This window comes from Sinohyriopsis cumingii, chromosome 7 (genome assembly GCF_028554795.1).
Source record: "Sinohyriopsis cumingii isolate HCF-2022 chromosome 7, ASM2855479v2, whole genome shotgun sequence".
In the NCBI taxonomy this organism is placed as follows: Eukaryota; Metazoa; Mollusca; class Bivalvia; order Unionida; family Unionidae; genus Sinohyriopsis; species Sinohyriopsis cumingii.
The window spans coordinates 78,953,705-79,093,913 of NC_142967.1; the positions used below are offsets into that span (position 1 = coordinate 78,953,705).

The 140,209-nt window shown below is 34.2% G+C and overlaps 5 protein-coding genes and 3 long non-coding RNA genes across 8 annotated transcripts; 6 read left to right on the forward strand and 2 right to left on the reverse strand.

The window, feature by feature from the left end:
- Positions 1 to 315: 315 nt before the first annotated feature.
- On the forward strand, positions 316 to 15,179 carry LOC149795590 (protein mono-ADP-ribosyltransferase PARP10-like). Its single transcript, XM_089964113.1, has 4 exons — positions 316 to 381; positions 7,084 to 7,138; positions 9,751 to 9,963; positions 14,602 to 15,179. Exons 2-4 carry the CDS (start codon positions 7,120 to 7,122, stop codon positions 14,859 to 14,861), a joined length of 492 nt encoding a protein of 163 aa, XP_089820239.1. The 5' UTR covers positions 316 to 381; positions 7,084 to 7,119; the 3' UTR covers positions 14,862 to 15,179.
- Positions 15,180 to 15,895: 716 nt separating this feature from the next.
- Positions 15,896 to 18,728, reverse strand: LOC149795591 (uncharacterized). The gene is made up of 3 exons (XR_016422130.1): positions 18,509 to 18,728; positions 17,742 to 17,838; positions 15,896 to 16,882 (listed from the first exon to the last, which is right to left on the reverse strand). It is a non-coding gene; the product is annotated as an uncharacterized LOC149795591 (long non-coding RNA).
- A 201-nt stretch (positions 18,729 to 18,929) lies between these two features.
- LOC149795592 (uncharacterized) lies at positions 18,930 to 22,168 on the forward strand. The gene is made up of 3 exons (XR_016422129.1): positions 18,930 to 19,273; positions 19,956 to 20,050; positions 21,963 to 22,168. It is a non-coding gene; the product is annotated as an uncharacterized LOC149795592 (long non-coding RNA).
- A 10,107-nt stretch (positions 22,169 to 32,275) lies between these two features.
- On the forward strand, positions 32,276 to 60,172 carry LOC149795593 (uncharacterized). Its single transcript, XM_089963824.1, has 9 exons — positions 32,276 to 32,300; positions 33,927 to 34,163; positions 38,483 to 38,647; positions 42,051 to 43,436; positions 47,936 to 48,040; positions 54,944 to 55,012; positions 55,677 to 55,856; positions 57,985 to 58,206; positions 60,132 to 60,172. The coding sequence occupies exons 1-9, from the start codon at positions 32,276 to 32,278 to the stop codon at positions 60,170 to 60,172; spliced, it is 2,430 nt and encodes an 809-aa protein (XP_089819950.1).
- LOC149795594 (protein mono-ADP-ribosyltransferase PARP11-like) lies at positions 60,169 to 87,677 on the forward strand. The gene is made up of 5 exons (XM_089963825.1): positions 60,169 to 60,309; positions 67,889 to 68,300; positions 75,652 to 75,833; positions 75,977 to 76,160; positions 83,129 to 87,677. The coding sequence occupies exons 1-5, from the start codon at positions 60,169 to 60,171 to the stop codon at positions 83,428 to 83,430; spliced, it is 1,221 nt and encodes a 406-aa protein (XP_089819951.1). The 3' UTR covers positions 83,431 to 87,677.
- Positions 87,678 to 106,394: 18,717 nt separating this feature from the next.
- Positions 106,395 to 106,886, reverse strand: LOC149795595 (protein CFDP2-like). The gene has a single exon (XM_089963827.1). The coding sequence runs from the start codon at positions 106,884 to 106,886 to the stop codon at positions 106,395 to 106,397; it is 492 nt and encodes a 163-aa protein (XP_089819953.1).
- Positions 106,887 to 113,494: 6,608 nt separating this feature from the next.
- On the forward strand, positions 113,495 to 128,587 carry LOC149795596 (uncharacterized). The gene is made up of 4 exons (XM_089964114.1): positions 113,495 to 113,536; positions 119,166 to 119,220; positions 122,306 to 122,518; positions 127,271 to 128,587. The coding sequence occupies exons 3-4, from the start codon at positions 122,323 to 122,325 to the stop codon at positions 127,528 to 127,530; spliced, it is 456 nt and encodes a 151-aa protein (XP_089820240.1). The 5' UTR covers positions 113,495 to 113,536; positions 119,166 to 119,220; positions 122,306 to 122,322; the 3' UTR covers positions 127,531 to 128,587.
- Positions 128,588 to 136,520: 7,933 nt separating this feature from the next.
- On the forward strand, positions 136,521 to 139,465 carry LOC149795597 (uncharacterized). Its single transcript, XR_016422131.1, has 3 exons — positions 136,521 to 136,734; positions 137,421 to 137,561; positions 139,319 to 139,465. It is a non-coding gene; the product is annotated as an uncharacterized LOC149795597 (long non-coding RNA).
- The last annotated feature ends 744 nt before the right edge of the window (positions 139,466 to 140,209 follow it).

The following is a 140,209-nucleotide window of genomic DNA, read 5'->3' on the forward strand; positions in this document are numbered from 1 at the left end:
GAAGGGTGCCACATCTGTGTCCTACCCAGCTAATATAGCTGGGATCGGAACCAGGCTGTGCCAACACACCGTGCAGTACATTATTCAGTTATACCAAGACTTTAAAGAAACATTTATGTAAACACCGTAATAATTGGATTCAGTGGCATTTATAAATTGGTTATAGCACATTGTGTTGCCAGGTATGGAGAAATATTTGTGTTGGCATGCTCCTCTGGGAATTAGCACAGTCTGAAAATCCCGATCGAGTAACACGAAATGCCACGCCCATAATAATTGGCATGCCTCAGGCGACGTCTCTTCCGTATGGAGACAGTAATAATGACACAGCAATAACGACACGGACACTACTTTCGATTTGGAAACAATGGTTGGCTAACGGTAAGGGATGAAATATTATTAAAATTCATGTAGGCATTCACACCATTAGGATACAGTTTATGTAATTTTGAATTAACTTATTGCTTTGCGCTTGAAGATAATGCCATTTTAGAAGATAGCAGGTGGTCGTCAGTGTGGTGTGAGAATCTTTCCGGTAGCTTCACGTGGGTCACTGTTTTTTCCTTTCTCTCTTTCTTCTCCCTGGGTTTTCTTGGGTTCTTCCGCCATTAGTTATACTGACCTGACCGCCATGTATAGCCTATTGTGTGTTGAAAATGACGTTAGATCTACAGCAACAACAAATACATGATCACAGGCATTGGTAGTGTGAGTTTTTCTTTAACCTTATACTCTAGTAGAAAATGTGATGGACAAGGTCAGAGAAAACTCGGACTTACACCCCAACATAAGTGTCCAAATATCAAAAAAGGGGTGACAAGGGTCAGAGGAAACTCGGACTAGGACTAACTAGGCAGTTACTTTCATTTACTTTATATATAAGCAACGCAACACTTGATAAAAGGTACTGAGTTTATAAATTTATTGGAAGTTATTTTAGTTTCATGTATGAACATTAATGTATTCTTTTCATCTGGGTATTCTTTTTTAGGTGAATTTTCGTGCGAAGTGAAAAATCGCTGTCTTTAAAACATTCATCGAGTTTAGGACATAAATGTGCAATTCCATATCATCCGTTTCTCACGTTGGTAAAATCTCATTTCATAAGTTAAGATTTATATAAAGTAGGCATGATTTAAAACAATTCAACATAATTCTAATGAGCTTTTTACCAACATTACATAAAACAAATGAGGCATTACAATAAGCATGGTAGGTAAGACATAGAAACACATGATAATACATACATACGAATTGGACAAACCTCACAACACATGGCTTGAGACAGTAGCTGAAAAACATTTTAAAAGTTAGTGAAAATGAATTTAGTATCTGGATAAATTAAAAAAACACAATTTTGGATTAAATGAAAAAATAAAAACTTTAGTCAAAATTGAAACTTAAATGCAGAAGCACCAAATTGACTAACAAACATGATGCATGCAGCTTACACCTTTCATAAAAAGAAAGGAGCTAACAATAGGGCACTTGATTAGTACATAAGTCAAGAAAGGATAAACAACAAATACTGACACAAGCATTAGTTTTCATCACAGCGAGGGTGGGGGTGGCCATTATTTACAGATATAATAATTACAGTTTTTATGATTCCAGAATAGAATTAAAGATCTAAATGGATTAATGTTTGAGAGTACTGCTGAGACCATTTTCATAAAAAATTCAAAGACAATGCAGAGTTATGTTGACTACATTGACTTCTCTTCTGGCTGGACAGTTTTGTGAGTCATAATAAAAAAGTCACACCTTTTCACTGCCTTGGATATGGTATTTCTAGTTGTTTTAAACATATTTGTATTGCCAGCAGTGTTGTGGCTAAAAAGTTTTGACCATCAAGAGCTTTCTAGAAGCATCAGAATATATATTATTGATAACAAATATGCTGACAGGGAAGAAATAATGTTGGTATTAGGCCAGGTTTAAGATGGTCTTTCACTCAGTTGTACACTAAAAGGAATTGGTTATGAATTGAAAGTATGAGACACAAAAGTGTAATTGCAACATACCTAATTATGGCCCATGTCGATAGTGTATTGACACCATTATGGGTTGGGGAGCTGAGACTTCAGTTATGTGCTTTGTTATCCCAAGTGTGATTGGTGCAGATGACGCCATAAAATGACATCTGACAATTGAGAATAGGGTATTTTGTAATACAAACCTTGAGAAAAGTGACCAGAAAATTCAAATGTGAATAGAAGTAAAGAAATTTTTTGTTTTCTTCAGAAATTTCAAACAAAAAGTAGTTTTTAGGCTTAGCGGTGTCATATATCATTACCACATACACACACATAATCACAGTGATACAGACATACACAATGAATAGTAAGGCTTATGGACACACAAAAAACTGGATGAACAAAGGTGGCATAAATATTCTCACTCTTATTTATAATGTGTGTGGATAAAGAAAAATCACTTTGGGAAGCAAATAACTTTGGATTTGAAATTTGCAAGTGTGGAATGCAATTTCTTTCCAGCTCTGTTTTTGGGATGTTGTTTAATATGATGTACACCAGTCTGTATTGTGCTGTTTTAACATACTGCAGATGCAGTTCAGAATAGCAAGGTCTTACTCATAAATTAAAGGGAAAAAAGAAAACAATGTTTAACGGTATTGTATTAAGGATCAGTCCCATTAGTATGATAATCTAGATCTGGTGTCAAAAGTCATCGACAGTATGGTATTAAGGATCAGTGCCAATTAGTATGATAATCTAGATCCTGTTTCAAAAGTCATTAACAGTATGGTATTTCGGAACAGTGCCAATTAGTATGATATTCTAGATCTTGTGTCAAAAGTCATTAATAGCATGGTATTAAGTATCAGTGCCAAGAGATATACAAAGATCAGTGTCTACAAAGCTGTTTTACTGACTACCCTCCTATATGGCGCCAAATCTTGAATCACTTACAGCCACCACCTCCACCTCCTTGAACGCTTCCATCAGCATCGATGCCTCTGCAGCATCCTCAACATCCACTGGAGTGACTTCATCACCAATAATGAAGTCCTCAAACAAGCAGGGATCACCAACGTTGAGGCCATGCTCATGAATATACAGCTATGCTGGGCGGGGCACATCTCCAGGATGGAGGATCATAGCCTGCCAAAGACTGCACTGTATGGTGAGATGTCCACTGGCCACCATGATAGAGGGGCACCTCAAAAGAGATATAACGACACCTTGAAAAAGACCCTCACCACCAAGGGGCATCTCAAGCTATTGACCATGAAAGCTGGAGATGTACAGTTCACTGAACCACTACCACTTTTGAACAAAATAAGTGGACAAGCTTGGAGGAAAAATGATGGTGAAGACAAAACTGGGAACCATTGACAGCACCCACCACAAGCCAGACATTTCCCTGCAGCTTCTTTGGATGGACATGTCTGTCACATATTGGGTTCTTAAGCCACGAGAACATGTGAAATAGTCATGGACATCCCCTTCCTAAATCCTTGCAAATCTTCACAAGTGAAGTCAAGCCAACATTAAGTATCAGTGCCAATTAGTATGATAATCTATATCTGGTGTCAAAAGGCATTAACAATATGGTATTAAGTATCAGTGCCAATTAGTATGATAATCTAGATCTTGTGTCAAAAGTCATTAACAGTATGGTGCTAAGTATCAGTGCCAATTAGTATGATAATCTAGATCTTGTGTCAAAAGTCATTGACAGTATGGTATTAAGGATCAGTGCCAATTAGTATAATAATCTAGATCTTGTGTCAAAAGTCATTAAGAGTATGGTGTTAAGGATCAGTGCCAATTAGTATGATAGTCTAGATCTTGTGTCAAAAAGTCATTAACAGTATGGTGTTAAGTATCAGTGTCAATTAGTATGATAGTCTAGATCTTGTGTCAAAAGGCATTGACAGTATGGTGTTAAGGATCAGTGCCAATTAGTATGATAATCTAGATCTTGTGTCAAAAAGTCATTAACAGTATAGTATTAAGTATCAGTGCCAATTAGTATGATGTCTAGATCTTGTGTCAAAAAGTCATTAACAGTATGGTGTTGAGTATCAGTGCCAATTAGTATGATAGTCTAGATCTTGTGTCAAAAAGTCATTAACAGTATGGTGTTAAGTATCAGTGTCAATTAGTATGATAGTCTAGATCTTCTGTCAAAAGGCATTAACAGTATGGTGTTAAGTATTAGTGTCAGTTAGTATGATAGTCTAGATCTTGTGTCAAAAAGTCATTAACAGTATGGTGTTAAGCATCAGTGTCAATTAGTATGATAGTCTAGATCTTGTGTCAAAAAGTCATTAACAGTATGGTGTTAAGTATCAGTGTCAATTAGTATGATAGTCTAGATCTTGTGTCAAAAGGCCTTGACAGTATGGTGTTAAGGATCAGTGCCAATTAGTATGATAATCTAGATCTTGTGTCAAAAAGTCATTAACAGTATAGTATTAAGTATCAGTGCCAATTAGTATGATGTCTAGATCTTGTGTCAAAAAGTCATTAACAGTATGGTGTTGAGTATCAGTGCCAATTAGTATGATAATCTAGATCTTGTGTCAAAAAGTCATTAACAGTATGGTGTTAAGTATCAGTGCCAATTAGTATGATAATCTAGATCTTGTGTCAAAAAGTCATTAACAGTATGGTGTTAAGTATCAGTGTCAATTAGTATGATAGTCTAGATCTTGTGTCAAAAGGCATTGACAGTATGGTGTTAAGGATCAGTGCCAATTAGTATGATAATCTAGATCTTGTGTCAAAAAGTCATTAACAGTATAGTATTAAGTATCAGTGCCAATTAGTATGATGTCTAGATCTTGTGTCAAAAAGTCATTAACAGTATGGTGTTGAGTATCAGTGTCAATTAGTATGATAGTCTAGATCTTGTGTCAAAAGGCATTGACAGTATGGTGTTAAGGATCAGTGCCAATTAGTATGATAATCTAGATCTTGTGTCAAAAAGTCATTAACAGTATAGTATTAAGTATCAGTGCCAATTAGTATGATGTCTAGATCTTGTGTCAAAAAGTCATTAACAGTATGGTGTTGAGTATCAGTGTCAATTAGTATGATAGTCTAGATCTTGTGTCAAAAAGTCATTAACAGTATGGTGTTAAGTATCAGTGCCAATTAGTATGATAATCTAGATCTTGTGTCAAAAAGTCATTAACAGTATGGTGTTAAGTATCAGTGTCAATTAGTATGATAGTATAGATCTTGTGTCAAAAGGCATTGACAGTATGGTGTTAAGGATCAGTGCCAATTAGTATGATAATCTAGATCTTGTGTCAAAAAGTCATTAACAGTATAGTATTAAGTATCAGTGCCAATTAGTATGATGTCTAGATCTTGTGTCAAAAAGTCATTAACAGTATGGTGTTAAGTATCAGTGCCAATTAGTATGATAATCTAGATCTTGTGTCAAAAAGTCATTAACAGTATGGTGTTAAGTATCAGTGTCAATTAGTATGATAGTCTAGATCTTGTGTCAAAAGGCATTGACAGTATGGTGTTAAGGATCAGTGCCAATTAGTATGATAATCTAGATCTTGTGTCAAAAAGTCATTAACAGTATAGTATTAAGTATCAGTGCCAATTAGTATGATGTCTAGATCTTGTGTCAAAAAGTCATTAACAGTATGGTGTTGAGTATCAGTGCCAATTAGTATGATAGTCTAGATCTTGTGTCAAAAGGCATTGACAGTATGGTGTTAAGTATCAGTGCCAATTAGTATGATGTCTAGATCTTGTGTCAAAAAGTCATTAACAGTATGGTGTTGAGTATCAGTGCCAATTAGTATGATAATCTAGATCTTGTGTCAAAAGTCATTAATCGTATGGTATTTAACATCGAAACCAATTAGTATGATAATCTGGATCTTGTGTCAAGATTATTAACAGTATGGTATTATGTGTCTATACCATATATCATGGTAATGTAGACCTTTTGTCAAGGTTATTAACAGTCTGGTATTACAGTGCAAGTGTCTATGCCAGTTAGTATGGTAATGTAGATTTTGTGTTATCATTATTAACACTATGGCATTAATTATGGTAAAGTGTATCTTCATGTTTTTTAGCAATTTGGTATTATGTATTCATGCTAGTGAGTATGGTAATTTATATATAATGTTTTGTAATAATATGGTATTAATTATCCATGCCATTAAGTACAGTAATATATATATATATATATATATATATATATATATATATATATATATATATATATATATATATATATATATATATATATATATATATAGCATGTTTTGTAGCAATTTGTAAGTTATAATCTTTGCCAGTGAGCATGATAGTGTATATCACATGTGTTTTAGTAGTATGTTATTATATTAGGTATCCTTGTCATTAATTTATTTGAAATGAAACATTTTTTTCTGAGGGTGATAAAATTAGTTCTTGAAGTAATTTGATGTATTTATGAGCTTGCTTGATACTATCCCCTAGACTGTAAGACAGCATTGCCTTGAACATTAATTTTTCTAACCCATTACATGTATGTATTTAATGATATTGATAAAAATAGTAACAGCTCCCTGAAAACTGGAAAGACCTTGATGCTGTATGGATGGGAAAGTCTTATAATGTACAAGACATGAATTAAACAAAGTAATGTAAACAATATGAATGCATGGTTTGTATATTTGTCATTAATTTAGTGGATTGATGCAATTGAAGTCACAAAACATGAATGTTGCCTCCAAAAGAATATGCAAAACAGTGAAAGCAAAACTAATGTGCTGTTACTCCAATGTGACACAAAAAAAATTAATTAAATTCTTTGGATATGATTATGGTCAATTTAGATAAAGGTGGAATGGTTGTAATTTCCAGAGTATTTAATGTATTATGAATCTATCCTAATACAGATACCTTCAAAACAAGATATTTTTTACACACGCATTATTATCATTGGTTCATTGTCTAATATTTCTTCCCATATGATTCTGTCAAGGCATTCCAAGTTCCTTCTTAACTTAATACAGTTAATTTACAGTAGGAATTTCTACATTTGCATTATCATCCATGGTTAGTTGTCTAATGTTTTTTATCCATCTCTTTCCAGATACCAGATGTAGAAAAACATGATGAAGACCTAACTATGGCAGAAGGAGGAATAGGTTCTATTGAAATAAGATTTTTCTTTTTATTCGAGATAATTGTTTGTTCATTTGCATCATTTGTACCATTTTGTGTACACTTACATTCCCATCAGTATCTAATATAACTTCTTTTTGCTGCAAGATCTTTATTTTACTATAATTTCTTAAGCAGTAACAATCATGTATTGTTTTCATATTTAGGCAAAATTTAGCAAATAAATAATAGAATAAAATTATCAGTTAACAATATTTCTTGGATGAGGAAGATAAGATAACAAGGCTTTTCACATTTCAATATTGTAAATATTTGCATCACATTTCCCAAGGAAAGCTTGTCTTACATATAGGTCAGTGCTTCCAGAAATAAAAAATGGTAGATAAAATAAATTTAATTAAAAATACTCAGATTTACTCAAGATGATGTGCTTGTGTATCTCTTAGCTATAAACTGCCCCAAACACCCCTTACACAGAGAGGGTTATTTGATATAAAAATAACATTATTTAATATTCACAAGAAAGATGTAATGTGCAGTCATATAAAGAGAGATTTTGTACTGTTAATGGTTTGTTTAAAAAATTAGGACTTTTTGATAAAATTTCACATTTCCAGATTTAAACTGATTACAGTGAAGTTAAATGTTAAAATTTCCCATTTCAAAATTAATTAAAGATATAACCTCTGAAGTGCCATGATAGTAATCAGTAAAAAAAAATGTCTGCAGCTTTAGTCAACTGATACTTAACAACTTTTTAAAATTATTTTTAATGAGTCATCTGTTATGGTCATTCATTAAAATAAAACTGATGCAGTGAAGGTTTTAGTAGCTCCTCAAGGGGTTAGTTTCCTAGAACAGCTGCAGTGCAGTGAAAATCTTGTTAAATTAAAATGTTTACAGTTTTTTTTAGGTGGGTGTTATATTTGACATGGATATAAAAATCAAGGATTTTCATTGAAATATTCCCTGTCACATGTCTCATTTTTCATATTCTATGTAAAACTCAAGACTATGTTTGTTACAGGTGTGGTGCTTTTAACTTTTTCCAATTTAGAATGAACTCCAAATGTTTTCACCAGTATCAGTCCTATCATTGTTTTTAAATAATTTCATCTTTTGTTTTTTATGTATATTTTATTGGCATTGAGTGATGACCTTTGTCCATATTTTAGGGTCCGGTGGCCTAGTGGTTAGAGCATCCACCTCAAATGAGGGAGGTAATGGGTTCAATCCCTGGCCGATTGTACACTTACAAAAATGGTACTAACATCTGCCTCGCTTGGCGCTCAGCAATAAGAGGTTAGTGTTAGGACTGGTCGGCCTGATGTCAGGATAATGTGACTGGGTGGGACATCATGCTACATGACTGTGGCATGATGTCCCAGTGCTAGACATCACTATAAACTGTCACACTGCAGGCATCATAGCGATATGACTGAAAAATTGTTCAACCTGTGTTAAAAATCAAAATCTCTCTCTCACACACACACACACATTTTAGGTATGAGTTTGGACCTACCTGGCTAATATCTTTTTTATTATAAATAACATTAAATATGTAACTTTTCTGCAGTAGAACTTCAATTATCTCTCAGGGTGCAGGATGGAGACTATGACAGATATGAGAATAGACTGATAATAGAATATGTACATTAAAAATATTATACAATAGACTGGGTCATCGGAAAATCATAATATCTACATATGTACATGTACCTGTTTTTAATATTTTGACAGTTGACAGAGGCTGATGGTTAATATGGTGATGTACAATCAAAGTTCTACTGTATATAATTGTAGATAATATATTACGATTGTTTGTATGTAAACATGAAAATATGTTTACTTGGATTTAAGTTCAGAACATTTCTTTTTCACTTTGGAGTTCCTGGTATACCTTCTGTTTGCCATGTTCTTTACTAAAGTTTTAGTAATAGACCTGATATTGTTGACAACTTATAATGTTCTATAAGGGATCTTTTGACCTTTATCCTTGTCCTCATGTATATTGTGACTTAGACTTTTATTTAAGGGATAAGTAAATAGAAACTATTTATTCCTACTTCAAAAAACTCTTTTAGTTATGTTAAGTTTTAATTTGAGAGGATATATTTATTTAAATTATTCATTGGAATTGCAAAGTGTTCATTACACCTTTTGGACTAAATCACTATTTTGGGATTATGGTGAAGCCATTCAGAGACATTTTGGATTATATCATTGTGATACATCATGACTGTTAAAGTTAAACAATATTCCAGGCTGTTGGCACATCAGCACATTCAAGGTTGGAATTCATTCATGACACCACTGGATTTAATTCAGAATACTCTATACTTTTGAACTTGTGATACACCTTTTAGGACTATTTGGTATTTAATTCACAAGACTAAGTTCTTTTTAAATTTTCACTTTGTATTCTAAGGAAATGAATTATTTGTTGAAATTTACTAAACTTGTTGGTTTTCACTCTTTATGATCAGAGTTGTAACAATTTCTTCACAAGTGATTTTATATATATATATATATATATATATATATTGCTTTAGTGTAAAATGTTTTAACCTGAAGGTAATAAATAAGTAATAATAACACAAAACTTTATGTAGATGAGTAGTGTATTCACTTTCAGCAACACAGTGGTTAAACATCTTGGAAAATGAGGCCAGGACAGTTGATGGTAGAACCAGCTCAAAAACTGTGGAGGTCAGAGGATTTTCTTTGGACACAAGTCATGATGTTCTGGAAATGTACTTTGAGAATTCCCGGCGATCTGGAGGAGGAGTTATAGAGGAGTTTGAAATCAAAGATAATGTGGCTTACATCACATTTGAAGAGGATGAAGGTAGTCATAATAGCTGCTATTACAAGCAAATGTTTGTTAGAAGTTAAAAATATTCTGCTAACATTTTAGCTATATAACTTGAAAGTACAAAAATAAAGTGTAGAATGTATTATGAAATTAATACTGATTTGTGTTTACCTTTTTTAAGATGGTTTTCTGTTAAAGTATGTTTATTTTAAAGTAAACATAATTTTAGACAAGGAAAATATTATCTTCCGTGCATCAAAATTTACTTGTATTATGAAAGAATTCTTGCTATAAATAATGCTTTTCTAGTCAATATTGACAGGAATATGTTGCTTTTGTCTTCAACAATGTATAATTTGTACTGTTATATTTTCACATGACGTTCAGAATAAGTGTTTCCAGGGTTCAAACCAAACTAAATATTATGGTAAAGTGGGTTCTATTGCCTATCAAAATATGGAAAAATAATTGGGAACTTGGGAGAAGTATGTGAATGGTCAATATTTTTTATAGCAGACTAACTTGTTGAACATCTGTTGTTTCATTGGCCCTGCAATTTCAGGAGAATTACAAACAAAAAATGGTCAACATTCATGATTTACGCTAGGTTTTAGACAATTTGTTTGAAGCACCACACATTTGCTGACAGTTTTCTGTAGTTTTATTATTTACCCAGATATATGGATACTCTAGATAGTCTCAAATATAGTGTACATTAAGAAACAGAAAAGTAAGTTGAGTTTAATTTAATGCAGCTCTGGTATTTGAAAAGAGCCATGCTGATATAAGCTGTCTGTATGACATTGTCAGTTATTAGTATTTATTTATTTATTGAGTTATTTATTTATTTTATTTATTTATTTATTTAAAGAGTGTATTTCTGTAGTAAATAGTCTCCCCTGAGTCCATTTATTATGCTAAATAAAAATAAAATGAATGCACAAACCGATGTACCTGATTTGTGCAACAGCTGGTACATATAATTTACACAGATCTGTTGTGATATTAGGTAGTTATTATGTCAGTTCACTATGGAAGTAAACCATGTTGGTCATTTAGAAAATATTGTTCTCTCTACTCTCAAAAATGGATGTTTAGATCAGCAAGGGATTTTCACCAAAAGACTTCTAATAATGTCTACTTGGTCCTAAAAGAAAATGGTGCCAAGCTGGCATCCAGTATTGTCCATCACAGAAGCTAATTTGGAAGTCTTGTTATCAATGCAGAATATGAAAGATGGTTTCAGCACTAAGCAGTTAAAAGGAAGAAATGGTCTTGTCCTGAATGCCTGGAAATTCTTTTTGTCCAGTTGAATGTCAGTTCCATCACAGAACTCCTTTTTTTTTTTGTTTTGAAAGGTGAAGTCTTTAAATATAGTATCAAATAATCCCATCTTTCATACTGCTACTTCAACACTCATACAATGAAAATGACAATTGAAACCTTGGTAACCATTTTTTAATTGATTTTTTCCATTTAAACATATGTGGTACCCAGGGAAGAAAGTGTTTTTTTAAATATATGCCAGGGTAATTTGATTTCACTAGGTTTACATTAAAATGATAAGAAAATTTGAATTTGAGTATCCCACATTAAAAGTACCTTCCCTGGGTCCCAGGTATACTTTAATATTTTAGATGCTATAAGAATTAGGACTTTAACATATCATATTATGATTCTATGGTCTGAAACTAAGTCATATCAAGGAGTGAAAACTAAAAAGGGTTGTAAAATTCAACAAATAATTTATTTTCCTATAATACAAAGTGAAAATGCATAAAAAATAACTGACTGTATTGTGAAATAAATCCCAGATAATCCTAGAATTTCAAACACTTATCCTAATGATTCAAGTTCTGAACAAACTTTAGCAGTACTCGAAAATAAATACAATGCTGGAAGTGTTGATGTGTTTGTGGTGGCCAATGTCATAGTGATGTGACACGTCTTTTGTTGAATGACAATACAATCCAAGAATATATCCTTATTTGGAATGTCACTATAAATCCAAATCTCTGTTTCCAAGAATGTTATTTTTGAGCACTTTGTATTTCCAGAGAAAAATTACTTGAATTAAATAATTTGAATAAATATATTCCTGCATAATTGTTCTTGGTCTTGTATCAAGTGATATCAGATAGTGACATAGTGACATTTATAGGACACTCTGAAACACAAAAATTGGGACTTGCGTTGTTTGTTTATAAGATGCATGGAATTAATATATTTTGGGATAATGTGAATCTGATCATTTTGAACCATTTTTTTGCTGGAATGTGACCTATAATTAAATTCATGGATTTATCATTTGTCATATAAAATGATTTAAAATGTTCAGCATTATGGATTTTATTGGATTAAAACAAATTCTAAGTTTTATATATATATATATATATATATATATATATATATATACACACACACACACACACACACACACACACACACACAGCATATGCCATGACCCATGGACTCCATGTGAAGTTCAAATACAAATTCAAGTGTCTACGGTCACCATATTTTTAGTACTATAAACAAAATATATTATTTGTAATTATGTCTATTGTTCTTTCTTAAACCCACTTGAACTTCAACCTTCAAAACTGACTTCTGTACAGATCTGTTGTAAGAGATCGCCTGTCTTGAAAAAACATTTTTTACTGGCAGAAGGATTGGTAAAGACAGGTTTTGCTGTATTAAGATCTTTGCATTGACTTTAGAACCCCAAACACTGCAGGTATTCTAATTATTGAGAAGGAGACCACATGACTGCATTTATGTTATAGTATTTTAAGTCAGGTCATATTCACAAGCATAAAATTGAGTCCAATATTGTATAAAATTTGCAGATACAATGATTATCCTGTATGTAACTTATTGTCTGTAACCTTCTACAAACTTTCCAGATTATCAGCTAGATGACTGGTAAAGTTTTTAGCTATACCCTCTCAATTAGTCCAAAAGAGAAATGATTATTTTGTTGATTTCTCTTGTCTACTCATAGACAATTACCAGAAACAAATGACAGATGATGATTGTTTCTTTGTTTATCTTTATGATCCATCCAGAGTTACTTCAGTGATGTGATGTGATTTTGATTTTTAACGTAGCTTTTAACAATTTTTCAGTCATATCGCTACGATGTCTGCAATGTGGCAGTTTATAGTGATGTCTAGCACTGGGGCATCATGCCGCAGACATGTAGCATGATGTCCCACCCAGTCACATTATCCTGACACCGGGCCGACCAGTCCTAACACTAACTTCTTAATGCTGAGCGCCAAGCGAGGCAGCTGTTAGTACCATTTTTTTTGCAAGTCTTTGGTATGACTCGGCCGGGGATCGAACCCACGACCTCCCGCATCTGAGGCGAACGCTCTAACCACTATGTCACCGGAGCGGTTCAGTTACTTCAGTGAAAATTGTCCATTGTTTATTTCAAGGATTAGCTTTATTTTTTTTATGCTAGCAATAAGGTAGAGAATATTGTGTTATGATGTTTTCCTTTGAGGTATCCATCCATGATTCTCTCTGTTCATTTCCAGACAACAAGAGTTTTTTCATCATCCACCTTTATTACATTTAGTAAGTAGTTTTCTTTTGGATTTAAAAAAAGGAAAGCTATCAATTTTGAGGTAAAAAGATATGGAAACTGTAAGTGAAAGAAGAAATATAGTTACACACATTGTCATTAGTTTTATATAACAGACCTGGATCAAACATTGTAGCTTTCAATTAGTGTATGGATTCAGAATCCTATTGAGTTTGGATTTCAAAGGTCAAATGTCAAGTTACTATAGCTGAAAAGTCTCCACAAAAGTTAATTTCTCATAATGTAGTTTGACAAAGATTTGTGAGTGGTTTACACTTTAGATAATGCTGAAGCAAATTAACTTAAGGGTCAAAAGGTTGAATGTCATGGTCTTATGACTGAAAGATCATTTGTTTGGCATTAATGGATTTGACCTTGACCAAGGTTTATTGAGGACTTGTTAGTAAGGTATGAAAAAAGGCTACAGAGTCAGATGTTGAAAGGTCAAGATGATAGTGACTTAAAGAAAATATTAGCTTTGTAAACAATCAATTTTTTCTTCTGGAGCAAGTTGCTTGATCAAACAAAAATTGTGGACAGCTTTTCCTTTGCAGCACAAAAAGCTATAGATTTTGAGGTCAGAAGGTCACAGAAACTTGCCATTTTAAGTCTAAAAAGAAAACTATTTTTTTTGTTGTACGATTTGTTCAAGCAACCTACTTTGATGAAGGTCAAGATTAGTGTCATTGAGATGCTAATGCCAACATAGAGGAATATTAGATATGTAACGGACCTTCTTTGCTAGCCAAGGTTCTGATATGTTAACCTATCTATACTCTGGTGCTTCAATCCAATATTTGAGTGCTTTTGCACTAGCAACATCTATTGGATTTCATGAGTTGCCTCCATTAGTATGTAATGTCAACATACAAATGTAAGAGCAAATTTAATTGGATGCAGTGGCTTGTTTCCAATGAAATTCACAGATCAGAGACACTGAACTATCAAAATGTAGATTGGTTAACATATTGGAACCTTGGCCAGCAAAGATGGTGGTGGACATATAATGTGTTCCATGAAACTCTTGATTTTTCTTGTTTTTGTTTGGTAATGAATGATGTGGACCTTTTCCCTTTTAGTTGCCCAGAGAGTGGCTTCCCGCAGTCCTCACAGAGTGGCAAGCCAGACATTGACTGCAACCATGTTTTGTCCTCCACTACAGAAACCCTGCTATGAAAACAGAGTCCTAGTCCAGAATCTGAATAGTGCTGTAACAGAGCAACTACTGACCAATTTCCTGCAGACAGAGACAGGAATAATGGTCAAAGAATTCCTATATGGAGAAGAAGAAGGAAAAGTTGTTGTAACTTTTTCAGATTTTATTGGTAATTATGTTTAGTAATTCAGAACTTCGGATTTTCTAGGAAGTAGATTGATTGAATGCAGTGAGTAAGGAAATAGAAAAATGCTGACTCAGTGAAGTAAGAAAAAACTTTTCATTAATTGAGACAAAGATTGCTGTCTTTTTATAACTCACATGAACAAAGTACTGGAAAGCTAATGCTGTGAACCTCTCATATCAGACATGGCAGATGTAGATAGCAAGTTAAAATTTGTGTTAAGGATTGTTATGTATATCTGTATTGTCTGTTTAAACATTTGGTGCAAGACTATACAATACATTCTACTTTAAGATAATGAACTATAAAAATATTGTTTATTTGAGTTCATGTTGTATATGTTGACCCTGTTTACAGTTTGGGGTACCCGGCTGTACTTTTTCCATCGTATACTCTGGAAAAGCATGGAATACGATGGAAAAACATGGAAAACCCTGGAAAACGATGGAAACTTGAAATATTCTGCAGAATTTAGCATGGAAACCCTGGACACTGTGCATGGAAAATGCTGGACATGCCTGGAAAATGCTGGACATTTTGGACTTTGAAATTTTTCAGCATGGAAAACCCTGGAAAACGATGGACATTTTGGACTTTGATTTTTTTCAGCATGGAAAACCCTGGAAAATGATGGACATTTTGGACTCTGAATTTTTTTCAGCATGGAAAACCCTGGAAAAGCATGGACAGTTTAGACTTAGAATTTTTTGGATAAATTTCAGCATGGAAAACCCTGGAAAAGGATGGACAGTTTGGACTTAGAATTTTTTGGTTAAATTTCAGCATGGAAAACCCTGGAAAAGAACTTAGTCAATTTTCAAGATTGGTACCAAGAATTATTTTTAATTACCTAAAGAAAGAGCAATCATGACTAAACTGCGCTGTAACACAGATTTTTGAACTTGAAACTAAACTATTATTTCAAACCTATGATAAATATATACTGAGAAATAGAGGACACAAGTCAAATAAACAAACTAAACCATACACACACACACACTTGACCCCTGCTTTAAAAAAAAAAACACAAGTGTTGAAGTAGTACATCATTTATTGTATGTACCACATATGTAATTAAATGTTCATTATCAAAAGAACATCACTATACAAAAATGTTGGTGTAACACAAACTATACATGTATGAAAAGATATCCTGAAAAATTAGTTAAATCCTGACAGAAAATATCTGGTGCATATAAAATCATAAATATGTCCAAATCTGTTCACCACATGAGCTTGACACTACAATGTATAAGTATGAAATTCTGCTGTGCAATAGTGAGAGCCATTTTAGTCCTTTTCATGATGATTGGGGAGAACAGTACCATAAATGGCATTTCCAATTTCAACAACAATAATAGGTTCTCGAAGACACTCAATCCTATTTTTGATGACGAAAGGAAGTCTTCTTTCTTGTCAGAGCCAACTTCATTCCAAAGAGATGTTTGCTCATAATTATTAGTTTTGTACACCTGTACAGCCCCAAGTTTCACACATTTCTTCTTTATCGGAGTACAATTTTTTGCAGATCTCACAATAAAAATTGTATTTGAGATACTCCTTACTAAATTCACATTTTTCCTTCAAATCTTTGACAATTGTCAATCCTGTGTTTGCTGAAGGAAGATGCAACTGAATTAAGTCCAAAAAGTCACATATTTAGCATCTGACAAATTATGTCTTGTTGGCAAAGCCTCAAGGACAATAACATGTTCAGACTTTGTGATTTCACTACAATATATATCTTGTTATGGGGCTATGACATGAAGTGGGGGATCTGTGACATGGGATGGGTAAGACTGAGTTGCTTCATTCACCTCACGATATTGTTCATCGTCTGAACTTGATTAAAACTCTATACTTTCTTCTGAGTCAGATGAAAAACTCATGTCACTGTCACCATATCTAGTTGGTTCATCTGTTGATATTCTCATTATATTTGAAGAGTTAGTATTACGTACAGTCACCAATTTCATAATATCCAAGACCAACAGAACTGGATTCACCTAGATCAACAACACTGTAATGAGAAATACAAATTTTAGTGAACATGTATAATTCATATTAAAATCATAACATTCAAACATTATTGTTTTGTTGTGGGAATTGAATATGTACAGTTAATATTACACTGTTACAGTAGTTTAGTTCAACAAATCCAATGTTAATGCATGCATCATTTAAACATGGGTAATGCAAACATGATACACAATGAATGCATGTAAATGACAAGTAATTGATACACAATAATATACTCAATCATACAAAGTACATGTGATACAACATGCACTTCATAAATTTATGTGATGTTTGCAGAAAAACAACTTGAGTTTCATAACGTTTTAGGGCATTATAAGAAAAATGAAAGTAAAAATTATATTTAACATTTTGAATAATTAAAAACTGAAGTATGACAATGCATAACAATAAATTATTATATCTTGTTCTGCAAGAATCAATACTGATCAAATATTTCCTGGAATTTCTGTAATTGGCTGATTTGGTTAAATATGGTGTACATTGTGCATATATTGTGTATGGTGTGTTGGATAACCTATACAGAGTGAATGTTCTGTTCAAACACGTACATTGAATATTCTGTCTGTAAATACTGAATGATTTCACCATATACTCAGATTTTGTTGAACTCTGAAAATTCCACTTAGTGTTGTATAGTGAAATTTGTTTATTCCTTAAATTATTGATATGGTAATGAAACTGTGTTTAAGATATGAGCCACGTTAAGCTGTGAATGTACTAGGTAAGAACAAATGTATAAAGAATAATGCTTATCTTCACACAAATAAACAATGTTGTGGGAGACAGCTGCAGACATTATTTAAATTGTAAAAAAAACTCTCTATTACTCCTGGAATTACCATTGTTTTCTCTTCCTCCAGTACCTGGTACTTTTAGGAATGGACTTTGTGGAATTAACTTCAAACTGCTTATATATTTTGTCCTGAACGCCAGTACCTGTAATACACAAACAGCATTAAAACATTTACAGACTGTACAGTCAGACTGATTAAAACATTAACATATCATTCAAAAATCATCTTCATGGTAAAACTTGTGTACATTTTAATCTTGCTAAGATTCATGTGAAATTTTTTCAAAATTTCTTTTTCCAGGACTTAAGTTACTTAAGTTATGATTTTACTTATATATGTAACAGTCTGAAAATTTAGCAGTAACCTAAAGACCTTTTTGGACTAGATCTACAAATACTCAAGAAATTCACAACTTTATCATAATACCAGAGCAGTCCCTGTTTGGGCTTACATGTATCACTGGAGTTAACATTTCCAAGACTGACAATTACAAGGTCATGGCTGTTAAAATAAAATTGCACAAATTAGGTTGCTTTGAAAGTTATATATATATATATATATATATATATATATATATATATATATATATATATATATATATATATTGAAAAACAAAAATACCTACTCTAATTTTAAAACTGGTGCAAAAGGAAACTTGTTTTTGACCTTGTATATCTTTTCACATTTACTGAAATACTTGCTTACAATTTAATTACCAACCATACATATATAGTGTTGGGCGGTTAATCATATAGTCAGTTTATACTTGGGCAAACGAGATAAAGTCGAGACTCCGTTTATTTCATACTCACCTATAATATTTGGGTGTCCAATTTGTGTTGTCTTTCCATTTGTGTTCCACACCTCGACACGATATTGCCTCTTGGTCGTAAACTTTGTCTTCTAAAACCACTTTACTGTAAACCAATCATTCCCCAACATATCCAGATCACGGCGTTGGTATCCGATGTATACATATTAACTCTTTAGATAAATCATAAATCAAAAGAGAACAAAATGTCCGATTTTTCTGTCAAGTATTCGCCTTCATGTATCGGAGTCACGTTTTTGTCACGCAGAAATAGCCGAGGTTGTTCCGTATGATGATGGTTGAGGAAGCTGACTATGATGGGATATAAAATTATGAACTTATTTTTTTTTTAACCAGTTACTACATTGAAAAAGCCGGCATATTTCGATTTCATGCGTTAGAACCAAATTTTCTGTAAAAAGAAAAAAAAAAAGAAAAAATAAAACCCTTTCTGTAAATTTTGGTTCCAAATTGGGCACCGTAAAACACTTTGGATAACCAGTCTAGAATTTAGGCGCAATTTTCGATTGGAGTGTCATTGAAATTATACAATATAAAATATCCCAGGATTTTAAGATGACCACTGAACCAGAAATATCCCTGGTTATATGGGTGAATGATCGTCCCAGTCAGGGAGGCATAATCTGTATGGCTGATGTACACTCGCCACGAAAAGAAATGAAGGAATATCGCACGGGAGAGAAAGTGACGGCAGTTTGTCGTGGATTCAAGGGATACCATGAGTGTATTATTGCGAAAATTGCAGGTAAGTCATTACTCAGTCCAAATGTAGCAAAATTATTTGCACGGCCGCCACGTACCTTAGCTGCGAAAGACTTCGCGTGACGTAAATTTACGGAAGGCTATTACGAAATATATCCTATGGAACAATTTCTTTTTTTTTATGCTGTTTGAAGACTGACAAATTAAACGTCAAACTTGTAAGGATGTTGAAAGGTATGTGTTATGTTTTAAGCTTTGTTTACATAATTGGCAACATTTTTTACTTATCCTAATGCACAATGACCAGCCATCTCATGGCTGTCTTTCAAAAAGTTGGTACGTGCCGGCCTTGCGAATATATTTCCAAATTGTAAATTTCATTTTAAATTTTATTCACCCTTGATATTATTAATGATCTGACTGGTATTTGTATTTTTTACATTTTCGTTATTATTTTCCAGACAATGTGCTATTTGTAGCAATAAATTATAATTGTTTTAATTAATTTTAGACTGACTAGGAAATATACCGGTAGATCCCTTTTCCAATTAATTTTCAATTCAGATTATGGCTTGTGTCTATCCAATTTATATTCAGCCATTTCAGTAATATTTAATAGTAACTTATTGTGTAATTAATGAGAATGTACAGTTGTAAACTGTTGGAAATGATTATCAATTTTCCTCACCAAAAATACTTGTTTATTTTGTGTCCTTTAATTTCAGAAAAAAAGTTGCAAGGCACAGTTATGTAAACAACTTGATGGCGACAGCTTCATTGAAATTCTTCGATCTTTTAATTTGAATTAAGCAAGCAAGAGGTAATACCACATTTGTTTCAAATTCAAATGTCTAGAACATTAGCTGTAACCTTGAGTTGTGTATGTAGATAAGTAAATATATCAGAAACTTAGTGCATATGAATCATCATGGTGAAAATTTGGATTAAATTTTTTTTCACACCCAGCATGAGGCAGAAATATGTGAAATTTTGGATTTTAACAAAGCTGCTAAATAAATATTCAGAATGCTGTACAGCTCTGGTGAATATATTGGCAAGACGCTAACTGGGGCAAGAGCCAATAATAAGTACACACAAGGCCACCTCTCCAAGACCAGCCCAGAATTCAAATAATTTATGGTATATTTTAAATTATTAACCATGCTTTTTAAACTTTGTTAACCTATGACAAAATATATGCCAAATTGTAACAAAATTTTTTTATGAACTAAGGCTGGAACATTATTATGAAATTTAAACATATACACAACTACTACTTGAAACATTATAGTGTAGACAGGCAATATTCAAATGGACAATATAAATCTACTTTCAGTTTAAATGGTATAATCACAACTGCATGTATATGGTGGCCAGTTTGTGTGTGCGTGATTCAGATGTTTAGTAACGTAGCTTTAACAAATATTTAGTCACATCACTATGATGTCTGCAGTGTGGCAATTTATAGTGATGTCTAGCACTGGGATATCATGCCACAGACATGTAGCATAATGTCTCCCACCCATTCACATTATCTTGACACCAGGTTGACCAGTACTAACACTAACCTCTTAACCGTTTACCTTATAGAGCATAATTACAAAGTGCAGCATGCTTTAAGTAGAGCACCTGTTACCTATTTGACTCCATACGCATAGGCCTGCCTGTTAACTGTTAAGCAATGTAGTGTATTTTACGTTAAACAGCAATTGTAACCATTTTACATTTTTGGTACACATCTATTATGTGTGGAAAAATTTAAGATTAAAAGTCTGATTGTTATAGCTGCGTAATTATTTTTCACTGAAGAATTTTTTACGTGTTTTAAAACCTTGAGAGGACTCATTCACTGTCATGTCAGTGAGGCCGCATGACCAATTGTAGCTGCCATTTCTCATAATTGAAATTTACAATTTGTCGTCTTCATCTACATCACTAAGTCATCTGAGTTTGATAATTTATGAAAACTAATTGCTGCCTGCATCAATATCAGAGCCTTTACCTAAGTTATTGAATCTTTCTTAGTTGTGATTCTAATCGTGAAAACTTCGTAAGTACTGAATGAAATCCGTGACCTCCATTTTGGAGAGTGGAGATTATGACCCAGTTACTTTAAATAGCAGATATCGACCAGGGCATAAACAGTGACCACGTGATCTGATGTAATTGTCATTCACAGAATTGAATGTAGTATCTAAATGGGGGTTTTCCCCGAAGGTGGCGCTATGAAAACCGGCTTAAAATGGCTGATGTTTATAGCAGGTGTCAAAAGGCGCTTCCATGTGAATGGAGTAGAGGCGTCAAAAGATGCTTGCATGAGGTAAAGGGTTAATGCTGAGCACCAGGCGAGGCAGCGAATAGTACCATTTTTTTAATAAGTCTTTGGTATGATTCGGTTAAGGGTTTAAAACTGTGACCTCTCACACCCGTAGCAGGCGCTCTAACTACTTAGGCTTAGGCCACGGGAGCAGTTAGGTAGCCAGTTTAATTTGTGATGGAAACCACAGGTTTTTAAGCCTATTAAGTTAGTCATCAAGCCAAGTGCCTCATTACAATTACCAACCTCAGGGATTGTAAAAGTACTGTAATTGCATGATATGTTTCAGGCATAACTCTCATCCTCTCTCTCTCTCTCTCTCTCTCTCTATATATATATATATATATATGGGATTGAAATAAATTTGAAATCTTGCTTGATTCTATTCTTTAATATACAATGATTTGTATTTCAGAAATCATCAAGGAGAAGTATAACATTGGGGAGGTGATGGCGAGGCAGAAGCTTTGCGATTTGGTTAAACCATCAAGAGTACCATCACTTCCACAGACTCCAGTGGTGACAACAGAAAAATAAGAAATGTGGTGAATGAACTATGAAACAACACGTGTAAAAAAAATATTTTACATTTTTTAAATTAAAATTGAGATAGAAATTAAATTGAATTTTTGTTATTTTGTTGTTAAGATTGCTTTAGAATAAATTCAAACTATAACTAGAGTAAGAGAACATATTTTTAGAAACTCGGATGATGTTAAGGAGCCAGTAATCTGGATTTTATGACACACCAATAGAAGTGTAGCGACATTTATGACAACTTAAGCCATGTTGTCTTCTGAATACTAGTGCACACCCTATTAAGCTACCAGTGACAAGTATAGTTTTTAATTTTTGTTTCCTTGTTTAAAAGTTACTAAACATCACAGTCAATACAAGGAGTTGGTTGGGGTAATTTGGATCATGTTCTTTTTGAAATTATCATCAAATAAAAGTTGCATCACTGTTCAAAATCTCGTTTTCATAAAATATTTCAACAATTTTCAGCTAAATTTTAGTGTTGTCCAGGGTTTTCCAGCCTACCCTGGATAAAGACTGGAATATTAGTCCAAATGCTCCATCATTTTCCATGCTAGAATTGTCCAGGGTTTTCCATCGTTTTCCATGCTAGAATTGTCCAGGGTTTTCCAGCCTACCCTGGACATAGCCTGGAATATAGTCCAAATACTCCAGCGTTTTCCATGCTAGAATTTTCCAGCGTTTTCCATGCTAGAATTGTCCAGGGTTTTCCAGCCTACCCTGGACAGAGGCTGGAATATTAGTCCAAATACTCCAGCGTTTTCCATGCTAGAATTTTCCAGCGTTTTCCATGCTAGAATTGTCCAGGGTTTTCCAGCCTACCCTGGACATAGGCTGGAATATTAGTCCAAATACTCCAGCGTTTTCCAGCGTTTTCCATGCTAGAATTGTCCAGGGTTTTCCAGCCTACCCTGGACATAGGCTGGAATATTAGTCCAAATACTCCAGCGTTTTCCAGCGTTTTCCATGCTAGAATTGTCCAGGGTTTTCCAGCCTACCCTGGACATAGGCTGGAATATTAGTCCAAATACTCCAGCGTTTTCCATGCTAGAATTGTCCAGGGTTTTCCAGCCTACCCTGGACATAGGCTGGAATATTAGTCCAAATACTCCAGCGTTTTCCATGCTAGAATTTTCCAGCGTTTTCCATCGTTTTTCATGGAATATGATGGACATTCTACAGCCGGGTAATTTCCAGTTGGATGATATAGTCAGGTGGATTGTGTTGTGACACAAGTCACATAACAGGTATTGTGACTTAGAGTTATAATAGAATAATGGGGATGTATATAAGGAGGAAGAAGAGAACAATTAATTCATTCCTAATTTCTATTTCCTTGTATTGTTCTTGTTTAATTTTAGTCTGTACTTTTATTTAATGTTGTGTTTAGATTTAATTTGAGAGGTATCATCTATTTAAATTATTTGTTGGAATTACAAATTGATCATATGACTGTACTAAGTATTATTTTGGGATTATTTTGAATTCATTCAAAGGAGTTCTGGACAATACCATTGTGATTCATCAAAACTGTTGGCACTTAAGGAAATTCAAGCCTATTGTATATCACAATAACATTGTGATTCATCAAGATTGTTGGCACTTCAACACGTTCAAGGCTATATATCAGCATATTCAAGACCCAGAATTCTTTCAGAACACACAATTCTTTTAGACTTATGATAGAATATGTTAGGATTACTTTGGATTTAATTCACAATACTGTTTCTCTTAAATTTTCATTTGATAACTTGGAGAACTAAATTACTTAAGATTTGCAAAAGTTGTTGATTTTGCTTGTTTCTGTTAATTTAAAACCATAGAGTTTTAACAGGATCTTCTTTGTTCATATAATGCAGTTACACATTTGAATTTCACTGCTGTCCATCAAGCAACATGTGTTTCAAATTGTTTATTATTTTCTCAAATATTTATTGAACTCAAGCTTGCTTACCATGACAGAGGCTTGTATTAGTGATTATTGTGCCATCAGTGTGCTTGTCTGTCCACACTTTAGTTCAAGGTCAGTGTTAAAAGTTATTCAGATAAAGTTAAAAGATTTTACTTTATACCAAAATAGAAGGTGAGATTAATTTTATTTTTAATAATTTACTGTGAAAAGTTTTTTTTGTTAACTTGTATTCACAGTTTGAGATTTGTATGACTTGTAATGCTTTTAGAAAATAAATGAAAGTTGGTGCTCTTCTCCAGATGATACTTTTCTGCATCCACAAATTTAATATGGCTGATTTGGCTCACACTGCATCTGATTTTATTTACTTATCAGTATTAAATGACTAAAAAGGTTTCAGAAAAAAAAGATTATTATATGCTCATTTTTTCCCTGTTAACTTTACATTGTCAGAATCGTTCAATATTCCTCGATACTGAATGCGCACGACAATACACATACATTATTCACGTGAATAAAGGAACTACTTTCTGTTGTAAACAAACAATGACGCAGACACCAGCACCTTTGATTTGTATACAAATCATATACACTCGCATAAGAGGCTCTTTACGTTGTGGTTGTTTAAATTTGTTTCTGAATGAACTAAAACATGTTTCGTGGACTGCAAAAAAACTCAGCTGTTTTGGCACATTCCGCATTGATACAATGTTATGGATTTAGGCTAGCTACATTATATAAAAGATGGAAGATTAGGTCCTTACAAATAACATACAAGTGACAAGGCATATACTGTCTTCTTTATCTGGTGATAAGAATGGCAAAATAAAATATACTTACAGTTTTACATCCTGAATTTCCTCAAAATGTTTTTTCTTAATTCTGCAAATCCGAATTGCATGAGCCATGTCATAGGTTTTCAATCTGGGTTACACATTTCGAAATTTTGCTGTAATTTCGATCAGTGCAATTGCATCCTCCTTACTGCACTCAAAATGAAATACGCATTAAATTCCATAGCGTCTTTTTGATAATTGCAATTGAAAGACTTCATATTTTTCCCACGTTATGATTTCAAACATTCAGTGATAGAAACACAAACACATTTGCAAATGTAAACACGCTTCTCCCACGCCACTTCAATCCAATGTATTTCATGTGTAATTTGCACAGATGAATCCAGTCCAAAATCACAAACTTTCGTCGAATCAAATCAAAATACCAAAATATATTCATTCCAGATCAAATGGAAAAGTTGTTGCAATGTGCATTCATTCACAATATGACTGCAAATTTCAATTTTAACTAGACACGCCATTTTCTTTAGAAAATTATGTCAAGCTTGTGACTAAGTTCAAATTTATCTGGGCGGAGTTATGTGCGCATTAATAATGATGTAATTGTATAATGACAAATCTGCACTTGTGTATTTAGTTTGGAATATGGCATTCATTCATTTATGTTGTTTTTGTAGTGTATTTTGTTTATATAATTAAACCTTAGGTAGAATAAAAAAATGAGTATATAATAAAAAGGTTACTGCATTTGTATGGGAAAGTATGAACTCGTTTTGTCGGATGGATATACTGCACTCACAGGTTCGTGCAGTATTCAATCAGAAAACTCGTTCATATTTTCCCATACAAATGCAGTAACCTATAATTATACGTCAGAGATTAATTTGGTCAAAATGCATATTTATTCATTAATAAAATTTCTCTTGATAAATTATTTCCCTTGCTCTCTTGGTGTCAGATTATGTTCATGTAATTTGTCAGTGTGTTTGACCTACATGATCTGTCCATTTTGACAATTTATTGGAGTAGTGTAGGTCCTGGTCCAGGATATAATTAGGTACAGCAGCGTGCAACCATTGTTCCTGGTCCAGCATATAATTAGGTACAGCAGTGTGCAACCATGTTCCTGGTCCGTTCATATAAATAGGTACAGCAGTGTCCAGACACCCTTCCTGATTCAATATATATATAGGTACAGCAGTATGCAACCACTGTTCCTGGTCAAGCAAAGAAATAGGTGCAGCAATGTGCAGACACTGTTCCTGTTCCAGCATATAAATAGGTACATTAGTGTTCATTCACTGTTTGTTGTTCATGTGAACAGGAAAATTCTGCTATATTATGATGAATTCAATGTATTATTTAAATTATGTGTGGGTATATGAGAAAGCTTGCCATTAGCTTCTCGTGGGTCGGTGGTTCATTCCGTGGTTTTCCCAGGTTCTTCCTCCACCATTAATACTGGCTGCCATGTATAGCCTATTGTGTGCTGAAAAATGGCGTTAAACCCTAGAACAACAACAACAGCTTGAATTAAGTTGACAAAGTCTTTTATGAATATTCCTTAGGTCATTCAGATTGACCTCTATATTTGCATTTCTCTGCTGGTGCATCAGATGGTTCACATACATTTGCTTTGTTGACTAAAGGTCAAATACTGTAGATTAGTAGCATTAGCTGAGGAAACTTGAGTCAAAATAATTTGAAGGAATATCGTGGCTAATATATAATATATACTCATATGCCATTGTTCACTTTTATTACTACATTTGTACAGATTGATTGCATTTAGCTAACTCATTTTGGAGAAATCCTTTAATTTGGGAATTTTTGCAACACAGGAGGTTTTCCATTTTATCATAGAAGGTGTTGCATTTATGATTGGTAGCTGTAAGTTCCTGTTATTGCTAGGGCACTGTGGTAGATTAGTCGTTGGAGCATCAGACTTTTAATCCAAAGGTTCTGGGTTCAATACCCAACCAAACCAACCCATGTTGCCTGCCCTACTATGTCTTTGGGGAGGGCATTTAGCTCCCATAATATAGCCTTTTGATGTAGAGGTCGAGGGAGGCCATATTTGGTCACATAATTTCGATGACGTGACGGTAAATGAATTCGTACATGCATCAGGGCCAATACTGCCGCAGGTAATTGATGTTAATATAGCTTCAGCTTTTGATTTTTTCAGCCAATTGTTCACACCTGAAATGATTGCAGAAATTTCCAATCACACCAATAACTTCAAAAAGTTCAAAACACAGCTGCTTGGATCGTACTTTGAGTATCACGATCAGGGCACACCTCCCCGCTGCTCTGTCCCTACACTGGCTATCCATTTGATCCAGAATCAAGCACAAAATTTGTTCCCTGTGCTCGTTTCACTGTCGGACTCTAGTCCAACATACCTATCCGACCTTACCCATGTATACACACCAGCAGGATGCTTATGCTCCTCTTCTGACAATCGTATACTCATTATTCCAAGTATGAAAACAAAGTCATATGGACAGCATTCTTTTGCATAGCAGGGCCCAGCAACATGGAATGAATTGCCCATTAAACTTAGACACAAAGACACAGTGATCACATTCAAGAGGGCTCTAAAAACTCACTTATTTCGACTGCAAGAACACACTTAAAGACCTAATAATGTTTCCTACCTTAAATATTCTCAGCATGTTTTTTTTAATGTTTTCTAATTTCATGGTGTTTGCTTTTGTAATCATATCATTATGTTTTTTTTATCTTATAGTTGTTGTCTAATGTTGTAAAGTGCTTAGAGCTTCTAAAGTTTAGGCGCAATACAAAGTCCTCATTATTATTATTATTATTAATATAAGTATGAGCAGGCCTGTGTTGTTGAAACTCTTGTCACAAATCCTGTCAAAAGACTTATCAAAATCAATATATGTCATTGACATGGTTAACTTTTATTATAATACATCCTTCACAGAATGTGACAGACATGTCTTTTAATTATCATAGACATTACTTTTGGATAACAGTTATTCCTTATTTAAATCAAATGTTATTTTACAAAACAACATATTCAATAATTTGCAATTGAAACTGCAGCAAACGCATGTATGCTTGCAGTACTGTATTAGCATGAACCTAATCACATGCTCTCTCTCTCTCTCACACAAACACACATATGAATACACACACAGTACAATCAGGTTCAATTCAACAGACATGACAATGCTAACAAGACATTAACAAATCAGATTTACTTTATTGGTTTTAATGGCACTTTTAACACATATTAAAAGTGTTACATTTGAAGGAAGTGAAACACTGGAAAAAAGTGTATCATCACAGTATAAACTTCCTAATGTAGCATTATGGCATGTATCTATTAGACAGATTAGTTTATTTAGGGAAATACAGAAGACTAATTATTAGGCCAAGGTGTGAAATAATATTAGTTTCTGGTACATTTTAATATGTAATCTCAATGTCACATCATCAATGTCATTATCACCATGGTGTTAACACAGTGGCTTAAGTACTAAATTTATATATGAAGTGTTGAGTAAAGCCATTCCTGTCTACATCAGCAATATGTTTCATTAAAGAGGTGTCAATGGTACTTGAAGGTTAAGGTCTGTTTGAAATAAAACTTAATTAAACCAAGATCAAAAGAAGGAATTATTTAAAACTAACATTCATTACACTGGGTGGAATGAATATAGCCAGATATATCCATTTGACCAAAAGTATATTTATTTCTAAATATAACTGTAAAAATGTTGAAGCTATCTTTATATAAAATTTTGTACACATATTGGACTCGTGTTCAATCTGTGCCTTTTGCTTGTGACAGGTTTTGAGTTTAAATAGTTTTAATGTTTTTTAACCATCCATCATTCAGCATTAGTTTTCTAAATCATAACTCCTAAACTAAAACCATTCGAGATATGCATATGAAATTTAGTACCCTCATTCGACTAGTGGTCCAGATATCTATTTTGCTACTTACAGTTCTTTAGTTTTAATATTTTCTATGTGTATGTCTATTGTTTTATGGATCCATCTATCCCTTGGTCACAGCTTCATTTCCTGGACAGAACTCCACAACCATTTAAGATATTTCTATATTCATATAGGACTGGTAATGTGCAAGTACCTTTTGTTATCCACATTTCTTCAGTTTCAATAATTTTGATGTTTTCTTCCATTTAGTTATTTTGATGTGTTCTTTCATTCAATATTTTTAGTTTTTTCTTCCATTTTTATGTTCATCTGTCCATTGTGTTGATATTAAACTAGACATTGCATATATGAATGTAGACATCACATATTTGTTTCTGAAAATGGCCTGTTCTAGATACTCGGGGAAGTGGGCAGTCTGAACGTTTATGTCAGCAGCTTTCATCTGGTTTGAAACGTGAACATAACAATGTTAGGGGCCACCTCATAACAGTCAGGTTAGAAATTATAAATTGGTGAATGAAATCACCATGTTTTGTGGTGTTTTTTGTATCCTTGATGATTTTTGTTTTAAACTTTGTACATGGGTACTGAATTGGGGGGAAGGTAAATGATCTAATTATGTAGCTGTGCCTTTTTTCTATTCACAGTCTTTCAGTTTCAGTATTTTTAGTATTTTGTCTTTTATCTGTCCTTCCATGATTCTGCCTTTTGTTACTTAGAATTTTCAACATTCAGTGTATTTTGTTAAGTATAACATATTGCACATGTGCACTGACTGGTTTGGGTCTGGATGATCTACTTGATGAGTGTTATGACTCAAGGTTTTAAACTATGCAACAGAAAGAAGTGAAACCAATAATTTAGGTAAATAAATCCACAAATTATATATTTTTCTAAGTTACAAAGTGAAATTTAAGAGACTTTTACAGTATTGTGAATTGACTCCCAAATAATGCTAAATGTTCTATCACAAGTCCAAAATTATAGAATGTTCTGAATGAATTCAAGTAGTCTTGAATATCCTGATGTACCAATAGTCTTGACTGTTCTGATGCATGACAGTGATTCAATCCAGAATGTCTTTGAGTGAATCTACAAAGATCCCAAAATAATGTTATTCCACTTACTGAGCGCTTCATAATTCCAATGAATAATTGAAATAAAATAATCCATCTAGAATTGTATGTAAACACAACAGGAATTAATGATATACCTGCCAAGTCTCGTATATATGCAACTTTCACTTGACCAACAACATCACAGATTTCCAATGAAGCAAGACTGACCTTAAAACTAAAACTTTACTAAACATCTTGTTTACTACTTTCATTCATGACAAAAGTCAGATAGGCACGAACTTGACAACCCTCAATCATGAACAAAAATTAAACACAATATAGATACACATATTAATTACATTTTTGTTTTTTTTTCTCAAATCCATCCTTGAATAAACAGAGATAAAAAAGATCATTATATAATGTTATGTAAAATGTTTATTGCTACATTATGTCAAACATGATTATAAATAGTCACCAAAACATAGTATGATTTATAAAAAAGATTTAAAATTATACAGTATATATAGAAAGTCCATATGCTTCACTGTGGAAAAAAAAAAGAAATATGTATCTTACCAGATGGCATGCTGTTGAATAAAGAAATATAAGTTGAAAAGTTGGAAAAATAAACCACAGATTTATATGACTTGATGATGAAATTGATATATTTTTTCAAAGCTTTTTTTGAGTATTGATAAATTATAAATATACATCCCTTTTTCATGCACTTGACAAATTTGTAAGCCCAGCAATGGTACAATGTATTGTCATGCCTAGTTTGTCAGTCAGTTGGACATTGCAGTGTACAACCATGCCTGGCTTGTCAGAGTCATTTGGTTGTTAGGGAAAAGTAGTCATTTGGTTCTTTGGGAAAAGTGTATGCATGCCTACCTTGTCAGAGTCATTTGGCTGTTAGGGAAAAGTGTATCCATACCTACCTTGGCAGAGTCATTCTTTTGTAAGGAAGGTGTATCCATGACTACCTTGTTAGAGTCAAATGGTTGTTAGAGAAATGTGTGCTAAAATGAAATCAGTTCCACCGATCTATTTTGGAGTTTTGTGGTTGCATATTTTATTAGATCATTTGACTTTATAACAAAAAAGGTAAGGTAGGTGGGATACCATGTTAATGTTGCTTTTATACAATAGTTATAGGATAGATAAAATGACTAAAGTTTAGTTTACCCCTCACTCTTCAAGACAGGTAGAGATAAGCTTTCAAAGATGTCAGGGGATTTTAAACTTTTTATCATTGACCATGTGCATTGTTAGAGTAGCAATAGGAAAGGTACAAAATATGGATTAGAACTGATTACGGAACATAAAACTTGTATTTATGTATTGTATATACACTCTATATATTATATATATATATATATATATATGTATACACTTCTGAGAACAGCATCTACTTTAAACCTCCTATTACTTTTGGATTTATGTTTAAGTGCCATATTTACATGAGGTTATGTAGGTAGCCTGGACACAACAGTTTTACCATTAAATTTTTTTAACTAAAGATACTTATATTAAGTTAAATCCTGTATATTCAGTAATGCAGGCCTTTTTATTTTAAATTGAAGTGTTTTTAAAATAACCACATGAAGATTTATTAAGTATTCTTGTATTATTTATCTAGCATGATGGCTGCATAAAATGGGATCTGACATTTTCTTTCTTTCTTTAAGAGCTGGTTTTCTTCTTCTATTCATTTATATTGTAGGCAGGCTTAAATAAGTAAACCATCTGACTTCAAAGGTACTGGTTGTCTGTAGAACAACATTTATCATTGTCTTAAAAGTACAAGTCATTACAGATTTTGACAATCATTGAATACTTAGGTACATGAAGCAAAGATAAACACACCAAATACTGTTTGTTTCATGTATATGAGTTCAATACAATTTCTTATTCTAACAGTTATTTGGATTCCAGTACACATTCTTCTGTTCTGCGTTAAATGAGTCATGTGTCAGTGGTTCTATGTTAATAGTATAAACATTGAAATATACAATTATCTCCAAATGTAGGCATACACTGATGAGATGTGCCATAGTTCCACTGAATGTTTTATAAAACACATTTAATAGTATAAAAAATAGAAATATTTTTGATGACATCACATAAGTTAGAAGCATACCTGTATCTGAATGTATTTTAGATAAATAAAATATTAGACTTGTGAGCAGTTTTATGTAAATCAACAGAACTTATACTTTAATTTTGAGGTTTGTGCTAGCTATAGCCAAGAAAAATATTACTCCCGCTAGTTTTAAAGATTTCATATCAAGTGAACATTTACATTTGATCTTTTATTTCTACAATCAAAATTTATTGAATGTAGGTTTTAAGAAATGTGATAACCATAAAATGTTCTGTATACAAGTAAAAAACACTAATTTATTGATAGGATGATCAGTTTCCTGTGGAAGTAGTTCAGTAATTCATTCTTATCAAAATTAACCATTGTTATTATTTCCACAGAATGTATCCAACCGGGTTTATTTCAAGTGAGTGTTTTTCAGGGTCTTTATTTCCAGTGAATGCTTATCAGTATGTTTATTTCCAGATAATGCTTAGCAGTGCATTTAATTCCAGATAATGCTTAGCAGTGTGTTTATTTCTAGTGAATGCTTACCAGTGTGTTTATTTCTAGTGAATGCTTAGCAGTGTGTTTATTTCTAGTGAATGCTTACCAGTGTACTTATTTCCAGTTAATGCTTAGCAGTGTGTTTATTTCCAGTCAATGCTTCGCATTGTGTTTATTTCTAGAGAGTGTTTGGCAGTGTTTGTTTCCAGTGAATGCTAGGCAGTGTATTTATTTCCAATCGATACATGGGATTGTGTTTATTTCAAGTGAATGCTTAGCAATGTTTATTTCCACAGAATGCATGGGATTGTGTTTAGTTCCAATGATGTTTGGCAGTTTTTTTATTTCCAGTGAATGCTTGGCAGTATGTTTATTTCTAGTAAGTGTTTGGTAGTGTATTGTTTTCCAATGAATGCATGGGATAGTGTTTATTTGTAGTGAATGCTTGGAGGTGTGTTTATTTTCAGTCAATGTATGGCAGTGTTTATATTTCCAGGAAATGCATGACAGTGTGTTTATTTCAAGTGAATGCTTTGATGTACATTTATTTTGTATCATGTGTTGGAATTTCACCATGATTGTATGTTATGTATATCTATACCGTGTGATTGACCTTGATCAGAAATTGATTTTTAGCCTGATTGTGTCTTGTTATTTTGTAATAACATATTGCATAGTAATACTTCTCTGATTTCAGATTATATATTAAGATCATTATTTATTGGAAGTAAACATGTTCACAGATCTTGATTTCAAGGTTTATTTTAAAGAAATTAAAAATGTTCTGGAAGCAAGTTGTTTACAAATTTTATGTGAAGTTGACCATCATCCTGGTTCTGTTATTGTGTCTAAGCTTTTTATACGAATGTTATTTACTTCAAAATTGTTCATTCCTATTTTAACAGTCTTTAGATGATTCATTTTTAATTGTATTGTTGAGAGGATATTTATTTAAATTATTCACTGGAATTACAAAGTGCTCAATATTTTCAGACTTAATCACTATTTTGGGATTATTGTGACAACAAGTGTAGAAGTGGTGGTGGAGACATAGAGAGGGTGGAAATGAACACGGCAGATAGTTACTGTCTGGTTTATTTTGAGGATCACTATTTTGGGATTATTGTGAATCCATTCAAGAAATTTTGAATTATATAATTGTGATTATCATGACAATTAAAACAATGCCATATTCCAGGCTACTGGTACATGAACACATTCAAAATTGGAATTCATTTTGTATCACCACTGGAATTCATTTGGAACTTAATACATTTAGACGTGTGGTAGAACTTTTAGGACTGTCTGGGATTTAATTCACAATGCTGTAAGTTCTTTTAATTTTTCTACTTTGTATTCCTGGGAAATAAATTATTTGTTGAATTTTACATAACTTGTTGCTTTTTGCTCTTTTATATTACTTAGTTTAAGACTACAGAACGGTAATAATGCATGGCAGTGTGTTTATTTCCAGTGAATGCATGGTAAATTTAAAGTAAAGTCCACTCAGGAAATCTAAGATTTAGTTCCTTTAATTGTCTTCCAGATTTCGCAGAACTCAGAAAAGCATGCAAAGAGAGAGGAATACAAGGCATCTTCCTTCAGGTTGCAAAGGTTGCCATTTCCAACTGCATCTTTGTGAAGAACTTACAGCCATTTGTGTCACGTGATGTCATCTTGTTTTACTTTGAGAACAAGCGTAGAAGTGGTGGGGGAGACATAGAGAGGGTGGAAATGAACATGGCAGATAGTTACTGTCTGGTTTATTTTGAGGATCATGATGGTACGTTTATGTATATGTATAGTTTGGTTGAGAGAATATAGTTAGTTATGATACTTCTTGAATCTTTTGTCCCATCTTTTCTTGGACTGTCATTGAGTGTGTAGCATTTTCTGTTATCCACTTGCTTCTCAGACTGTATGTTTTTAATATTTGTTACCTCACCATTTAGAGGATTTACTTTCATCTTGATATTTTAAAGTTATCTTTACAATACCTGTGTGCAAGAGGTTTATATTACTTCAGTACCTTAAAAGGATCCAGAGAGAAGTCAAAAGCCATACAGTGTGACTCAGCTATAGCATGCTCCATTATAACACAAATTCGGATATAACACAGCCATGGTATGGCTCCCGAAAATTCATATACATGTATTTTTCGCGTACATCAAATTAAAATTTTTCTTAAAAGTAGAAGAAAAAAAGTTTATTATCAATTTGGGGAAGAGATCACATATAAATAATTCAAGAAGATCGTGTGGTAGCTCCTGACATTTTATATATTTTTCTCATGCACAAAAGTATGCAAAAATAACATGTAAAAAGTTTATTCTAGAATAGTGTAGGGCATCGCCAATGTCGCAAACTTGGATTTTTTCCTTATTGGCGGCAAGATATACCATCATGCAATTTCTTTTATTGGCGACATTGTTTGCTATTTAAACTTGTATATACAACCATTGGTTTGGAGTAAAGAAATTCAGAGGCCCCATAAAAGGAAGCCAGGAACTGGATATAAAATGCATCAACTTTTATCTACTGCTACATAAACAAATTCCTTGTCTATTTTGACATTTGTATGTGGATCGTTAGTAAAGTTCTTCTTCTTTTCACTCAGACTTAAATCCTTCAGAACACACATTTTCTGTAATAATTGCTGTCATCAGAGCAGAACACGTGTCTCTATCGTCCGTTGACCCTTTGTTAAATTTCTGACGCATGTGTGGAAAGCAGCATCATGCTGCTACCACATGTAAAAAATAAACAAACAAAAAACATCTTACTTATTGGTTTATTCAATAGGCAGGAAGGTAGAGTAACTAGTATAGACCAAACAATAGCCAAATCCTTTTTGAAAATGCACCCAGATTAAATAGTTTTCTGAAATTTCAAAGGATTGTTATGAAAACGTACTCAGTAAATGGAAAAACATCAGTCTCAATCATGGAATACAATTATTTGATGTTGCCGCCACAATAAGAAATGGGCATTTGTTTGTTTCCCCAAAGCTGTCCTTTAGCAGTGACTTTAATAATGCATGCACCCATCATCAACGAAAGCCAACTACAATCTTCAATAAAAACAAAGAACTTTTCTTCAAAGGAAGTCAGTACCAAACTTAAATAAAAGTAATGGAATCTGATGGATTTTTGCAATTTCCAACATGACTGGAACACGTTAACTGTGCTGCGAAAGTTTCCTTTTTGCAGGTAAAACGTTTATGCTTACGAACGCTACCAACGGCGGCTTAAAATGCGAACAAACTTTTACCGACTTGGAACGTACTGAAAACTAAATGTGCTTCGTCATTCGTTACGTGATAGTCATATGTTTTTCCACTGAATTCAGATTAATATGACCTGTGACAAAATTATTGAATATTTTAAATCTGTGTGTGTGCATACTTTCGATGGAATCACTTGTATTGTGGATTGAATGAATATGATTAGATTGTGGGTGAGTACACAATGTTGATACTCTATTCATGCTATATATTAGACATGTATATATACAGTATTCATGTATATCTAAATAAAGAAATATATGCCTTCTCTGTTTTCACTACAGGTGTGTTTCTCATTTAGTATGCATTGATTTAAGATGGTAACTGTGCCAATGCAGCACGTATTTTACCACCCGCATTTATTACCTCCCCCTGCAAATTGTTTGGGGTACATACATGATTTTTTTCACCTGACTGACCTGGTTGCTTATAACACGGTTCGGTCTATAACACAGCCTGATTATATGGCTCCCAACTACAGTGTTCTAGCGCAGTCACACTGTATTTACAACAGTTTAAGTTATAGAAGTATTTTAGAATATTTGTTGCAGAACCTATATGCTTTTATACAGAAAATACGCATGAGTACATATTTGCATAGAGACTGGGAGCCTTAGTGACTAAATGGTTAATGTGCTGGACTCTTGATCGAAATGGTGTGGGTTTGAATCTTACATTCAGATAAACCCAAGTCAGTTACCATGGTGTGCTATTGAATAGAAACTAATGAGCATGCACCATTGGAATTTTCATATCAGAGTTACTATATTTATCAGTAAGTGCTATTTTCTTGCTCCATATGGCAAACAAAAAAATAATAAGGTGAACAGTGACTTAATGCTAAATCCAATCCCATGAACAAAAATACATTGGCAGTCTTTTCTGACGATTTTTGGGATTTAAAACTATTTTTAGTTATTGACAGTGTGCTATGTCAGCAACACAGGATTGATGGTGCTAACATCAATGTTCATCTTCACCATGAGTGTTTGGGGAGAAAATCTTCAAGAAGTAGATTCGATCCATTCATTGGAATATCAAAATCAGAAACGAAAGGTATTTTACTGTCTCTTTTAAAATGTCTTGAAAGATGTAACAAATTCCATAATTGATGGCAGTTCTAAATTGTTTCTTGTTGAAAATGGATAATCTCTATCAAAATTCGTTTTTTCAAGACTTTCTCATCTATTATATATACAAAAAATACTTGTATGAAATTTATTGTTTTCAGATTTGGATCAATTTACATATTTTCTGACTGAACATGCCAGTATATCAGTTCTACAATAGCTTAAATATCATGGCCATATTCTTGAACATCTAATGAATGCTTTTCAGATCCAGTGCTTACTATAATTTACTAAGAATAATTTACCTTGCATGCAAATAAATTGATATTATCACATAGTCTGTACATTTTGCCTATAGTGTGTGCAGTTTAATATTTTTGATATTTTAATATGTGAACACTATTTAATTCTAGTAGGTCCAAATAAGGCCATGAAATTATTGTGCAGTATTCTCTTCAATGATTGCTGCAATCATTTGAAAAAAATTTCAACCCCATCTTCTGGAAATTTTTGTTTTCAATGAACATTTTGGCAGCCATTATTTGATTCAGGTCACAAAAGGAATTGGGGGAAAATGATCTTGTCTGTCTGAATATGGCCAATTTGCCACCACAGGGGCTTGTTATGTAATGTATAACATGAAAAATTGCACAAAAACCCCAAGACAAGAACAAGTAAAACTAAGGGTATTGCTCAGTTGATAGCATATGTGTGGCAGTGGAGGGGAGCAGTATACCTGTAGCATGGAATCCACCTTATATACAAGCATGGTTTAAATGTTAACAGAAGTACAGCAGTAAATACAGTCATCTCTTTTCACAGAAGAATGTGGACATAAATGGTCTCCAAACTGACAGACATTTATCCAACCAATGCATATTTACACTGTAAATATGTGATAAGAGTCTGACTCAAAATGAAATTTCTTTACATATTCTATTGTCTACTGTTCCAAAGCAAGTGTTGCAAATATCCAGTCACAAATATATTACATTAAATATGGGAATTTCTGTATCCAGTAAACCTTCTTTCCCATCAATATTGGAAATTGTAATTTTGTGATGGTGACACTTTAGGTTATGTAAAGATGGATAGTCTACTGCACTTTAATGGGTACTGCATCCAACAATGCGACATCATCATTTAATGGGTACTGCATCCAACAATGCGTAATCAACATTCTGTGTTGAAAAATGATTTTGTCTATGTAAAATGTTCTTTTTATTTTGAAAAATGCTTGTTGTTGGACTTATAGTTTGTAAGAAAAGTATAATCTACTTTTAAACATTAATACTGGTTAAACTTTGTTTGACTATTTTTATGCACAATAAATGAAAGGTGCAACATCTGTCAGAATGAATGAAATTATTCATTCTTCTTTCTATCTAAATAATTTTCACTGAAATAAAAACTATGTGATAAAAAAGTCTCAAATGAGTAATGATTTAATATTAAATTTATGAAACTTGTTGAATAATTTCCAGCTTTTGCTTAACAAGGCTAGCAATAGCTGGACAATATTCAGTTAGTTTCATAAATGCATTACTAAATAATTACCCATTTGGAATCCTCTATGTATGACATTACATGTCAAACATTTTACATGGAGACCATTTTCTTTAGCTTGATATTCCACAGTGAAGAATGGATACAACAGTATCTGTCAGACTGTTAAAATAATCAGATATCTTTAGATTTTTTCAATTCTGAACATGAAATCATAAGGCTCTAATTATGTATAAATTTCAGAAAACCTGTTAAAAGCTGAGACCTGTAGCACTATTTCTAGTAACCCTGATAAAGGATGTGACTTTGTTGAAAGCCTGTTGAAAGCTGAGACCTCTAGCAATGTTTCCAGTAACCCTGGTGAAGGCTCTGATTTTGTTGACATACCGAAATGGCAAGAAGATGATGGTAACTACTGAATTTATCAGTACCACATTTTCATCCTCATCTTTCTTTTGACTGTTTGGGTTATTTTATGTTTTTGCCATTATCTGGGAGATTATTCAGAGCTACATCATTCGTATAAACTTTATCTAGTATATTAGTCATATCTTCATGATTTAGATAAGCTTTAGCTAGGAGATTAGTCAGGGCTTCATGATTTAGACAAGCTTATCTGGTAGATCAGCCAGGGCTTCTTGATTTAGTTAAGCTTTTTCTAGGAATTTATTCATGTCTCCATGATTTAGGTATGCGTTATCAAGGAGATTAGTCAGGGCTTCATGATTTAGATATGCTTTAATTAGATTAGTCATGGCTTCATGACTTAGACATGCTTTATTTAGATTAGTCATGGCTTCATGATTCACGAAAGCTTTATCGAGGAGACTAGTCATGGCTTCATGATTTAGATATACTTTATCTAGGAGATTATTCAGGGCTTCTTGATTTAGATATGCTTTACCAAGGAGATTAGTCAGGGTTATAGGATTTAGATATGCTTTATCATGGAGATTAGTCAGGACTTCATGATTTAGATATAGATTATCAAGGAGATTAGTCAGGGCTTCATGATTTAGAGATGCTTTATGAAGGAGGTTAGTCAGGGCTTCATGATTTAGATATACATTATTACAGTGATTAGTCAGGGCATCATGATTTAGACATGATTTATGAAGGAGAGTCATCAGGGCTTCATGAGTTACATAACCTTTATCAAGGAGATTGGTCAGGGCTTCATGATTTAGATATGCTTTACTTAAATTAGTCAGGGCTTCATGATTTAGATATGCTTTATCAAGGAAATTAGTCAGGGCTTCATTAGTTAGATATACATTATAAAGATGATTAGTCAGGGCTTCATGATTTAGATATGCTTTATCAAGGAGAGTAGTCAGGGCTCCATGATTTAGATATACATTATCAAGAAGGTTAGTCAGGGCTTCATGATTTAGATATACATTATCAAGCAGATCAGTCAGGGCATCATAATTTAGATATGCTTTATCAAGGAGATCAGTCAGGGCTTCATGATTTAGATATACATTATGAAGGAAATCAGTCAGGGCTTCATGATTTAGATATACATTATCTAGAAGAACAGTCTCGGTTTCATGATTTAGATATACATTATCAAGCAGATCAGTCAGGGCATCATAATTTAGATATGCTTTATCAAGGAGATCAGTCAGGGCTTCATGATTTAGATATACATTATGAAGGAGATCAGTCAGGGCTTCGTGATTTAGATATACATTATCTAGAAGATTAGTCTGGGTTTCATGATTTAGATATGCTTTATCAAGGAGATTTGCCAGCACTTCATGATTTAGATATGCTGTATCTAGGTGATGTATCAGGGCATCATGGTTTAGATATGCTTTGCTTAGAATAGTCTGGGCTTCTTGATTCACATAAGCTTTGTCGAGGAGATTAGTCAGGGCTTCATGATTTAGAAATGCTTTATCATGGAGATTAGTTAGGTCTTCATGAGTTACATAAGTTTTATCAAGGAGATTAGTCAGGTCTTCATGAATTAAATATACTTTATCAGGAGATTAGTCGGGGCTTCATGATTTAGATATGCTTTATAAAGGAGATTAGTCAGGGCTTCATGATTTAGATATGCTTTATCAAGGAGATTAGTCAGGGCTTCATGATTTGAATATGCTCTATCAAAGAGATTAGTCCTTGATCCAGGATTTACATAAGTTTTATCAATGAGATTAGTCAGGACTTCATGATTTAGAAATGCTGTATCTAGGAGATTAGTCAGGGCTTCATGATTTAGATATGCTTTATCAAGGAGATTAGTCAGGGCTTCATGATTTAGATATACATTATCAAGGAGATTAGTCAAGGCTTCATGATTTAGATATGCTTTATCAAGGAGAGTAGTCAGGGCTCCATGATTTAGATATGCTTTATCAAGGAGATTAGTCAGGGCTTCATGATTTAGATATGCTTTATCAAGGAGATTAGTCAGGGCTTCATGATTTAGATATACATTATCAAGGAGATTGGTCAGGGCTTCATGATTTAGATATGCTTTATAAAGGAGAGTAGTCAGGGCTCCATGATTTAGATATGCTTTATCAAGGAGATTAGTCAGGGCTTCATGATTTGAATATGCTCTATCAAAGAGATTAGTCGTTGATCCAGGATTTACATTAGTTTTATCAATGAGATTAGTCAGGACTTCATGATTTAGAAATGCTGTATCTAGGAGATTAGTCAGGGCTTCATGATTTAGATATGCTTTATCAAGGAGATTAGTCAGGGCTTCATGATTTAGATATACATTATCAAGGAGATTAGTCAGGGCTTCATGATTTAGATATGCTTTATAAAGGAGAGTAGTCAGGGCTCCATGATTTAGATATGCTTTATCAAGGAGAGTAGTCAAGGCTCCATGATTTAGATATGCTTTATAAAGGAGAGTAGTCAGAGCTCCATGATTTAGATATGCTTTATCAAGGAGATTAGTCAGGGCTTCATGATTTAGATATGCTTTATAAAGGAGAGTAGTCAGGGCTCCATGATTTAGATATGCTTTATCAAGGAGATTAGTCAGGGCTTCATGATTTAGATATGCTGTATCTAGGAGATTAGTCAGGGCTTCATGATTTAGATATGCTGTATCTAGGAGATTAGTCATGGCTCCATGATTCAGATAAGCTCCATTAGTTATAATGTTGTCTTGATGTTTTCAAAATGAAAATTAATTAATCTTTGCTTAAAGAATCATTTTTTCTTCATACTGACATGATCTTTGTCAATCGCTGTCATAAAATTAATCAAGATATATCAGAAAAGTTGGTGTTTCTGTTCTTACTGTCAGTAGCAAATATTACATTTTGATTTAAAATAAAAAAGGTAGAAAAAGAAACTTGAACCTGTCATCTTGACAAAATGCATGCTCCCAGGTTTCTATGAGATTCCATTTTCCATGTTATATGCTGTCCCATTTTAGATTAATTAGTTGCAAAATTTGGAATATTCTTATTTAAAGAGTATGAATGATTTTTAGGGAGCAAATTGGAAAGATCACTTAAAATCTTGTGCTATGACTAGTTGCTTTGGTATTGACTCCATAATGATCATATTATGTTATGTTATTTGTCTGTATTTCTGTCACCAATCTGAGTTTTGCACAATGACTATTTATCTGCCATGTAGTTATTACAATTTGTAGTAATTATATGGTGCGTATATTAATATTATATTATATTATCATTAATCATAGTGGCATTTGATATGCTATCCAGAGTACTCTTGATTCACTGGCATGCTGTGTATGTTCAGGGAGATTGGTGTATTTCTCTGAGTTGTGTTTATTTCATTATTATATGTTATAAAAAAATGATTACAGGTAAGAACTGTGTACTTCCACTCTGGATCAAGTATAAGAGGGTGTCTGAAAGAACGATTATCAAAGACATGAAAAAAGTACCATGCACTTGGAATTTTCGTGTTTTTTGGAACTTTTTTACAAAAACCAAACAAGGAAAATATCTTTTGGATGACATTCTAAAGAAATGTGGCTCTTCAGTTACAGTGTCAAGTGATGATGATGATTTGTTTATTTTTGAAATCTCTGATGAGAATTTTGAGAAAGCATCAGAAGTAACAGACTTCATAAAAGATGCATTGAGCAATGTATATGCAAGTGCACAACAGAACTTGTTCTGTGACATTTTCCTAGTTGATCACAGAATGCTGCAGGACATCTTACAGAAAGTTAAGCAGACAAAAGAAATGGACAATGCATGGATTGGATTGGTTGGTGATCAAGAGCCTGATGCTGTATGTATGGTGTGTAGAGAGAAAGACAAAGTATCTATTCTTAGGGCAATAGCATCAATAAAAGCTGTTGTCCAGGATTGTTTTGAAAATCATGAGGTTGTAGTGACCATTGACCCAGTGTGGCAGAAGGTGTTGAAAAGGCTTGGATACCTTCAGAGAATGAGTGAGAAATTTCCCAACCTAAGAATCACATTTGATGAAACTAAATCTGTCATTATGTTGAAATGTGCAAGGGACCAATCCAGCACTGCTACAAAACATCTTATGGAGCTCCTGGAAACTGCACACAATGAGGTTCAGGAGGACATTTTCTCACCTGGTTGCCAGTTTGACATTTTTGTTCATCCAGAAATGTGTGACTATATTGAAAATTGTATCATAAAACTTCCTTTTGTCTGGATACCAAACTACCAGACCAGGAAATTACACCTCTTTTCCAAGATGTCAGAACAAATAATGGGTATGGATAAATTTGTGAAAGGTTGCATCAAAGAAAGACTATATCCATTGCCAAAAGACCAATCATTCTGTTGCCCTGAGATAGCCAGGTCCTTAGAAGAGCTAAAGAAGAAGCACAAAGGGAAACTTGTTTTTGATCAGTATCATACAGGCTTAATTTTGACAACTGCCGATGACATATTTGAAAGTGTTGATGCTGTGGTGCAGGAGATTATTACTATAGAAACAGGCAAAGTTAAACCTGATCATGTTCTGGAGACATCTGGTGTAAAAGGTCGACATTTAGACAAAAGATTTAAGAACCGACCCCGAGAGAATAACAAGAAAATAGAAGACTTTCATTTGAGGAGAGGTGCTACAGCTGTGCAGAACAAAGTTCTAAAGAGCGTTTCTAATGTTGGCACGGACCAGCTGGAGGCAATGATCAGAAATGAGATCACAATGAAACAATGCTCAGATGGCATTAACTTGGATGAAGATAGAAAGAAGTTAGGTAAGTGCAAAGAACATTTGATGGAATAATTATATTTGTTTATAAATGCTTTCATGTACCCAATTTCCTTTCCATTCTTAAATAGAGGGTGAAACATTTTTTAAAAATTAGGTACAGTAAAGATGTAGAGCTGTTAAGATAAGCAAAAGCATAGATAAAGCAATTATATTTGACTTGTTTATTGGCTATTTCGGATATCATTTGATCCAATTTGTATGGCCTTGTCTCCATATGTATTATGCATCATGTGCCTTATCTCTGTCACAAAATGCAAGATTCTTTTAAAAAACAGCTCAACATAATTTGGTAAAATTGAGTTCTATTACTGTTTGACTGCATATTAGATAAAGCTACCAAATTATCAACCAATCAAAACGCTTCAAACAAAACAAAGCCAGTATCATTAATAAGCAGTGCTTTAAATGACCTTGTTATATTGTTTTTTCTTAACACAGATGCTCATAAACATTACACTTTGATTTCCATCCACTGACTCAGTCCTTGCAATGAAATTAGCATGCAGCACTTTATCAACATGAGTGTCCAATTCCTATGAGTCTTTAATAATGAGTCTTTAATTGTTCTTGATTATACAAAGGATTGATTTCGGTTTATAGTACTGCATAGTGAAACAATTATGCTAAAGAAGCTGTCTGTATTTACATTTAAAAGACAAGATTTATGTTATGATCACTTTAGTTGAATTAGTTGTCAAATGAGTTGATCTTTTTCTGTTTGAATAAAAGGAAGATTCTAAGAAGGAAAATTCACATGAAAGTGGAAGGATAAAATGCAATGTTTCCATTGAGTCTGAAGTAACTATTCCTTTCAAGTGACATGAGTCAGACTTTAGGGCAGTGAAAATTGTCAAATACAACAAAACTTTTAAAGACATGTTCATCACATTGGGCTCATAATTATCCATAGCTTCAATTCATTGACTCTAAAGGAAGGATGTTGTACAGTTTTTTTTTGGCAAACAATAACCAAAACTAGCATAGGTTGTAAATTCATCCAGTGTATTTTTCCATTGAAATGAAAAATTCAGGATTAAACAAGCAACCCTTATGAAAGTTTTGGATGCCTTAAAGGCAGTGCAGCACTATATATATATATATATATATATATATATATATATATATATGAGACTAGCCTGCGAGTGCAGACAATCTCTAAAGTTGAAGTTGCTAACACACCACTATGAAAGACCATTTTAAACTAAATGAAAAACAAATAAAATTAGAGCTCTCTTTAATGCACCCTACACCTTAGTCCAGTATAGTAAACATCTTTTTGATATGAAAATGCTGTGTGCTTTCCAGGAGAAGTCCTAAACTTGGTGTTAAATATAAAAACAGGCTTGGGACAAAGGACTTTGCTCTGTCAATTGATCAAGAGAAGAAGTTGGGAAGGTCTAAATTCCAGAAAAATTCTTTTCCATTCTTGTTAATAGAAGAGCTATTGCTACCAAATCAGAGCAAGAGCTAGTGTGCATAAGATTTAGACATTAACAAAATCTAACATTTAAGCCCATTGAAGGAATACGTATGTTGTATATTGTTTCTTTTGTTTTTAATATGGATTAAAATCCATACATCTTGTCAAACCTAGGAATGAGATTGAACTGTTTTGGCAAGTGAAAATGTCAAAAACAAAATTGATCAGCCTTGTAAGATCTTTCTAGTTTATATAAATGATGCAGATCTGCCAAGTTTACAGAAACCATCCTCCATCCTCAAAAGTTGTTTCTTTAATTCGACACAGTGTAAGACAAATGTATAAAGGCCTTTCAGGTTTTTAAAACTGCACAGATACATTACTAAATATAGAAAAACAATAATCAATTTATCCAAAACTTGCTGAACAATATAGGCTGTGTTGAAAAAGAAATTTTCTGCTCCAGTTTTGATAAATGACAAAATAAATAGCTAAGTGTCATGATTTTATGTCCCATTGTGCTGTTTAAGAAACAAATCAAGTTCTTCCACAATCATTATGTTTACAGCGCTCTACAAATAAAGAACTTTATACATTGGAAGGTGTTTGAAATTGCAGAACAAATGGTGCATTTGGCAACTCCCTACTTCAACAAATTAGAAATAAATGCACTGTTGCCCTACAAAGCAATTTCTGGAGGCTATATTATTTCTTATGAGCAAACTTGTCTGCTAAATATCATTGCAGAGAAGGACTCCATTGGTAAATGAAAACTAAAACTTTACTGTCTAATTAGCATTGATATTTTGTTGATATTACACTGTTTGTAACCAATTGTTACAACATGTAAAGAAACAGGATGGTCTCCCGAGACTGAGCTGCCAATGATGACGATGATATATATATATATATATATATATATATATATATATATATATATATATATATATATATATATATATATATATATTCTTTTCTCATCAAAGGCATTACAGGTATGTTAAGTCTACACTGCCACCACATGCATCATTCACTTGGACTGAGACATTTTAAACTAGAGTTTGCTTGAGATCATGATCTAGAGGTTGTTGTGATTGGGAATTCAACATGGACTGTGTACAATTTCTAAGCATGACTGAATCTGGGTTATCTCACTTGTTATCTCAGTTGTTACCTCATCTACATGAGTCACTGAAACATCATGTATGCTAATTGATCATGTTTATAGTAATAAATTACAGAATATCCTTGAAATACAGGTCCTTTATCCAATGTGTTAGATGCAAGGTAAATACCTTGGATGTATGTGATGCAAAGCATAATGCTATCTGCATTAGAGCCTTAAAAAAATTCATTGTTGATGACTATTTTTAATCTGATTTAGCATGCTCTGATCTATTTTGTAGGAAGTCAATGTGTATACCTGTGGCATCTCTGGTATGGACCTAACATACATACATACATACATATATATATATATATATATATATATATATATATATATATATATATATATATATATATATATGTATGTGTGTGTGTGTGTGTGTGTGTGTGTTATATATATATATATGTGTGTGTGTGTGTGTGTGTGTGTGTGTAAGGTCCATACAGGTAAATATATAATATTAATTATTATTAGCTGGAGCAGTTTTGAAGAAAAAAAAAGTTCATTAAACTTCAGCGATTTTGGAATGAAGCTTCTGTATTGAAAGAATTTGTCTCCTGTGTATCCATGGTAGTTGTCAAGACATGGCACCTGAAATATGGTGGCTGGCTGGAAAAATAAATAAAGCAAAATTACCATGGTTACCTGACTTTTGCAACCAATTACACAATGATTTATAGTTTTTGAAATAGTAAAACAAATTGAGAACCCCAAAATAATATACTTACTGAAATGAACAATTTACTGAGCAGCACATCAAAGTCATGTCTTGTGGTGTAAAAATCATCTTCCATTGCCTCATTGGGAAGATTTATGTTTATGGTTACATTGTGTATTTCAGCTCTCTCTCTTTCTATATATATATATACATACATACATACATTGCCAATAGCAGTTTTTTTTAAAATTGCATTGGATCAAAAAGATCATGTCAGTCAGGGAAATACTAGTTACATAAAACAAAAACTAACGAACAATTTAACAGATATGAAATAGCCCAAGTTGGATATAAATGTCAAAAACTTGCTAAATGTTTTTAGATTTACCAACTGTATCTGAAACTACAAATTTTAACATTTAAATATTTTTTATGACAGTTATAAATCGGGGGAAAACGTCAAATGTTAAAGTTAATTATGTGATAAAAATACAAGATTGAAGTTAAATCAGGATGAAATACACATTAATTTGACACCAAGGATGATTTTTTTCTGATTTGATGAAATTTGCTTCTTTTGTTTTCATTCTGATGTAATTTTTCTTCATTTGTATTTTGTTCTGATGGGCTGTAACTGTTGCATCTTGCATGGATGAGTAATGTACACTGTATTATGATATCAACTGTGTTATTGTCCTCCATTAAAGTAAAAGCAACACAGCGAAATTGTTATGGTTTAAGTGAGTGTAATTGCAATCTGCTTTTCATATCTAAAATGACAACAGCAAAATATAAACTATAAAATGTGTATGTAAAAAGCACCAGTAGCCTCCCATGGGTTGGTGGATCTTACTGGGGTTTTCAGTTTTTTTCCTCACCAGTTATCCTGGCTGCCATGTATAGCCATCTTGTACTGCAAAATGTCATTAAACCCAAAACAACAACAGTTACAAAATGCAAAAATATGTAATACAGTTCACAGAAGGGTATCATTCCTCCAACTGGTGGGTAAAAAACTTTCACCTTGGGTATGAAACGACTCACAAAACATCTTAGGTACGAAACTTCTTTGTTATGGCTAGAAACCATGAGTGCTTGGAGACTTGTATTGAACATCTTTATATTTAAAATGCTGGAATGGTTTTGATATTTCTTTCTGAAATATTTATTTGTTTATTGCACATTTGCATTCAAGGTACCAATAGGTGTTTAAATCAAGTCTTACTTTTTTCACAGCTTGCACTTTTGGCAAAATAAAAGTACAAGTTTACACAGGAGATATTTTAGACGAGAAAACAGATGCAATTGTGAACAGTGTTGGTGAGGATTTTTCATTTCAAGGTAAGATTAATGTACTGGTATGTAAAATTTTCAGTGGTACTGACCAATACAAGTTAGTGTATCTTTCATTTCCAATGGTACTGACCAATACATGTTAGTGTATATTACATTTCCAATGGTACTGACCAATCCAAGTATGACTCACAGTCATAAATTGTAAAGGTACTGTCCAACAGAAGTTATTTTATCATAATTGCAATGGCAGTAGCTGGTACAGGAACGTAAAATTTCCATTGGTCAGAATGTTACCACGTGATCAAAATGAATTGCGTTCATTTCTGTATGAACTGTAAGGAGAACTACTTTTCTAAGAATACCCACTTCTATAAATAGATTCCCGTGTACAGCATAAGATAAACACTGCCAGTGAAGGCAGATACGAAGTAAGAATTAAAGGAAAACAACATTCTTACATTTTTTAAACAAATAATTGAAGAAATTTGGCTTCCATTGGTTGAAGGACTGGTATTATGATGACCTTATTACGATCAAGCAGGACAATCCCAAGTGCTATAAATAGTACGTAACAGAAAAACCCCAAACATGTATTACTACACCCAATTAAGATTTCTATTTTTTAATGATGCAAACAAAATAACATAATGAATAATTTAAATTTCAATTATAAGAGTTTAACGTTTTTTCTGAGTTTATCGTGGTATAAACTGTTAGTTGCCGACTCATACAGCTTACATATATTTTCTGTGTGAATCAGCAACTGACAGTTTATACCACGATAAACTCAGAAAAAACATAATTGTCAAAACAGATGACATGTATAGACAAGCATGTTCTATAAAATGATCTTAGAATCTTCGAATAGTGTAAGCTTTTAAATGCAAATAAATATAGCTAGTTGCAAATTGTGTTGTGTTCTGATAGAATATGTTTTCATTCAGTTCATACTGTAAATCTCTCTCTCTCTCTCTCTCTCTCTCTCTCTCTCTATATATATATATTAGAAGCTGAGTATTGACCGTCCCCTCTGAATGTTTCAAAATATGGCAAATTTACCCCCACAGGGGCTCAGTACATCATCTATAACATATAATGCTGTGAAAATGGTGTAAAACCCCAAGAAAAGAACAACAACAAGAAGTTAAACTAGAATATTGTTCAGTGTGGGTGTAGGAGTGATTTGTATACTTGTAACATAGAGAGATTGCTATACACATGTGTGGTTTAAATATTACCAGTCTCCCAGCTGACAGAATTTCATCCAACCACAACATATTTATGCAGTAAATATGTGATGCCATTTTGACACAAAATGAAATCTGTTTATGTCTTCTGCAGTATTCTGTTCCAAATTGCATAATGCAAATATCTGGCCACAAATACATTATATTAAATATGGGAATTTCTGTATCCAGTAATTCTTCTTTCACCAGAATATTGTGGGATGCAAGAGATCATGGGTACAAATCTTGGCTGAGTCATACCAAAGACTTATAAAAATGGTACTAGTAGCTGCCTCGCTCGGTGTTCAGTATTAAGGGTTACTGTCAGGACTGGTCGGCCTGTTGTCAGTAGCATGCTAGTGGGTGAGAAATGATGCCTTATTGCTAGACATCACTATTATCTGCCACACTGCTTTTGTTGTTGTTGTTGTTGTAGGGTTTAACACCATTTTTCAGCACATGATAGGCTATACATGGCGGTCAGTATTAATGGTGGAGGAAGAACCCAGGAAATCCCCGGAAATAACCACTGACCCTCGAGAAGCTACTGGCAAGCTTTCTCACATACCCACATTGGCCGAATCCAAGACTTGAACCCATGCAGACAGAGGTGAGATGGCAGTGATCTGTAATGGAGAGCGCTTTAGACCACTCGGCCACTCGGGGCCCCCTGCCACACTGCAGACATCATAGTGATATGTCTGGAACATTGCTAAAGCTACGTTAAAAATCCAAATCACACACACACACATATTACAACAATGTAATGTTTAGTTGTGAAAATGACACTTTAATGTAAATGTAACCTGTCTACTGCACTCTAACTGATACAGTATCAAACAGTGAGACATCACATGCATTGGACATTCTTTGGTGAAAAATGATCTTGTCTGTGTAAAATGTTCATTTATTTAGGACAATTGTTCTTTGATTTTTGATTTGTAAAAGGTATTATCTACTTTTAAATGTTAATACTGATTCAGCTTCATTTTGGACTATTTTTACACACAGCAAATAAAAGATGCAATGTCTCAGACAGAATGAATGAAATTTTTTATTCTTCTTTCTATCCATATAGCTTCCAATGAAATAAAAACTATGTGATAATAAGAATCTCAAATAAGTAATGATTTAATATTAAATTTATGAAATCACTGAAGAGTGTGCAGCTTTTGCTCACCGTGGCCTACAAAGGCTGGGCATTATTCAACTCATTTCATAACTTAAATATTAAATCATTACTTATTTGACATCCTATGTTCATGAGGTTGAGTCATTATTAAGATTATACTATATTCAATTGAATAGGGCTAAATTGACCCCTTTCTTCTCAACGCTGGCTGAAACACTGCTTTGCAAATCTGTAGTCTTGATTTCAGTCCAGTGTTCCACTGTCTTAAAAGTTTTTGATGCAAACTCATTCAAGAAGCTTTGTGGTGCTGCCACCAAAAGAAAATAGTGTACTTTAAAAAATGTGTAGTTTATAAAATAAATTGTTACCCTACATTGTAAGAATCTTCTAATTTTTCTTTTGTTCTTTTTGTGTATCTTGTAAAGAATGTTAACATCTTTATGTGTTGCATGATATCTTGTTGGACTTGTTGGACTATATGTTGACATCAATTTGAAAGATTATTTTTTTCCTAAAGCATGTTGAATTTTTTTCTTCTTACATTTTTAACTTTTAAAGAGCACTGTATAGCCAGTATAGTACTGATATGCCATTAAAACCTAGACATATATACACAACAGATATCTAAACCAGCAATATTAGCCAGACTTGACCAACACAAAAGTTCAAATGAGTGTTTGCTATCTCAACATGTCAGGCATTGGATATGATGTGCCCATAATTATCCCATGCAATTGTTTGGTTATTATTCCCACCTCCACCACAATCATTTACACACTGAATGATATTATAGGACTTGTGGTACTAATTTAGTTCCCATAGTAAACCTATGCAAACCCCATATTACAAATTCAATAACTTGAAACTTTTGAGTGCTCATGATCAAACTTATATTTATCAGTATAGGTGAAATTTGGATGTCAGCTTCTGTGTTGAAAGGATATAAGCTGTGTCATTTTCTGGACCTGCATATGTTTGAAACATATGCAGCTTTCAATTCCGCACCAAAGAATCAGGTGCTAATTTTAGTAATGAGTGTTCCAAACTCAAGACTGTTACAGGACTGAAATTCCATCAATAAAACAATGTCTCTATTTTTTTTCACTTACAACTAGGAAAAGCTCTCAAAAAGATTTTTTTTCCTACAATATAACTTACATTATTAACCAATCCTGATCAGCCAAACCAATATATACTCTATTTTATGTTCACCCATTTCCAGGCTGGTTCCCATTTTTCCATATCATTAGTACTGTTTGTCCTATATTCACCCTTGATTTTCTTGACAGCCCTAGGAAGTTCAATGCATAAGTAAGCAATGTGGTTTCTCCTGCTTGTCAAAGATTACATTTGTGACTATTACATTATATTGCAAGTTCATCTTCACCTAAAGACCAATAGTGCAATTCAGGCAACATTTAAATATTGGAGCTTTATTTAAGAAAATCATAAAAATATAAAAATAAAGCTGTCTAATAAGAATCATCTTTTGTAAGATCACCATTTATTGCTCTTCAATTTAATACTGAAATATGTTACCATCCTTGTCATATTATGTAATTAATTAGTAAAAGGTCAAGGTGACCGTCTTATGTACATGTATTTTTTACAGAAAAAGATATTTAAATGGCAAAAATTACCTTACATTCCACTCAAAAGACATATAATTTAAAACTAAAGTAGGGTAGACATAAGTCCATTAAAATGCAAAATATGAACTTTCAAAACATTCACTGAAATAAATTAGTGGGCTGAAAAGTCATGAGAGGTCATCACAATTAAGCATGGTGGATTTAAGAGACCTGAGTGATCATATCTGAAGCATTATGTTTCAAAACACAACTAGGAAATATCATAATGCTTACTATAATTACTCTATAAACGGTAAATTGTATAAATTTTATATATGTATTGCTTAGATATCAACCAAAGTGTAAAACACTCCACCTAACATAATCAAATTTACACACTGTTCCCCCTCCTCCTTCTTGAACAGTTGATATATCTGAATATGTGTTTAATATCCCACTGAAAGTCACTCTTTGGTTTACAAACGGTATTAATTTTGCTTGTTATCCACAAACAGAAACATGTGACTGCATGTAATAGTAAAGTTAATTACACTTGCATATGTGGAGACACTGTATTGCTGTGGCTGTCTATACGACTCACTGTACTAATCCAGTTCCCGTAGTATACCTATGCAAACACCATGATATTAAAAATTCAATAACTTACAATTTGTGCGTGTTCATGATCAAACCTATATTTATCAGTATAAAAGAAACCTGGATGTTAGCTTCTATGTTAAGGAAAGGATATGAGCTGTGGCATTTTCTGGACCTGCATGTGTTTGAAACATATGCTTTCAATTCCACACCAGTCAGGTGTTATCATTAATACCATGTGTCCTATAGCACAGAACTAAATGTGTGAAAGCTTATCTCCTGGACTTATCCTAACACTAAAATAAAACAGTTGCCACTGGGTCTGCACTATAGATATTACCTTAGTATCTCACACCATGTGCTTTTTGTAACTACTGTTTTAACATGATACTTGGGTCCATATAATGGTTACAGGATGTACTAAACTGTGGTATATCAAGAATGATAAACAATTATATGAATGCACGTATGTATGTTTAGGCTGATATGGTGGTGTAAACAAACGCTACTTAAATTCTTTGTAATAAAGTTAGCAAATGATAATTAGATTTTGTTATTTACTTGTTTAATTTGTAAATGCTCAACAATTAATCTTTATAGCCACATCAGTCCTTTCTCCACTTAAAATTGGCTTTGTAGCCACATCAGTCCTTTCAACAATCCAAAAAAATATGGCTTTGTAGCCACATCAGTCCTTTCAACAAACTAAATACGGCTTTGTAGCCACATCAGTCCTCTCTCCACTTAAAAATGGCTTTGTAGCCACATCAGTCCTTTCATCAATCTAAATATGGCTTTGTAGCCACATCAGTCCTTTCATAAATCTAAATATGGCTTTGTAGCCACATCAGTCCTTTCACCAGTCTAAATATGGCTTTCTATAGCCACATCAGTCCTTTCTCCACTTAAAAATGGCTTTGTAGAAATATTAGTCCTTTCACCAATCTAAATATGGCTTTGTAGCCACATCAGTCCCTTCATCAATATAAATATGGCTTTGTACCACATCAGTCATTTCAACATTGTCAATATATGGCATCGGAGGCCATATCAGTTCTTTTACAAATCTAAATATGTTTTTGTAGCCACATCAGTCCTTTCTCCATTTAAAAATGGCTTTGTAGCCACATCAGTCCTTTCACCAATCTAAATATGGCTTTCTAGCCACATCAGTCCTCACTCCACTTAAAAATGGCTTTGTAGCCACATCAGTCCTTTCATCCATCTAAAATGGCTTTGTAGCCACATCAGTCCTTTCATAAATCTAAATATGGCTTTGTAGTCACATCAGTCCTTTCACCAATCCAAATATGACTTTGTAGCCACATCAGTCCTTTCACCAATCTAAATATGGCTCTGTAGCCATGTCTTCTTTTTACAAATCTATATATGGTTTTGTAGCCACATCAGTCCTTTTCTCCAGTCCCATATCAGTATGTTGTGAATGCAATATCTGGCATTGCCTAAATACATGTAGTGTCCAATTAGACTTAAACAATGACTGAAAGAGTGGTTTATATATAGAGTGTGCAGCTGATGGTAGTACAAAATTGTTCAGAAAAGGGAAATTATTTTCATAATTTTGGTTAAAGGGTCTATAGAATTGTTACATTATTTCCAGAACTGCTTTATTGCAATGTGCATTATAACGGGGGGATAGGGGTTGTATATTATGTGTCAGTACCTATCAGAGTTTTAAAACATAATATGTTGAGCCTAGTCACTTTCTTAAAAAGAGAAAAAGGATACCAGTAGTAGCAACTAATGTTTATTTTTGACTGGTATCCTTCAACACATGTTGAGGACCTGATCAAAAAAAGGTTCACTCTTGAACTTGGCCTGAAATGCCTGTTAATTAAATGTTAGGTATTTTCAAGATATAGTAAGTTTGTTGTCAGTTATTATTTAATTCTTAAAAGCATTAGAGTAGCAACAAATTTTGTTTCGAGTGAAATTGTCTTGTAGTAGTTTCGTGAAAGAAAAGTATTTTCATAAATAAATAGTTACTAAAATTGAAGTAAATCTGTGACTGAAAATTTTAATTTTTTATTAGTGCATTTAACAATTGTCACATTATTAAAAAAAATTGTTACATTACATAGTATCTTATTTGTTACAATTTTCACCCGGTTTGAATATTTTGTGCTAATTTTATTTTACAAATCTGACAACCACAATAATTTTCATGACAAAATGTCCAGTAAGAGCAGTTATAATTTCAAGACCTCTGATATTCATACATAGATCCATGAGTTGTTTCATTGCTGCTGTTAATTGCAAGGTCAGTAGTTTTCTTCAGTTTAACATCTCCCAATAGTCAATATCAGGCAACCAGTTTTGTTTGAAGTTATCAGAAAATTCTGAATAAGAAATGTAAAGTAATGTTTGATGAAAATTTCACTGGAATCTTTTCTAATTTTAGGTGGTGTTGCTAATTCATTGAAGAAGAAATGTAAAGGTCTTGAAGAAAAATGCAAGAAAAAGAAATATGGTAAAAAAAAATTAAATCTTAATTCCTGCCAAAAACTCTGATTCAGAATTCCTGAAATGTTTTGAATCATGTATTGCTGACATTGAAGCCGTTCTTGTAAACTTCAGGAGCAGAGAAATGTCATTGTTTTTACTGGAATTATGAGTTTGCTTGATGGCTACTCAGCCAAAAGATAACCTGCATTGAAGCTTGAAAAGTGATTTGTTTTGCTTCCTCGTAGTCAATGGCATGTTATATATGCTATAATGCACCAAACCAAGCCAGACTAAGTGTCATAAATATGCAGAATCAAAGAGAATAATAATTTAAGATATGGAAAAAAATGTTGAACTAAATAGAACATTAAATATTATTTTCTATGAGTATAAATTTACACAAAATAAAACAGATTGCTATTTGAAAAATAACAATTTGCCAGAAGTCTTAAAAGAACTTTTCTGAAAGCTAGCAATTCTTAATTTTTACCTTAGAACTATTTGGCAATCTCCATGAAAATTTGTTGGTTGAGTGCTTTAAATAAATATCTTCCAATGATTTAGTGCCCAGTTTCATTAACGTATAGTCTGAGTGAATTTTCTTCAGTGCTAGTAGATATTTATATAATGCATACACATTTGCCAAATAAATATATTGTTACAAACATAAATGATTTGTTTATTGACAGTGGATAAATTAAAAAAGGATGTTGTTGTGGTCATGGACATAAGTGGCTTGACATGCAAAAAGATCATGCATGTCAAATTTCAGGAATACCTAACAGGCTGGAAAAGAATATTCAAGACGTGCCTTAAGAAAGCCAACAAACACAAGCTGGTCTCCTTATCTTTTCCACTTTTGGGTACAGGTCAGTATCTCTTTATTTTTAATGAAATATTTAGGATATATTAGTTATCTTTATATATGACCTAAAATAGTGCAGACAATAAATTAAAAAACATTATGAAATTCTGTGTTGTTGCCATAAAAATTATTTTCAAAGTAGGGAACAAAGTAGCAATATCAGTTATTTTTAAATTTGTTTAACTTTAAGAATAACAAAAATATTATGATTGAAAATTTTAAAATGAGAGAATTACATTGTCTCAATGATATATGTTGAAAATTTGAAATCTAAGACATTACATATTAAATTATTCTACAATCTACATACCCAGTTTTAAAAGATCTCAAATTTTGCACTGATAACATCATTATTCTTTGATATCAGAACATTATTTAAGCTCCAATTGATATTAATCCCATTCATCCACCCTTATTTGATTGGTCCATCCATCTTTAAAATTTAGCAAATTCTAAGGTAATTTCATATTTTTCGAAATTTTGAATTTGATTTCATTAGAATTCTATGTTATTGCACTAGTCAACACAAACATTGACCTAAAACTGAGGTAACACTTTATTCAATACTATGCTATAATTAACTGATTGATATACATGAGTACACCTATATTCTTTGTAACTAATACATATTTGACTATGCTACAGTTTTCAAGTCTTCCAACCTGGCTGTAGATTTTTCATCATATTCCATGAAAAACAATGGAAAAGCATGGAAAACTCTAGCATGGAAAATGCTGGAGTATTTGGACTGGTAAATTATTAATATTTATCCTCATATATGCCACTTGCACCATACTTCTATTTAATGTGGTAAGCACTGAGTACAAATCAAAGCATAATTATTGTGATCTCTTAATTGGGAACAAATTGTTACTATAACCAGTGGTCAAACTGAACTTGAATTTTAGGGAGAAGTGCTTACATGGCTTTAACATACATGTGTGATTCTAAAATACTATTTTAGATATTTATGTAACAGAAACCAGCCAGAACCAGGCTAGTGGAGACAAGAACTGTTCCAGCAATTGTTTCAACAATGTGTGGCCATGTATGTCATTTAGGCTATCATGTAGACATGACAGTCTGTTAATTGATTGCTTTGTTGTTGCAATCTGAAAAGTTTAAGGTAAATACTGGATTTTTTCTCTCCAGATATTATAAGTAATAAAGGGGACAAATATGGTTGTGTTGGCTTATGAGTCCTTGATTAAGAAATCGGCTGACCTTGATATAAAAAGGATTTGCAGACTAAAAATGGTTTTGGCAAAGATTTTGAGATTTCACCAAAGTTTTGACCATTATGTAGTATTTTACTTAAGTTTCAGTAATATTTCAGACAATTCAAAAGGTTTCAGATAAGCAATGGATGTGAATTAAACAGGACTTTCTTAATCAGGGTAATATTTCAGTGTACATGAAACAAAATTATACAGCTATTATAATTATAAGATATCCAAGAGATATGGGAGTTGTACTACAGACTCGACTTTTGAATGTACAAATTAAGATGCTGTTGTGGTCGCTTGAAAGAGTCTTTGTTCCTTAAGCAGCCATGACAAACATTTATCATGATATAATTACTCTTATTTTACTCTGGATTCTAACACAACTAGAATTTGTTAATAACATCAACAATACTACCATTCACAATACTGAAGAATGATTCTACTTGACTATCTTTGATATACATTGGTATCTGGCAATAATGTCAAGAATTCCTCACCAGTGATCTATTCACGAATCAAGTACATTGATGCTTTTAGAACAGGGGTTGGTATGGTGATCACTTAACTCAAGACCACAGGGGCTAGTATCATTTCTAACAATGGACCTGTCATATATGTACTACATAATAACTACGAGCCAATATTTAGCTCAGGCATTTGGCTGTGTATCCCTATCAAAAGTTTGACTTAATATCATACCTTTAAGGAATGCCAAATCATTTTCCCATGCTACCATTCAACATGGCCCTGATTGTGCCCATCCATCCTTTTCCAGAGTATACTATGGAAAAATACAGCTGTAAGACTCCATATTATCTATAAAAAAACATTTATCCCCTATGAGTACTGGTAAATTTTAATACCTGCTTTCTTTTGTTCATTCCTAATTTTAAAAATGTTTTGTAGGTGGTGACTCAACCGTGTTTGTTCCAAAGAAGATAGCAGAGATGTTTTTTAAGGCTTTGGTACAGTTTGATGAAGGGAACAGTGGTCATCAGCTCCAAAACATAAATATAGTTGTATTCCACACACAGCCACAATTCATTCCAGAAATAAAAAAGGCTATGATGAAGATTTCTCATCAAGGATCACAAGGAACACTTGGCGAAATGATGGGCAAAGTTAAAGGTATGCCATATGAAGCACTGGTCACTCAAAAAAGTTTGTTTTATCCTTCTTGGATGAGCTGTTGATTTTGTACGTTGGTGTTGTTTTTTCATCTGACCACATGTTTATTTTATAACTGTCATATTAGTTGTAGATAATTATACAGACCGATAATGCAAATGTGCCAATTCCTGAATTAAAAGTTACATAATTGTAAAATGACCATTTCTTTCTAATTTCTTTCTTGTTTTCTGTTATGTTGCAAGCTAGTGGGATGAATTACAGAAAAATACAGTTAAAATTATTTGGGAATTAATATTTATTTGCTGTTTCTACTGGTTATAGTTGAGCCCATGTAATGGGAACTGAGGCACAGAAGTCACTTTTCTGTCAACACCAATGGCATTATCATCATCAGTTTGCTAATGATTTGGTTAAAGTTTTTCAGTTTTTTTATTGTGTGATTAACATGCAGGCTGTGGCTCTCTTGTTTTGTGATTTCCTTGAAATACAGAAAAAAGTAAAGATTTCTTTGCATCATTTGTGTAGTCACCCTTCATTCAAGAGTACAGCTGTATATATCATAATAGGCTCATTACATTTCATTAATTTTTTTATTTATTAAGTGCTGTTCTACATCTTTTACTTTTTATGCCATACCCACAGCTTTGAAAGGCTTCTATATTGTTTGCCATGTCCATCCATCCCACATGTCCCATCCCATTTAATACATCCAATTTTCTTCATTTCAGTAACTTTTAAAGAACTTGACATTTTCAAGCCGATGTTGGCATCTATCTTTATCTGAAAAGGTCTAGTTAAGTTTGTTTTACACCAATCATTTAATTTTGAACTTTCATCAGAATGTTTGTTTCAGTTCAAAACATTTTTCGAGGGCTTGATGGATTCAGACCATTTTTTAAAGTTGTTTTAGCTCATTAGATTTTCAGTATTTGCCCAATAATTTGAACAAGTTTTAGACCCTGTATAAATTATAACTTTTCCCTTTCTTTATATCACAATTTTATGTTCTCATAATAATCTTTGAAAGACCTTGTAGATTCACAATTTGAAAATGGTTTTACATTAGGAAGACCTATGTCAAGTATGATTTTCACCATTTTCCAGAATTTGATTAAGTTGTCTCCCCTGTTTGACTTAGAACTTTGTCCTTTAATTGAAGTTTCATTTTAGCTCAGTATTATTTCAAATCAAATAGAATATGAGGCTTTACAGTATCAAGACATAGGTCAGTGACAATTTTACTAAATAATACAGAGTTATGGTCCCTGTGTTTGCTTTAAAACTTTGCTCTTAAGTGTTGCATTAGCAGGCCTTCTAGCATATTAACGTTCCGGTTAACATATGACGTTCAAGTTAACAATCATCTCTTCATATTATGATCATATTCAACAGTGATGTAAATAGAAAATTTTTATCACAGAAATCTAGAATGAAATTGATAGACATTTTTAATTCATAGCTAATCTATTCATTTCAAATAAACATGATCTTACTACTCCAACATCAGCAGTTACACATGTTGGGAAGGAGTGAATAATTAGAATTACATGAATTGTTGGATTGAAATCAATAACATTTTTATTACTATTGACTACATGTATATGTAACAATGCATATATATTTCAGTCTATTTGTTAGATATCATTTTCTTAAAACTGGAAATATTGTTACATTTTCAGAAAAAAGACACATTTACACAAAAAATTCTTGTCTTTAAATATCCCATTCAAATATTGCCATTATTCAGTCACACAAAATCAAAAATCACAGTTCAGGCTTGGAGTATGTCTTAATCAAAATGCATTCTTATAGTAATTTCAAAGTAGCCTAGATCACCTCACATTTCGGTTGTAGTTACTTAAATTTCACATACATTTATTTTACCAAAACAGGCTTGATTACCAAATACTTATATTTTTTAGTTTACTTCAGGCAACATGAGAGAGACTTGTCACTGGTATGACTAATGCAAATGCTACTTTTGATTTTTCACACTTTGGACAAGGTGTCATTGAAAGTTGTCTTCCAAGAAGTGGAGTTGTGCCACCCCAACCAAAACCTGCAGCTTCTCGCAGCCAAATGTCTGGAACAACAATCCAGGTATACTCAAACACAGAAAAAAACATTGAAAATTGTATATTCAACTTAGAGCAAAACGTGGACAAAGCCTATAGTTGCATATGTCTGACTAATGAACTTATTGCCAAAATGAGTAGAAAAGAGGTAAGTACAGTCAAAACCTGCCTTTTTTCTTGAACGTTTCTTTTTTCTTTTTATTTAGCTTTTAATTAAGGGAATTCAGTTTTTCCTAGAGTCTAACAAGTGGATTAATAATGATAATAACTTTTTATTACAGAAGGTTACTCAGTTACAGTAGCTAACACAATATGATAAATTTGGCATAACACTGAAATACTGAGTCATTCTGAAAATTGTACATACTTACAAACCCATAGTAAGTGTAAAAACATCAGTCCATATATATTATCAAAAATATAATATTAAAATTTATCTGTGAGGAAAACATATAAGCAGACAAAAGCAGGAGATATTTATATTACTTACAGCTGTTTGACTGTCTTTAAATTTCATCCATTCGAGACATTTAATAAGAAAAGTACATAAGATCCAACCTGTCTGGTGGTCTTCCACTATCCTGTGTATTTTCAAGGGGAAACAATCAATCTTAGTATCTACAACCATCATCAACATCTTTCCAAAATTTTGATCTTTCCCTCAGCCTTCAGGAATTTAATGACATTAAAGTTTTGAAAGATCTATATATAATGCATTTATAGATGTGGCTTTTCTAGCTGATTTCTAGACAAAGACTTGGGCTATCATCAAAACAAAGGTTCATTGAATTCATCTTGTTGAGCTGGATCTAGTGTAGTACTAATATTAGTACCCTTACTCCTACCTCATGGACAAATCAAGTTGAGGCTATGACATCGTAGCTAGATCTAGTGCAGCAAACCACTCAGATGTTTAAAAGAAAATTTATGATTTTACAAAATGGTATCATGGTAATAGGAGTGATTTTCATTTTGGATGTACCAATTAAGTGATAATAAGCGTAAAGCAAGAGTACAGTAGAATTCATCCAACAGCAGATCTATTGATGTTTTAGTAATTTGCAAGCTTTTCTAAATTGAATATTTTGGTTACAATATTAGACTCACTTCAGTCCCTTGTTTTAAGACTCAAGTGGTCTGGTTTAACACTGACGTTTCTTTTTTAAAAAATACAGATTACTTTCAGAATTTATCAAGCAGCTGCTGATTCAAACTACATTGATCTGTCCTGATTATTAAGTCATTTATATTAACTGGGTATGGTTTTGGATTCCATTACACAGAGTGATTTTAATTGTTTAATTTTCTTAAATTTATTTCATATTTAGGATTTTGTGCCAATCATGAGCCATGCTTATGATTTACCCAGGTGTAAGGCAGTCTTGTCTATATTTATTACCTTTATTTTGTCTATACCTTGTTTATAATGCACTGCCTTTTTATGTCTCTGATCATTAGTACTAATGATTTAATCAAAGTGTAATGCATCCCCATCTATTACAACATACAAATTTATGACTTCAATTAGTGGAACTTATGATTTAAACCATTATACAAGGAAATCTTGTATATAACATGGTGTTATATTTATGACTTTGGCCAGTGTGTGTGTGTGTGTGTCTGTGTGTGTTTCTCTCTATCTCTCTCTCTGTTTCCATATCTTTGCACCAATGAATCTTTTTTTCCCATCCTTAATGGTACCCACTGGGTGCATAAAAATGATCCATGTCAATCAAAGACTGTTACAGTTGATTTTAGATTAAACTGAGTACATCCCAAGTTTACTGAATGCAAATCAGTCAAGAATTGAGTACACATGATTCATGATTATTTATAAAATCTTACAAGAAAACACTGCTGTGTTTATTACTGAAATAGTGGACTAGGAGAACAATGTAGACTCGATTGTCCAAAGTAAATTCTTTATAAAGGAAAATTGTTCCTCGAGCTTCAAGCTTCGAATCCCAGTATGGAAGACTCATAACAGAAGAGGTTGATAATGATGCTTTGGTCATGGAATTATCATTTTCTGCAATAAATATTCACTTTCGATGGATTATCTTTTTTGAATCAGTCACAGTTGAGTCTGACTATAGCACAGTTTGCTTCAGTTTCCTTGTCAACTGAAATAACCATGACTTGTACAGGGATATGGTTATTTTAACAGACAAGGAAACAGTAAAAAACTACTCTGTGGACTGACTCCACTATGAATGATTCAAAGGACACAACACTGCATAATTGATTGTGTTAATGATATGTGTTTGAATTTCTTAAATAAAAATCTTTTTTTCCATCCTTAATGGTAACCATAAAAATGGTGTGACAATCAAATACTGTTACAGTTGATTTTTAGATTAAACTGAGCACATCCCAAGCTTAGTGAATGGAAATCAGTCATTGCAGATGAAGCATATGATAATCATTCTGAGTGGCTGGCAGAAATGTCTTGCTGATTTTGATTAGCCTGCTCAAGAATTGAGTGCACATGATTCATGTTGTTGTTGTTGTTGATGGGATTGGATTTTTAACAATTTTTCAGTCATATCGCTATGATGTCTGCAATGTGGCAGTTTATAGTGATGTCTATTACTGGGGCATCATGCCACAGACATGTAGCATGATGTCCCACCCAGTCACATTATCCTGACACTGGGCCGACCAGTCCTAACACTAACCTCTTAATGCTGTTGCAGATGCTCAAAAATACATACATACATACATATGTGCGTGGCCTGGGCCTGACGTCCCGCTTGCCAAAGGAAAGTGAAGCGTCTCTCATAGCCTCTCCTTCCCAGGTGTAGTGATCGCCGCAGGACCACTGTCTCGCTCTGCGGGGCGGGAGGTTACTTGCATATGGCCTCTCCTACACTATTGTGTCCACAGTAGCACCTTCACGCGGTGCCCCCTGTTTTAACAGAGCCTGCTGTGTGGCGCGACCGAGTACCCGGTGGTATAACTGGTTGGGCAGACTGGGCTCATTAGCCTTGGCAGGCAACCAGTCTAAGAGAAGGGAAACTCTGACCCCAAACCCGGGCAGATGAAGCTCGTTAGCCTTGTCAGGCAGTTCATCTAGGAGAAGGAAACTCTGATTCAAAACCAACCAAGTCCCATCCATTGGATTATGGCTCCACTGCCTTGTGGATATCTTTGGGAGAAGGAAAGGCTACGGGAGTAAACCCAGACAGAAAATCAGGAGTGGAGCCCCTAAGGTGGCTATGGGTCGACTACGACCTCCTTCCGGCAGCTCCTGCATCCAAACTGGTGCCAAATGTCATGCTCAGCATTCCTTTGGACCCCACCAGCAAGGACGAGAGGGGGATCTTGACGTCTGGGCAGCCCAGGATCTCTATACTCCATGCCCAGGCTTGCGCCCTGGAGAGGACACTCCAGTCTTGCTACTGAGTGAGGAAACAACACGGAAGCTGACAGTTTACGGGTTATAAGTCCCACCCGATTGGCGTAGGGAAGGGGCGCCACGGGTCAGCTTTGACGGTGGGACGGATCATCGTGTCCCACTGGCCAACTATCGCCCGCCTCAAGCCGGGCAGCAACCGGTCAATAAGGTGTTGACCCGCCATCGTCTGCCTGCTCCAGTGGGTGTCTGGAGCTCAGTGTGTTGTTCAGCATGACAAGCAGACGGTAATTCCACACCAGACAAAAGAAACAAGAAACCAATAAAGAAGACTCCAGCTCTTCGATTTGCAAGCTGGAATGTGCGCACCATGTGTACAGGCATCTCCGACGACCTCAGAGAAGTGGACGACACCAGAAAGACAGCCATCATCGATAGAGAACTCACCAGACTAAATATCAGCATAGCTGCCCTCCAGGAAACCAGGCTCGCCTCTAGTGGCTCCCTCAGAGAGGAAAACTACACCTTCTTCTGGAAGGGTCGAGAACCTGAGGAGCCCCATCAGCATGGAGTGGGCTTTGCCATCAAAAACAATCTCCTGGCCTCGGTTGAACCTCCCACAGGGGGCACTGAGTGTCTCTTGTCCATCCGCCTCAGCACTACTTCAGGTCCTGTCAACATCATCAGTGTCTACGCCCCAACCCTCACGTCATCAGAAGACGTGAAGGATCAGTTCTATGAGCAGCTGGACGAACAGATCAAAGGATGCCCCAAAAATGAACCACTATTCCTCCTCGGCGACTTTAATGCCAGAGTAGGTGCGGACCACGAATCATGGCCTACCTGCCTCGGATATCGTGGCACTGGAAAGACCAAGGAAAACGGCCAGAGACTACTGGAGCTATGCACCTACCATGGCCTGTGCATCACAAACACCTTCTTCAAGTGTAAGCCACAACACAAAGTGTCATGGAAACACCCCAGATCTCATCACTGGCACCAACTCGACTTGGTCATCACCAGGTGCTCTGCCCTTAACAGCGTCCTCTCCACCAGAACCTACCACAGTGCAGACTGTGACTCCGACCATGCCCTTGTGAGCAGCAGAGTGCGACTACAGCCACACGTACTACACCGCTCAAAACCAAAAGGACGTCCTCGCATAAACACTGCACAGATGTCAGTCCCTGCCAAGGTGGAGGAGTATGTGTCTGCCCTGAACAAGGCTCTCCAGGACCTGCCTGAGTATGACGCTACAGCCAAGTGGAACACCATGAAGGGTGCCATCTACAGTACAGCTATGTCAACGTTTGGCAAGAAGGAACGACCCAGCCAGGACTGGTTCAATGCACACCTATCAAGGATGGAACCACAAATCGAGGAGAAACGAAAAGCCTTCATAGGTTACAAAAAATGCCCTAATGAACGGACACTTGCTGCTCTCAGAAGTGCCTGAAGTAATACCCAACGCATTGCTAGACAGTGTGCGAACGAGTACTGGCAACAACTGTGTGAAGGGATCCAGCGCAGTGCCGAGTCCGGACACATCCAAGGCATGTACAGTGGCATCAAGAAGGCTCTAGGCCCTACAGTGAAAGGGGTCGCTCCCCTGAAATCCCTGACGGGAGAGAAGATCACAGACTGTGGGCAACAGATGGCCAGATGGGTGGAGCACTACTCAGAACTATACTCCCGAGAAACGTCAGTCACTGATGCAGCCCTCAGCAGCATAAAGAATCTGCCCACCATGGAAGAGCTCGACAAAGTGTCAACCTTAGAGGAGCTCAGCAAAGCAATCGACTGCCTTCCAAACGACAAAGCACCAGGTAGTGACAGCATCCCGCCCGAAGCTATCAAACGTGGAAAACCAGCATTGATTAAACCACTGCACGAGCTACTTTGCCGCTGCTGGGAGGAAAGAGTAGTCCCCCAAGACATGCGTGATGCCACAATTGTGACCCTTTACCAAAACAAGGGCGACCGCAGTGACTGTAATAATTACAGAGGGATCTCGCTCTTGAGTATTGTTGGTAAAGTGTACGCCCGCATCATACTCAACAGGCTGCAGTTGCTGGCAGACCATGTGTACCCGGAATCACAGTGCGGCTTCAGAGCAGGCAGGTCGACGACAGACATGATCTTCTCCCTACGACAACTCCAAGAGAAGAGCAGAGAGCAAGGTCAACCACTCTACATGATGTTCATCGACCTCACCAAGGCCTTTGACTTGGTCAGCAGGAAGGGCCTTTTTGAACTTCTGAGTAAGATCGGTTGCCCCCCAAAACTCCTCAGCATGATAATCTCTTTCCATGCAGATATGAAGGGAACAGTCCTGTATGATGGATCATCCTCAACTTCCTTCCCAATTAACAGTGGTGTGAAGCAGGGCTGCGTGCTGGCACCAACACTTTTTGGGATCTTTTTCTCCCTGCTCCTGTCCTACGCCTTCGACACGTCCACGGATGGCATATATCTACACACCAGGTCCGATGGGAAGCTGTTCAACCTGGCACGACTGCACTCAAAGACCAAAGTGAGAGCTGTGCTCATCAGGGAGATGCTTTTTGCAGATGATGCAGCTTTTGTGGCCCACACCGAGGAAGCCCTCCAGAGACTCGGAGACCGTTTTGCTGTTGCCTGCACGCAGTTTGGTCTCACAATCAGCTTGGAAAAAACAAATGTCAGCGTGCAAGATACCACCATTGCCCCTTCAATCAAAATCAACGGTGTCACCCTGGAAGCAGTCAACAACTTTACCTACCTAGGGTCAACCATCAGCAACACTCTCTCGATTGATATGGAGCTGGACAGAAGGCTTGGAAAGGCAAACACCATCATGGCTCGATTAACAAATAGGGTTTGGGAAAACAACGCACTGACAGAGCACACCAAGGTCCGAGTCTACCAGGCCTGCGTTCTCAGCACCCTTCTATATGGAAGTGAGACGTGGAGTACCTACATGAGGCAAGAACGCCGGCTCAACTCCTTCCATATACGGTGCCTAAAACGCATCCTGAAAATCAGCTGGCAAGACCGTGTTCCACACAGCGAGATCCTGCAGCGTGCAAGTACCCCCAGCATGTACTCCCTGCTAATTAAACGCCGCCTTCGATGGCTGGGTCACGTCCGACGCATGGAGGATGGAAGGCTGCCAAAGGACATCTTATATGGACAGCTGGCCACTGGCATGAGAAGAGTTGGACGCCCCTCACTCCATTTCAAAGATGTGTGCAAGAGGGACATGAAGGCATGCAACATTTCACCCGATGGCTGGGAAGAGCTGGCTGAGGACCGAGGCACCTGGAGACTGATGGTAAACAATGGCATATCAGTCGCTGATGCGAGGAGAGGCCCGTTGGCGGCAGAGAAACGTAAGAGAAAGAAGAACGCAACAGCAACCACAGTAACGCAGACTTCCCAGTATGTCTGCACCAACTGCAGTAGGGACTGTCACTCACGTATAGGCCTGCACAGCCACAGCAGACGATGCCAACAGAGACAAACAACACCCCAAAGGCGCTATTCGCATGGTCTTTCGAGACCGAGTCGCCAATGATGATGATGATGATATATATATATATATATATATATATATATATATATATATATATATATATATATATATATATATATATATATTAAAACCTGACTTGAAATACCACTGTTATGTCAGACCACCTGTCTTGAGAGACCTTATTCTCAATGAACATATTTATTGATTATATAGTGTTATGACCTGTTATGAGAGACCACCTGTCTTGAGAGACCATACATTTTTGGCAGAAGGGGTGGTCTTTTAAGACAGGTTCTGCTGTTTAATATATATATGATATATACGTATCATAGTCTGGCTTTCTTTCCAAAACTGTCGTTCATATCAGAATTCCAGCATGAACACCTTTCAATCAAAACAAAAGATGTCCACAGTACCATGTTATCCAGCTTAAGTTAATTAGAGCTGAAGCACATAATTAACCTGATGCAGATGTACATCATCCCAAGACTCCTGCCTTATTTTGATTTTCATGCCATGTGAGTAATATCAGGCCCAGTTGGGCTTATTGTCTGGGATTTTTTTTCTTCTTGTCATTGAAATTGAACCAAGATGGTGGCCTAGTTAATAACAATGGTCCTCCCAGCTATTCATGTTGTCATAGCATTAAAATTTCTTCTAAAATATAAAATGTTTGGTATTTAATGTTTGCACAACCAGCATTATCTAAGCTAGATTTCATTTTATTTTTTGCAGCTTGAGGACTTTTTCCAAACAGATTTGTTTGTTGAATGTGAATTTATGCAGGAAGAGAAACAAGTTTTAATCAAAGGAGCTCAGAAGCATGTATTCGAAGCACAGAATTTATTTCACAAGAAACTGATGGACAGAGTCCGCCAAGAAAATGAGAAAAGGGATGCTGAACAGCTGTACCAAGTAGTACAATGGCAATTTGAGGATGTTACAGAGGATGGGGTCAACTTAGTTCCATACGATGAGCTTACTAATTATCGGATGGAAGAGGCTTTTAAGAGAGGTAATGTAGATCTCGAGTTGAAAGATCCTACAAAGAAGAAGGTCTATGTTGTGGACTTTAAGAACTGTATTGAGTATGACAAAGAAGATGATGAAGACACAGTCAAGATTGTTCGAAAGGATATATTGAAAGGTAAATCCTCTAGGTGTATATTAAAACATTTTAAAATGATGATAATGATAATAACATTGATGATGATGACCATGATGACAAGCAAATGATGATAATGACCACAATAATGATAATGACATCGACATCACTAATGGGAAGAACATCAGTGATGATAATACGTTTTGGATCATCTTTTCTATCCATCTGTCTGTTAGTCTATCTCTTCACTTCTCTTGTAACAAACAAAGGTCAGTAACCCTTACATAGAACTGGAGACGATATCGATGATGAATTGCCTATCATTTGTATGTGTGCCTTTTAAAGGTTTATCTTTTCAAATGCACTTAAGGCAGAGTTATTTCCCTTTTCCATCAATTTTTAATCTCTCCTGTGGCATATCCCAGCAAGCAGCATAAGAATACATGTGACAGAACAAAGATATCACTCCAGTAGATTTTTAATCGACATAAATTTTGTATTTTAATGGTGTTGAAAACAAAATAGATGCAATTTTCCATTATACATGCTATTTCATTTTACAATAAACAGCAAGTTTTGAATATGAATCTGATTCTGATGGAAAATAATATAATTTAATAATTAATACAAGTCAGTGTATTGTCAGCTAATTGAAGAAGGAAGCATTGCATATTTCATAGTTCACTGAGAAGATGTTTCATTTAAAATTCACAGGTACTTTTAGTTTTCATCACAAGATTACAGACAGGTGGCTGCTGATTACACTTTTTCTGGTCATGAATCAATTTATATTTTGTAAAGAATGGAGTATATCCTCTTTGTATCAGCAATGAGTAAACAACTATGCTAAGTCTGCAAGAAGTTAAAACTTCATTATTCCTGTGCCTGGCTTTTTAAAGATGCTTTCTGCTCTCCAGTACTCCATTAAGCTAAGTTCCCTGAGGATGAAGTTCCTGAGCTGGATTTAAGATCAAGGGTTTATTTCTCTTCTTGGCTTAGATCCAAAAATTTATTGGCTAATTTCACCACTGTAGATTAAAAAAAATAATGAGATTTTGACCTAAAATAAACAATAAAAAAATACATGGTGAAGATGATTTCACCATTTTTGAATACCAAGAAGTCTGGTTTAAATAAATCAAAGATGGACTAAAACATTCAGCATTTTATCATACCATTGATAATTTACCATATTTCATGTTATTTTTCATACACCAAAAAATAATTAATTTTAGTGTATGAAAAATTATATGTAAAAAAATATAATTATCATTTTGTGGTAATGACCGTGTATGAAAAGTAAAGGATCATGCCCAGACACGGCCTGTGGAACACACGACACTCGACAAGCTAACGTACAAAACTTATATACAAATCCGGTCTCATTCTGCTCTCAATTCAAGAATCTAATTGTTGTTATGAGAGAGAGAGTCAAGAGAGAGAGAGAGAGAGAGAGTACTCTTTATTGTTCTGTTTTCTGTCATTTGTGTTATTTCTTATATGAACACTACAATGGCACTATTATATTCCATTGGCAATTAAAACCTGAATAAATAAATCATTTTGTTTATAATTATGAGATCCAATGTCACTGTGCCACATGCAAATGTAATATACATGACAATTAAATATGCTTGACCTTTAGCTTGGTCTTTTCCAGTAAATACTGGATTGAAGACCAGATTCACTTCTACAGATCAAATTAAGGAAGCTCTATGTAGGGAAATGAGGCTACCCATGGGGTATTGAAAATATGTACGACAAGCCCATAAGCTCAAGAACAATGTTAATCTACTGATACTTGTTCTGAAGCCAGTTGAAAAAAAGGCAAATGAATTTAAGAGAGAGAGAATAACAAAGCAACGTGTATAAAATATATTTTTGTATTATAAACACATTATTTTCAAGGATATAATTTGTGATCCAACGTTGGACGAATGCACAAAGTAAATGCAAAAACATGATGCAATGAAACATTTATAATTTTCAAGAGTTTTACAAGTCTTCCAGCTCAAATCCCTCAATCCATTCACATTTTTCGTCACTAGAAAGACAATAGAGCTGAATTGTCACTCCTAATGTAGTGGTCCTCTCTACCATTTATTACATTTGAAAGGCCATTAGCTTTGAAGCTACTGATTATCATGTCCTTTTTCTTCTTTAATTCTTCACTGGCTTCAAAAATCTAGTCAATCATCTGCTGCTTTGAAGGGGCTGGAATTTTTTGGGATGCCTCCTTACCAGCTTCTCTGGTTGCAATATTTTTGGAAGCCTGGTCCTTCATGTATGTTGACCATTTTTTCCACAGCAGTCCCTTGAAAGGCTTATTTAGATATACATCCAGTGGCTGTAGTTTACTTGTGCATCCACCGGGGATTACTGCCATTGTTGTTCTGGATTTTTTCATGGAGTTTTTTTGCTTCATCAATCAAATGGCCACGGAATAAATCCAACACTAGGAGAGAATGTACGTGCTTCATGTGTACTTTCCAAACTTCATCAATATAATCCAACATTAGGTGTTCATCCATCCATGCTTTTTGTTGAACTTTCACTACAACATCCTTTTGGATTTTTAGATTTTTAAGTTTCTTTTTCCTCGAAAGATTATCATGGGTGGCAACAAGTCACCGGATGCCAGGCATGTCAATACACAAGTTAAATGGCGCTTGTCACTACCGGTACCTCTAATACGCACCTCTCTCGTTCTGACTTTATAAATTATCTTCCCTGGAACCAAGTCTAAGTACAATGGCGTTTTGTCCATATTTTCAATTAAATGTTCATCAAATTCCTCATCCTCCCACAGCCTTCTTATATATCTGGTAAAGCAGTCTATTTTTTCCTCTAGGTCTCGAGGTAGTTTTTGAGATATTGAAGTTCTACATCTCAGTGCAAGTCCATTTTGCTTGAAAAATGTATCAACCCATCCTCTTGAGCCCTGAAACTTTAGATTTTCCTCCTGAATAACTGCAGTAGCATAATTTTATAACATCTCAATTGTTACAGGCACGTGATGGTCCCGCATACAGAGTAACCATGATAAAATTTCCTGCTCCTTCTCATGCGAATACGTCAAGGGTCGGCCAGCACCTGGGATAGATCCTTTCTTTGTCCTTTGAATATTTTTCAAAAAATCCATTTTCATCCAGCTTGATGAAGTACATGGTTTAAGGTGGTACTCTGCAGCTATGGGCCTTATTCCCATAGTTTTGCCTCCTCAATAATTCTTGTTTTATCGTTAATGTCCCATTTCTTATACTGTCCTCTTACTGGTGACTTTGCAGTACCAGGAAACTGGCTTATATCCCTCATATCTTTGCTGTAGTCCTCTTACTGGTGACTTTGCAGTACCAGGAAACTGGCTTATATCCCTCATATCTTTGCTGTAGTCCAGCTTGTCTAATGCAGGCTCAGGAAATTTTTCAGCAACAATGGGCACCTTTTCAATAGTATCTTTTGGTATGATGGCATTATCTGCTGCATCAGTATTTGATTTGTGCAGTTCAGCGTCATCTTTACATTGGCGATCTTGGTAACTGAAGTAACAGACAGGTAATGGGCTTCACCGTTGTCTTTTCTGGGCCTTCCAGGTCCAATTTTCTGCCTTTTGTTTGGTGGTTCAGTGCATTTAGGTGGTGGTGGGATAAAAGGAAAACTTAATAATGAAGACATGACCAGGCACAAACAGACCAAGCTCTTTGAAGATATATATATATATATATATATATATATATATATATATATATATATATATATATATATATATATATATATGAAAGTCACGGAGTCAGTGACTTTTGCATTTATGATTAAAACTAACTGGGGTTTTATAGTTTTTATTGCAATACTATATTGAGACATTAAGATTAATTGCCCTGTGGTCTTCGCGTCTTCCTGTACTGAGATATTATTTTTACTGGATAAATAAACTCAAATGGCTTCTGAACTCATTTTTAAATGCACACGTTTCTTTGTTACACTGACTGACGTAATCAAGAGCGCTCATTAACGATGTTGACCAGCTGTTAATGAATTGCGGTATATATTGTATAATGACAATAACAGAACAAATATGTCAGTCATTATATTTTCTCGCTGATACAAAAGACGAAGTAGGGCAATAAAATGAATGTGAATAGATTCTCAGTTAACAAAACAGTTGCCCTCTCTGAGTAAGCTGAGCAAAGGGCTTTCTACACACTTATAATTGGTGAATATGTCTTTAGTTTTTTGTTACTTTTCATTATTAGATGCCTCGGATACACATTTACACGAAGATAACAGATAATTTAGGTTTGTTTTCACTGAGGAAACAAATATTTATATTTCTCATATGGGATTATATCAAATATACTTGGCAAAGAATAAATTGGTTGTTTTGCATATCTAAGTGATACATCAGCATTTTTTTCTGACTCCATTTGAAACGTGATGCAAATAAAAATAAAAATATGTAGTGAAATGCAATAATAAAAGAAAGAAATTGTCAATGACCAACATGCATGATTATAAACAACGATTGTTATATTGCGTAAATCTCTAGTTTCACTATTTGATGCCTCAGATAAGAACATGCCTAAAGTTAGTCACTACTCATAACTTGCTTAGCAAAACAATACACTGGTCATTTGATGTACCTAAATCAAATTCCTAAATCAAATTTTGGTATATTTTTTAACCCGTTTGAAATGGGAACCTGTCTTCAATTTTAATAAAATGAAATAAAAATAATTGAGAAATAAAAATGCAACTAAAACAATGATGTTATCTCTTATTCTTAACTGTAAAATTTAAAGGGCCATACTTTTTTATCACTTTGGCAAAAGTGAATCTTCACAGTAGATTGTTTTATGTATGAAAAGTACATGTAATAGGATGATCAAAAAAATATTAAATTTTGTGTTCAAAAAAATATGATAGAATTAATTATTATTATTTTATGGCTTGATGGTGTACAAAAAATTAAAGGCTACGAAAAATGACATGAAATATGGTAATTCATCCATGAGGCATTAAACTTCTGACTCCTACACATATTTAAACTTTTCTGTCCCAAATAGGGTTTTGGGGGATAGGGCCTGAGCAACAATGTGTGTTGTTGTTATCCAATGCCTTGAATTTCTGTACTATGTCTGAATCAGAAAACAACTTGAACAAGTTTAGAAAATTGAGGAATGGTAAATTATGCTTTGCAACAAAATTTGCAAACAAAATCACTGCAACTGACACTTTATCCACCTTTGATCCAGTCTCAAATAAAGCCTTTAGTATTTTAGTATTTCTCTTAAACCATCTTGAACAATGCAATAACAAGTAAGCAAGTAAAAAAAAATCAAATTACTTGCTCAAGTGTTTCTGATGAAATCAGATTTGTCTTTCTTTCCTTTTTATTTCATCTTCATCCTAGGTCAGCCAGTTATTTTTATTATACCAAAGACTCAAAAGCCATCATGGACCACCTTTGATCCTTTTATTACATATAAATCCACAAAAAAACATCCCACATTTGGCCTTAGTCTCTCCAGATTACAACAGTAAGACAATCAATTTACAACTTGTTGTGTACACGTTGGATTTAATCTAATTACTCAGCCATGCATCATTGCACCAGTTGTTGCACTGCAATAACAGTTCTGGTATCTATTAGGCTGGTTCTGGCCAGTTTGTATAATGTGTTGATAAAGCATGTAAATAAATTCTCCATTGGTTTTGTAAAATAAAGGAAAAAACTTTCTTAAAACATGGTAGATTTCAGCAATATAGTAGTATGCACTGTAGATGGCCTTTAAAATTGTATTGATATCCTACTGTAGGTAGAATCACATGTATGTATGAAACAGATTTGAATGCAGTTTCACCAAGATGTGTCATTTGTTGGTTTTGTCTTGTCAACTCCATTTTGGATAGTTACAGTTTGTGATAATTAAGTTCAGGTCTTCATGTGGGGTGTTGATTGTAACTTATACAGATCAAGAACCAGTCAATATATTCTGATTCTGTTTGGTATAAACATTGTTTCACAGATATGTTTGTCTTGACTGGCTGAATTTGTTTGCACTTTGATGGCAATATTTCTAAATCAATTTTGATCAGAATTAGAAAATATGTTTTTGTCATTAAGATCTTGGACATGTTTGAAAATAAGCAAGATCCACTCATAATAATATTAGTTTGGTGATCTTATATCTGATTGGCTGAGCTTGTTACCACTTTGAATGCCATATTTCTGAATCAGTTTTGATGAAACTTGGAATATAGGCTCATATGAACAAGATCTTAAATATGTTCAGAAATGAACAAGATCCATGACAGTCCAACATGCTGTAGCTGACAGACTTTAGGCCTGAAAATCCTACATACTGTAGCTGACAGACTTTAGGCCTGACAGTCCTACATGTGACTAGCATGTCTGTAATTTGTGTAATGCTCATACTTTTGCTAGCAATAATACCGATCGACAGTCCAAAGGTATTGGCATGATTTAGGGTTTGTGTGACATGTAGTGATATATTAATTATGATCAGGGCCAGATGAACCCATAGGCTAATAGGGCTATAGCTCTCCTCTATGTCTTCCATTCCATATTGGAGTAACAGCCAATTGTAACACCCCTCCCTCCTATTAACCTTAGGTTACTTATAAACTTAATCCAGCCCTGACTTTAGTGTGCTGGACCCTTTGCAGTATACCATTGCTAAGAGCTCTTGTTGTTTTGGCGATGTGATAAGATGTGTTTCTGTCAGAAAATGTTTCACATCTGTGGCATGTCAGATTGGTTTTGATATGTAACAAAGATGAGTCATAGTATGGCATGTATTTTATATATATTGAAACTGTTATTCATTATAAGCAATTCCTATGCATGCAGCAAAAATGCAGATAATTTATAAAAAGGAAGTAATGGATCAAAAAGTTCTGATTTTCAATCTTATTTTGGAAGAAATGATTGGATTTTGTTATCTAGCTTATTCATGTTCATTATAGCATGCACACATTCACATAGTCATTTTAAAAGTGGTGTTAAAATGTGATCATCATTTATGTTCAAATCCGCATTAAAAAAATAATCAGTTATTTCCAAGTTTCACCCACTTGTAGAGGTTTTATTCTCTGATTGATACGTTTTGTTTATCTCTTTGACGTGACTTGCATTAATTTCATTTACTGTCTACAGCAGTATATTTAAAATAATATATAAATTTAGGAATGCTTCAGAATTGAAATTGAAAATGACTTATTTCAGAGAAATCATTTCTTTTGTTCAGAGTTGATTTTATGGTGTAATCTTGCTCCAAAACCATAAGATTTTTCTCCCCTCAAATAAGTACTGAACATTCCATTACACTTGGCCATAAATACAGTGATGATAAAATTTTATGCATCATTTCAGATAAGGCCAGTTCTCTTCCTGATATTTGGATGGAAATGAAACCTGACGAGAACATAAGACTTGTAAATATTCAGAACCAAGACCCAGAGTACACAAATCTGGAGACTACTTTCATAACAGAATGCAAGACTGGATCTTATGCCAACAGAATACCTAATTTGGCAAATATGAAAGTATTAAAGGTATGATTACATTCTTTACTTGATTAGAAGTGTTGCTTAATAGCATCAGAGAGAGAGAGAGAGAGAGAGTGGAGCTTTTGATAGATATCTGAGAGATGTTATTTAATGAATTATTTTACTGGTCTCTCATTTTCAAATTTTAGATTCAGCGAATACAAAACCGAACTTTGTACCAACAGTATGCAGCCAAAAGGCAGCTAATGATGCAACGCTACAAAGACAAGCAGAACATCAAGGTGGAATGGAAAGCCTGGCATGGGACAGCAGAGAAAAATGTAGAAAGTATCTACACTCATGGTTTCAACCGCAGCTATTGTGGCACACATGGTAAATGATTCTTCATAATAACTGAAATAATTGTGCAATCACAAAACAGGATTTCACTTAAACAACTCATCTCACATATCTATGGTACCAGGAATTCTTTTTCAAAACTTTCCAGTATAATGTAACAATGATGTCAATATTTACACTTTTAATGAATTAAAGTGGTGCATATGTTTTGCATATGCAGACAGGACAGTATTTGAACTGTTTAAAAAGATTTAACTAGCCATCTTTTGTTTTCTAGTGACGTATAAATGTAACACAAAAGCAGATTCAGACTGTTATCTGCTGATGCAGATAAAAATTTATTAATAATAACTAAAAATGGAAAAATTTTGAAGCAGTGTTTAAGTAGAATTTGTGTGGGAAGGATAATTGATAATGTAAAGTTTAATCACATGGATGTATTATCAAACTGGATAGAGAGTTAAAATAATTCCCAGCTGGGAAATGAACCCACAACCCCAGGTTATGGCTGCCCATTGCCTTACCTATGTATATCAAGTCTTGTACCCATTTAACTTCTCTTTGAAGCATGCATCACCAAGAAAGGATTGAACTTGGACAGAAATTCTTTTCAAGGCACATGTATTTGCTTGGTATAAGGCAAATAATTCACTTTTAAAATGTGCATTCCTTTGTTAAATGAAACAAGGTATAGAGGAATATTACTGGTAAGTTAAAGCCGTATGACAGTGTGGAAAGAGCTCTCTTTATAAACACCTTAGCATTTGGTCATGTTACCCAAATTCTGTAGACAGATACTATAACTGGGTGACACAAAATGTTTTGTACTGTGGTATACCACTATATTTTCTTTAACATACCCTGCAATGTACCATGGTATACTGCATTCATATTTGGAACCAACAATTTAACTTTCTGAGGCAGATAAAAATATATCTGGCTCTCAGATTGGTGGAATAAACTTTCTTCTTCTGTTTTAAAGTAAATTAACATTATATCCAATATATTATTTGAACAGATTTAATTTTGAGATTTAAGAAGAAAAGCTATCTTGGCTCAAATGAAACATGCAGCCCCACCTCTGAAAATTAAAAGGTAACCCTTATAGTCGATGGATTTACTATGTATATGTTAATCTTTGAATAAGTTGTCATCAACAAAATACCCAAATTGTGATGTTCAAGCCTTCACTATACCAGACACACAGCAAATGACATTGTTCTGACATTAGACAGCTTGTTGATAAAATTAGGATTTATTGACAATAAAGCCTACACTTTACTAGCTACACTACTGATATAATAGGGAAACTTTGAGTGGAATGCTAACAACCAGGACAAGATGTTTATCAGAGAGGGCCAGTAAACATAAAACACACTGACTCTGCAAACAATAAAAAAGTATCTTACAAAGGAATACATGTATTTAACATATTAACATATGCTAGCAAATAACACAAAAAATGAAATTATTTTCTTCCTGTCAATACAAAAGTTTTGCTAAAACTGGATTTGGTCTGAATATTTTTCACAGCATCCCATTTAGACACCATGACATTTTTTCACAACATCCCATTTAGACACCATGAATAGTTGACACATGTCATATATGTGTTTAAAGGTGTATAACTCTAACTAAATTTCTGACAAGAACAACTATTTTATAATGAAAAATGTATTATTTTTGGAATTCTTTTGTCATGAAAGATTTAAACATGATTTTAATATTATTACATTCAAAAAAGTGCCTTCCCCCCGGGGGGTATATGTTTTACTGGAACAGCCCTAAACATGATTTTAATATCATTAAATTAAAAAAGGGATTACTTTCGAATTTACTTACAATCCTTTCTGATTGAACTTACTGAACTACTGTTATCTATATATAATGTATATTCTTTGTCCATATTTGAGCATATAGCTTTTGCCTATCTGACTTTTGTCATGTTTTTTAAGATATTTACTAAACTTTTAGTTCAAGACCTAGCCTTGTTTATGACCTTGGAATGCTCTGAAAGCAAATTTGTTTACAGTTTGGAATTTGATCAGAAATTTTTGTTTCTGTTCTATGTACGATCATGTGAAATCTGTGCAAATATAGACATTATAAACAAACTTTCATTCCCATTTCATATTATTTTTTGGGAACCTATGATCAGAGTTTGCATTTGTGCTCAGATATAATTTTGGAAGAATTATTTGCTGATATTCTTCATTGGAATTACAAAGTGTTCATTAATCTTTTGGACTGAAACACTACTTTGAGATTATTAAGAACTCATTCAAAGACATTCTGGATTACATCTTTGTGTTAAATTAAGACATTCAAGTCTATTTGAATTCATTTTGAAACATTCTGTACTTTTGGACTTGAGAGAGGACATTTAGGATTATTTTGGATTTAATTCACAATACTGTTAAGTGTGTTTTGAATTTTCACTTTGTCTTCTAGGGAAATAATATGTATGTTGAACTTTGCTTAAATTGTTTGATTCACTTCCTTTCTGTTATATATTTTAAGACCTAGAGTCATAACAGAAATTGGGGGCTTACCCAGGATCTGAATTCATTTGAAACATTTTAGAGACACTTAAAATTCTTTAAAATTTTAATTTATTTTTTAAAATAATTTTCATTGCCTCTGGTAAAGATTTAATTTCATGCATTTGAGAAATCCTTCATGAAACAAACAAACATTCACAATGTTGTCTAACGTGGATCAGTTTGTTTTAAATCCTACCTTGGAAGGGTTTTGATGTTACCAGAAATATTAAGTTAGTACCCCCTTTTCAAGAAAAAGAAGTTAATAAATACTTTCCATAGCTTTAGAAAATTGCTGAAAACTTATCATTTAGAAGTCAGTAAGACGTATCACAAGATGTTGAATGAATTTTTAAATTTATTTTTTCTTCATATTAAGCATTTATTATAATTACAGCAGACCTAATTCACTATACATTTTTAATAAACGTAATACATTGCCTAGCGTGGAATGTCTTAGAAATATCCCATCCAACAGACTTCATCTATCTCCTGTCAGAAGGGAAAATCGACCATTCCAAATAGTTTGAATGCAAGACACATTTACATTGCATGTTGAAAATCTGGAAATGAAATAACTGAAATTCTGCTTTTGATGACACTCATTTTTTTTACTAGGAGACTCCACTGAGTAATACATTTTGTTGCAATGAAGGAAGTAGATAAGATCCAAACTTTGTTGTAATTTTTGTCCCAGTGAAGGAAGATCCAGACTTTTTTGTTGTAATTTGTTTTAAGGTTCAGATTTGATTAATTTAATATATTTTATTAAAAGGTTTTATTTCAAAGTTTTATTGACATCAGATAGATGACACATACGCTTAATATGTATTTGTACTATATATAGCTCTAGTAATTAAATTTTCATTGATGTAAGATGAAAGAAAAGAAAACACCTCTCATATCATACCATTTGATCACGCATGAGGTGACATTATATGTTAAAAACACATTGTACAATATTATGTACATCATGCTTTAAAATATGCATTTAAATTATAACACATTTTGATTGTAAAATATTTTTCCAAATTAAAGTAATCTTTAATAAAGTCTTTCAGCCCCTCTAATTAAGATATAAACCTTTTCATTTTACCTATATAGATGTAGTATTTGGCTAGAAGTAAACAAAAATATAATGTAAAATATGTTCATGTAACCTACATTCAACTTTTTGTTGGCTTACTTTGACCAAATTAGTTGTTGAAATGAACTTGGCAATAACCATGATTTATAGATGGGAAAAGTAGATACATGTACTCTTACTATAGTATAATACAGCTACTGAAGTAAAAAATTTAAATATAAATGTCATTAACCCAAATTACTCAAATAAAAACTATATTATAAAATAATATATCATATAGACATCGATAACATAGTCCACACATCTATATTCAGATTGAAAGTTTGATTCCATTTCTGTTTGCTAGATGGTTTCACATCTGTTTTCAGAAGTGATTTGTAAAGGTCTTACCATTTCCAAATTGAAAAGTTTAAATGGTCTGACCAGTGTTGTTACATCTAACATTTTACATTAGAATTTTACACATTGAACTATACACTGAAAAATAAGGTAAATCATGTTGAGACAATATACAACTTTAAAACTATCAAAATCAGTAATAGTTTCCTGATCTGTAATTGAGTAACTAAACTCTGACTATAAACTACTTGGGTGCTGGCTTCTTATGCAGTTTTTGTGGTATGGAGAATTTGCTATTCATGGAACCAATTTTTTCCAAACCAAACAATTTGTGTATGTCAGATATAATATTTCATATAGATAAATGCCTATTCATTCTGCATCGTAGATTATCTAAGACTGACATTTTCTGTCAAGGTGTGGATATCGTATTAATGATATGAACTATGATATCCTTGGATGTCCTTTCCATGTGATGAGGAAATTCCATTGCATTCGGGTATTAGCTGGAGCTCGCCATCATGATCCCCTGTTCCTCATGACCAATGGTCTCGCCTTAAGTAGAACTTTATTAATCACTAATATTAAGGCTGTTTTGCTCAGGTTAGGTTGTGATTCACATCGCTATAATGGACACACCTTCCACATGGGGGCAGCTACCAGTGCTGCTAAGGCTGGAATTCCAGACCATCTGATCCAACCTTGGGTCAATGGTCCTCTAATGTATATTTTAGATATATCCAGGTGCACTCTGATAGAATAGAGTTTGCTTTGTGTTGAGGCATATATCATAGCATGTGCCTCACAAATCAGTGCACACTTGTGTCGATCAATGCACTATTATGCTTCTTTACTTTGAGATACCATCATACAAATTGGAACACTTCAGAGATGTTGTATAGCTGTACATGCTAGTCATTCATTTTCATATCCAATGCTACATTGTCATCTCAGCTGTATATTCTGTTAGTGGACATGTGTATTCCTAACTGGTAATCTAATCCAGATATCCAATATTTATACCTTTAGGCACATCAGGATTATCATGTGGTTTGAAACCTAGTTCATGTGTTTTCCATGTTATTGCATTATTAGTCATTATTATCTGTATTTATCTTTATATTTCCTTAAATTTGTGGCCTTCATTACAGTCACTGTTCCATAGTCACAGGGCTCCCTTCACTTTATTTGGGCCATTGCCAAGTTTCATGCATTTCACAACTTTGTTTTTGATCCCCAGTTTGTGTCAGTATTTAAACGTATTCAACTATTATGCCCATATACTTCATACCCACTTCCTACGGTGCATGTATGGAGTTTTGATTGATGTTTGTTAACATAGCAATTCTCAGGATCAGACTTATTGAATTTCAGTTATCAATGACCCCATATACCTTGTATCAGCCCTTGCTTTTCCACATACAGGTGTCAGACACTCTTCACAACCATACAAACTCCCCAAGTCTCTCTTCTTGAGGTATTCCTATAGAAAAATTAAGAGCTTGGCTGGTGCCATGTGCTGTGATCAGATTAGTCCCCATTATACCAAAAGATTATTTATATTTACAATACAGTTTAAACTGGACCTACTTATTGTGTGTTATTTAATTATAATTTAATTGATTAAATGTAGTTTAAGCAATACACAATGCATCCTTCTCTGGCCCCTTGCTGGGCCCCTCATTGTCTACTCTGGTTTCTCTGACCAGACATGATGTCATTGCAGCCAATATATGTTAATAAGCTAGTAACTAAATTCAGATACATTGTTATGTTGAACAAATAAGATGACTGAGTTGGAGCATGTGATCAAACATTGTGTCAGGTAGGGAGGCATTCATATAACATCTGGGATGCCTGTAGAGATGTGTTCCTTTCAGTGTAGATGCTGCATTTAATTTTTAACATTATTTGTGGAAAGACCCACCCACCTCCCCTCCTTCCACCATGTTGTTTATTTGGGACATTTCTTGTATAGCATGTTGTTCCAGCTCAGTTCTGGGGGGCTCTTGTCAAATCAGCTAATATTTATTATCATGGCAATCCTCAGGATCAGACTTGTTGAGTTTCAGTTATCATATTTTGTGAATAAATACCTGTTGATGAATGTCTCATTAGAATCATGTCTGATGGAGTATTTTAGTGAATATATGGACCTTTCAAGTTACAAAATTCTGTATTTGCATAACAATCCTATATTTTGGTATGCTTAATACCAGCTAATAAGCAGCATATTTGCATTTCCATAAGATACCAAGGTTCATTGTCATGACAAATCCTTAAATTTTGAGGGGTTCACCAGGCTTTAAAATTTTGAAGTTGATTTTATTCATGAAAAGTCCTTGAATTAATTGAAAACTCATTAAATATTTCCCCAAACTTGCTGAGTTTATTGAGGGAAATCAAAACAAGCAGTGAGAAGGAAATAAAATATGTAACTTTTAAATTCAGAATTTTGTTATGCATGTTATGCATGTACTCACCAAAGGTTATCTTAAAATTTTATAAAATGTTTTAAATTTGGTTTGATTATATGGTACATGACATGGTTAGTTATCAGATGAAACAGCATCTGTTGAAAATGATAGAGAAAGTTAAAAAATTGTAGAAGAACAAATAAGATGAATTTATTGGAGTATAATATTTAAGATACCCTATACACTCTTGGAAAAGTCCCTGACATAACAACCTGACTGGTTAAGAGTTGTTATCATTCTCATTAGAGGCATATAAATAAGTCTTTTTTATTAAAGATTTTAAGAATGCAGTAAATCAAATGGATTTGGACTTGGTTCTAATTTCGGGCTCCAGACTAGTAATTCTTGAACTACAAAACAGATGGCCTTATATATCTGGGTAAACCCCCAAAGAAATGGAAAGGAAACAGCTATGAAGCTAGTATTACTAAAGAAAACAATCAGCAAACATAAATTTCTGAACAGCAAGAAAGGATGTTTTACATTTCCAGAGTTGTCATAGCAGACTTTGTAAACATGTAATGAGATACCTTGGAATTGTTTGTTTTCCTCTTTCAGGTGTGTGGTTTGGACAAGGCGTGTATTTTGCAACAAATGCATCTTACTCAGCTCGTGGCTGGCTGGCTGCTGGGAATCAAACGCCAGCACCAGGAACCAAGCATTTTGTTTTCTATGTGTCTGTCTGTGTTGGAGAATACATAAAAGGGGATCCCAAAATGCGATACCTTCCAGCCAAAGATCCAAATAAACCAACAGATGTATATGACAGTGCAGTGGATGATGTCAATAATGTGGGAGAAATTGTGATCTTCAATGACACACAAGCCTACCCAGATTATCTCATCACATTTACAACCTAGTTATGTAGTGTATTTATCTAATGATAAATCCATGGGGACCTGATTCAGTGCCCCTGAAACTGTTTGCTTTACTTATGGATCTGGAAGAATTTTATTATGGCTTTTATTTGTGAAAAACAGTTATAATTAGGAAGAAATATTGAGTCAGTCTGGACTGGTTTGAAGACAAATTCACATGTCTGTAGTCACTTTCATCTCTAGGTGAGTTATCTACACAGAGATTGTCTTAACGTGTTAATCATGTTATGAAACTAAAATAGATGAAAATTAATATCCTTTTAAAGATATGATTTAACAGATATTATCAATATATATTTCACATATTACCAACCATAGTTATTAGTTTATTACTGGATAAATACTGATTTAATTATTTTCAAAACTGGAGAATACTAACAACAATAACTATTTTAGTTTCCACCTAATAGTTTCTTTGTAATCTAAAGTTTAAATTTTACCAGTTTGGTTGGTTGGTTGTGAATTACTCGGATAAACCAGTAATTAATGTTAGATTCTGTAATTATGCTGTTGACATACAAATATTTATAGAAGTTTTCATTTAGTCAATGAAATGAGTTGACCTGTGTCCACTGGCTCATATTCAGGTAAGATTTGAAGGCATAAATATTGTTTTATTCCAACCATTTGATTTGATACAAATGATGTAATTACCAAGATAATACAAAGCAGGTATACTTTTGATTGATTCAAACACTGCCACAAATCAGAAATCGAAATACAGTTGCTCCTTAATTAGGTTCTCACATATAGCTGTGGTGGTCAGTTGACACTTTTCATTTTGAATACAAGAGGGCATATTGCATTTATAATGATTACACAGAAACTGAATTAACAATTAGTACTAAAACAGGATTTCATTTGACAAAACTTATTTAATTGGTATTTACAGTGTGACCCCAGTTTAGCACGCTCCATTATAACACGAATTTGGATATAACATGGTCATGTTGTGGCTCCCGAAATTTCCTGTACATGTATTTTTCTCATACACATAAAGAAAATTAAAAAATCTTTCTTAAAAGTACAAACAAAATGTAAAAAGTTTATTAGTATTTTGGGGAAGAAATCATGTATGAATAATATAAGATGATCATGGCATGGCTTCTGAAATTTTACATGAATTTTTCTTGTACATGAGAGCTAGTTTTTCTTCTTAAAAGAACAAAAAATAATGTGCAAAAAGTTTATTCAGGGATTGCACAGGGCTTTGCCATTGTTGCAAATTGTGATTTTTTTCTCCCCCTTATTGGCAGCAAAATATACTGTCTGGCATTTTTTTACTTACTGGCAACATTGTTGGCCATTTAAACTTGTATATACAACCACTGGTTAGGAGTAGAGAAATTCAGAGGCCCCATGAAAGGAAACCACAAACTTAATATAAAATGCACTGAAATTTATCTGTTGTTACATAACCAAATTATTTTTCCATATTGTCAAACCATCTTAACAGTGCATTGTTATATCATAATTTGCTTATGGTGACACCTAGCATGAGTTTTGTATGTTGTGAGATATCCGCTTTTTTTGGGGGGGGTTGATATTTTTGGTAGCAGAGATCAACCGGACTTAGTATTATCTCAATCTGTCTTTTGTTGGATATTTGGCCACTTACTAGTAATTAATATATTTACACAGACTGACATTTATATGTGGATGGTAAGTAAAATTCCTCATCTTTTTTCTCTGAATTAAATCCTCCAGAACACACATTTTCTGTAGCTATCTCTGTCATCAGACCAGAACACCAGTGTCTCTATCGTCTGTTGACCATTTGTTAAATTTGTGGAAGGCAACATCACTCCACTACCAATTAAATGTAAAAAAGAAAAAGAAAAAGACCAAATCTGACTTGATGGTCTAGTCAATAGGCAGGGAAGAACAGTACCTACATCAACCAAAAGATGGCCAATTCCTTTTTTAAAAATATACCCAGATAAAATAGATTGCTGAAATTTAAAAAAAAGTACAGATTACCTTTGAAGCACCAGTTGTTATGAAAATGTACTTAGCAAATGGAAAAAAAGTCAGTCTCAATCATGCAGTACAATTATTTGGTGTTGCCGCCACAATAAGAAATGGGCATTTTTTGGTTCTCCAAAGCTTTCCTTTAGCAGTGACTTCAGTAATGCATACACTCTTTATCAATGAAAGCCAACTACAATCTACAATAGGTAAAAAGACCCTTTCTTCAAAGGAAGTCAGTACCAAGCTTAAATAAAAGCAATGGAATCTGATAGATTGTTTCATTTTCCAAACGTGACTGGAACACATTTACTGTGCCATGAAAGTTTCGTTTTTGCAGGAATAAAGTTTATGCTTATGAACGCTACCAATGGCAGCTTTAAACTCAAACTTTGAATATACTGAAAAGTAAATGTGCTTCATCATTCATTACGTGATTGTGCTATTTTTTCCACTGAATTCAAACCAATATGACCTGTGACAAAGTTATTGAATATTTGAAATCTCTCTGTGTGCATATTTTCGATGGAATTACTTGTATTGTGGATTGAATATATGTAATGCGATTTGCAGGAGTTCATGGTGTTGATATTCTATTTCTGCTGTATATTAGACATGTATATATCAACAATATAAACATATATGCATAAATGCAATGATTTAATTTGCAACAATTTAAGATGGTAATTGTGCCAATGAAGCACGTATTTTTGCACCTGCATTTATTACCTAACCAGTCTCCCCCCTCCCCCCCGCAAATTGTGTGGGGTACTTGCATCATTTTCTTCAGCTAACTGACCTGGTTGCTTATAACATGGTTGTCTATAACACCGTCTGGTTCCATGGTTCCCAGCTACCATGTTATAGCGAGGTCACACTGTATTTCCTACTGTGCTGCCTCCACTAGGAATTACTCACATTTTCATGGCTCGAAATTTTGTCAAATATTATTTACAGTTTTTTTTATAGATAATTAAACAAAATATGACTTCTTATTAAAAGTTGCAAAGTTCATGATGTTGATTCAGATCACTAGGCACTAACCACCATTCTGTTGATAAAATAAGTGATAAATCAATGTTTCACTTACTGGTTTTCATTGTGATTTTTTTATTGTTGAACAAATAGGAGTCAATCCTGTAAGTATCTTCTAGATACAAAAATGGGACCCACACCTGACCCCACATTATTACTGGGTTTGCAAATTATCTGGGCATGAATTATCAAGGAGGAGGTATACTCCATATGCCAATAATGGATTTTTGTGGGTCCATTAAACCTTAATCTTTTTATATATAACTTGTGTCATATCAGAAGATCATGTCATATGATGACATTATATAATTTGAAGAGAATTCGGTTTTATTTTTAAAGATTTATGCATAGTTTATAATAATTGTGGTAAATTAATTGCTGTAGAATATTTTCAAGTTTTTTCTGTTAGTCATATATTGTTATATATTATTGCAAAACTTAGTTACAATATGTAGCCTTGATTTTAATTTGCTTAAAAATCTTTGAATTCTATAATATTGATAAGATATTGATAAATATATAAAAAGATGGATGTATTGTAATTATTTAAAGTGTAGAAATGGTAGGATGATATCATATGTTTGTTTCTCTTCATCATCATTTCTTTTCTCACTTTCATGGCTTGAAGAGACATCACTCTAAGTCAGTGTCAATTCAGAAAGCTTTGTAAATCATTCAATTAATATAATACCCTATTCAGATAATTAGGGGTCTATGAGAAGTAGATAACAAGATTGTTAATTACATCCATCCATCTGTCCTGCTTTGGATTGCTCATTGGCACAGTTAACTAATGAAATTTAGCCAGTATATTTCTACATGTGCATGACTTGGTCAGATTTTCAGGTCATTCAAGTAACTTGAACATTTTTTTTCAAGCTGTTAGAGTTATAGTCGTTAACTCCTAAGGAACAATACTATGCAAAGGCTGCTGAAGCTAGATGAATGAAAAGATCGACGGTACATTAATATGCATTTATGGATTTTCTGATTTAATGTGTATGCGTCATTCAAAGAACTTTTTCTTTATCAGGAGTTTTAGACTGCTGATGTTACAAATATACTTAATGTAGGATAGTTTGTGGGGTCTAATTACAGTACAATTAAGGTAGGATATCTTGTGGGTCTGTACAGTATGATTTAAAAGATAAATTGTCAGACATATATGTTTTCTTTTCTTTTATATTTTATTATATTTCTGTATTTGATTAATTATATATTAACTGTAAAATAAAGTTTAAAGCTATTTTTTAAAGGTTCTTGAGATATCTCATATATTATATATCTAATAACGTTAATTGTATCAAATGTAAAACTGCAAATTTCAACAACTATTTTCTCACCTGGTGACTGAAACAGTTTCAAGGACATACAAAAGATTACTTAAAGTCACAAGTCTGGAATGCTATACATGTCTGTGCTTAAAATACCTTTTGCATGTGTGTTTATTACTGAACTAGATGGAAGCATACTGGTTTTTTCATAATGCCATTTTAACTTCTTTGAGCAGGAACATTACTCTGGTGTACAAATTGCACACACTGAATTTCTAATTATTAATTTTGGAAACAGAGTATAGGTATACAAAATGTTTTGTCACTGCTGCAAAGACGAATAATTCCTTCATAGTATGGCAGATAAAAGCTATGATCACTCTGAATTGATAATAATTTTTGAATATTATTGATGTAATTACTTGTATGCAACAATTCGACTATACTGTTTATATTGTATTTTTTTATGATTACTTCAGTAAAATTGTGTTTAAGTTGACAAGTGAAACCTCGCTTGTAAAAGAACACATTTCAATTGCTCTCAACAATATGTCAACATATCCATTACTTATTATTGTGATGACTAATATTGAAGTCCCAATATTTCAGACTTTTGCAATAAAATGTAAATGGATGAAGTATTTACAAAGTTCTTGAGAAATATGTATAATTATGATGACATTACACTAATACTGATTTGTATATTTCTGTGTTATCTAAAAACATATTATCACTGTATTCATTACCATACAATTGTCACTTGGTTTGCTCATATTCCCATTATGTCGAGAAATAATCAAATACAGATTTGATTGGGGATTATCCTTGTAGATAATGGAAATTTTTGTAGTTATTCAGACATTAAGTAAATGTTATATCAATTTCCTTTGTATTTCATTGATTTAAATGTTTGATTTCATTTACTAATGCTTGTAAACAACCTTTTAATGAAATTTGATTCCAAGCATCCAAATTTTCTAACTTTTCTAACTTTAATGAACTGTTTTTGACTTGTAATCACAAATTGTCTTATACTATATATATGGGACTAATCATATGCAGTATTGTTTGAATATAGTTTGCATTTTCTAAAGAACTGAAATATTTAATTAGTTTAATTTTGACATCGGATTTCTTTTCAGGTTAGATTAAAGCTTATGTCCATACAACTGTGCATCATAAATATATAATTTAATAAAGGAAAGAGAATTCAATACCCAAAAATATCAACAACTTTGGAAGAACAGTAGGCCCTTAATGAACCTTTGAGTATTAAGTCAAGGGAAATCTTTCAGATTTTTCATATAAAATGTTTGCAGTAGAGATGTTGTTTCAGTCAGATGAAGCTAAACATAAAATAAACAATATTTTTTATCTCCAGTTATTTGATGAATTCCATTTGTGGCATATGCAAAATTTATGTCTGACTTACATCTTTGAAACCAGTCTAAACATCCAGCCTTTCTTTATTGCCCATTACCTGTGGCTGTTAAGATCAACTAAACTGAATGAATGAATAAAACAGAAATTCAGCAAACCAGTCATCAAAATTTATATTACATATAAGCTAAAAATTAGGTTGTAATGTTTGTAAAAGGATGTCTGATTTTTCTACTAGACAACACTGTTAGTGAGATGATTTCCATTAAACAGAATCATAATGTTAGAACGTGATATAAATGAGAACTTGATTGCATTTTTAAAGAGAAGTGCATGGTTTTTGGAGCACCAGAACCCTAGGGAACAGTGAACTTAAGGATACAGCCCTGCACAAGTCAACTTTCAGTAGTCATCAGTTATCCGTCTGTCAGCAATTGTTTGTTGCCACTCTGGAATCAATATTAAAATCTTGGACAAGTTTGATAATGAGTGAGATGTGTGCACATTACTGAGGTAATTTTGCATCAGAATGGCTGAGCATGTTACCACTCTGGAAGCCACATTGTTGACCCAGTTATGATCAGTCTTACTTATGCCATCAGGAGTTTGGAAAAATTTGATCCACACATATTAATTGGGTGATCTTGTATGTGATTGGTTAAGAAGTTTGTTACCACTCTGGAAGCCAAACATTTTTTCTAATTTTGGTCAATGTATAGGCTATATGATCAAGATCTCACAAAAATTCAGTTGCATTTAATATAATGAATTTGCATGTGATTGGCTGGTTGCCACTCTAAAAACTGTATGTCTTATTCGGTTTCGATTGTGTTTGGTAAATGTACTTAACTAATTAAGATCTTTTTTGAGTACCATTATAATGAAATCCATGTATAGTAATTAGGTGATTTGCATCTGATTTTCTGTGCATTTTAACCGGACTATTTCTGCTCATCTTTTTATCACACTTGATAAATAGGTTAACATCATCACAATGATGGGATTAGTTTTTTTTTATAAGTGGGACCTATTCGTGATGTAATTTTGCATCTGATTGATGGAGATGTTGACTCTTTAATCTGTATTTTAGGTGAGATTTATTTCTCATTCAGTTTCATGGTGAATGGGTACATGTCATCAGGATCATGGATGACTTACTTAGGAGCAAGAAACTATGCTTATTGATTGTGCCATTATCTTTAAAATTTTCATCAGGATATTGTAAAAGATGTAAAATCAATAGAAGATAATGTTTAGTTGATAGCTAGTTTACATAGGTTGTAATATTACAATATTAGTGAAAGTGTACGTCAAATTAGCGATATGAAGCCTAATTGGACCTCTTGTTTATTTTTAGGCTTGAGACACTATGCAAAGAGAGGTACTACCTACATATACATGTGAACATTCTGCAGCTCTTTAAATATTATCTGAATTAGATAGTCTTCCCGTTGACCCTGGTGATCAGGAGGCATCACATGTATGCCTACTCTTTTGTTTCTCAATTTATTACCATGGCATACCAGACTAACTTGACCTTTTAGATTGCATAATGTCATCGCTTTAACTTGTATAACATCACACTATAGTATCCCCACCCATCAGCAGTTTGTAGCTCCTAACCAATTTTAATACTGTAAATCAAGGATACACAAAATACACAAAAATCTAACCATTTAATTCATCTGTCTGTAATTTCAAGCCTGATTTGTTACTTGAGGATATCTAACATACTACTCTTGTTAATATTTCAGTCCAGATGAGAGTTTCCTAACACAGTGCAATATTTTCATGGTCAAGTCACTGTTTTCCGGCAACAGGATTGATTTAGTTTATCATCGATTAAATTTCCATGACCTTGGTAGTTACATCACTTGATTTAAGAGTTAGACTGCTTTCCCTTTTGAATTTATCTGTGTTTTTTTTAAATATTAAAGTAAGAAATTGCAAATATTATATGCATACAACACAGTTTTAACCTTCAGCCTATGTATTGTCCTATAATCTCAGTCAGTCACTTAAAATGTACTTTTCCAGCAACTGGAAAAGGACATACAGCAAGCTCACTGTTTAGGGCCTGAATAAATGGATGAAATATAGTAATGTCAAAGAAATTAAAATAACTGAGCATACCGTAATGCACATCAAGTGCTGGTTATCGATTTTGTTAAATAATAAAATAAACATTTTTGTAATGTTTTATAATTCTTCATTCAGAATGATAAAGATGATGAAGATGATGATATTTAATGATGATAGGTGAGGATAAATGGCAAAAGCATTGACTACACTAAGTGCACATTGAACTGGGAAATGTGGACCCTGCTTTATTTGTCCCATCTTTATCAATTTCCAATGGGAATTATATGCCTGATTTTTGTTTTTGAAAACTTTACTATTAATCAAGAACAAAGTGGATATTTCCATGTCTTAGATTGAAAATAATTGGAATCATACTGTAAGCCAGTGCCATCAGGTATCATATCAGTGGATACAAATCAACATTTTAAAAAAACTCTAAAATGATACAATTTGTTTTATTCACTAATGTCAATACTGGACATAAAAAAGCTTAATTTCTTCCTCCACTACTTACATTTGTTGTTAGATTACCGTATTTCAGTTCCATTACTGTACATTAGTATCCGTTAGTGTGTTTATGTGTGTTCATAGTGAAATCTTCCATTTGGTTTAATGACAGTGTTAGGGACTTCCTGGCAACAGTCAGGTTAGAAATTACAATGGGGCTATGAACTGACAAGGTGGGGCTAGTTGGCTAATATGAAAGTCTAAAATCATTGAGATTAAAGATTATATCTTGATCTCATTGGATATTTACTGTTATTTTCAATGTGCATTTTTTTGTAGTTGTCATATATTTACCATTATGCTTTGTTTTAGCTTTTTTTGTGGCTTAAATAGTACAGTGTTATGGCTTGATCTTTAAAAAAAAATATTTATTTCATATTTTTCAAGGGACATTCTTGTGATGAGACCTTTTAAATTTAAATGCTAAATGAAGTTTCACTTGTCCATGCAGAATGTGTATTGAATAGTTTGTGAAATATGGTAATTGAAATATCTTATAAGGACCATTTTTATGAAAAAGGGACATATGTTGATGGACAAGGAAAGAATGAAGTAAATGTAATAATTTCCAGCATGAGTTTTTCTGTTTTTAATTTAGCTTTTCTGAAATAAATCATGAAAGTCATTTTACAAAGTGGAATATTTATTGTATCTCATGAACTCCACAATGCATTCCTATCTGAGATATGTCGATTTCATCATTTGTAGTTTTATCTAGGATTTAAACATGAAAACCAGTCTTCTTTACAATACTTTGTTGTTGTACTTTCTTTAAATTTCCCAAATGTTATAATAGTAGAATATTTCAATTTATTTCTTGATAAATCTGGGGGGGGGGGAGGGGAATATTACATGTGGCTTGATATTGAGGTGACCTCAGCCAAGATTCTGCCTCATCATTAAGTGGATTTATAGCCCGTTATTGTACGACCCATCCACTTTTAATTATTCATAGTACCTCCCTTAATTATTCTGACCAGTTAATATTGATATTGCTTGATACTGACAAGATCTTGGCATAATTTCATCATCAGTATTCTGTGTCATTATTTAGCTGATCTTATCCCCTGGTTGTGGGACCCACTCTGTTATCTGCATAGTAACTCTATTACTAATTATTAAATTTCATCCAGTTTAGTTTGTGGCCTGATGAGACCATGGTTGAATTTGGTTGTTATTGTTTGGCATCATTGTTGAGGAGACTTTTTGTCCCTAGTTGTCAGACTCACTCACTTTCAATTTGGAATCAAATTCCCTTAGTTGCTTCCCGCTCCAATCTCTTTGCAAAAGCAGGAGAAATAGAATTTGCATTTACTTCCGACTTGTATCTTCAAGAAACTAGGAATACTTAAACCTCATCAATAGAAGGTGCTGCATACCACAGTTGGATGGAGTGGGTGGGTTTACTATCTTCAAGGTAATAGCTAAATAAAAAAAATCCGCGACACTTTCCCTTCTGCTCTGTAGCCATTTAAGCATTTGAGATTAAGGACTGAAACATGGTATACATATTTATCATCACTAGAAAGTGCATTTCATACTGTTCTATCTTCAAGTCATGGCTCCCTGCTTTAGGTTTTCAGTAATGCTTTCCAATTCACTCTTTCAACTTTTGATCCATTTGAGATGAAGTGATGAAACAGGGTATACTTATCGTGACAGGTTCATTGTAAATGAGTTTTGTATTCTATTTTCAAGGTCAAGGTCACAGCTCAAAATGTAAGCTTTCCCATCATGCATCTACTCTCTATCTTAACAACTGTTTGAGAAATTAAGTGATGACACTTTGCACATGTATCATCATCATTATTAGATAGTGTGTTGTGTGCCAGTATTGTGGACGATTATCTTTAAGGTCAGTGTGTAACATTTCAATATTTTTATTGTCGAACACATTTTTTTAGCTTTTTATGAATACCTATATTTCACATAGCACATTGGACATCCTATATTGAGGGTCGGTGTTATGGTATAATATACAAGGTTTCATTCCCATTGTCCTATCTGCTTTGTAATTTAAGAGTTGTTATATAAATAGATGAAATCATGCATACCTTTATATTGTCACTAGAAGATGTGCTGAATTTCACATTTGGGGTCCAAATCTCAAGGTCAAGGTCACATGCAAACAATGTAAGGTTTATTTAGTTCCTTCTTGATATCATAAAAGCTGTTTGATGTACAAGGTTGAACCATGGTACACTTCTGTTTCTCAAATTGTTGGCATCTTCTGTATGACATTGACAGATTTATTTTCAAGGTTAAGGTGATTAACAATATTTTGAAGCCCATTTTTTGTATTTTTACTCTTAGGAGTTTTGAGACAGTGCCATGAAACTTGATTACTCTCAACAAACAACCATTAGTTTCAACGCTCAGTGGTAAGGATCACAGTAAGACTTCATTTTTACAAGTTTTTGTGACCTCACAGTGATAGCAAGGAATAAATAATTACCAAATTTTTAAGTTATTATAAATGGATTTCAACCAGATTGTATAAGGAGCGATATATTGATGATACCTTGACTCAGATTGCTTGTCAGTATTATACATCACCATTTAGCAATTTAGCAGAGTTTCTGCCCCTGATTAAAGACCCATCGACTTTAATTTCTGCACACTAGTTCACATATTTCTCATGGGCAAACTTTTTCAAAATATTATCTTGAAGCACTGATATTTAAAAACAATTAAACAATTATTTCACGAGTTTTACAGTCTACTTTGTGTTAGCATTTTCTTGATGTCTTACTGTTCTTACGTCAGTCACCACTATGCATAAATAAATAAAACTGCAATGTCTACTGCATTTTATCCTCTTCCACCAGCATAATGTACTCAAAATATTTAGACGAAACTTCAAAAGGAAGAATTTTACGATCTTATTTATTTCTTTCTCACAGTCTTTATCCTTTCAAAGTTTTAACTTACTTTGCGTGCATGTGTCAGTTTTTAGAAGAGGCATCAGCAGGGATTCAGGAAAATGTAAACAGAAACAAAGACATTTATAATAGGTAATCTTGTATTGTCTAAAAAGACTGAACATTGCAAATTTGTCACATAATGGATGCCATTATACTAGTACATGTAGCAACACAAGTAGCTTACTAATGATTGTTCTTGTTTTCGGTTTAGCACCATTTGTCAACACATGATAGGCTATACATGGCAGCCAGTATATTTGACAGAGAAGAATCCTGCAAAACCCCAGAACAACCATTGACCTAGGGGAGCCAAAACAAAAGGATTTCATGTTTTATATTAATTTATGTTATGAGATAACACAATCATGTGAGGAAATTAAATTACCTATGGTTGACTCAACTGCAGTGCATTTTTTACATGGACACATAATACATCCTACATGAAAGTTTACTATTATCTACAGAGTAAAGTCATATCCAATATAAACCTAGTAACATTTAATTCAGTTTTTCTTCAGTTTCAACAGCGTTAATTTTTTTAAAAATGGGCCTGTACTGTACCATACCTTCATGGAGTGCACAAGAAAGGGAATTTTCAAATGTACTATAAAATATACACTTTGTCTGCAATATAGGAAATGAGTGTACAGAACTTCATTTTCCAAAAACTATGAAAACAAAACTAAAGATGTAGGAGAAAATACTGTATTGCAATTATAGTTTAAAAGAAGGGATTGTTGAACAGTGTACACATGAACTTCAAGCTAAACAGTATACTGTAAGCCAATAAATTCTTTGAACATAAACTTTGTAGTGTCCTTCAGCCTCACAGTAGCACCAGATTTAAATTTTAATGTTTATCGTGTTGTGTTTACTAACCTTTTGAATATGACCAGTACTAGATGATCGTAATAAATATGCTTGGGTATCCTTTAAGGGCACTTTTAGAACATTGCTGGCTATATTGAGCCTGGTCGGTTGCCTTAGTGTGTCCCATAGCTAATAATGTGTCTAATGTAACATTAAAAGCTAAGACAACAACAACAAAAACTCTATCTTTATTAGAATGAAAATCCTTTACCTGGCATATAACCCCTGTATTTAATTATGTTCATCTTCAACAAATGCTAAATTAAACCACAGCAAAACCTGTAGACTGTGTAGATGCAAGAATAAAATGCATATGCCTGTGTTTGGATAGAAAAAGACTAACATATTTGTTACAGTATATAATCATTAGTGAATTTTACGTTAAAGTAGAGAAGCATAATATTGTATGTCCAACGACTGACCACACAGACACACACATAGACATACAGTATAAATTAACAAAGGTAATCTGTGCTATTATCACCTCATTTTGCGATGGTGTTAAAATGTAATCATGCTGTTGAAAATGAAGACTGAAAATTTTTACTGGACACATTCTGAAGCTCTGTCCACACAAGTGTGATTTTTTTAAGCAGTTTTGACACAACGAAATGTATGTGGGGTTGGATATCAGCATTGTTATGACCTCTGCACAGTAGAATGGAAGCTTAGATCTGTTTAGATTTGGTCAAACCTCAAGTGGACATTACTTCTGGAAACAAACACTACTAGCATGGTAAATATTGCTAAGAGATCTTGAGTGTATGGTATTTATCCCTCTCAAGTGATCTAGATTTCAGTTTTCATGTAAAAATAAATTTTGATTCAGATTTTTTTAACAGTCGACTTACTTTGTCACATGTCCAGTATCTCAACCTGGGGTTGATAAAACTGCATGAATTGGCATACTAGTACTTAATCTGTTTGATTTTACTGATAGGACATAGAGTCCTTGTAATGTTCCCTATTAAACCTAAATTAGAATTGCTTGTTTTTTTTCTCAATAAGATATTGACTACAAAGCATTGAAAAAACCATGTCCTGTATATTTGAAAATTTTTAAGCATGAAATTCAAGAATAAACTCAAATCAAAGGCTCAGATATTATATGTGGGGAATATCATCATAATCAAAATTGTGCAGGCTGATAGAGGAACCAATGCTAGCAAATCCTGAAGGTTTTATGATTCTAGCTTCATTTTAGTGAAAGTTATAATACATCAAAGTATTCCGGTTTTGGGCTTGAACTTGAGTTTTGCTTAAATTGTTTCAAGAATATGGGGCCAGGAATTTAAGTGTTTCATACTTCCAGTCATCTTTTTGCAAGAGTAATTTCTAATCTTTGTAGTTAATAGGGCTATGAAAATGAATTACATTCTGTTGTTCAGTTTCATCATATCATGCCAATACATATCCTTTAACTGCATTTAATATGCTCCTCCAGTCACACCATATTTGCGTTTTTAAGTACAAGTACAAGCAAAAGAATGAATTTTGATACTATATCTGAAACTATTATCTAATCTCAGGGCTGAGCTACATAACATGTGCTATTTCCTTTTCTAGTTCTGCAGATTGTTATGTGAATCCTGTTTGACTCTTCTACAAAGCTTTTGTAATACAATTTATAACATAATAAATTATTGAAAATCTGTTTCTTTTCCTATTTTCTTGTGCAAACACCTTTATAAGGGCAGAAATTATTTGTGGTGCATATAGATCTCCAGAACGAGATGACATTGCTTTGAGAACAAATAAACGCAATTATGAAATCATTAAATATGTATTCGCATGATACCCGCTTTAAAAATTAGATGGATATAGAAATCTGCATGGCTCAACCCAGTTTTAAATTGTTTAAAGGCTTAGGTCATATATTAGTGTGGGTCTATATTTGTGCTGCCAGGATATATTGTAAACAAAAATCATTAATTTCCAAGATAAAGTAGACAAAGACTATTTTTTGATGAATGAAATAACTCGGAAGCCTCTAGAAAGGCTTAATAATATATTATTTCCAAAGCACAATTTTCTATTTTGTTAGTCATTTTCTTATCTTTGCAATGGAATTTAGTTTCATGTTGACTTGTAAGTTAAATTTACTCAACATTGGTTACCAGCTTAAATCTTGGTCAGCTCTAATACAGAAAGAAACGAGGAATGTAGATCCATTATCATAATACCTCAGAGACTTTAACTGTGTATTTTGGAGAATATTAATATCTGTCGTCTGAACGAGTGCACTTGTAACTTTGTTTTGTCCTATGGCACAAGTAATACTCAATGCATGCTTGAAAGGTGGACTCTAACATCTTCAAGTTATTGAAAGAATTTGAGCAAGAGATAAGCAATTTGTCTCATTATTACCAACCATAATTACAGGAAAGTCTATTGTGGCCATCTTTTTCAGGGATTTTTTAATAAATTTCAAAAGAAGCTCTCATGCCTTTACCAAAATTGTGTCAGCAGAATACAACATAACATGTAATGGTGGCACCATGAACTGGAGACTGTTTTATCGAAGAGGCAGAGATAGATGCAGGAATTTGCTGGCTCCGCACACGACAATTAGACGTTGGTCCAAAAAACGGTACCAACATCTTAATCACCATCCCTTCTATTTGAAATTACAGGTTAAAAACTGTCTTATCCAAATCTGTGTAATCTACTCTAAAAGAACCAAAGCTGACAAAAGTTCGTTAGGAAGATTATCAGTTGTTAATTGTTTAACCTAGGTGAGAGCTTTCCAAACATATGCGCGCTGAGCAATATGCCATTTTATTGCCATCAATACAGATGAAACATTTAATACCTGATGGTCAAAAATTTAAAGTCCTTGATAGACTAGCGGCTTACTGTATATCCCAATTTGAGGCCAGTGTCCTGAAGGAAGTAGACAAATTTAAAAGTTTCACTATAGAGCCAGAGGAGAAAATGCTGATTCAGTGCGAGTTGTATATTTCGTGTAAGACTGAACTGCTAGCCCAAATTTCATACATCTCTCTATTATGACAGTCTATCGCAGATGCATGGGATGAGTATATGGAGATCTTACGCTGTATTCAAGATGTTGAAGAGACAGTGAGTCATCTGATACAAGACTGTGTTCTTCTGATATAAAGCATTCCAAAGGAACAGCAGCTATCGGAAAGAAAATAAGGATTCTAAAGACACATTTAGGTGGCAACGTTTTCATATTTTTGTCTTTTAGCACTATGGTGAAAAGTTTAGATCTTAACTTCATGTGATAAATTTAAACTGTAAAATATAACCCTTAATGCCCTAATATAGAGCAAAAACTGCCAAGCTTATATCGCCTGTCGTTGACACTGAAAACAATTCACCACTGGTTAAACAGTATATTACCTTCTGAAAGGTATTTAAGCTAACTGAATAAACATGAACTATCCGGCTTTAAGCTATTTAAATTAAAATTTGACTGCCATGGAGACAAAAAAAAAACCACCTTAATTTTCATTCCAGAGAGCACTGCATACATTTTTATTAGCTAATATATATTATTTCTGAGTGATTCAATATATTTGAATATCAATTTTCACAGAGCAAATTATACAACAATATGTATTTGGATGCAAACAAGGGTCCTCATCATATGCTATTTGTGTTTCGAGTTCTATACATTCATATGTTCATCTTTGCTCAACCGTGTATCTTTCTTTTTATTTAATGTTTTGTTTTGACATAATTCACCCACAAAATTATAACTGAATAGCCAATAAGTTTGCGTTCTTTATGCAGTTATTATTCATACTTGAACAAGATGTTCTTCCGGCTCTCGGTACGAAAATGCACACTCATACACATTACTCTTCAATCGCGGGAGTTCCTCTGCTGGCTCTGGCTAAACACTATTTGAAGTGGATGAATACAGATTGCATGAACCTCTTGTGTGTGGTATCAGGATAATGTGACTGGATGGGACATGATGTTATATGTCTGCGGCACGTTGCCACAGTGCTAGACATCACTACAAAATGCCTCACTGCAGACATTGTAGCGATATGTCTGAACAATTGTTAAAACTACTTTAAAAAGCCATATCACACAAACATGTGCGCGCTAGATCCAATTTATTGAAATGTTTTGGTTTAATTGAGAATGTTGTTAGTGTTGATAACGTAAACAGTTTTTAAAATAGTTTTTGAAGATAGCAATACATTATTAAGGCAAGGAGGTCAAATATTAAAACAGTATTATTGCAAAATGTAATGAAATAGGCAATAACATCACTCATTAAGCTTCATAAAATTGATATTTTTGATGGATACAAACGATGACCTCAGTACCTCTAAATCATCTAATTGGTCATGATGTGGTGATGCTAATATATACCAGGAGTAAATTTTATGTCAATAGCGAAAGTAGCCCAATCCAATGGGCATTTTTTAAAACTTAATATATATACTTGTCTTCATATTAGTCATATGTATGCAGAATGATATGTTTAGAAATAAAAGGACAAAGATTCTTTCAAGGATTTCTAGAAATTGAATTAATGGAATTAATTAATTTTATTATCTCCATATTTACAGAATAAATAATAATTTACTATCTGGTTGTACGATTTCTGACATGAAATTATCTACGTTCAAGAAAGTATACTGTAATCTGTAATCGTTGAAACATGTGGGTGGTATTTACAGCGCAAATAAAAATCTGGCTTCCAATATATATATATATATATATATATATATATATATATATATATATATATATATATATATATATATATAATGCACAGTTTTAAATATTTTGTTGGGGAAGAACAAAGGTTATGTACAACATAAACAGAGCGTAAAATGAGTTGTAAATTAAGCTTAAAACATCTCTTATCTTATCTGCATTCTATTTGGACCTCATCCATTGCATCGTACAGCAGATGTCATATGATGGGATCATCAAAACCACCACATCGTAGTGTTTTCAAAGAATTATGCAGCATTTAGACCGAATCGCCATCCCATTTTAACAGGTGGAATCGCCAACACGATTGCAAGACAGCATATTAATCTCAGAAGTGCCACTAACTGGGTTGGAAACATCATTTTGATTTGCTTATGAGAACATTTAATGTGCAGTAAATGAGAGGTCAAAATGATCGGAGTAGCCATATTTTTCTCTGCAACAACTGACTGAGTAAAGGTTAGAATGACTGCTGTTAACTGAGACAGAATCACAGTTATGAATGTTGAACTGGTAGTTCATCTTGACAGAATTCCTAAAGCGGCAATATCTCCATGGTCAAAGTGCCCAGCAAACAAATAATGGCGAATGACAAAGAAATGGCAAGTGTACCTGTTAATAGTAAGAGTGTATGTGCCACCTCCAGTGACATATAAATTAGACACGTTGCAGGGACAAATATATGACAGAAGGTGGACCTCGTGGAAACAACTGCTTTCGGTAGGGGATGAGTGGATATATAATCACATCTATGGTATCGGTATCACAACACTAAAGGGACAACTCAACTATTGTTGCATCATATTCTTGTCCCTAAGAAAATAATTTATATTTTTCTGATTTTGTTTCTTCAGAAGTGCCAGTCATTGAAGAAAATAACTTTCATTAAATACTTAGCAGCATTAAGGTCTAAACAGAAAATAATATGTTTATTAAGTACAGCCTCTAAATTTAGGATGAAGAAAGCAACAAGCAGAATAATTTATTATAATTTCTACACGTACCTGCTGAAAAATGAAAGCCGGCTAAAATGTGGACTTGGGGAAATTTTTATGGTTGTTATTTCTATCACCAGTACATTTTCAGAAGAATAATTGTTATCACAATTTAGTATCATATTAAGCGGCTTTTTTTTTTGTCAAAGAACTACAAACGTGTTTATTTCCAAAAGACTCAGTACGGGATTCCTCAAAAAAAAAAGCTAAAATTAGCAATTATCGATATGTAAAGCTACATATTTTTTAATGGTTCTTTCAAAAATAGTCCAAAATGGAAGTTTTCTTAGACACCGTTTCCATTTATGTATATTAATATTATTATTATACACAGCTATAAATTCATAGCGATATATTTGTAGTAGTAGTAGTAGTTGAAACATCGTAGTAGTACTAGTAGTACAAGTGGTAGTAATATAAGTAGTAGCATCATTATTATTTTTAATATGTAAAACCTCCTTGCTACTACTACTACTTCTAGTATTCCTAGTAGTTCTCTTATTATTGCAATATTCAGGCCTACTGAGTTGATGTAATGCAAATTGCTGCTACAGACAGGTGACGTTTGTAGTAGTAGCAACAGTAGGAGTACTGCTGCTACTGCCTTGGCAAAATCAAATTAAACTTTAATTTTTACAGTTACTATTGCTGCTGCTGCTACTGCTACTACTACTTCCAATTCTACTACTTTTACTACTTCCTTGAAAAGAAAAAAATATATAATAAAATGGCACAGTTTATAAGAATGATATCCGTTGCACAAACTACCATGTTAAACATTTCTTTGTAGGAAAGCCCAAAGTGTCAAACATAGTTATGTACAAGCTATATACAATAAATGGCTCCTTTATACATATCCAGAACTAGCAGTTATTTGAGTGATAAACTGTCTCAATAATCTGCTATAAATATTATAATACACAGCTCTGTTGAGTTCATATAATGTGTAAAAGCAGTAGTAGTTGTTTTAGTAGCCTTATTGGTGCTAGCATTCCATAGGCCTCCCTGCTACTACTATTAGTATTAGTATTTCGGAAGCCTTCCTGTTTACTTCTACCAGTATTATTATTCCAAAAGCCTCCCTGCCACTACTACCAGTATTAGTGTTACAAAAGCCTCCCTGCTATGCTACCATAATTAGTATTCCAACAACCTCTCTGCCACTACTACCAGTATTAGTATTACAAAAGCCTTCCTGCAACTACTATCAGTATTAGTATTCGAAAAGAACCACTGCAACTACTACCAGTATTTTTATTCAAAAAGCCTCACTGTTACTACTACCAGTATTAGTATTCCCAAGGTCTCCCTGCTACAATTATCAGTATTAGATATCCAACAACCTAACTGTTACTACTACCCGTATTAGTATTACAAAAGCCTGACTATTACTACTGTCAGTATTAATATTCCAAAAACTCCGTTTCTACTACCAGTATTAGTATTCCAAATGCGCCCACCCCCGTTTCTAATACCAGTATTAGCATTGCAAAAGCCTCCCTGTTATTACTGCCAGTTGTATCATCCTTGTTAGTACTAGTATGCCACGAGTCTCCTTGTTACTACTATTAGTATTAGCATTAGTACTACTATTACTACTGCAGGTACTGCTACTTCCACTATTAGTATTACTTTTACCAATGCTACAACTACCACCTTGGGAAAATACAATTTGATCTTTACAAATTGCATGTTAAAAAAATAAAATTGTGGCCTTCCAAATGTGTACAGGTTTATGCAGAAAATGTATACAAAGAAAATGACTTGGTTTATAAGAGTAATGTTGTATCCACTCTGTTTCGTATTTTATATGGAGTTTCTTCCAAAAACAAGAAAAGAAATAGGCAATTATCAACAGGAAACGCTGCACGTCCGTACTGCTTCCTTCAGAACACAAACAGAATTGGCGACTATCGGAGGGAAAAGTTGCTTCCAGTTATGAATATTTTATACACAGATATATGTTCCATCCTATTGAGTTCATGTAATGTGTAGTAGTAGTAGTAGTAGTAGTTGCAGCAGCAGGGGCATTAGTTGTACTGGTAATATTAGTATTAGTAAGTATAAAGCCAGCATCAATCTTACTAGAAATAAAATTACTACAAATGAAAGTTACGAAAGCATTCATATTTCATTATCTGGTCAAAAGCAAGAAAAACACCAGAAGGAAGAGCAGCAGCAGCAACAAAAACAACAACTAAGATTCCGGCAGGAAAGGCTTCATGACAAGCCACATATGTAGAGACCAACAGAATACAAGAGGAACATAATAAACAGAGAAGACAGATAACCAGAAAGTAAAGTGTGACGATTGTTATGGTTGGGATGGGGTGCTCTTAATATTTTATTTTAAATTATTATGAAAGGGACTTCTGGAAGTTAAATTTTATGAAAGACATGTAAAGCTCCGAGCCCCCAGTCAGCAATGCCGACAGTTAGATGGTTGAATATACAAAAAGGTTGAAATTCAATGAAAAACAATTTAATAACAATTCAATTATAAATGATTCAAATTTCCTTTTAATAAGCCTATTGCATCACTTTGATTAGCAGTGTGAGATTGATGTCGACCTGTCCTTGTACTCATTATTTCTCTCTCCTATTTCTTCCAATTCCTTCTCCTCCTCCTCCTCAACTTTCTTTAGACTCCACTTTTCCCTCCACGGCTACACTTCTGTCGAATTCTACTGTTCCGGCTAGTCTCACCTCCGTCTCCAACTCTTGAAAACTTGGGACTCAATGGAACCTGACGTTCTCTGTCCCCTAAAAAGCTTCATGTGAAAACACAAGGACTGTTGATTCCTTTTCCTTTGCTCTCTCATCTAACAGTACACACAGCCTATTATTACATAACGGCTATTAAATATCTTCGGTCACACATTCATTCACATCGAGATACCCATACATTCTTGAATGGTAAAATAAACGCCATAATACAAAACGGTATCAATTACTTTAAAACATATATCAATAAATTGCGTCACATCATTAAATATTCCTAATCCCGTTATACTAAACAATGGCACAATAATCACACGCATTTCTTTACCTTACAACTCACACAAAGTATGCAAATATTCAAATAGCCTGGCCCTAGGGAAACGCGAACGAGTCGACCGCCTTAGGCCCCGCGCTTTCAGGAAATCAGCAATGCATTTTTTCCCTTGGGGTTCCGCGCTCATTGCTTGCTGCCTTGGGCCTCGAACATCCTAGGGCCTGGCCTGCAAAATATCCATGCTCTGATATTGAATAAATCCATAGTAACTAATCTTACATAATTAAAACATTTTCCAAATTCACAATTCAAGCATGTGTAAATTCTAACATAACGCATTAATAAATGCACTGGTTTATTACGAAGTGATGATGATGTTCGTCCATCGGTGTCGACGAGGACCATTTAATGTTATCGATTCACTGGGGGTGGGTCCGGAGATGGCTGATCAGTCCGATCCGGGCCCGGAAGAGTCTGCCGCAGTGGGGACATGGATTTGCAGGTTGCTGACCGGGAGTTGCAGAACTGCTTTTCCTGGATTTGCGCAGATCACGTTTTTCAGCTGCGTCCACCAGTTTTTTCTGCTCAAAGGTTTCCGTACCAGCGTTGACTTGACTGCGCCAAGCAGATCGGTTGGCAGCGATACTCTCCCAGCTGTCAGGATCAATGCCTAGGTTCTTCAGCGAAGCCTTGAGGGTGACGTTGTATCGCTTCCTTTTTTGACCATCGTGAAATCATTTGCAGTGCTGAATCTCTCCATAGAAGACCTTCTTAGGTAGGCGTTCTACCGGCATGCGGACAACTTGGGAATCCTTTCAAGATTGTGCCTTACACAGCATGGTGTGGATGCCTGTCATGTCGGCTTTAGTGAGTACCTCTGTGTTTGGTACCTTATCCTGACATCTGATTTTCAGTAGTTTCCTCAGGGAGCTCATATGGAAGTGGTCAGTTTTTTAACATGGCGGCTATACACAGCCCATGCCTCGCAAGCATAGAGGAGGGTGGGGAGAACAACCGCTGTGTAGACTTTGAGTTTGGTGGTAAGCTTGATGCCTCTCCTATCCCAAACATTTGAGCGGAGTCTGCCAAATGCTATGCTGGCTTTGGCAATCCTAGTGTTGACCTCATCGTCTATGAGGAGTGTTGTGAGAGGGTGCTGCCGAGGTATGTGAACCTGTCTATATTTTTGAGCTTATGACCGTTAACAGTGATGGATGGTTCCAGGTAATCTTCTCCCGGAGCTAGATGATGCAAAACCTCGGTCTTGCTGGAAGAGATGGTGAGTCCGAAGTTGGAGCACGCTGTGTAAAAAAGGTCAATGCTCTGTTGTATGCCTGTCTCCGTGCTGCAGTTGAGGGTACATTCATCTGCAAACAGCAGGTCGCTAATGTTCTCAACTTGGACTTTGGTTTTGGCTTGGAGCCTCCTCAGGTTGAACAACTTCCCATCCAGACGGTATCGGATACCTATTTCAACATCGCTGTCCTTGAAATCATCCATCAACATTGCGGAGAACATGAGGCTCAAGAGATTGGGGGCTAATACGCATCCTTGTTTCGCACCATTCGTAACTGCAAAGGGTTTGGAATAGTTACCATAGTCCTGGAATCTTGCAGGCATGCCATCATGAAACTGTCTCACCATTTCAATGAAGTCTTCGGGACATCCAAATTTGGCCATAATCTTCCAAAGGCCTTCCCGGATGACAGTGTCGAATACCTTAGTCAGGTCCAGGAAGGTTGTGTATAGCTGAACATTTTGTTGAAGACATTTTTTCTTGCAACTGCCTGGTAGCAAAGATCATGTCGATGATACCTCTCTCCTTTCTGAAGCAAAAGAGCTCAAGAGTGGGGCTGAGCCTGATGTTACTGGGCCATAAATATCATCAGCCTTTCGTCTCAGCCATGTGTCCCACATCTCGCGTAGTTTCTTCTGCACAGCTTGGCGGACTCTGCTGAAGGAATCTTTCTTATCAGCGGACTTGGGGTCGTTGTTGTATGCACGATGAAGACAATGCTTCTCCTCTAGCAGGGACTGTATTTCTTCACAGGTCTCGTCAAACCAGTATTGGTGCTTTCGCGCAGTGACGCCAAGGGTTTCAGATGCAGTTTAGCACACCAGATGTTTGAAGACCTTTCAGCATTTCTCTACATCGTTGGTAATAGAGTCTGTGGTTTCTAGCTGGCTTGTCAGAGCTTCAGACAGAGCTTGCTCATTGTTGCAGACTTTCAGCCTGTAGACGTCGTTTTGGGACTTTAATTCCCCGTGGACGTCTGGGAGGCTGAATTCTAAGATTCATCTTGGAAATCAGTAACCTGTGGTTTGTCCAGCAGTCAGCACCACACATGGCCTTGGTCACAGGGACATTCTGCCTGTTATTCCTACGAACTAAGAAGTAGTCTATCTGATGACAATGCTTAGACCGTGGGTGTATCCAAGTTGTTTTATTACGGTTAGGCAGACGGAAGATGGTGTTTGTGATCATGAGATCATATGTTGCGCACATTCTCAAGAGCAGATGTCCATTACTGATGCAGCTGCCAATTCCAAGTCTGCCAATAACTCCCTTCCACGAGATGTGGTCCGCGCCAACTCTGGCATTAAAATCACAAAGAATGATCAGCTCGTCTGACTTTGGTACCGAATCAATCAGAGTTTCCAGATCCTGGTAGAACTTGTCTTTGGCTTCCACCGAGTACGCCATGGTTGGTGCATAAGCACTAATGAGTGTGACTTGCTTTTTTCCATGTAAGGGTAGCTTCGGCATTATAAGCCGGTCATTAATTCCCTTTGACAAGACGGAGAGCTTATTTACCAAACTCGACTTGACAGCGAATCCAACTCCTGACTCACGACGTTCATCGATGCCACGTCCACTCCAGAAAAAGGTGTAATCAGCTTCAACTTCAGTCACTTAGCCCTTGTTGGCTAAGCGAGTTTCACTTAGGGCTGCTATCTCTATCTTGTAGCGAGCAAGTTCTCTTGCAATCAGGGCAGTTCTTCTCTCTGGTCTGTCAGCCTCTGCACGATCCAACAGAGTGCGTATGTTCCACGCACCAAGATTGAGTGGAACCTTTTGGGTTTTCTTTGTGTTTCGGCCGCGAGAATGGGATTCCCTCCAGCCGCGGTAAGCTGGTCGGGGTAGATGAAGCAGGCTTCTTGTTAGGACACGTCTTCTAGCCCCTTCCTCAGGCTATGGAGGTAAGCAGCGCTATCCTGACGAGCCTTAGTCGCTCTGAAGTCTGCCGACACCCATTACTGCTTCAGATAAATGGAAGTGGACCATATGGCCTGAGCAGGTCCGCCACTACGGCTGCCATTGCATTCATACCTGCCACATCACAGCTTGCCCATCTCCGCAGGACTTGGGCACTGGTGATGACATAAATGACTTGCACGTGAGTTGGATTAAAGTGAGGCAGAGTTGCGCTGCGTCAGCCTCACTCTCGTCCAGGCTCCACTTTCTCCAGTTGCAAGAATTTGTCAAGACGGCTGGAATAGAGACTGGGTGCAGTGGATGACCAAGGCGTCCTACGTGTCTTGCTGTGCCCTTAGCGCTCCGCATCGATTTGCTGGGTCCGCCTTCCTGCCCGTTGACCAGCTAATGGTTAATCCGCGCAGTACGCCTGTTCCAGACTTCACATCCAATGGGTGACAATCCCTGACTTACCGGGGTTTCGAGACCCGTCTGTTACCGTCAACCTTGTTAGGCCGGCCAGTCGAAGCCGTTGCCCATGGTGTGGCCGCTGCGCATGCAACAGCTACTTGGAGCCACAGGTGAGAGCTGAGCGCCAAGTGGAGACCAAAGGCGGACTAGCTACCCCCGAAGGAGTACGACTGCTACCCCCAACAGAGGTATTACCCCTCCATTAGAACCCCTTACAACACTAAGTAACCTAATAGCGAATTACAAAATTTTGACTACAAGCTAACAATCTACATAATTCCGCCTTGCATCTAATAATTCTCTACGTAAGGCTCAAGACCTTTTTTCCAACACGCAAAGGTAATTCAACATATTAAATGATCCTAGTAATTAAGTGTGCATACTACAAATAATTACAATTATGATGCCGTAATATTCTGCAGAATCGTGCAAATAACCTACTGACCTTAGAAGCTTTTTAGAATCTATCTCCGAGTTTTGCCCCCAAATTACGAGTGGCTTCTTCTCGGAGTAAATCCTATTGATCAGCATTCAGTCTTGGCGAATACTAAATTTTCTCTTACAAGTTGGAAGGTATCATTCGTGTCTGAATAGTGTCACGCCATCTATCTGACTTTTTGATTGGATATCGTTGTGGACTGGTCCAATCAAACTTAGCGGACGATATACCTCATGGTTTCTGTCAACGTGGGAACGATAAGAACATGCCTCGTTCACCTCGTGGACTTTAATTTGATTCTTGAACAAATTTTTAATATATAGGTGTAATAACAGCAAGTCCTTGTTAAGTGATGCGATCGGTCGCCTTTCCAACTCATGTCTCTGGCTGGTCATGGTAACCTTGCGTACGAGTTCAGCACTAACCTCGAGAAAATATTTAGAGATCAAACACAACGCCCACAACGTGAAACTCCAAAGTATGATCATAAGAAGTGTGCATTTTTAAATGAAATTGCACAAATTATCTTTCCATAACCACCAAAGAGTACAGGTATAATGGAAACAATAATGGCTAGACGATAAAACTCTTAAAGATTCCAGACAACCCACACCACCATCAACAGACATTGCTGTAATGAAGTCTTTCAAAACATGTCAGACATAAGATAGACATTATGGATTCAGTGGAACCCACTCGTTCACCCCACCAAAGAGTGCCACACTAATGAAGAAATACGTGCCATAAACACAACCACATGTAACTTCTGTGCCATCTGCTGCTCAATCAACACCACCGCCACACCACCAAAGAGGTCTTTAAATCAATCAATAAATAAACTTTCCCGGAACAAGCATAGTCCACTATCTGTTCCTCTACCTGACTACGAAGGACCAGATATACAAATTCAACACGAGGGAACATCGTTACCGACATGGCATAGACACAAACATATAGCCTGTACCTAGGTTACTACCAAACATAGGACACCACATGGATCAGAATCAGGAGGTGATGTACAGATGGCACATGCATTAGATGGTCAACAGAACTTATTTCAAGGTGCATATGGACATCTAAACTGGACTGCGGGAGTAGATGGGCAACCATCGAGTCTTTCAGGCCACTATGTACAACCACCAAGGGGTCTTCAGTCATAAGATTAACCACAAATGGCAATGAGTTTACACTGGTCACATGTGCAGAATTGACAATCCTGGATATCCAGGATATGGTCACCAGTTTCTACTAGGCATGCAACAGGTAGACGTTTTAAGGATATATACTGCTTCATCTTTCGAAAGACCACCATACTTTGCAGATAGAAAACAAATGCAGATGGCGATATGTTTAAGACCACTGAAAATAAAAATCAACATCATGCTAGCAACAAAATCAGTTACAACTGCAACTATATCAAAGTCAGCAGAAGCAGCTGTTCCAGAAAGTGAAGATTTAGGCCAGTAAAACAAGAAGAACCCATCAGCCACAAGAGCAACTGAAACAAAAAAAAAAAGAAATAAAAAAGCAAAGAATCAACTAGATAAAACAACTACATAACCAAGCATGGGAATCAGTAAGTTGGGGATACTAAGGGCTGCACCTGACAAAAGGAAAACTGAGGATGCTACTGCTAACAGAGGCAATATAAAAAAGACATCACCAGGATAAAGCGAGAATATTGCTAGAAAATGTCAAAAGCAGAACAGAAGCAAAGAAAAAGTAAAATGTTTAACCACCAATAGCCTAGTTTTATATATATATATATATATATATATATATATATATATATATATATATATATATATATATATATATATATATAAGGTTTGTCGCTCTAGGTTGGTGGCAATAAACTTGATATATAATTCACAAGCCATTTGTCTATATCAAATTCGAGGGCTTCATGCAATGAACAACATCTTCATTGTATTTAATTTAAAATATCTGACGTTTTATTTTTTCTGCCACATTTGGCATTAATTTTATCTATATTTTTCCTGAACACATTTAATTAAACTAAATTTTGTGAAAAGCTAATTAGATACATTTATTATTGAATGAATGCGAATACATTGCACAACACCCAAAAGTAACATCTCTGTAATTTGTGAGAATTATTGAATGATTCTTCTTGTGTCTAATTCGAAATATATCAAATGGAATTTTAAATAGAACTGTTTTCGCAAGAAATATTTACTTGCATATGATTTCTCTTCACTTTTAAAGGTAGAATAACAGTAATAGATGTGATTCAAAAGGTCCAGCTGTGAGATTTTTTTGGGCCAATAGTTTGGAAATCTTAACATACATACGTGTAGGCCAAAAGGGTTTGTCGATGAATAAAACTGGATATGAATTACAAGCTATCAGAGGCTCTTACTTCGAAGCAATGGTGCATAGTGGCTATATACCCACGCCAAAGTCATTTAGATATAAAAAAAAAAAAACGGAAAATTTTAAACTCTTTAAACCTTCCCTAGGATATAAACATCTTTTTTAATAACACAGACTACGACTGCGAAAATCAAAACAATGCCTTTTCTGTCAATTTCGGGCCGACTGTGCAGAAATACGGAGTGGAACCAAAAATGAAATTCCGACATGCTGGCATTGTACATAGATCGTAATTATTGTCGGTCTTTTCTGTCGCAGCATATGTAGTGGATTCTGCCAGAGGCAGACCCGGCCCTATGGCAAGGCGAACGGGCAACCGCCTTAGGCCCCACGCTTTCAAGAAATCAACTCAGCAATGCAGACGTTTATGCTTGAGGCCCCGTACTCATCTCTTGCTGCCTTTGGGGCCCGCACGTCCTAGGGTCGAGCCTGGCTCGAGGCGACTCACCAAACCAATCAGATGTTGTGTATTGCTATGGCCGAGCGATGTTCCAGTTGTATATTCAGGGGCATGATCTTACAGAGAGTTTGCCAACTAGAAATATGTAGAATTCTATTTAAACAAAACAAGATTCGGTCCTGGCTCAGTGAAAAGTGTGTCGGACAAGGATGCTATTTAGAGAGAATCGTGTGAAAAATTTACAGGCACAGTATGTGCAGTACGGGTCAACTGCCACCTGCACCCCTGGGAATTCAAGTGAACACCATCAGACTCCATGTAAAGAGAGCGGAAGCCACGAATGTTGCAGAACTTCACACAGAGTGCACCGTCAAACACCCGGGCCAGTTCCGCATTCACTTGCCTCACAAGTCAGAAATATCGGCCTCTACTCAACCCACGAGGGCTAAAACGGGGCAGCAGAGACCCAACCAAAACGCAGGAAACACCAGCAGAAATCATAGCATTGCATAACTGAATAATACGAATCACAATTTCTAAAAGCTCCACGGAACCAATTTCATTCTCTCCAAGCACGAGAAACTTTGAACAGTGGCTCCGGGTCTACCCTCCAGTATAACAGTCGTATCTGCAGGGATGTGACACAAAGCAGGGATCTGCTGAATCCGAGCAATAATTCTATGTCCACATACAAGAAGCAACATCCTGACCAAGCAAGCAATAACAACAGAATGAAACAATACCAAATTGTATCGCTCGATTTAAACAGCGCCACGGAGCTGTGAAACAAAAGAGCGATAAATTACCCGCTGAGGCGGGATCAAAGAAAAACATAAACCCAAACCCAAACCACCAATAAACGTAATACCCCAGAGACTCCAAACACGCACCCAAAACAAGCAGCAAACCAAACCATAGTGACAAACAAGAAATACCAAGCTTTGGAAAATAAAACTCAAAATTACACACTAAGCAAACCGGAAAAGACAACTAGAAAAATCTTGACCCTAGAAAAAGCCACCTTTACAAACTAATCAACATTGCAACATGTATAGCACCATACACAGCACCACAAAATGACAAAAACTGACAATAGCAAGTCACTTCGCGATCAAACAAGAATAAAAAAGGGAGGGAAAACCAACCCATGGACCCTAGTGTTCTAATGTGGGGTGGGGGAATACCGACCCAAGTTCTGGGTACGGGTGGCCCACCAATGCTCCACAATAAAAGTCCTTTAAGTTGTGGAAATCAGGGAGGGCCAGCCTACCCACAACCAGTAAAAAATTTGATGAACAGAACAAAGAACGACCCTTACAAAAACTCTAATAAAAATAATAGGAAATAAATACAACAATAGCACAAAACACTGGGCGAACATTGAAACCAACATTTACATATAGTAACATTTTGGATTAGAAGGGTGCCACATCTGTGTCCTACCCAGCTAATATAGCTGGGATCGGAACCAGGCTGTGCCAACACACCGTGCAGTACATTATTCAGTTACACCAAGACGTTAAAGAAACATTTATGTAAACACCGTAATAATTGGATTCAGTGGCATTTATAAATTGGTTATAGCACATTGTGTTGCCAGGTATGGAGAAATATTTGTGTTGGCATGCTCCTCTGGGAATTAGCACAGTCTGAAAATCCCGATCGAGCAACACGAAATGCCACGCCCATAATAATTGGCATGCCTCAGGCGACGACTCTTCCGTATGGAGACAGTAATAATGACACAGCAATAAGGTCTCACTGGACAGTTTATCTGGTGAATTTTCATCCGACGATGACCAATTACAGAAAAATGAGAATAATTTTACACTGAAGATACAAATAAAAACAAACTAATGATTTTTGTAGAAAGCATACATGTGAGATTTTGACTGCAGTAATCAGGTTAATTCCTGATGCAACTGGTGGTTTTTATACTGAACCAACACTGCCACCAACCCATAAATTTTACATTCATTTTTGACAAGAAATAGCTATTTTGAATATTTTTCTGTGACAAGGCAGCTAAAAGAATCAGTATGTGCCTTATGCATGAATAAAGTTCACTAGTACTGTAACAAATTAGCATACTTTTCATCACCCCTCAACCATCTAGATTTTTAGATATTTACCTCTGTAGCAGACACACATAAATACGTAAGCCAAGTCGACAGCTCATTTGCAGCCCAAGTTACGCATTTGATCTCCAATGCAAATCTAACTGTGACAGGCAGTCACCAACAAGCCAACCTATTTCCAAGCCTAACTCAAAGTAAATCTGAACCACATTATAGATTTAGCTTATGTGTGAATTTATAAATGCTAGGCTTGTGATAATTAGGTTCATGCCTTCTTCCTTAAAAATTAGGGGGGTGTCAAAATACGAAACTATCCAGTGAGACCTAACGACACGGACACTACTTTCGATTTGGAAACAATGGTTGGCTAACGGTAAGGGATGAAATATTATTAAAATTCATGTAGGCATTCACACCATTAGGATATAGTTTATGTAATTTTGAATTAACATATTGCTTTACGCTTGAAGATAATGCCATTTTAGAAGATAGCAGGTGGTCGTCAGTGTGCTGTGAGAAATCTTTCCGGTAGCTTCACGTGGGTCACTGTTTTTTCCTTTCTCTCTTTCTTCTCCCAGGGTTTTCTTGGGTTCTTCCACCATTAGTTATACTGACCTGACCGCCATGTATAGCCTATTGTGTGTTGAAAATGACGTTAGATCTACAGCAACAACAAATACATGATCACAGGCATTGGTAGTGTGAGTTTTTCTTTAACCTTGTACTCTAGTAGAAAATGTGATGGACAAGGTCAGAGAAAACTCGGACTTACACCCCAACATAAGTGTCCAAATATCAAAAAAGGGGTGACAAGCGTCAGAGGAAACTCGGATTAGGACTAACTAGGCAGTTACTTTCATTTACTTTATATACAAGCAACGCAACACTTGATAAAACGTGCTGAGTTTATAAATTTATTGGAAGTTATTTTAGTTTCATGTATGAACATTAATGTATTCTTTTCATCTGGGTATTCTTTTCTCAGGTGAATTTTCGTGCGAAGTGAAAAATCGCTGTTCTTAAAATATTCATCGAGTTCAGGACATGAATTTGCAATTCCATATCATCCGTTTCTCACGTTGGTAAAATCTCATTTCATAAGTTAAGATTTATATAATGTAGGCATGATTTAAAACAATTCAACATAATTCTAATGAGCTTTTTACCAACATTACATAAAACAAATGAGACATTACAATAAGCATGGTAGGTAAGACATAGAAACACATCATAATGCATACATACGAATTGGACAAACCTCACAACACATGGCTTGAGACAGTAGCTGAAAAACATTTAAAAGTTAGTGAAAATGAATTTAGTATCTGGATAAATAAAAAAAAATGCAATTTTGGATTAAATGAAAAAATAAAAACTTTAGTCAAAATTGAAACTTAAATGCAGAAGCACCAAATTGACTAACAAACATGATGCATACAGCTTACACCTTTCATAAAAAGAAAGGAGCTAACAATAGGGCACTTGATTAGTGCATAAGTCAAGAAAGGATAAACAACAAATACTGACACAAGCGTTAGTTTTCATCACAGCGAGGGTGGGGGTGGCTATTATTTACAGATATAATAATTACAGTTTTTACGATTCCAGAATAGAATTAAAGATCTAAATGTATTAATGTTTGAGAGTACTGCTGAGACCATTTTCATAAAAAATTCAAAGACAATGCAGAGTTATGTTGACTACATTAACTTTTCTTCTGGCTGGACAGTTTTGTGAGTCATAATAAAAAAGTCACACCTTTTCACTGCCTTGGATATGGTATTTCTAGTTGTTTTAAACATATTTGTATTGCCAGCAGTGTTGTGGCTAAAAAGTTTTGACCATCAGGAGCTTTCTAGAAGCATCAGAATATATATTATTGATAACAAATATGCTGACAGGGAAGAAATAATGTTGGTATTAGGCCAGGTTTAAGATGGTCTTTCACTCAGTTGTACACTAAAAGGAATTGGTTATGAATTGAAAGTATGAGACACAAAAGTATAATTGCAACATACCTAATTATGGCCCATGTCGATAGTGTATTGACACCATTTTGGGTTGGGGAGCTGAGACTTCAGTTATGTGCTTTGTTATCCCAAGTGTGATTGGTGCAGATGACGCCATAAAATGACATCTAACAATTGAGAATAGGGTATTTTGTAATACAAACCTTGAGAAAAGTGACCAGAAAATTCAAATGTGAATAGAAGTAAAGAAATTTTTTGTTTTCTTCAGAAATTTCAAACAAAAAGTAGTTTTTAGGCTTAGCAGTGTCATATATCATTACCACATACACACACATAATCACAGTGATACAGACATACACAATGAATAGTAAGGCTTATGGGCACACAAACAGCTGGATGAACAAAGGTGGCATAAATATTCTCACTCTTATTTATAATGTGTGTGGATAAAGAAAAATCACTTTGGGAAGCAAATAACTTTGGATTTGAAATTTGCAAGTGTGAAATGCAATTTCTTTCCAGCTCTATGTTTTTGGGATGTTGTTTAATATGATCTGCACCAGTCTGTATTGTGCTGTTTTAACATACTGCAGATGCAGTTCAGAATAGCAAGGTCTTACTTATAAATTAAAGGGAAAAACAAAAACAATGTTTAACGGTATTGTATTAAGGATCAGTCCCATTAGTATGATAATCTAGATCTGGTGTCAAAAGTCATCGACAGTATGGTATTAAGGATCAGTGCCAATTAGTATGATAATCTAGATCCTGTTTCAAAAGTCATTAACAGTATGGTATTTCGAATCAGTGCCAATTAGTATGATAATCTAGATCTTGTGTCAAAAGTCATTAATAGCATGGTATTAAGTATCAGTGCCAAGAGATATACAAAGATCAGTGTCTACAAAGCTGTTGTACTGACTACCCTCCTATATGGCGCCAAATCTTGAATCACTTACAGCCACCACCTCCACCTCCTTGAACGCTTCCATCAGCATCGATGCCTCTGCAGCATCCTCAACATCCACTGGAGTGACTTCATCACCAATAATGAAGTCCTCAAACAAGCAGGGATCACCAGCGTTGAGGCCATGCTCATGAATATACAGCTATGATGGGCAGGGCACATCTCCAGGATGGAGGATCATAGCCTGCCAAAGACTGCACTGTATGGTGAGATGTCCACTGGCCACCATGATAGAGGGGCACCTCAAAAGAGATATAACGACACCTTGAAAAAGACCCTCACCACCAAGGAGCATCTCAAGCTATTGACCATGAAAGCTGGCGATGTACAGTTCACTGAACCACTACCACTTTTGAACAAAATAAGTGGACAAGCTTGGAGGAAAAATGATGGTGAAGACAAAACTGGGAACCATTGACAGCACCCACCACAAGCCAGACATTTCCCTGCAGCTTCTTTGGATGGACATGTCTGTCACATATTGGGCTCTTAAGCCACGAGAACATGTGAAATAGTCATGGACATCCCCTTCCTAAATCCTTGCAAATCTTCACAAGTGAAGTCAAGCCAACATTAAGTATCAGTGCCAATTAGTATGATAATCTAGATCTGGTGTCAAAAGGCATTAACAATATGGTATTAAGTATCAGTGCCAATTAGTATGATAATCTAGATCTTGTGTCAAAAGTCATTAACAGTATGGTGTTAAGTATCAGTGCCAATTAGTATGATAATCTAGACTTTGTGTCAAAAGTCATTGACAGTATGGTATTAAGGATCAGTGCCAATTAGTATGATAATCTAGATCTTGTGTCAAAAGTCATTAAGAGTATGGTATTAAGGATCAGTGCCAATTAGTATGATAATCTAGATCTTGTGTCAAAAAGTCATTAACAGTATGGTGTTAAGTATCAGTGTCAATTAGTATGATGTCTAGATCTTGTGTCAAAAAGTCATTAACAGTATGGTGTTGAGTATCAGTGCCAATTAGTATGATAGTCTAGATCTTGTGTCAAAAGGCATTGACAGTATGGTGTTAAGGATCAGTGCCAATTAGTATGATAATCTAGATCTTGTGTCAAAAAGTCATTAACAGTATGGTGTTGAGTATCAGTGCCAATTAGTATGATAGTCTAGATCTTGTGTCAAAAGGCATTGACAGTATGGTGTTAAGGATCAGTGCCAATTAATATGATAATCTAGATCTTGTGTCAAAAAGTCATTAACAGTATAGTATTAAGTATCAGTGCCAATTAGTATGATGTCTAGATCTTGTGTCAAAAAGAATTGACAGTATGGTGTTAAGTATCAGTGCCAGTTAGTATGATAATCTAGATCTTGTGTCAAAAAGTCATTAACAGTATGGTGTTGAGTATCAGTGCCAATTAGTATGATAGTCTAGATCTTGTGTCAAAAGGCATTGACAGTATGGTATTAAGGATCAGTGCCAATTAGTATGATAATCTAGATCTTGTGTCAAAAGTCATTAAGAGTATGGTATTAAGGATCAGTGCCAATTAGTATGATAATCTAGATCTTGTGTCAAAAAGTCATTAACAGTATGGTATTTAACATCGAAACCAATTAGTATGATAATCTTGATCTTGTGTCAACATTATTAACAGTATGGTATTATGTGTCTATACCATATATCATGGTAATGTAGACCTTTTGTCAAGGTCATTAACAGTCTGGTATTACAGTGCAAGTGTTTATGCCAGTTAGTATGGTAATGTAGATTTTGTGTTATCGTTATTAACTCTATGGCATTAATTATGGTAAAGTGTATCTTCATGTTTTGTAGCAATTTGGTATTATGTATCCATGCTAGTGAGTATGGTAATGTATATGTAATGTTTTGTAATAATATGATATTAATTATCCATGCCATTAAGTATAGTATTATATTTATAGCATGTTTTGTAGCAATTTGTGATACTGTTCCGGTGGCCTAGTGGTTAGAGCATCCACCTCAGATGCAGGAGGTCGTGGGTTCGATCCCCGGCCGAGTCATACCAGAGACTTACAAAAATGGTACTAACAGTCGCCTTGCTTGGCGTTCAGCATTAAGAGGTTAGTGTTAGGACTGGTTGGCCTGGTTTCAGGATAATGTGACTGGGTGGGACATCATGCTACATGTCTGCGGCATGATGCCCCAGTGCTAGACATCACTATAAACTGCCACATTGCAGACATCATAGCGATATGACTGAAAAATTGTTAAAGCTACGTTAAAAATAAAAATCACATCACATAGCAATTTGTTATTTATAGTATGTGCCAGTGAGCATGGTAGTGTACATCTCATGTTTTGTAGTAGTATGTTATTATATTAAGTATCCTTGTCATTAATTTATTTGATATAATTTTTTTTTTCTTCTGAGGGTGATAAAATTGGTTCTTGAAGTAATTGGACGTATTTATGAGCTTGCTTGATACTATCCCCTAGGTTGTAAGATAGCATTGCACTGAACATTACATTTTCTAACCCATTACATATTTGTATTTAATGATATCAATAAAAATAGTAATAGCTCCCAGAAAACTGGAAAGAACTTGATGCTGTATGGCTGGGAACTTCTTATAATGTACAAGACATGAATTAAACAAAGTAATTTAAACAATATGAATCAGTAGTTTGTATATTTGCCATTAATTTAGTGGATTGATACAATTGAAGTGACAAAACATGAATGTTGCCACCAAAATATGCAAAACAGTGAAGTCAAAACTAATGTGCTGTTACTCCAATGTGACACAAAAAATTAAATAAATTCTTTGGATATGATTGTGGTCAGTTTAGATAAAAGTAGAATGGATGTAATTTCCCAAGTATTTAGTGTATTATGAATTTATCATGATACTGGTACCTTCAAAATAAGACTTTTTTTTACACATGCATTATTATCATTGGTTCATTGTCTAATATTTCTTCCCATATGAATCTATCAGGGCATTCCAAGTTCCTTCTTATCTTAATACAGTTACATTTACAGTAAGAATTTCTACATTTGCATTATCATCCATGGTTAGTTGTCTAATATTTTAAATCCATCTCTTTCCAGATACCAGATGTAGAAAAACATGATGAAGACCTAACTACGGCAGAAGGAGGAATAGGTTCTATTGAAATAAGTTTTTTCTTTTTATTCAAGATAAAAGTTTGTTCATTTGCATTATGTGTACCATTTTGTGTACACTTACGTTCTCATCAGTATCTGATATAACTTGTTTTTGCTGCAAGATCTTCATATTACCATAATTTCTTAAACAGTCACAGTCATGCATTGTTTTCATATTTAGGGAAAATTTAGCAAATAAATAATAGAATAAAATTATCAGTTAACAATATTTCTTGGATGAGGAAGATAAGATAACAAGGCTTTTCACATTTCAATATTGTAAATATTTGTATCACATTTCCCAAGGAAAGCTTGTCTTACATATATGTCAGTGCTTCCAGAAATAAAAAATGGTAGATAAAATAAATTTAATTAAAAATACTCAGATTTACTCAAGATGATGTGCTTGTGTATCTCTTAGCTATAAACTGCACTGAACATCCCTTACACAGAGAGGGTTATTTGATATAAAAATAACATTATTTAATATTCACAAGAAAGATGTACTGTACAATCATGTAATAATAATAATAATAATCATAATAATGACCTTATTTAAAGAGGGTAACACAATTAGCTAAAACCTAATCTACCTTGAGGCCCTCATACAAAGGAATTTATTTGTTTAAGCTGCGTCTCTGAAGCCACTGGATATATTGGCTTTGGAAGAAGGAAATAGAGTGGACATTTCTAATCTCAACTGGAATACTATTCCAGAGCAGAGTTCCAGAGTATTGGAAACTTTTTTAAAATAACTCCTTATTTGGTTTGGGAATTTTATACTGTTTGGTAGACATGGATCACAGGTGGGGAGTATTACCAGGTAGCCGATACTGGAATAGTGATTGTAAATATTCCGGAGCACTATTATGAGATATCCTATGCATTAATTTGGTTTTTCTCAAAAAGATTCAGTCTTTAATAGGTAATATTTTAAACCTACCAGCTAAACTTTCCTTGCTTTCTTTCTTGATTGAAATTAGCCCAAATGCTCTTTTTTGAAGATGTGCCAGCTTTGCTATGTTTTTATCATTTGAATTACCACATACTGTACTACAGTAGTCCAAATAGGGGTGTATGTAACTGTTATAAAATAGTTTTCTGTGCCTTTCAGGGATAAAATGTCTTATCCTACTGAGAAGCCATAAACTTGAGTTGACTTTTTTACTTATATGTTTGATATGTTCAGTCCATGATAGGTTATTATCTACCAGAACACCAAATAGTCTATCATGACAGACCATTTGCAAATTTGTATCCTTCCATGTCAGAAATAGGTCCTTCTTTGCTGTGTTGAGATAAGTAATATTTTAGTTTTACCAGTATTTACCATCATGCCATTACATGTGCACCAGTTGTCCTGTTTGTTTAGGGCATTCTGTAAAGAAATTTTGAGTTCGTGCTTTGTGTTTTGGATGTCTGACAATGTTGTGTCATCTGCATAGAGATCTGTAGATGATATTGAGTCTCTTAGTAAAAGTGGTAGGTCATTAATAAATAAAATGAAAATAAAATAGAGTTTTTGTACTGTGAATGGTTTGTTTAAAAAATTAGGACATTTTGATAAAATTTCACATTTCCAGATTTAAACTGATTGCAGTGAAGTTAAATGTTAAAATTTCACATTTCAAAATTAATTAAAGATATAACCTCTGAAGTGCCCTGATCAGAACAAAAATGTCTGCAGCTTTAGTCAATTGAACAACTTTTTTTATATTTTTAATGAGTCATCTATTATGGTCATTCATTAAAATAAAACTGATGCAGTGAAGGTTTTGGTAGCTCCTCAAGGGGTTTGTTTCCTAGAACAGCTGCAGTGCAGTCAAATCCTTGTTAAATTAAAATGTTTCCAGTTTTCTTCAGGTGGGTGTTATATTTGACATGGATATAAAAATCAAGGTTGTCAATGAAATATTCCCTATCACATGTTGTCTCATTTTTCATATCCTATGTAAAACTGGATACTATGTTACAGGTGTGGTGCTTTTATATTTTTACAATTTAGAATGAGCTCCAAATGTTTTCACCAGTATCAGTCCCATTATTGTTTTTAAGGAATTTCATCTTTTGTTTTTTATGTATATTTTATTGGCATTGTGTGATGACTTTTGTCCATATTTTAGGGCATGAGTTTGGACCTACCTGGCTAATATATTTATAAAAAAAAGTAACATGTTAAAATTGTATGTTCTTTTACAAACTTCAGTTGTCCATCAGGGTGTGGGACCGAGACCATGATATATATGAGAATAGACTGATAATAGAATATGTACATTAAAAGTATTATACAATAGACCGGGTCATCAAAAAAATCATAATATCTACATGTACCTGTTTTTAATATTTTGACGTGCAATGCCCTGACAGTTAACAGAGGTTGATGGTTAATAGGGTGATGTACAATCAAAGTTCTACTGTATATAATTGTAGATAATATATTACGATTGTTTGTAGGTAAACATGAAAATATGTTTACTTGGATTTAAGTTCAGAACATTTCTTTTTCACTTTGGAGTTCCTGGTATATCTCCTGTTTGCCATGGTCTTTACTAAAGTTTTAGTAATAGACCTGATATTGTTGACAACTTAGAATGTTCTATAAGTGATCTTTTGACCTTTATCCTTGTCCTTATTATATTGTGACTGAAACTTTTATTTAAGGGATAAGTAAACAGTAACTCTTTATTCCTATTTTAAAAAAACTGTCTTTTAGGTGTGTTAAGTTTTATTTTGAGAGGTTGTATATATTTAAATTATTCATTGGAATTGCAAAGTGCTCATTACTACTTTTTGGACTAAATCACTATCTTGGGAATATGGTGAATTTACTGAACTTGTCGGTTTTCACTCTTTATCACCGGAGTTGTAACAATTTCTTCACAAGCAACTTATATATATATATATATATATATATATATATATATATATATATATATATATATATATATATATATATATATATATATATATATATATATATATATATATATAAAGGTTTAGTGTAAAATGTTTTAACCTGAAGGTAATAAATAAGTAATAACAACACAAAACTTTATATAGATGAGTAGTGTATTCACTTTCAGCACCACAGGGGTTAAACATGTTGGAAAATGAGGCCAGGACAGTTGAAGGTGGAACCAGCTCAAAAACTGTGGAGGTCAGAGGATTTTCTTTGGACACAAGTCATGATGTTCTGGAGATGTACTTTGAGAATTCCCAGCAATCTGGAGGAGGAGATATAGAGGAGTTTGAAATCAAAGATGATGTGGCTTACATCACATTTGAAGATGCTGAAGGTAGTCATAATAGCTGCTGTTTGAAGTAAATGTTTGTTAGAAGTTAGAAATATTATGCTAACATTTTAGCTGAATAGCTTGAAACTCCAAAAGTCAAGTGTAGAATGTATTATCTATGCTAATTTGTGTTTACCTTTTATTAAGATGGTTTTCTGTTAAAGTATGTTTATTTTAAAGTAAACATAATTTTAGACAATGAAAAGAATATCTTCTATGTATCAAAATTTACTTGTATTATAAAAGAATTCTTGCTATAAATCATGCTTTTCTAGTCAATATTGATAGGAATATGTTGCTTTTGTCTTCAACAATGTATAATTTGTACTGTTAAATTTTCACATAAAGTTCAGAATAAGTGTTGCCAGGGGTCAAACCAAACTAAATATTATGGTAAAGTGGGTTCTATCTCCTGTCAAAATATGGAAAAATGATTGGGAACATGGGAGAAGTGTGTGAATGGTCATTTTTTTTTGTGGGAATAACTTGTTGAACATCTGGTGTTTCATTGGCCCAGCAATTTCAGGAGAATTGCAAACAAAAAATGGTCAACATTCATCATTTACCCTAGGTTTTAGATACACACCTTTGTTTGAAGCACCACACATTTGCTGACAGTTTTCTGTAGTTTTATTATTTACCCAAATATTTGGATACTCTAGATAAGCTCAGATATAGTGTACATGAAGAAACAGAAAAGTAAGTTGAGTTTAATTTAATGCAGCTCTGGTATTTGAAAACAGCCATGCTGATATAAGCTGCCTATATGACATTTCCAGTTATTAGTATTTATTTATTTATTTATTTATTTATTTATTTATTTATTTAAAGAGTGTATCTCTGTAGTAACTAATCTCCCATGAAACCCTTTATTATGCTAAGTAAAAATAAAATGAATGCACAAACCCATGTACCTGATTTGTGCAACAACTGGTACATATAATTTACACAGATCTGTTGTGATATTAGGTAATTAGTATTTCACTTCACTATGGTGGCCTAGTGGTTAGAATGTCCGCCTCAGATGTGGGAGGTCGTGGGTTCGATCCCCAGCCGAGTCATAACAAACACTTACAAAAATGGTACTAACAGCTGCCTCGCTTGGCGCTCAGCATTTAGAGGTTAGTGTTAGGACTGGTTGGCCTGGTGTCAGGATAATGTGACTGGGTGGGACTTCATGCTTCATGTCTGCAGCATGATGCCCCAGTGCTAGGCATCACTGTAAACTGCCACACTGCAGACATGTAGCGATATGACTGAAAAAATTGTTAAAGCTACATTAAAAATCCAAATCACCCACCCACCCACTATGGAAGTAAACCATGATGGTCATCTTGAAAATATTGTTCTCTCTACTCCTCTCAAATGGATGTTTAGATCAGCAAGGGATTTTCACCAAAATACTTCTAATAATGTCTACTTGGTCCTAAAAGAAAATGGCGCCAAGCTGGCATTGACTATTGTCCATCACAGAAGCTAATTTGGAAGTCTTGTTATCAATGCAGAATATCAAAGATGTTTCAGCACTAAGCAGTTAAAAGGAAGAAATGATCTTATCCTGAATGCCTGTAAATTCTTTTTATCCAGTTGAGTGTCAGTTCCATCAAGGAACTCTTGGTTTTTGTTGTGGTGAAAGGTGAAGTCTTTAAATGTAGTATCAAATAATCCCATCTTTCCTACTGCTACTCCAACACTCATACAATGAAAATGACAATTGAAACCTTGGCAGCCATTTTTTTGAATTGTTTTTTTTTCTTAGGGCTGTTCCATTTAAACATACATGGTACCCAGGGAAGGCAGCTTTTTTAAAATATATGCCAGGGTAATTTGAGTTCACTAAGTTCACATTAAAATGATAGAAATGTCGAGTACCCCACATTAAAAATGCCTTCCCTGGGTCCCAGGTATGCTTTAATATTTTAGATTCTATAAGAATTAGTACTTTAGCATATTGTATTATGATTCTATGATCTTTTACTAAAATCAAAGAGCGAAGAAAACCAATACATTTTGTAAAATTCAGCAAATAATTTATATCCCTATAATACAAATTGAAAATGTATAAAAATAACTGACTGTATTGTGAAATAAATCCCAGATAATCCTAGAATTTCAAACAATTGTCCTAATGATTAAAATTCTGAACAAACTTTAGCAGTACTCTAAAATAAATACAATGCTGGAAGTGTTGATGTGTTTGTGGTGGCCAAGTCTTTTGTTGAATGACAATAATACAATCCAAGAATATATCCTTATTTGAAATTTCACTATAAATCCAAACCTCAATTTTCAAGAATGTTATTTTTAGAGCACTTTAATTTTCCAGAGAAGAATTACTTGAATTAAATAATTTGAATAAATATATTCCTGCCTAATTGTTGTTGGTCTTGTATCAAGTGATATCAGATAGTGACATAGTGACATTTATAGGACACCCTGAATCACAAAAATTGGGACTTGCGTTGTTTGTTTATAAGATGCATGGAATTAAAGCATTTGTGATAATGTAAATCTGATCATTTTGAACCATTTTTATACTGATATGTGACCTATAATTAAATTCATGGATTTATCATATAAAATGATTTAAAATGTTAAGCATTATGAATTTTAATGGATTAAAACAAATTATAAGTTGACAGTTTAGTTGTGACATATTCCAATCAATAATGTAATTGTAATTTAAATTATTTTTATCTATCTATTGATCTGTCTGTCTGATCTGTCTATCACTCTTTATATCTGACCTAATCAGATCTGATCTATGCAGTTTGACTTGTTAATTTTTCCAGATTGCAACTCTGACTCCCAGACAACAAGTCATCCATTTGGACATATCTGACTTGCAACATACACACACAATGCATATGCTATAACACCAAGAGATTCCATGTGAAGTTCAAATACAAATTCAAATGTCTATAGTCACTATATTTTTAGTACTATAAACAAAATATATTATTTGTAAGTATTCATATTGTTCCTTCTTAAAACCACTTGAACTTCAACCATGAAAACTCACTTCTGTGCAGATCTGTTTTTTTATTGGCAGAGGGATTGGTTTGTAAAGGCAGTTTTTACTGCAGGTATTCTAATTATTGAGAAGGAGACCACATGACTGCATTTATGTTTTAATATTTTAAGTCGGGTCATATTCACAAGCATAAAATTGAGTTCAGTATTGGAGAAAATTTGCAGATGCAAAGATTATCCTGTATATAACTTATTGTCTGTCACCTTCTACAAACTTGCCAGATTATCAGCTAGATGACTGGTGAAGTTTTTAATCAGACCATCTCAATTAGTTCAAAAGAGAAATGATTATTTTGTTGATTTCTCTTGAGTACTCATGTAGACAATTAACAGAAACAAATGAAAACATCCTGGAATTGTTTCTTTGTTTATATTTATGATTCATCCAGAGTGTTACTTCCAGTGAAAATTGTCCATTGATTATTTCAAGGATTAGCTTTGTTTTTTATGCTAGCAATAAGGTAGAGAATATTGTTTTATGATGCTGGCCTTTTATTCTCTCTAATCCCTAGTTCATTTCCAGATGACTAGAGTTTTCCATTATCCACCTTTAGCACATTTAGTAAATAGTTTGCTTTTGGAGCTAAAAAAGGAAAGCTATCAATTTAGAGGTAAAAATTTATGGAAACTGTGAGTGAAAGAAGAAAAATGGTTTAAACACATTGTCATTAGTTGTATATAACAGACCTGCATCAAACATTGTAGATGGCTTCCACTAAGTGTAAGGATTCAGAATCCTGTTGAGTTTGGATTCAAAAGGTCAGATGTCAAGTTACTATAGCTGATAAAAATCTCCACAAAAATTAATTTCTCATGATGTAGTTTGACAAAGGTTTGTGAGTGGTTTGCACTTTAGATAATGCAGAAGCAAATTAATTTGGGGGTCAAAAGTTCACGTCATGGATATGCGAGTGAAAGATCATTTGTTTGGCATTAATGGCTTTGATTGTGGACCATATAGCTTGACCAAGGTTTGTTGAGGACTTGTTATTAAGGTATGAAAAAGGGCTTATTGATTTTATGGTCAAATGATAAAAGGCTTATTGATTTTATGGTCAAATGGTGAAAGGTCATGATGATAGTGACTTAAAGAAAATATAAACTTTGTAAACAATTTTTTTTCTGGAAAAGTTCCTTGATCAAACTAAAATTGTGGAAAACTTTTGCTTTGGGGCACAAAAAGCTATAGATTTTGAGGTCAGAAGGTCACAGAAACTTGCCATTTTAAGTCTAAAAATAAAATGATTATTTCTGTAGTATGATTTGTTCAAGCAGCATACTTTGATGAAGGTGAAGGTTAGTGTCACTGAGAACCTCTGAGGCTAATGCCAACATAGAGGAATATTAGATATGTGGTGGACCTTCTTCGCTTGCCAAGGTTCTGATATGTTAACCTATCTACACTTTGGTGAATCAGTCAAATATCTGAGTGCTTTTGCACTAGCAACATCTATTTTGATTTCATGAGTTGCCTCCATTAGTACGTAATGTCAACATCCAAATGTAAGAGCAAATTTAATTGGATGCAGTGACTTGTATCCAATGAAATTCACCGATCAGAGACACTGATCTATCAAAATGATCCACCAAGGTGTAGATTGGTTAACATATTGGAACCTTGGCCAGCAAAGATGGTGGTGGACATATAATGTGCTGATCATGAAACTCTTGATTTTCTTGTTTTTGTTTGGTAATGAATGATGTGGACCTTTTCCCTTTTAGTTGTCCAGAGAGTGGTTTCCCGCAGTCCTCACAGAGTGGCAAGCCAGACATTGACTGCAACCATGTTTTGTCCTCCACTACAGAAACCCTGCTATGAAAACAGAGTCCTAGTCCAGAATCTGAATAGTGCTGTAACAGAGCAACTACTGACCAACTTCCTGGAGACAGAGACAGGAACAAAGGTCACAGAATTCCTATATGGAGAAGAGGAAGGAAAAGTTGTTGTAACTTTTTCAGATTTTATTGGTAATTATGTTTAGTAATTCAGAACTTGAAACGTTCTAGGAAGTAGATAGATTAAATGCATTGAGTAAGAAAATTTAAAAAAATGCTGACTCAGTGAAATAAGAAAAAGTTTTCATTAATTGAGACAAATATTGCTGTGCTTTTGTAACTCACATGAACAAAATATTGGAGAGCTAATGCCATGAACCTTTCATATCTGACATGGCAGATGTAGATAGCAGGTTAAAGTTTGTGTTAAGGATTGTTATGTATATCTGTATTGTGTGTTTAAACATTTGGTACATGACTAAAGATTCTATTTTAAGTTAATGAACTAAGAACAGATTGTTTGAGTTCATGTTGTATATGTTGAACCTGTTTACAGTTTGGGGTAATTTCCAGTTGGATGATAAAGTCAGATGGGTTGTGTTGCGACACAAGTCACATAGCAGGTATTGTGACTTAGAGTTGTAATAGAGTCATGGAGATGTATATATGGAGGAAGAAGAGAACAATTAATTCATTCCTAATTCCTATTTTCTAATATTGTTCTTGTTTAATTTTAGTTTGTACTCGTATTTAATGTTGTGTTTAGATTTAATTTGAGAGGAATCATTTATTTAAATTATTTATTGGAATTACAGATTGTTCATATGACTGTACTAAGTATTATTTTGGGATTATTGTGAATTCATTCAAAGGAGTTCTTTACAATATTTACAAAACTTGTTGATTTTGCTTCTTTCTGTTAATTTAAAAGCATGGAGTTTTAACAGTATCTTCTTTGTTCATATAATGCAGTTACACATTTAAATGTCTCTGCTGTCGATCAAACAACATTGTTCATTATTTTATAAAATATTTATTGAACTCAACCTAGCTTACCTTGGCAGATTCTCATATTAGTGATTACTGTGGCATCAGTGTCTGTCCACACTCTAGTTCAAGGTCAATGTTAAAGTTATTCAAATTAGGTTAAAGATTTTACTTGATACCAAAATAGAAGGTGAGATTAACAGAAGAGAATATTTTGTAACATTATTTTTAATAATTTGCTGTGAAACGTTTGTTATTAAACTTGTATTCAAAGTTTGAGATTTGTATTACTTGTAATGCTTTTAGAAAACAAATGAAAATTGGTGCTCTTCTCCAGATGACACTTTTCTGCATCCAGATATTTAATATGGCTGATTTGGCTCACACTGCATCTACTTTTTTTTGCACATCAGTTTTAAATGATTAAAATGATAACAATAATAAAGATTATAAAATGTCAGTGATTAATTTGGTCAAAATGCACATTGATTCAGTAATATGATTTCTACTGATGAATTATTTCCACTGCTCTCTTGGTGTTAGATTAGGTCCTGGTCCAGCATATAAATAGGTACAGCAGTGTGCAACCACTGTTCCTGATCCAGCATATAAATAGGTATGGCAGTGTGCAACCACTGTTCCTGGTCCAGCATATAAATAGGTATAATGGTGTGCATACACTGTTCCTGGTTCAGTAGATACATATATGTAGCATTGTGCATTCATTGTTCCTGGTTCAGAATTTGAATAGGTATAACAGTGTGCATTCATTGTTCCAGGTCCAGCATATAAATAGATACAGCAGTGTGCATACACTATTCCTGGTCCAGCTATAAATAAGTATAGCAGTGTGAGTTCATTGTTCCTGGTTCAGCATTTGAATAGGTATAATAGTGTGCATTCATTGTTCCTGTTCTGGCATATAAATAAGTACCGGTATAGCAGTTCCTGGTTCAGCATATAAATAAGTATAGCAATGTGCATTCATATTTCCTAGTTCAACATTTGAATAGGTACAGTAACATGCATACACGGTTCCTGTTCCAGCATATAAATAGGTACAGCGATGTGCATACTCTGTTGTTCATGTGAACATGAACATTCTGCCATACTATGATGAATTCAATGTATTACCTGAATTAAGTTGACAAAGTCTTTTATGAATATTCCTTAGGTCGATCAGATTGACCTCTATATTTGCATTTCTCTGCTGGTGCATCAGATGGTTCACATACATTTGCTTTATTGACTAAAGGTTAAATACTGTAGATTAGTAGCATTATCTGAGGAAACTTGCATCAAAATAATTTGAAGGAATATCTTGGCTAATATATAATATATACTCATATGCCTTTGTTCACTTTTATTACTACATTTCTACAGATTGATTGCATTTAGCTAACTCATTTTGGAGAAATCAGCCTTTCATTTGAAAATTTGTGCAATACAGGAGGTTTCCCATTTTATCCTAGAAGGTGTTGCATTTATGATTGGTAACTGGAACTTCCTATTATTGCCAGGGTGCTGTGGTAGATCAGTCGTTTGAGCATATTTACAATATTTTGATTTAGAAAAGTCTGTATTTTTTTAATTTATATGAAGTACCTGTGAAGAATGACTGATTTACTGGTGATAGAAGCTTAGAATTCTTGAGCATGCATATTTGTTTCATGCAATGTCGATGTTAATAAATAGGGTAAATACAAAAATATAGAAGCATTATGAGGAAAGTAGACACAAATAAAAATGTGTGCATCCCAACAATTCTGTCACTGGTAATATGTACTAATGTGACATCATTAGAAGAGATGGAGTTATTTCATTTGTCTTGACATACCTGGATAGAGCCAACATGACTTGTCCCAGTGGTATTTCAATTTGAGCTATGTCTTTATTATTTCATAATACCTAACTTTAAATTTGTTTACACTCATTTAGAATTTAATAAGAAATAACATAGTGATAAATTTGAAGGCTGCGAAACACTGGAAACAAGTTTATCACAGTATACACAGTATACACTTCCTAATGTGGCATTATGGCATGTATCTGTTAGACAGATTAGTTTATTTAGGAAATGTAGAAGACTAATTACTAGATCAGGGTGTGAACTAATATTAGCCTCTGGTACATTTTATCATGTAATCTCAATGTCAGTGTCACCATCACCATGGTGTTAACACAGTGGCTTAAGTACTAAATTTATATATAAAATGTTGAGAAAAGCCATTCCTGACTACATAAGCAACATCTTTCACGAAAGAGGTACCAATGGCACTTGAAAGTTAAGGTCTGTTCGAAATAAAACTTACATTCAACCAAGATCAAAGAAGGAATTATTCAAAACTAGCATTCATTATACTGGGTGGAATGACTATAGCTAGATATATCCATCTGTCCAAAAATATATTTATTTCCAAGTATAACTGTCAAACTGTTGAAGCTATCTTTATAAAATTTTGTACACATATTGGACTCATGTTCAATCTGTGCCTTTTGCTTGTGACAGTTTTTGAGTTTAAATAGTTTTAATGTTTTTTAACCATCCATCTTTCAGCATTAGTTTTCTAGATCATAACTCCTAAACCAAAACCATTCAAGATATGCATATGAAATTCAGTACCCTCATTCAACTAGTGGTCCAGATATGTATTTCCAGGACAGAACTCCACATCCATTTAAGATATTTCTATATTCATATAGGACTGGTAATGTGCAAGTACCTTTTGTTATCCACATTTCTTCAGTTTCAACAGTTTTGATGTTTTCTTCCATTCAGTTATTTTGATGTGTTCTTTCATTCAATATTTTTAGTTTTTTATTCCATTTTTATGTTCAACTATCCATCCTGTTGATATTAAAACTAGACATTGCATATATGAATGCAGACAGCACATATTTATTTCTGAAAATGGCCTGTTCTAGATACTCTGTGGAAAGTGGGTCTGAATGTTTATGTCAGCAACTTTCATCTGGTTTGAAACTTGAACATAACAATGTTAGGGGCCACCTCATAACAGTCAGGTTAGAAATTATAAATTGGTGAATGAAATCACCAAGTTTTTTGGTTTTTATTTATATCCTTGATGATTTTTGTTTTAAACTTTGTACAGTGGTACGAAACTGAGGGGAAGGTAAATGCTTTAGTTATGTAGTTGTGCCTTTTTTCTATTCACAATCTTTCAGTTTCAGTATTTCTAATATTTTGTCTTTTATCTGTCCTTCCATCATTCTGCCTTTTGTTACTTAGAATTTTCAACATTCAGTGTATTTTGTTAAGTATAACATATTGCACATGTGCACTGACTGGTTTGGGTCTGGATGATCTACTTGATGAGTGTCATGACTCGAGGTTTTAAACTATGTAACAGAAAGAAGTGAAGCCAACAATTTAGGTAAAAAAAAATCCACAAATAATATATTTGTCTAAGTTACAAAGTGAAAATTTAAGAGACTTTTACAGTATTGAAAATTAACTCACAAATAATGCTTAATGTTCCACCACAAGTCCAAAATTTCGACTGTTCTGAATGAATTCCAGTAGTCTTGAATATCCTGATGTACCAATAGTCTTGACTGTTCTGATGCATAACAGTGATGCAATCCAGAATGTCCTTGAGTGAATCTACAAAGATCCCAAAATATTAAGTTATTCCACTCACTGAGCGCTTTATAATTCCAATGAATAATTGAAATAAAATAATCCATCATGTATCTAAACACAACTTCAAACTCTGATCATAGATTCCTAAAGAGATATAAATCAGGAATTAATGATTCATCTGCCAAGTCTCATTTATATGCAACTTTCACTTGACCTACAATATAACAGATTTCCAATGAAACAAGACTGACCTTAAAACTAAACTTTTAGTAAACATCTTGTTTACTACTTATATTCATGACAAAAGTCAAATGGGCACAAACTTGACAACCCTCAATCATGAACAAAAATTAAGCACACAATAGAGATACACATGTTAATTACATTGATGTTTTTTTTCTCAAATCCATCCTTGAATAAACAGAGATAAAAAAAGAGCATTATACAATGTAATGTAAAATGTTTATTGCTACATATATGTTAAACATCACAAATAGTCACCAAAACATATTATGATTTATAAAAAACGATTTAAAATTATGCAGTATATATAGAAAGTCCATATGCTTCACTGGGGAAAAAAAAGAAATATGTATCTTACCTGATGGCATGCTGTTGAATAAATAAATTGAAAAGTTGGAAAAATAAACCACAGATTTATATGACTTGATGAAGAAATTGTTAAATGTTTTCAAAACTTTTTTTGGAGTATTGATAAATTATAAATATACATCCCTTTTTTCATGCACTTGATAAATTTGTAAGTCCAGCAATGTTACAATGTATTGTCATGCCTAGCTTGTCAGAGTCATTTGGTTGTTTGGGAAAAGTTTATCCATGCCTAGCTTGTCAGAGTCATTTGGTTGTTAGGGAAAATTGTATCCATGCCTACCTTGTCAGAGTCATTTTGTTGTTTGGGAAAAGTGTATCCATGCCTACCTTGTCAGAGTCATTTGCTTGTTTGGGAAAAGTTTATCCTTGATTACCTTGTCATAGTCAATTGGTTGTAAGGGAAAAGTGTATCCATGCCTACCATGTCAGAATCATTTTGTTGTTTGGGAAAAATGTATCCATACGTGGCTTGTCAGAGTCATTTGGTTGTTTTGGAAAAGTGTATCCATGCCTACCTTGTCAGAGTCATTTGGTTGTTAGGGAAAAGTGTATCCATGCCTACCTTGTCAGAGTCATTTTGTTGTTAGGGAAATGTGTGCTAAAATGAAATCATTTCCACTGATCTATTTTGGTGTTTTGTGGTTGCATATTTTATTAGATCATTTGGCTTTATAACTAAAAAGCTAAAGTAGGTGGAGCCCATGTTAATGTTGCTTTTATACAATAGTTATAGCATAGACAAAATGACTAAAGTTTACTTTACCCCACACTCTTCAAGCCAGGTAGCTTTTGAAGATGTCAGGGGATTTTAAAAGTTTTATCATTGACCATGTGCAGATATGAAGCAGTGTTAATGTAGCAATAGGAAAGGTACAAAATATGGATTTAAAATTGATTACAGAACATAAAACTTGTATTTATGTACTGTATACAAACACACACTCTCTCTCTCTCTCTCTCTCTCTCTATATATATATATATATATATATATATATATATATACTTCTGAGAACAGCATCTACTTCCTGTTACCTATGGATTTATGTTTAAGTGCCATATTTACATGAGTTTAAGTAGGTAGCCAGGACACAACAGTTTTGCCATAAAAAATGACTAAATATACTTATGTTTGTCCAAAAGTATCTTAATAAATCCTATATAATCGGTAATGCAGGCCTCTTTATTTTAAATTGAAATGTTTACAAAAACAAACAGATCAAGATTTATGTTTCATAATTCAGATTTAGTAAGTATTCTTTTGATTTATGTACCATGATGTTGCATAAAATGGGATTTGACATTTTCTTTAAAAGCTGGTTTTCTTCTTCTAATCATTTATATTGTAGGCAGGCTTAAATAAGTAAACCATCTGACTTCAAAGGTACTGGTTGTCTGTAGAACAACATTTATCATTGTCTTAAAAGTACAAATCATTACAGATTTTGATAATTATTGAATACTTAGGTACATGAAGCAAATAGAAACACACCAAATACTGAATTTGTTTCATGTATATGAGTTTTTTCTTATTCTAACAGTTATTTGGATTCCAGTACACATTTTTCTGTTCTGCCTTAAATGAGTCATGTGTCAGTGGTTCTATATTAATAGTATAACCATTGAAGTATACAATAATGTTGAAGTATAGGTATACACTGATGAGATGTACCATAATTCCACTGAATGTTTTATATTACACATTTAATAACAAAAAATAGAAATATTTTTGATGACATCACATAAGGTAGAAGCATACCTGCATCTGAATGTAATTTAGATAAATAAAATCTTAGAATTGTGAACAGTTTTATGTAAATCTACAAAATTTAGACTTTAAGTTTGAGGTTTGTGCCTGCTATAGCCCAGAAAAATATTACTCCCACTAGTTTTAAAGATTTCATATCAACTGAACATTCACATTTGATCTTATATTTCTACAATCTAAATTTATTGAATGTAGGTTTTAAGAAATGTAATAAACAGAAAATGTTCTGTTTACAAGGAAAATAACACTAATTGTTTGATAGGATGATCAGTTTCCTGTGGAAGTAGTTTAGTAATTTATTCTTATCAAAATCAACCATTGTTATTATTTCCACAGAATGTATGGGACTGGGTTTATTTCAAGTGAATACTTAGCACTTTGTTTATTTCCAGTGAATGTTTAGCAGTGTTTATTTCCAGTGAATGCTTAGCAGTGTGTTTAATTCCAATGAATTCTTAGCGGTGTGCTTATTTCTAGTGAATGTTCAGTAGTGTGTTTAATTCCAGTGAATGCTTAGCAGTATGTTTATTTCAAGTGAATGCTTAGCAGTGTGTTTATTTCCAGTGAATGCTTGGCAGTATGTTTATTTCCAGTGAATGCCCAGCAGTGTTTAATTCCAGTGAATGCTTAGCAGTGTGTTTATTTCTAGTGAATGCCTACCAGTGTGGTTATTTCCAGTAAATGCTTGGCAGTGTGTTTATTTCTAGTGAATGCTTAGCAGAGTGTTTATTTCTAGTGTATTCTTAGCAGTGTGTTTATTTCCAGTAAATGATTAGCAGTGTGTTTATTTCTAGAGAGTGTTTGGCAGTGTTTGTTTCCAGTGAATGCTTGGCAGTGTGTTTATTTCCAATGACTACATGGGATTGTGTTTATTTCCAGTGAATGCTTAGCAATATGTTTATTTCCACAGAATGCATGGGATTGTGTTTAGTTTCAATGATGCTTGACAGTTTATTTATTTCCAGTGAAAGCATTGCATTATGTTTATTTCCAGTGAATGCTTGGCAGTGTGTTTATTTCCAGTGAATGCTTAGCAGTATGTTTATTTCTGGTGAGTGTTTGGCAGTGTGTTGTTTTCCAGTGAGTGCATTCAGATAGTGTTTATTTGTAGTGAATGGTTGGACATGTGTTTATTTTCAGTCAGTGTATGAATGTTTATATTTCCAGTGAATGCATGACAGTGTATTTATTTCTAGTGAATGCTTTGATGTATATTTATTTTGTATCATGTGTTGGAATTTCTCCATGATTATGTGTTATGTATATCTATACAGTGTTATTGACCTTTGTCAGAAATGGATTTTTAGCTTGATTGTGTCTTGTTATTTTGTAAATAACATATTACATAGTAATACTTCTCTGATTTTAGATTATATATTAAGATTTTTATTTATTGGAAGTAAACATGTTCACAGATCTTGATTTCAAGGTTTTAATGTTCTGGAAGCAAGTTGTTTACAAATTTTTATGTGAAGTTGACCATCATCCTGGCTCAGTTATTGTGTCTAAGCTTTTTATACGAATGTTGTTTACTTCAAAATTGCTCATTCCCATTTTGACAGTCTTTAGAGGATTCATTTTAATTGCGTTGTTGAGAGGATTTATTTATTTAAATTATTCACTGGAATTACAAAGCGCTCAGTATTTTCAGACTTAATCACTATTTTGGGATTATTGTGAGAACAAGTGTAGAAGTGGTGGGGGAGACATAGAGAGGGTGGAAATGAACATGGCAGATAGTTACTGTCTGGTTTATTTTGAGGATCACTATTTTCGGATTATTGTGAATCCATTCAAGAAATTTTGGATTATATAATTGTGATTATCATGACAATTAACACAATGCCATATTCCAGGCTATTGGTACATGAACACATTCAAAATTGGAATTCATTTTGTATCAACACTGGACATCATTTGGAACACAATACATTTAGATGTGTGATAGAACTTTTTGGACTATTTGGAATTTAATTCACAATACTGTAAGTTCTATTAATTTTTTTTACTTTGTATTCCTGGGAAATAAATTATTTGTTGAATTTTACATAACTTGTTGCTTTTTGCTCTTTTATATTACTTAGTTTAAGACTACAGAACTGTAACAATGCATGGCAGTGTGTTTATTTCCAGTGAATGCATGGTAAATTTAAGGTAAAGTCCACTCAGGAAATCTAAGATTTAGTTCATTTAATTTTCTTCCAGATTTTGCTGTACTCAGAAAAACATGCAAAGAGAGAGGAATACAAGGCATATTCCTTCAGGTCGCAAAGGTTGCCATTTCCAACTGCATCTTTGTGAAGAACCTACAACCATTTGTGTCACGTGATATCATCTTGTTTTACTTTGAGAACAAGCGTAGAAGTGGTGGGGGAGACATAGAGAGGGTGGAAATCAACACGGCAGATAGTTACTGTCTGGTTTATTTTGAGGATCATGATGGTACATTTATGTATAGGTATAGTTTGGTTGAGAGAATATAGTTAGTTTTGATACATGTTAAATCTTTTGTCCCATCTTTTCTTGGATTGTCATTAAGTGTAGCATTTTCTGTTTCCCATCTGCTTCTCAGACTGTATGTTTTTAATATTTGTTACCTCTCCATTTAGAGGATTTACTTTCATCTTGATATTTTAAAGTTATCTTTACAATAACTGTGCAAGAAGTTTATATTCAGTACCTCACAAGGGCCCAGAGAAAAGTCGAAAGCCATATTTACAACAGTTTAAGTTATAGAAGCATTTTAGAATATTTATTTTGCAGAACATATAAGCTTTTATACAGAAAATACACATAAGATACATATTTGTACAAAGATTAGGAACCATAGTGACTCAGTGGTTAGTGTGTTGGACTCTTCATCAAAAGGGTGTGGGTTTGAATCCTACATTTAAATAAACCCAAGTCAGTTACCATGGTGTGCTGTTGAGTATAACAAGCTAAAGAGCATGCACCATTGGAATGTTTGTATCAGAGTTACTATATTTATTAGTAAGGACTATTTTTTTGTTCCGTATGGCCAAAAAAATAAGGTGAACAGTGACTTAATGCTAAATACAATTCCATGAATAAAAATACATTGGTAGTCTTTTCTCCTGATGGTTTATGGGATTTTATACTATTTTCAGTTATTGACAGTGTGCTATGTCAGCAACACAGGATTGATGGTGTTGACATCAAAGTTCATCTTCACCATGAGTGTTTGGGGAGAAAATCGTCAAGAAGTAGATTCGATCCATTCATTGGAATATCAAAATCAGAAACGAAAGGTATTTAGTCCTCTCTTTTAAAATGTCTCGAAAGGTATAACAAATTCCATAATTTATGGCAGTTCTGAATTGTTTCTTTTTGAAAATGGATAATCTCTATCAAATTTTTTTTCTAGAATTTCTTATCTATTAAATGTACACAAAATACTTGTATGAAATTTATTGTTTTCAACATTGCATCAATTTTCATTTACCTAATTTCTGACTGAACATGCCAGTATATCAGTTCTACAATAGCTTGAACATCATGGCCATGTTCTTGAAAATCTAATGAATGCTTTTCAGATCCAGTGCTTACTATAATTTACTAAGAATAATTTACCTTGCATGCAAATAAATCGATATTATCACATAGTCGGTACATTTTGCCTGTAGTCTGTGCAGTTTAATATTTTTGATATTTTAATATGTGAACATGTCACTCTATTTAATTCTAGTAGGTCTGAATAAGGCCATGCAATTATTGTGCATTATTCTCTTCACTGATTGGCTGCAATCATTTGAAAACTCTTTTAACCTCATCATCTGAAATATTTTGTTTTCAATGAACATTTTGGCAGCTATTGTTCTATTTGAGGCACAAAAGGAATTGGGGGAAAATGGTCTTATCTGAATATGGCCAATTTACCACCACAGGAGCTTGTTATGTCATGTATAACATTAAAAACATGAAAGAAGGTACAAAAAATCAAGTTAAGAACAACAAGAACAAGTGAAATATCTAAGGGTATTGCTCAGTTGATAGTGGATGTGTGGGAGTGGAGGAGAGCGGTATACCTGGAGCATGGAATCCACCCTATACACAAATATGGTTTAAATGTTAACAGAAGTACAGAAATAAATACACTCATTTCTTTTCACAGAAGAATGCAGACATAAACTGGTCTCCAAATGGACAGAAGTTTATCCAACCAATGCATATTTATGCAATAATATGTGATACAATTCTGACTCAAAATAAAATTTGTTTACATATTCTGTAGTCTACTGTTCCAAATCAAGTACTGCAAATATCTATTCACAAATACATTACATTAAATATAGGAATTTCTGCATCCAATAAACCTTCTTTCACATGAATATTGCAACATTGTAATTTTGTGAAGGTGACACTTTAGGTTATGTAAAGATGGATAGTCTACTGCACTTTAATGGGTACTGCATCAAACAAAGCGACATCATGCGCATTCGACATTCTGTGTTGAAAAATGATTTTGTCTGTGTAAAATGTTCTTTTATTCAGAAGAATGCTTGTTCTTCGACTTATAGTTTGTTAGAAAAGTATAATCTACTTTTAAATGTTAATGCTGGTTTAACTTTCTTTGGAACTATTTTTACGCACAATAAATGAAAGGTGCAACATCTGTCAGAATGAAAGAAATTATTCATTCTTCTTTCTATCTAAATAATTTCCACTGAAATAAAAGCTATGTGATAAAAGGAATCTCAAATGAGCAATGATTTAATATTAAATTTATGAAACTTGTTGAATAATTTCCAGCTTTTGCTTAACAAGGCTAGCAATAGCTGGACGATATTCATTTAGTTTCATAAATTCAGTATTAAATAATTACCCATTTGGGATCCTCTTTGTATGACATTACATGTCAAACTGTTTACATGGAGACTATTTCGTTTATCTTGATATTCCACAGTGAAGAATGGACACAACAATATCTGCCAGTCTGTTAGATATCTTTAGATTGTTTCAATTCTGAACATGAAATTATAAGGCTCTAATTATGTATAAATTTCAGAAAACCTGTTAAAAGCGGAGACCTCTAGCACTATTTCTAGTAACCCTGATAAAGGATGTGACTTTGTTGAAAGCCTGTTGAAAGCTGAGACTTCTAGCAATGTTTCCAGTAACCCTGGTGAAGGCTCTGACTTTGTTGACACACCGAAATGGCAAGAAGATGATGGTAACTACTGAATTAATCATTAGCAAATTTTCATCCTCATCTTTCTTTTGACTGTTTGGGTTATTTGATGTTTTTGCCATTATCTGGGAGATTATTCAGAACTACATCATTCATGTAAATTTTATCTAGTAGATTAGTCAGGCCTTCTTGATTTAGATAAGCTTTATCTAGGAGATTAGGCAGGGCTCCATGATTTAGATATTCATCAAGGAGATTAGGCAGGGCTTCTTGATTTAATCAGCTTTATCTAGATTAGGCAGGGCTCCATGACTTAGATATGCTTTATCAAGGAGATTAGGCAGGGCTTATTATTGGAATATTCTTATGTAAAGAGTATGAATGGTTTTTAGAGAGCAAATTGGAAAGATCACTTAAAATCTTGTGCTATGACTAGTTGCTTTGATATTGACTCCATAAGGATCATATTATGTTATGATATTTGTCTGCATGTCTGTTACCAATTTGAGTTTTGTACAATGACTATTTATCTAACATGTATATTATCATTAATCATAGTGGCATTTGATATAATTACAGGTAAGAACTGTGTACTTCCACTCTGGATCAAGTATAAGAGGGTGTCTGAAAGAACGATTATCAAAGACACGAAAAAAGTACCATGCAGTTGGAATTTTCGTGTTTTTTGGAACTTTTTTACTAAAACCAAACAAGGAAAATATCTTTTGGATGACATTCTAAAGAAATGTGGCTGTTCAGTGACAGTGT

What these genes read in the sequence shown, in the direction of transcription:
- LOC149795590 (XM_089964113.1), top strand. An exon ending in CACATTTGAAGAGGATGAAG is followed by an intron (nt 9,964 to 14,601) that starts GTAGTCATAATA and finishes TTTCCCTTTTAG; the next exon opens with TTGCCCAGAGAGTGGCTTCC.
- LOC149795593 (XM_089963824.1), top strand. Translation starts at nt 32,276, where the DNA reads ATGTATCCAACCGGGTTTATTTCAA. An exon ending in TTATTTTGAGGATCATGATG is followed by an intron (nt 34,164 to 38,482) that starts GTACGTTTATGT and finishes TATAAATTTCAG; the next exon opens with AAAACCTGTTAAAAGCTGAG. An exon ending in TTTTCCACTTTTGGGTACAG is followed by an intron (nt 55,857 to 57,984) that starts GTCAGTATCTCT and finishes AATGTTTTGTAG; the next exon opens with GTGGTGACTCAACCGTGTTT.
- LOC149795594 (XM_089963825.1), top strand. Translation starts at nt 60,169, where the DNA reads ATGACTAATGCAAATGCTACTTTTGATTTTTCACACTTTGGACAAGGT. An exon ending in TGTCTGGAACAACAATCCAG is followed by an intron (nt 60,310 to 67,888) that starts GTATACTCAAAC and finishes TATTTTTTGCAG; the next exon opens with CTTGAGGACTTTTTCCAAAC. An exon ending in TCGAAAGGATATATTGAAAG is followed by an intron (nt 68,301 to 75,651) that starts GTAAATCCTCTA and finishes GCATCATTTCAG; the next exon opens with ATAAGGCCAGTTCTCTTCCT.
- LOC149795595 (XM_089963827.1), bottom strand. Translation starts at nt 106,886, where the DNA reads ATGGCGTACTCGGTGGAAGCCAAAGACAAGTTCTACCAGGATCTGGAA.
- LOC149795596 (XM_089964114.1), top strand. Translation starts at nt 122,323, where the DNA reads ATGTTGGAAAATGAGGCCAGGACAGTTGAAGGTGGAACCAGCTCAAAA. An exon ending in CACATTTGAAGATGCTGAAG is followed by an intron (nt 122,519 to 127,270) that starts GTAGTCATAATA and finishes TTTCCCTTTTAG; the next exon opens with TTGTCCAGAGAGTGGTTTCC.